Source organism: Ciconia boyciana, chromosome 2 (genome assembly GCF_034638445.1).
Source record: "Ciconia boyciana chromosome 2, ASM3463844v1, whole genome shotgun sequence".
In the NCBI taxonomy this organism is placed as follows: Eukaryota; Metazoa; Chordata; class Aves; order Ciconiiformes; family Ciconiidae; genus Ciconia; species Ciconia boyciana.
The window spans coordinates 150,874,109-150,981,995 of record NC_132935.1 but is presented as its reverse complement, the minus strand read 5'-3'; the positions used below and the strand labels follow the sequence as shown (position 1 = coordinate 150,981,995).

Sequence of the window (107,887 nt, the reverse complement as noted above, 5' to 3'; positions counted from 1 at the left end):
ATAGCTGGTATTATTTACCTTGAATGGCTTTTTTATTTTATGTAAGCCTCTACAACAGTTTTTTACAACTTGTATTACTGTTCTACTTTAACAGTAATAATCTACACCCTATTCTACAATAATGTGCGGAAAAATACACAAGAAAAATTGCTTACACATTCTGGCTGCAACTTTGAGATCGTAAAAAAAATTTCCAATTGCCCTTCTCTCCATGTTAACAAATTCTTCATATTCCCCATTTCTTTGTGCCAGTAACAAATGATCTCATCTTTGACTACGCTCAGGCAAACATTTCACCTACTGTTTTATAAAATGTCTTTTACATTAAAAATGTAAAAATAACTTACAGTAAAAAGTCACTAGTACATAAATGTACTACTACTAATTTACAGAATTAGCCAAACTTGGAGCAAATGCCATCTCTGGGTGGACCCAGTTCCTCAGTAAGCTGCTTTTGAGAATACATTACGACTTCATTGCCTGGAAGTGTTTGCATGCTGATTTTGAGTCACCAAGAGAATACTTTCATAATTCTTTAAGTGATTACTTAACACTTCAGCTTTCAGACAAAACTTTCTAAGATATCCATTTATAGTCTTGTGCGAGGAGGTATTAATAGCGTTGATCAATCAATCTGGTAAAAGCTAAAGGTGGTATTAAATATCCTTCAGTCTGGCTAAGTGAGGGAGTTCCTAAGTGCTTATTTTTTAGTGATAGCTGATGTAAGAAGGCATGACTTCTTGTCATCCAGCAAGACAAGCCTGAACACAACCAAGGGAATCACCCAGAGCTTAACTACCAATTCAATAACTGCAGGAATGACTTGCTACAGCCAATGTATGTCTGAAAACGTGCAAAAGACTATAGAGCACAGAGACTACGAGCAGACAGCAGGAACATAAATAGTTCATATCACATAAGGCAATGAGTGAGGAGTTTTGGTACTGAAGAATGCAGTTCCCAGAACCCAGCGAGATGTAGGGAGGCATGGCAGGGTACTTGCGTGTGAACAGGCACCACCTGGAAGTCCCTGCACCCACAAACTTTGCCCTAGGCTCCCTAACCTTCTCACCTGACTTGAAGGTCAGGGAAAGAGTACATGAGCAGCAAAAGTAATGAGATCTGATTTCTTACGGAATTGTGTGCTTTGTCCCTTAATCTTCTACTGTCCACCTTCTCCCTAAAACACCTGCTGGGCAAGGCTGAGGTTACCCATGTTCTAATTAGCCAGCATGGTATGAACAAAACACTTGGCTGGCTGGTTGCTGCAGAACGTGATCTGCAGTTCATATGCCTGCCTTTACCTCAGCAAGGGCATTAATTTTGCTTTCCCCTCCATTTAGCTACCTCAGGTTTTACAAAACTTTTAGGAGCTTAATTATTTCCAAGGCCACAACCCTCTGTGGAATATGGTCCAAATTTGCTATCAGGTTCAAAAATTACTTTGGAAAGAGGAAGAGGATGGGGACCAAAAGATAGAGACTGCGTGCTATAAATATTTTTTTTCTTAAGAAATGGAATTTGATTTTATAAGGGCAAACTGCAATACTATATGCTTAAATCCCGCAGAAAGCTACAGACTCATCAGCTGAGAATAATAGTAATGGATTAAAAATTGGTTGTATTACTCAATTGCAAGGTGACAACAATCCTTAATATGATCTGAAAAACAAATCAATCCTAGAATGTAGTAGTTGAGGAGCTTCCGAAAGAGGTGAAGGTTATTAATGCCATTGTAAAGGGCCCTGGTGAAATGTCCTTAGAAATAGTGCCATATCTATTTAAGAAAAACAAGCTCAGACTGGAACACAGGCGAGTAAGGGATACTAAGATGGTAAGAGAAATTAAGAACTTGCAGGCTGAGACTAGAGGAACTAAACTTGTTTAGCCTAACAAAGTGAAGTCTAAGAGAAAATATTCTAACTCAGAAACTCGGTGTAAAATCTAGCCAAAAAGTAGCCGTTGAAAATAAGGTAAAGGACTGGAGTTGGTGCAAGAACAAATAGACACAAACTAGTCATACTATTTGAGGTTAGACATTAAATCAGATGGTTTCTAGTCTTCAGAAGAGTTGGAGCAGTCTTCCTATGAGTACAGCTGAGCTACAAACTCAGTTTTTTCCCGCCACAAAGAAGAAAGGGGAAAAGCACCTCCAACATCTAGACCATCCATAGCCCTTTAGCTTCTACTACCAGATCCCAGCAGCATTCCTCGCTGTTGGCTTGCAGGACATGTTCTGCTTTTTCATTTTTTGACTTATCTGTGCCCACGGCAAGTTCCACTGGGAACTAAGCCTAAGCTAGTGAGCGAAGCTCCTTCTATGGCCAGTGGAGATGCATACTCTTTGAGGGCAAATCATGCAACTTATCTTAGCCACTGAAATATCTTCTTTCTTTCTTGCTGTTCAGTGGAACAGAGTGATCTCATTTAGGAATTCTATTTCTTACTCCACCGACTTCTTGCTTAAAATACTCAGCTCTGTGTGAAAACTCACTGTCTTCACTCCCCACCACCCATGGTAGATCATACTTTTACTCCCTTTCACATTTTGCTCTTTGCACCTTCTGCCCATCAAATTCAACTTTTTAATGGTCATTATTTCAGTAAAAATAAGAGATTTAATCCTTTCTGGAAATGCCTTCATACATAGTATTCCATAAAGAAAAGAAATTGCATTAAGTCTTTACCCAGGCTTTTTACTAAAAATGCTCTTTCATTTTCACCTAATCAAATGATTCATTTTCTGTCTTCTCAAAGTTATGCAGTGAAAGAAGAAAAGCCAATGCTATTCTTAAGTCGTTATTGTGCAGACTGCATGTACTTATCTGTAGTTACTGCTTGAAAGTTTCAGTAAGTAAAATGTATACGGACAATCACCTTGATGAAAAAAATGTATTAATCCCACACTGTTATTCTTTGAGATACATCCCATGTACATTCCATGACCTTCCTCATTATTAGAGGTTTCTTACCCAGCTGACCTCTGAGTTGGTAAAATAAATTTTGGCTACATTAACTCTATGTTGTTGGGACAGCTGGTTACTTCTGTTGGACTGTCCTTGAAAAGATTATTTTCCTAAGCCTTCGGAAGGACACATATTGCAAAGCTGAACATAGCTTCCTAACTTCAGCTAGTGTGCAACAGGTAACCATTCCTTCCTAGGTCAAACCTAAGCCCATTTTTATATTCTGATAGGTATTTTGGCGGACCCAGATAATGAAACTGGGGGGATTTACGGGTGGGAAGGGAATTCAGGGAAAACAGTTCTTATCTGCCCAGTGGTACAAAAGAGGAGACAGGCAGGTGGGAGTAAAGTATCAGCTTTACAACCTAAAAATTTAACCAGAGTGATAGCTCATTCACATTATGGAGCATGATTATGACTGGGAAAAGAATACTGATTTCCACTCTGTGTTTGGGGTGCTTTATTTGCATGCTTATAGTTTGTGTTGCCCTCAATATATGAAATGACTTTATTCATTGGCACTGTCCACACTTATTTCCTTTATTTTTTCAAGAAACGCTAATTTCACATTACATTTTCTTTTACAAAAACCATTTCAAGCATAATCTGTCACGCTGCCTCAAGAATTAAAAGTGGTCAATGTTAACCTTATTAATTAAAGCTGTTTTCTTGTAATGACGAGAAGCTAGTGAAAGGTTTAAGCTATACTGGCTAAAAGTCAAGCTAATTAAGGTATTTAGTGGTCTTCATTTAAACTCTGGTGTAAAGTAACTCTAATCACTACATTAATTCCACACCAAAAACATATCGCCTGTTTTATTATTTAAAATGTAGCTCCTCTTACCTTCTAATGAGAAATGCCGTACCCCTTCAGCCTCAGCTTCACTCACGCCACCAGCCCCATGCACTGCCCTGCTCACAAGCCTCCCGAGCAGCACCAACTGCCACACGCCTGACCCCTCTGTTGGCTCCCAGTCACCCTTCCCAAGTCAGAAATGTGTATTTTCCACAGTGCAAGCCCTATTAAGGTGCCCCTACCCCAGCACCAACGGATTTTGAGGGTCGCTGTGGATAATGGGGTGCCGCTGCCGCCGCAGCAGCAACCACCCAACGCACTCATCCATCCGCGGTCCGAGGTTCAACACCTTCGGCTTCCCCTCAGGCTGTCACCCCGGGGCACACCTCCATGGCCTGCACCCGCAGCCGCCGCACCAGGCTGCACGTCCAAGGCGGCGGCAGCCCGGGGTCAGCGGCCCTTCCCCGCCACCGGGCGCCGCTTGTGTTTACCCGCTTCTCCCGGTAACGGCTGCCGCCGGGCCCCGTCCCCATAGCAACGCCGCCGGCCTCGGCCGCGGCCCGAGCGGCGATGGCGGGGTGCGGCGCGGCTCACCCGGGGCAAGGTATGGGGGCGAGCGGTGAGGGGCGTCCATCCGCCGGGCTCCTTGCGTCCCTGGGGGGCTCCACGCTGCCGCCGGGCTCCAGGGTCCCTCCCGCCTCCTGCTGCAGCCCTGACCCCCGCTTCTGCCCCGGGCACGCCGCGGAGCGCGGGTGGGCCGGCGCCATGCCGGGCACCCCGGGCTTTCCTCAGGAGCGAGTCCTCCCCGCGCCCGTCTCACTTCGGTGGCTCTTGGCCCCTCCAGGCTTGACGGGCGTGTCTGTCGCCCCACTTCTTCCTCCTTTTAAAGAAAATGTCTGGGGGGTGTCATTGCTGGGTGGCGTATGTGTCTGTCCCTCTGCACATACAGTTTTTACCAGTGGCGTCAACTTTACAAGGAGAACCTGAGAGCCTTTTGTTACAGCCATAACAGAGGCCTTCTGCTATCAGCTCCCTGAGTTTCTAATAGCACCAGGAATTAATTAATCAAGATGAAAAAAACCTGTGTTTTCACCAGATTTTCCTATTTTTAAAAAAATATTTGCAAGTTTTCTTCTATTCCTCCTTCCCCACTTAGGGGATTTAAACAAGTTAAAAGAATGTAATAATTCATAGATATGTTTATTTCAAATTATAGCATCTGCAGCGTATTGCATTTATCATTTGAGAGCTCAGTTTGGTCATTCTCTGACTGTGTTTCTTTGCTAAGGTGTACATCTTTGATACTAGTTGAGACCATGGGAACGGCATTGGCAAGAGCAGCTCAGTGGACTGCTGCTGGTTCTGGAACTGGCACGCTCGAAATCACCCCTTTGAACGAGTCTCTTTTAAATCAAATTATTACGTTTGCGGAGGACTTCAGCACTAGACATCCTCAGGAAGCAGCATTTGTCTTCAGAGAGCCCCTAGAGTGGAAAACGCAATTGGGCTGTTCAGTATTTGGAGAGGGTTATGATATCAAGTAAGTCTGAACTGCAGTGTGTTTCAAAGCAAAACTGTGCTCATTTAGCATAAAGAAAGCCTTAGTGTATTTGTGAGGCTGAAATGGGTGGGTTTTTTACTGATATGTATTGAAAATTTTGAGTTAAAATTTGTAGGGTTTTTTTGAGAGTTTGAGACTATTCTATCTTGGTTGTGATACAGACCTGTTTAGCTAGTGATTTCTACAACTTGCACTGTCTATTCCTAAGACTGTTTACAATATGTGTCTAGCAGTGATTACCCTGTGATTTCTGTTAGTGTTAGGAGTGGCTCCTGTGTGGTGGGTTGACCTTTGCTGGATGCCAGGTGCCCACCAAGCTGCTCTGTCACTCCCCTCCTCAGCTGGACAGGGGGGAGAAAAATACAACAAAAGGCTCCTGGGTCGAGATAAGGACAGGGAGAGATCACTCACCAATTACCGTCATGGACAAAATGGACTCAACTCGGGGAAATTAATTTAATTTATTGCCAGTCAAAAGTCAGAGTAGGATAATGAGAAATAAAACAAAATCTTATAAACAACTTCCCCCCACCCCTCCCTTCTTCCTGAGCTCAACTTCACTCCCAATTTTCTCTACCTCCTCCCCCTCCAGCGGCACAAAGGGGATGGGGAATGGGGGTTGTGGTCAGTTCATTACACTTTGTCTCTGATGCTCCTTCCTCCTCACACTCTTCCCCTGCTGCAGCATGAGGTCCCACCCACAGGAGACAGTCTTCCATGAACTTCTGCAGCATGGGTCCTTCCTACGGGCTGCAGTTCTTCACGAACTGCTCCAGCGTGGGTCCTTTCCACAGGGTGCAGTGGACAGATTGCTCCAGTGTGGGTCCCCCATGGGGTCCCAAGTCCTGCCAGCAAACCTGCTCCAACGTGGGCTCCTCTCTTCACAGGGTCACAGGTCCTGCCAGGAGCCTGCTCCAGCGCAGGCTCTCCATGGGCTCACAGCCTCCTTCGGGCATATCCACCTGCACTGGTGTGGGGTCCTCCACTGGCTGCAGGTGGATATCTACTCCACCATGGTCTTCACCACGGGCTGAAGGGGAATTTCTGCTCCGGCGCCTGGAGCATCTCCTCCCCTCCTTCTTCACTGACTTTGGTGTCTGCAGGGTTGTTTCTCTCACATATTCCCACTCCTCTCTCCAGCTGCAATTGCTGTTGTGCAGCAACTTTTTTACCCCTTCTTAGATATGTTATCCCAGAGGCACTACCACCGTTGCTCGGTCTTGGCCAGCAGCAGGTCCGTCTTGGAGCTGGCTGGCATTGGCTCTATCAGACATTGGGGAAGTTTCTAGCAGCTTCTCACAGAAGCCACCCCTGTAGCCCCCCCACTACCAAAACCTTGCCATGCAAACCCAATACAATCCTGATTAAGCATAGATGTTTTACTGCTGTTATTGAGGCGGATTAACAAGCACAGTCTTAAGTTACAGCTTCTTTGTGAACAGCAGTCTCAAAGTTCTTTCTAAGTAGGCAGTTTTAATATGTTAACATGGTTTCAGTCTTAATCAAAATAGCAGTTATACTGCTGTAGCTTACTTATCAAATATTCTAACAGTTCTTTCAGTATTTGAAAATTAGTGCTGAAAAAAATGATGAGGTTTATGCTTCTTTTTAAATCTGATGCTGACTTATTTTGCAATGATACCTAAGACTTATATGACAGTAACTCTATTTAATTTTTGTGATTCTTTGAACAATGACATAGCAAGGTGCCATGGATGCACAAAATAATTTTTCTTGGCTAAATCACAAAGCCACTGGAGAATTTTCAGTTTTCCTTGATAAGTTGTCAAATTCATGTTCTGTTTAGGTAATGCTGTAGAAATAACCTAATTCTGAGAAAATATTTTATTCCCTTCCACCAGAGAATTCTTTCCAAATAGAAATATACATTTATATCATTTTAAGTCAGTTGTCATTTATGAACCTAATAGTCAGAAAATCACTCAGCAGTCTTGTAGAAGGAACATGCAGAATACGAGTGAATATTTTGTGAGGCCAAACAGCAGGTGTGACCAGTCCTGTAAGAATAGTTTTTCACAATTCAGCCTGTCAAAATTCTATTTAAGGATGTTGCCAAGGTAAAGCAAATGAGTTACAGATGTCTGATTTACAGTGGATAAACTGGTTTACCTTGGAAGTTTTCTGAAATATGGTTTAAAGAAATTGTATATGCTTTATCATGTGAAGCTTGAATAACATTCAAGACTCTTCTCTAAAATTTGCTGTTTATGAAAGTTATTTTAAAAAGATATAATTTAATTTTTCTAGTGGAGCAACTGTTCAGTCTGAAGCCAAAGGTAAAGATGACCAACCATTGCTTGTCCTCACGGGATCAACTCTCAGAGTTCGCAGTTTTGACCAGCTGTCCTGTTTGCTACAAATTGCTATGGAAAAAAAGTTAAAGGAAGCACAGGCATGCCTAGAAGGTTTCCTTTCTTCTTTTTTTTCATCTTTCCTCTCTCTTAAAAAGTATGTCTTCTCCTTCAATTCGTGTTTATGAAATGTGAAGAAAGAAACGCATGCCTTCATTTTAAGTATATAAGAAGGTGTTGATTCACAAAGGTGGCTAAAGGTGCTGATCCAGAACTTAATGAAGTTTTGATTTCTTCTTTTATTTTCACAGAAATCAATAACAGAGAAATCTGGAATAAAGTTAAAATAAAACTGTTGAATCTCATATACAAGTTCATGTATACTGTGTAATACCGCAGCTATTGCAACAGACAGTAGGTTTAAATTTCTGAAAAAGAATGTCTTATTGGAGGCTAATAGCAATTTTTCCTATGTTTGTAGTTTAATCCTCTTTTAAAATGTTACATCCTTAAAAAATAGCCAAAGAAGAACTTATATGCTTAAGGCATTCTTACCTGCACAAGGTTCACAGTGAGCATTTCCAGCTCCTTCTCACAATGGTTTTTAAAATACAGGTACGAGTACTTTTACTGTGTAATATTCAAGTCCTAGATTTTCAAACTGACAATTAGACCCCTGATATGCTAAAATGGATATCCTCCTCTCGTTGGAGGTGGAAGAGATCAGTAATATTCTTTGGTAATATTAGAAGAAATTGCATCTGCCATTCCAAAATACAAATGCTCGTACTGGATCAAACTTCAGATCCATCTAATCCAGGGTCCTGTCACTGACAGTGATCAACCATGAATAATAGGGAAGAATAATATGGACAAGGTATCATGCAGAGGCATTCACAGATGCATGGGACTTCATTTGCAGGAACAGAGCAAAATGTTTTTGTAAAACCCATTGACATGCAGTTATGTCACTGTTTACCAAAAAGAACAGCTGGCATAGCTGAGGAAGTAATGGGGCCATTGGGAATGATGCTAGAAAACTTTAAAGATGTTCTTTAACACTAAGTCATATTTCCAAAATGATCCGTTTTCAGTGAGTTAAACCCATTGATTTCCTGTTTTGGTGATCAGCCAGGCATATTTTCTGGAAAGGGGGCTGTCGATAAAGGGAAGTATTTAATATTCACCTCTTGGTTGAACGAATCTTAATCTTTATTGTGGAAAGCAATTTTGTTTGTTATGAAAAAATTCTTTTTGTTCTTAATGTTTTCATATTTTTAAAAGTGCATTTCAAATTACAAGAGGGGGACATGAAAGAATACATCATACAGTAATATTTGATGAATAACTATGCACATTATTAGAGTTCTTAATTGTAAATTAATAGCATCAAAATTATTCATCAATTGAGATAAAAAGTGTTTGTCTTGCCTAATAATTTTTAACATAGTGTCACATTATATGATTCTGTTTCATGTTTACAGCTAACAGAGATCCTATAGTGAAAATTCTTGGCCCTGAATATGGGACTGTTGAAGAAGATACGTCCATGTTGCATTTACTTGACAAAGTCAAAAAAGATGATGACCCTGAAACAGATATTAAAAGGAAAATCTTTCTTCTTCTTCATCAGCTGGATTTGCAACTGCTTAATAGTTCTTTGAAACACATTTCACAGTAAGTGCATTTCAAATGGAAGCTAAGCATGTCAACCAGGGCATTTTTTTGTTTTATTGTTAAATCAGATTGGTTTCAACCCACAGCATGTGCTTTTAGTGTGACATAAAGAAATTTATTGAAATAACTTTCACTGTTCACTAAGTTATTGAAAAAACATTGTTTTTTTCCTGAAGATTTTGCTGTAGGTATGGGTATGCAAGTGTGTGCCTGCGAGTGTGGTTTTTTTATTGCATATGTTTTGCGTTTTTGTAGCAAATTGAAGTCATTTGTACAAACAACAAAGTTACAGTTAAATATTTTCAAGGAAATGTTTATTTCTTCATGGAAGCATATTAAGTATTACATTGAGTCTGTTCCATAGTTACAAGGACTTCATATTAGCTATGGAACTAAAATTTCACTAAACTAACAGATAAAATTAAGAAAAACAATGGGAGATGACCCATTTCCAGATTTTTGTTGCTACTATTAAGACTCGGTGTAAAAGGAAAAAATCTTGTAATATTCTCTTTTCATTTCTCTGAGTATGTCCTTTGATGAATACATTTTAGACCATTTTCTATTAATTGCAGAGACGTAAGACTAAATCCAGCTGCTATAAATAATGAAGTGAATCTTCTCAAGAATTTCTCTGGGAAAGGAGAAGAGACAGTATTGGAATCACTGGAATATACTTCAGGTCCAAATCTGATCATATCTCACGTTCATATATACCTTATTAAAGTATTTGACTTCTGTGTGAAATCTGCTAAATTAATTTCAGTAATAAATTTGAAGTGTTTATTTCTACTGCAAAGTTATAAAGTAAAATAAAAAGTATTTTCAGATGTGGAATGCTGTTCTTCAGCCTTTAGTTATAGAAATCATCTCCAATCATATGAATTTCTTCAGTGGAAGTAGAGGAAGTGAGCTGAGTCCCTGATCCTGAAAAGTGCTAAGCATAGTTGCAGTTCTTAGTTGGATCGGGCCATGGGTCACAGAGCTTTGCATTATTAGTTCCTAACAGTATGAATTCTTAAGAGTAAGGTATTGGTTTGGGAATTTTATTTGTATACATGTTATATTTATCATCAACATAACTATTAAAAATATTTTTAAACTGGATAAAAACACTAATGCTAATTGGTTACAGATTACACATTCTCTAATGGATGCCGAGCTCCTCCCTGGAGACAAGTGCATGGAGAAATTTGTTACCTAGTCATCAAACCACATGACACTGATCCTTTGTATATCACTTGCAGCACAGCAGGAGTATTTTTAAATGGAGTAAGTAATAATAAAGGATACCATGGAGTAATGAATATTTTTATGTGCTAAAATAAAAAATCTATCAGGTTTAGGGTAGTGGTGTTGAGGCTGTAAGACCTGCAGAGTTAGTTTATTGGTACAGAAGGAGAAGACACAGTAATAAATGTATGCAAGTTTCCCCATATGTTTTGAATGCTTTTTCTATAAGTTTTATACTATGATTGCATTCTGCACCTTTTGCTAGCTGTGTTTGTTTAGCCCTTAAATGTAACCCTAACAGTCCTTCACACTATTCCTATTTAAAGGTACTGTGAGGCTAGATGCCTCTCTAGTGCCTCATTGCTCTTGATCTGAGGTGTAATACTATTGCATGGCTAATATAGTTTGCTTTTGTCTTTTTATAAATGACAAGCAGTTCTTTCTCCTTTCAGGGGAAGCTTTTTAAAAATTATTTATCTCTTTTCTTCTACTTTTCATTTTGGTTACCTCTTTCCTTACAGATTTTATTTAAACGTAATAGCCCTTTATGTATTTTAAGCAATGACCAGAGCTCTTCTGTTCATTTTGAAGAGAGACTGATGTCCGTCAGGTGTAACTTCACAAATTTATTTCCTAAGAGTTAAAAAATCCAGGAAAATTTTAACTTAGCACATTTTAAATGGATGAAGCTCATAAGTTTAGGCTCAGTCAGGTCACATTATTTTCTGATCCTTTTAGACATCTGCCATACTGCACTGGAAGCTCATATTTACTTGGTTGTTTGCCATGAGCCATAAATTCTTTTCAGTGGAACTACCCACAGTACAATTAACTAATAGTAATTACTTGCAGAATTCTATGTAAGATCTGGATTATCTTTTGGGATCCATGGAGACGATCCATGCATCTTTACCAAGTATTATTGAGGTTTGATGGACTCTGTGCTGAGCATGAGACTTCTGTATATAATTCTGTATGACCTCTGTGCTCTTTAGCAGTATTTTATGATGCACATTAAATTACCTGTGTAAGGCAATACTATTAATAATTTTAAATTTATTCTTTTTTTAAGGGTGAGCTAAAGGGTAAAGATGACATTGACTATGAAAGAAAAAGTTATGTATATAAAGATATTGTCACATTTTTAAGGGAGAGATCACCTAGATTTGTAGAAAATATGGCTAAACAGGTATGTATTTATTGATACTAGGTGTATATTCTAATTTGTACAAACGTACATTGTACATTGTTAAGAATTACATTATAAACCTGGCTGAATGTTTATGTTCTTTATCAAACATAAATCTGTGATTAAATGAAGAATTTTAAAGACTCTCAAATGCATTTATTATTTTTCTTTGGATTTGTTTCAGTTTCTACTAAATATGTTCCTTTCGTAAATAGCAAATAATACACTATTTCATGTATCATTCTATCATACGTTATTATGAGGTTTGATCATGAGGTTTGATCCAATATGTGAGGTTAACTTCTAATTTTGCATTAAAAGTTTTGCTTGTCTTCTGGTGTTATTCTTTATGGAGCACTGGAAATATTAAAGCAGGAAAATATGATATCCTTACAGAAAAGGTCAACTTTTTATGACAATATTTTTCTGTGATCAAAACCACTTAAATTTTTATCTTCATTCTTTGTAACCCAAATATAAATCATAGCCCAACTTTTTTATGAGAACTGCCTGATTTAAATATCAGGGCAAGAGTTAAGCATACAGCTTACACACACTGTGTTGCTTCAGCCACTGTAAAATGCAAGTGTTTTGGCTTTTATTTAGAGCTCTATATTAGCTAGAATCACATAGTGCCACTGCAATTTTACAATCAGGTTGTTTCACCATTCCTGATAAAAAATCTTTTTTCAGATTTCTAGTGTGATTATAACAGATTAGTAACTTGGTGGTAAAATTAATTACAGGCTAAAACCTGTCAAAAGTTTTATTGTGGTTATTTCTATGCAATTTTAATTATTTCAAGAAGGAAGTCATTAACAGGGAAATTTTCTTATCATTTAGTTTTGATTTTCTGGGATGTAGGGCTGATGTTTTTTTTCTCTGAGATACAGATATTTGACAGTTCTGAAAGAACAGAGCATTTCAAGTTGTACACAAATACAGTAACTTATATTAACAGTAATGGAGTTAAATTTGTAAGTTGTTCTGTTTGAAAGTGCAAAAAGTTCCAGAATGTGTTTTATTTATCCCATAGGCAAGTATTTTTTTATGTTATATCTACATATTGGTTTATATTTCATAAATGTGAAAATATATGAATGTTTTTAAACATAATTATTGGCTTAATGTATTTTCAAAGTGATTTGGCTTCATTTGATGGTCATGAAAGGTAAAAAATGGTAATATTAATATGTTAATATTATGCTAAATGTTAATATAGATTAATGTTAAGATTGATAATAGAGATAATATACCTTTCTTTACTGGTTTTCTGCTCTTATAAAGATACTGTAGCTATTCAAGAAATGTGTACACTTATTAAATAAGAGTAAATAAATAGAATTTATCCTATTTTCCTTCAATTGTCATATAAATCACTTAGTATTCTGTGACTGTGTAAATAAGTTTATGCTGAAGAGTATAAATTATAACATTTTAATGGTTTAGGAATATCATATCCTATTGCCTTGATGAAGAGCTGGTTTCGTACATTCTGCATTCTAAAACTAGAATTTAAACAAGTTAATACTGTAGAGCTGCAGAGCATTTGTATTTGAGGGAAAACCTTCTCTACTCTAGAACTCTGAAAAGCAGAGAAAAGCTATATTTCCAAGGTTGCCTACATGAAATAAATTATGACAGGAAATAGTTTTGATCTATTTTCTGAGGAGAGCTTCAAAAAGCTCATTACATACACATATGTTGCAAACCCAATTAACTTTTATAATATCTTCTTGGCCTTGTTTAAGCTAACATTTAGAATTGCTATGTTGGCATATAGTGCTGTAAGAAACATACTTTTTAACATGTACTTAGCTGGTCAAGCTACAGCATCAATTCCCCTGTGATTTGTCTAGTTTATCATGTGTTAAATTGTCTTGTCTAGAGTACATTTTCAGAATGAGAGAATTAGCATGAGTTAGTTTATGATTAGATATTTGGGTCAGCAAGCCTGGAACAGCCGATTCACATCAGGGACTAGTCGAAAACAGACCATACTATGACAGTCTCCTTAAAAATGCCTTGAATCAGATACATAAAGGAATGTCTTCACCTATCTGGTAGTGACAGCTGCAATAATAATAGTAAGTAATGATCGTATGCTGTCTTTCCTGTAAAAATTGAATATGTTCCAGTAGAGAATAAGAGTTGACAAGCATCCTTTCTGTTCTGGATATTTTTGATCAGCCATGGTACTAGACACAGACAGCTGAAGGATTGGTAGGTGCCACTCATCTCCATTCTTGTATGTGACTTGTTCAACAATGTTTTGTCCTGAGAGACAGAAGATAAAAAAACTGAAATGGAATGTGTTTATATTAATTCTAAACTATATCAAATTAAATTACTTGGAACTGAAATCTAGCAGCTTATCATAGCCTATTTTCAGTTTTATGTTCATTAATTTTTTGTGGGAATTTTTTGTAAATCCTTTATGCAGGGAAATGGTTTTTATATAAATGATCCATTGAAAGCAGAATGACTGACTTTGCAATTCTAGATCTTAAAACTCATTTGGAATTAGGTTCTATAAAAGTGCTTGTGTCACAAATTATTTAACATATTAGAAATTGAACAACACCCAACATTCAAGTATGTTCAGGAAGTTCCAAATTTAACTAGTTCATTTATTTCAAAAACTTTAATTTGCACACGGTAACAGCTGCTTTCCAGATTAATGTTTCATTCTTTTAAAGACAATCTGATTTTATCCTTATAATCTAATTCTACATTTAATACATACAGTTTTTAAGCACAGCATCCTGGACTTGTGCTTATAACTTATTGTTTTAATATGCATTATTCATATAGCAATATGACTGACAAACCATGTCTCCTTCTTTTATTAGGAATATAATTTTTTTAAAGAACCAACATATGAGAAGAATTATCAGCGTATGGAAGTAGTTGATGCTAAGGTCCCTGGCCAATCCCAGAACCTTTATGATTTTACAAAGAAGAATGTATGTGAGAAAGTGAAAAGTTCTGCAGCAAGAAGGAGATCCATTGACAAGAAGAAATTAGAACCATCAATGAAGTGGAAGAATACTGGGCTTTGTGCTTCCCACAGATAAGCAGTTATCTTTATAATTGAATTTTCCTATAGATCTTTCTAAACTGTGCTAATGATTGGACTGCATGTTATAGGCTTGCATTATTATCTTAAGTTAGGAGCAATAAAACAAAATTTACTACATGTTAATTTCTAAGAAGAGAGTACAGACTACCAAAGAGATTTCTCAGTTTTCTTCTGTCATGCAACAACTTTGATGATGTTATGTCATTTCCACAGCAAGGCAGAGAAATATCTTGCAACCATCTGCAGAGAAATATCTTGCAACCATCTGCAGTACTGGTCCTCCAGGACTGTGATATTATCACATTTTTGGTGTAAAATTTCCTTTAAAGCAAGACAGAGTAGACGATCTAAACCACACTTTCTGAGGGAGGCAAAAGAGATCCAGGATGGAAAATCACGATGACTCTTACTTATACTACCAATTTGTAATGATTTCATATTATATGAGCTGCTTTTCTAGCTCTGCTTAGCAACAGTCTTCACTAATGAGATTATCTCAAAGTTTGGACACCCAAAAATAGTGTATACATATATTGGATATTGTTGGAACAGATATTGAAAACAGAACTCCGTTCTGATTTCATGTTTCCTGATTTTGTGTTAATGGGGGAAGAAGAATATCTGAAGGAAAGGCTTTGATGGCTATCCTACAAAAAAAAAGTCAGTGTCTTCTCAAGTCTGCCAATTTGACATGTTACAAGAAACATTTTAAGAGATTTTGAATGTGACCTACAGTCATCAGTTAAAAAAATGTGGTTTTCCAGAGGCAAGAGCTTATCTTTTTCCACAGTCATTGTTAGAGTCTAGATGTAATGAAATTGGCTGTAATCATTGGTAGTATTCTCTTTTATTGTTGTGACTGTGATAGTATGACCAGCCCAGGCTCAAAAGGACATTTTGTTTTCACAACATTGTAAATTAGGGACAAAAAAGCACCAGAGATTGTGCCCAGCTAGGCCTAGGAGTCTTCTTGGAATATGAGGGGAGCAGGATATATTGTATTCAGCATGATCAAAGCTATGGAACAACTCAGTGTGTGGAAGAACTAGGCAGACCAGGGCTATTCTGCCTGGAAAAAAGATGACTGGGAGACAATAAGACAGATACAAAAAAACATGACGGGAGATGGTAAATAGGGAACAGATAGTCACTGTCCGTTCTAATACAAGAATACAGGGCATCAAATGAAAATGAGCCAGTGAGACCAGTTCAGAACAAAGGGAGAGACTTCTTCATGCAACACATGGCTAACCTCTAAAATTCTTTGCCACAGGATGGTAGAGGTCATTTGTTTATGTGAGTTCAAAAAGCAAGCAGACACATTCAGGGAAGAAAAGTCCATCCAAAACTGCTAACACAAGGATGATCAGGAGCTCCCTGAATCAGAGTTTGCTGAAGAATATTCTGGAAAAAATAATTTCCATGTTCTTCCATTGTTCTTCTGCTGTTACCTAGATAGCTGCTATTGGTCATGGTTGGAGATTGTATCCTAGGATAAATGGACCTGTGGTCTGTCTGCATATACTCATTCTTTGTTTTTGTATCACATACAGGTCAGCATAATATAATATAATTTTTCTAATATCACACTATTTTATTAAAGCAAAATTACTCACTTAAGACACAGCATACTTTCTGTTTAACTCTACTGTGTAGGTTCATAACCTCATATGTACTGACATAATACGTGTTCAACCATAGCTTTTTGGTTCTATGTATATATATATATATATTTTTTTTTAAATAAAAACAAATATTTTAGTGACAAGGCTGCAAAAAAAGATACTGAAGAAGAAGGGAGAAGTAGTGCTGTGTCTCTGAAAATCAAAAAGAAAGCCAGTGGCATTTCTTCTGAATCTGTTAAAATACAACCAGCTTCAAAATGGTATGGGTTACTTATTTTTCTTCCTTCAATTTTTTAATTTTTATTTTCTGTATCTACAGTAATTATCACCATATTTACTATTTGGCAATGTCAATTATATTTTTCGAATTCTGTTACTAGGCAGTGTCATCATACCTGTTTAAAATGTACTTGTTCCTGTTAGTTTATAGCTGCTTAAAATGGGTGATGCTGTGTGTTTATATTTAGTAAAGCATCAGGCAAGTTTGAAGACATTAGTGAAAGTTCCTCAGAGACTGAGGAAGATGAAGAACAGCCCATACGTCATCAGGAAGGAAACACCGATTTGCCATCAGAATACTGGGGAATTCAGAAACTTGCAAAATATTTAAAGGTAAATAAGAAGTGTTAATAAATTTTATTTTAAAAAAAGCTACTCTTTACCTTCTACATCTGAGGACACCAGACCAGCTCCTCGTATTTTCTATCTTCCATATATTTTAGAATAGCCTTACTATATAGTATATTCAAATCCTGGAACTGTGGACTTTCCTATCACACACCCCTTTCTCCTGCATTTTTTTTATCTGCTATTTTTGGCTTATATAGACCCTTAGATTAAACCATCTGTTCAGTGTTATTTAAAACTTAAGATGGTATAATTTCTTTATTAATTATTGGGTTTCTGCTTTGCTTTTTGGGTGAAACTTTCCAAGATATTTCTTTATGTGGATAGTAACTTTCAAGAGTTTTTATTAAAACTGAATACTTGCCTAAAGTCTTTCATCAAGTATGATTAATGCATGACTGAAGTAATTCTAACGTGGTCTTGTGTCTGGATAGATGCTGTTAGTGGACAAGAAAATGTATGATAAACAGGCATCCTTTAAAACAAAAAACCCCGTTTTTTTACACAGACTTGTTGAAAATCTTTTGGAACCTATAAATATAGATGTTTAGAATTCTGTGTATGTCTGAAACATGTAAAAAAACCAACAACCCTCTACTATTCTGGGAAACTAAAACTAATTATGTTTTTCCCTCAGGAGAAATTCCTTTACAAGTTTGTACTGGAATTTATGTACTGTAAGTTACTAATAAAAGCGCTGGTTTATTTGTTTTTTTGAGTACAGCTACAGAATATACACATCCGACTGATAAAATGATGGTGCTGGCATTTGGTACAGCAGAAATACTTGTGAGGAATAAGCAAAGCTTTGGCTCCTTCCAGTCCTTTAACCATTGTAGAAGAGTAACTTAGTCTTTTAAACAGTTTTCAGTGCACTCGCACTGCTTGTTCTCAGTTCGTGAATGTGGGACCTATTGTGATTGTAGCCAGGCACACAGAAAAGCATGGATAATACAAGTGTCTCTACAATTTTCTTTGCCTTATATTTTCTAGTTGGACTTCTATATTCTTGTCATTTTGGCTATGCTAAAATAACCCTTTGCAAGTGTAATCTGGTGTAACATTCAGCTTGTAACTTGCTCAGCTATCCATTAATGCTAAACACACTATATATACATTTTGCATGATATGATTGTTTCTGTTTGCATATAATTACAGTTCAAGATGTTGTTTTCAAATCTTTCAATCTACTAATAGCTTGCTTCTGTCTGTCTTATGGACGACCTCTTTGTACTTTTCTGAGAACTCAGAGAAATAATCATGCTACTTTTTAGCAAAGACCCAAGGTCCTCCTGGAGAGGATACTAGAAATTTATTACTGTTGACAAACTCCCAGAAATCTTTTCATTGATCCTTCTATGGACCACCCTCTTTACTGACAAGGCTCTTCCCTCCTTATTACATAATTCTCAAACTCCCTTTCCTCTCTAGATCCTTCATGTAGTCATGTTTAGATTTTAGTATTGGACTTGATTGAATACTGAAACATATCTACACTAGCATGGAACCATTCTGAATGAAGAGTGAGAATGGCAAATAGGAAAATATATTTTTAATGCTCCTCTGTTTTAGAAATGAGTATATTTTGTTCCAGCTGTCAACAAGCAAAATTATTTAATGGCTTAGAACTGGAAAAAGAAAGGGGAGCATTTTTTATCAAATTGTGAGTACCTGTTAAGAAGTGTTTATAATACAAAATTCCATCACATGAAGAAGTTTTGTTATGAAAATTCAAATGTATACTTGTTTATGTATTCATGCACACCCAAGTCTTCCAATAGTGCTTTAAACTAGATATAAATTGAACAAAGTACTTGAAGATATATTTAAAATAGTTCTCTGTTGATTCTTAGCTACGTAAAGCAAGAAATCCCTAGTGTCAGATAAAGCTGAAAAGAGATGCCTCAGTGCCATACCACAGACAGTGGTTGAAATTTTTATTGATGGAGTGCTACTTTAGCTTGCACATGGAATTCATTTTAATTCAAGTATAAATACTGCACTTCTGGCCAGACTTAGGAGATTTTTTGGCATTCTTGTTGTTCATGTAGGCAAGTGTTCATGACACATGCAACATAAGAGAAAATAAATGTATGACTGCAATATTTAAGTATCTACAAGCATATTTATATAGAAGCACACATTTCAGAGTGGTTGTGTGTCTTCAAAGGTTGTATACATTGTTTGAACATCTTAAAAATTTAATAAAATGCCTTAAATAATGTATGTTTGAGATACCAAGTTAGAAAATATAATAATTTGTAGGTGCAACCATTTTTTGATTGTCTGCTAAAGTAAATGTGAATCACAGTTCAGCAAGACTTATAAAAGATCAATTTGCAAACACAAAACTTCCATAAAACCTGAAAGATACCTAGTTTTTATACCAATGTTAGATTGTCATTAAAACTTGAAAAGATGGTTGCTTCCTGTGTAAAGCAAACTTGCCAGATCCTGTGAATTGTGCCTGTAGACTATGTATTTGTATAACTCTTCATGGAGAGAAAATTCCAGTGCAGGGGAAATTCCCTTCTGACTTTTTGCCCTTCTCCATTCCCCCTCCTTTCTGGGAAAGAGCAGCCATGTTGGAATTGCTCCACTGGGAAGCAGCTGCTTCTGTGGTCTGGCTCCTTGTCCTACCTTCAAGCTTCCCAGGGCTGTGAAACAGAAGATAGAGCATGTGTGTTCTTGCCATGTCTCCCCATCAACGTAAGAACGGGCAGCGAAGATAGATCAGTGAGCTTGGTGATGGCATTGTGTTAGGCATCTTTTGGGGCTAGAGTAGATAGATAAAATTGGAATGAAGCACTCTGTTGATGTTTGTAACAGTGAGAGTCACTCAGGAGAGTCTGCTTCACATTATTTATTAAAGTAGTGCTTCTGAAGTATTGGATTTCTAGGGGAAGGACTACATTTTACATGTGAAAAATTTTAGGAATAGTGTGAAGGGGTCACATTTTACAATTACCTTTTTACTAGAAATGGGGAACATTAGGTAGAAATGCATAATCTTCTTTGTGGCAGAGCTGGGGCTGTTCACTGAAAAAAAAAAAGAGAATGAAAAAAGGTGATAGCTGGGCACAGTGCTTTGTGCTGCCTGCTGCTGAGCATGATTGTTGCCAGTTTTAAGATAAAACTGAGATGCTGAGAGGTGAATTGGGGCTGGTGACTGTGCCAGGAATAACTCCAATCTCCAGAATAAGTCTTTAACCCCTTAAACCCTTGTGCTGCTCGGTTTTGGCTCCCTGTAAGGGTGTGATTTATATGTATACCTATGCCAGGGTGAGCTCTGGATAGAGTTCTGCAGGACCATGTCAGTTACAGAATTCTTCCTTCAGTTTCTTACCTGGAAAGTCATTCTACTTTTGTCTGTATTTCAGGGGTACACTAGTGAAACCAGTCAAGTCTCATACCTCATGTAAAATATCCACTAATTTCATTTCTGTTTTGAATTACTCCAGTTCAAATGACCTCATTCCCAGAACAGCATTGTGTTTCTTTTCTGCTTTGGAATCATAGGTGGACAAACCTGCTATCTCTCCCCAGCTGTTTGCATCTTGTGCCAGGTCCAGGAGCTGGAGGAAGGCTATGGTGCTGCACAGGAGCTAGGGAGGATGTGCCCCAAGTATGGCCTTGAACACCAGCTCCCAGGTGCCCCTGTGTGCTGGTGCTGCATTGCAGTAGATGGCTGGGAAGGGAGGACATCTGTCACATGACTCAATGAAATCTCATTGACTGGACAAGGAAAAGGTTGAAAGAACTGCGGGATACACTGGGTATATTCAGGTCTGCTCCACAGCTTCATTTTGGCAGGACCTTTGGAAGACTGTTGCATTCAAGCAACATTTCTGTAGCTGGCAGGAGGCCCCTCTGTATTGGGCTTACATTACGTAAAGATGGCAAACAGACCAGGGAGGCAGGAATGTACAGGAATATTCCTTCTGGTTTTTGCCTCTTCCCTTTTCTTTTTCTCCAGCTCCCTCTAAAAGTCCTCACTTATTTCTAGGCAATCGGGTCAAGCAAATTAAAGTCTTAAGAGATCAAAGCTATGGGTCTAGTTCTTACAGTGCATGTGTTGCAGTGAGTATTGGCTGGGTAAGACCTACTGCCCATCACTTCTGCTTCCCCTTTGCAGTGCGAGCAGAGCTGAGCAAGGAGGATGTAGTGTGGCTGCTGCACCGCAGGCAGAATTTATTTCCTCTTCTCAGAAAGCTCAAATTTATCAGTTAGGGAAATGCAGCTGTGTGTTGGCTTGTAGGAAGGATAGTGGATCACCAGCTGAGCTCTTTGAACATGGAGGGCACTAGCATTTTTGGGGAAGAAGGGTACAGGTTAGAAATGCAGAAAGTCAAACAGACAGTGAAAAGATGCAGGGAGGCTCTGGCAGGAGCTAAGATGCAGGATCTGAAATAAGAGGTTCATGTAGGTATTGTTAATAAACAGTATGGGATAGTTTTATTCCCCAGGAAAAGACAGGGAGACATCTGGAGGTTGGAATTTAGGGGCTCGGGGCAATCCAAGGTGCAGGAAATCCATGTATGCATGAAAGGTAGGAATGTGGACAAGGAAGGTCCAAAACTATTACAGAAACAGGGAGCCTGTTGCAGAAGATTTGAGGACCAAATCTTATATGGCAGTTGCGCGTGTGTGTGTAGTTCTTTTGCACTCTGTATGCAAGGTGTGCAGTGTGACATTTCTATATTTGGAGGGGAAGGAGGAGGCAGTCAACAATTGCTTGCACACTTCCCTACTATGCATTAGTATAAAGTCAGTCACAGTTTCTCTCTAAGATAAGACTTGTCATATCTGAGGTCTAAGGTTTTAGATATCTTAAAAACAGATATCTTCATAAAATTTTGCGATAGAAAACATCCAGCCTTTCAAAATAAATTATTACTTTCTTGTGCAAATGAAAATTGTGTAGCAGTCTCAACCCTCCTGTGGTTTAACAGGTGGTGTATACAGCAACTCTTTTATATGAACCAATTATAAATTTATGGCACTTGTGAAGACATTGATGTGGCTTGTAGATTTTTCTCAAAATTTGTATGAAATAGAGGATAGACACAGTATTTTTTAACTGCATGATGGAAAAGTATAGCTTTCTTAAGTTATAATGGTATCGGAAATGTTCCAAATTACTAAGATTACACTAGTACTCATTATAAAAATTTAAATCAACTTCATAAACTATGCATGGATTAAGAAATTAAGCCACAACACAATTGTGTTTTGGGATTAGCAGAGAAGTTAATTCTGTTTTATTCTAAAATGCAGAACCTCAAAAGACACATGAACATATTAGCCTAAGGAATAAAATGGGTCTTTTAATACTAATTCATTTAAAGTGAAACTACACAAAAAGTAATTTTAAGTTTTGTAAGACAAGAAAAAATAGTATTAGTGTTACAGTGTACCCACTTAAGTACCAATTGTTTGTTTACTTATTTCACACATTGTAATACTGCTCAAAAGTTCTGTGGTAGTCATAGAAAAAGTCTAAAATCTCTGGTGTTTACGGATATCCCTGAACAACAAACTGCACAGAGAACTGCAAATACAAATTCTGAGGAACTAACTCTCTGTTTCTTGACTCTGCTTCCATTTTCCCAGGAAGAGTTACTGGTGGGTAGAACTTTACAACTATAATTGGATACTTAGATGATTAACATAGAAGTTACGAATTTGGTCAGATATGTAACAAACTCAGAAATTATTTGGTGTGCAAAATTATCAAAGAAATTTATCTGTAATCTTGAAATCTGGTCCTAGATGTGGAATAGAGACAAATATTAGAATCTAATAGCAGGGGCAAAAATATCTAATCTGTGTAGGAAATATATTGCACATTATATTATTTTTTCCACAATCTGTGGATAAGAGTTAACTGTTTTTCTTTATAGTATCACATTAGCAAGACTTGCATGAGATTATATTTTAGCTATTAAATACAAAATAAGCATATGTAAGTGCATATAAAATATTTTCATACATAAAATAATTTTGCCACTGTGTTTTCAGGACTGACCAACTTTGCAGATAATTTAGCTAACCTTATTAGTAGAGTGTCTAACAATAAATCTTTTCTCTTCCCTTATGAACGTATATGGTGGGGTAATATGAAGGAGCTTATTCAACTGAACTGAAAGATCGAGATGAAAAATAAATTTTGCTGTAGTTTGGCTAAGTGGTAGACTGTTATTTTTCAGAAAGTACCAAATGTATGAGACATAATCATGTGCCACCTGCTAGTGTTTCTGGGCACATGTTTGGCTAACCTGTCAGCCTTGGCAAGTAATCTCTTCATATCACTCTCTTCTCCACTGTTCATGAACATCTCTTGTTCCCATCTTCCCGTATTAGCCAAGATTTTTTTTTAAATTTCAGTAAAGAATGTGATTAGTGAAAAAAATGGGGATAAAAATATGGGAAAACTGCATTTTGTAGTTAAGATATGCATTTTTTAACAACCTAGCCAGTGCTGATCATGAAAAAGAAATCTCTTTATGATAAATTTACTGGGTAGGAAATATTGGCAAATGGTGAACTCTCAAATTATTATTATAATTGGCAACTCTAAAGCACTTGCATAGCTCTCTCCTCAAAATAATGTACAAACAATCATTCCTCATCACAAGAGACATATAAAATCTGTAACAGCCAGTTGATTTTTGACCATTAACACCAACTCTGATGAATTTCTGTGTAGTGGAGGTTTAATTAATATTCTGAGGGTCACCCATTCCTAAGAGTTTCATAGCTGATTAGATGAAAGACAAGATAGAAATAAAGAAAAAAAAAGCAAAAAAAGCAGAATTCAACAAAAAATGAGAAAGAAGAGATGGCATGTCAAAAATTAAGGGCTGAGAAAAGAATGTAAAATAATTGATGTTTGATTCTACTCTTTCTGTAGGATTGTATGCTATTGTAAAAGCAGGTAATTAAATTAATGAGCTATGGTTTTGACACCGTAACTACTGTACCTCTAAAATAATTGTAAATTGCCACAGCTGTCTCAGTCTGACTTACAGCTTTATAATCATGAAGTAGATAATCAAATTGTTGGCTTTCCTAAAGAATTAGAACATGATTGTGTCTGAAAGCTACCAAGAGTTTTAAGACGTGAGAACAGCATTCTTCATTGGTTTTAAGTGTTCCACATTGGATCTAGGCGCAATTTAATCACAGCTTACCATACACACAGTTATTTCAGAAGCATGCCTGTGCTTCAGCCATATCTTCATCTATAGTTGTTTTTCCTATGCTCTCACTAAGCTCAGCTTTTGTTTTATTTCTCCAGAGAACATTTTCTTTTAGTTTTTCATAAACTATTGGTATAATTTTGTTTTTCTTGCAAAATCTTTTTTGGCTGGTTTCAAATCACACTGTCTTTTCTGTCTGCTCAGTGCTTATGAAACTTCAGCAGCATGGTAGCTCTCCAGTAGTCTATACAGGCACAGGTCCTTCCTAGTTCAACGTCATTAAATTTTCTCCACAGATTCACTTCCACTGGTTTCCCAAATGAGTTCGATCCATAAAAATAAAATAGCTGTAATAACATTAAGGCTTTTATTCTCTCTGTGAGCCAAGTGCTAGGCAAAATCAAAACTGCTTAGGCAGGTGTGACACTGTCACACAAGGTCAGTAGTACATCTGTATTATGGGCAGCATATGTCACATCTCCAAGCCTGCAGTCAGGATTTACAAGTTATGTTAAATTAACATAATCAATGTTAAATTCAAATAAAGTAGTGCTGTTTGTGTAGTTTGGGGTTTTTTTTAAATTTAATTCTAGACCCTTTTCTTTTTGTCATGCAATCCTCATTTCCTGCTAATTTCTGCATGTTCTTTTAAAAATATATATACTTTCTTTTCCTCAGATGAAGTGGCCAAAGGCAGGGAGGGTGCTGTAGCCATGTTCTAGTGCCAAGACATAAAAGGCAATACCTAGATTCAGACTCATCTCACCTAGCTCTAAAGGTGAAGAGAGTAGGTGTTTGTAGCTGAGCTGGGCATTCAAGGCTACCTTTACGATCAGTGGAAAAAATAGGCACTTTTAGGATGTGAGTCACCTGATATTTTAAGCATCTAATTCAGAGTGAGATGAATCACGTTTTCAACTTCATTGTTGACTTGATCTCAATTAACAGGAACGTAGGATGTCTATAGATGACTCGATCTTAATTATCAGGAACGTAGGATGGCTGTAGATGAGTGCATTTAGACAGCTGATTCCCATCCCCTCAGTCTTGTGCATTTGAAATCATCAGTGAGTATAAGGTGAAGTAGTCTTTTGAAGGACTACTCTTATTCCAGATTCTTTATGTATTTGGAAATAGGGGTTTGCATGCTTTCTGGCCTTCTTTCCTTGGAGTACTTTGTAAAAATCATCCTTTTGTAACAGCCTTAGAAACTAATTGGCAGTCCTCAGTTAATGGAAGAATTAATTGATGGGCATCTGCTAGATACCTGTGCTCTAACTTTGGCCTAGGCAGCTTGGTGACTGTGCTTGATCTTTGTTTACATAGACAATAGACGTGATCACCATCCTATAGGTTTGTCTTGCTTCTAGTTCTTCAGAAGGGTTTCAGCGGGCCAGACCTACTGGCTTTGCACAGCTCTTTAGCTTCTTATCAGCATGTGCTGCACTATGTTTGGGCAATGACACTTTGTCACTTCAGGGAGTGGGCTGCAAAGTATCCTCACATTTTTAGGACGGTTCTTCTGACACTATGTTGGTGAACAAAGAGAGAGGCTGTCTGGATTCTGGAGAAAAGCAGGAGTAAATAACCACCTGGAAGGAATTTGTAAGAATTAGCTGTCCAAAAAAACAGCAACATGTGGAGATTTTGTGACATCTGACTGAGATTGATGTTGTCTGAGCAATCAGAAAAGCAAAGTAAAAAATCCAATAATTTCTACACAGATGCAAAGGACCTTATCTGCCTTCTGGTCACTAAAACATACATATGTCCTTTCTTTAAGGAATCATATGAATCTAAGTTACTCACTTACTGTTCTATGAGAAACAGCATTTTTGTTCTCTTTACCCAAGAATCACTTTTAAGTTTATATCTTGGCCTTCTGAGTTACTTTGGTCTATATTAGCCCAACTAGCTGTTCTCACCTATCTGTACTGGCACATAATACGTCTGAGAGCTTGTTTGCTTGTTTTTCTTGCAAAACAAATTTATCCATATTTAGAAGTTTTCCTGAAAGAACATTTTTTGTCAGTTGGTATCTTTTAGCTAGTTTGTATCTTTTAGGAGGGAGATTGCATAGGCAGCATAAAGGGCATATTTATGGGATGGGAGGGAATTGGGAGAGAAGCATCGCTCAAGGACACCATGAGCCCTAAATGTTCACTGCTCATGTCAAAGGGACATTTTGAAGGCCATTGAAGGATTACTGTAGGATAAGTTTGTCTCAAGGGCTTGTGATTCATGTAGCATCACATATGACTTCAGCCAGAGACTGAAGGCATAAGGAGAGGAAAGAAAGTGGATAAAGACTAACATCAGGTGGAAGCCTATATAAAAAAATGTTTGCAGGTGACTGGGCTGAAATATTTAAATTTAAGGACATAGCCCACTTGCAACAGGACACTATTAGGACTGCAGCAGTTTTAGATTGAATAAAGTTAGTCCTGAATGCCATGGTCTGATTCCCTTAAACTTGATAAAAGGGCTCTTTGCTGGCCTTGCAGAGTTTTTCAAGTCTGCAGCCAGCCTTGTTCAGGACACAGAGTATCCAGATACCTGTATAAAATCAGTCATCTCAGGATGAAGAGTCTGAACATAACTCTCTAGTCAGCCTGCAAGAGCTGAAGGCATTGTATTGTTTGTATGTGCACTATAGACTCATGGCAGTATAGGGTATTGAGGCCTACCAACAATATAGGTATCCTACCAGCACTGATGTCCTCTATGCGTGAAAAAGACAGAAATGCTGAAGACTTGGGTGTGGTGCACACAGTCATTGTGTCCTATCTTAGTGTCCATGATGATCCTCCAGGCTCTGGGTTATTACAAAGAAGCTAGTCTTTGTATATACATAGTTACTATCCCTTTAGAGCAGGCAGCAAGATGGAATATGAGTATCTTCTTTAACCTCACAACTGAAGATATTTTGTTAAACTGTGAGTGGTATTGGCCATGTTTCTAATGCTCATCAGGCAGGCTCATCATATAGGTATGATGACGTTGCACATTACTATTACAGTTACTGTGGCAATGGAGTTCCCACGCCAAAACGGTTCATTACTTGATGGTAGAAGTTTGTGTGGCCATTTCTAGAGGGAGTTGTCTGACCTTTTGGCCACAGATGTAGGCATGCAGAAAGCTTTGCATTTCAATACCAGAGAGCATTGAATGGAACAACTCTCCTATTGTGTATGACTTACCAAGTGTGTAAGTCTCTGTTCTCCAGAGCGACCTCTTCTGAAAGTGAGGAAAGGGCAGGACAGTGACCGAGATTCAGTATGTCATGATCCAAACAAACAAGCAAGCAATCTTTCTTCAGTTGGGGCTGAAGAAATGTGTGGCCTGTCACTTTCAAAAACGTGGTCCTATCATCCAGGATGCTGAGGTACATCACCTGTTCAGGGACTCCATCTGTGTTGGTGATAATGGCAGCTGAAGGCAGCATACTGCTGGAGAGATAAGATGGTACCAAGGTGAGTGGCTTCTCTTACAAAGAATGGTGGAAGATCATGGTTTGTGCATTAAATGAAGCAATTTGCATATGCTAAAAGTGCATATGCAAATTGTCATGGTGGGCAGAGGATGTCTAGGATGGTTGCTGAAGCTGAGTTCATTCATGCTGGAGCGTCATTGGGAGACTATGGTGTGAGTTGGAGGCAATCTAAGACTTACTGTGTAAATACAATTACCTCAAGCCACTTTGCCAGACGAGCCGAAGTCTGAACTCTGGTACAGCTACCAAAGGTACTACAGGTGGCCTGTGGTAACTAAAACCTAAGCCAGAGCTAAAATTCAGAATGACCTCAGTGCTCACACATTCTCTTGAATGGTGACATTTTGCAGTAACATTAGTTTCTGATGGATCAATTACATTAAATCCCAAATTAACATCTGTTGCAGTGATCTGATCTAGAAATCACAATGGGATTGTGAGTTTGCTGTCCACATTACAATCTTTTTATTTTTCTCCCCAGATTTATCTAGGATTGAAAAGAGTGTGGTCCGTTGTCTTTACAAAATTGTCCAGATGCAACTGGGGAACAAATACACTCCTAAACTGTAAATTTCACAAATGAGAAGAAGATAAACTTGCACTGTTAAGCTATTATATATAACCTTGGCCAGGTTTTCTGTGGTTTTTGGGTCAGCATTTCACTTCTCTCCAAGTCTGAGGTTTGAGAAGTTACTGGGAAAAACATTCTACTATTCCTAGTCCAATGAAGTAAAAGTTCGTATGTTTACGCATGAACTACATTGACTCTTACCTCCTCTATAGTAGAGTCCAGTTACTATGAATCAGAAAAGGAAAGCTAACGGAATGGATGCATGTCTTGGGAGAGTTTTCAAGAGGGAATCAACAGTTGCCTAACAAAACTTTCTGGTTCACTGAGAAAATAATAGACTTATTCTTTTGTTTGGAAACTCATTTCTTTTCGATTTCATAAAACACGGTGACGATTTAAACTCACTATGTCTAGGTCCTAACATATATGTCACTTCTGCCACTCTGAAAGGTCAGGGTCAAGGTATTAATCTGCAATTAAAACTGTGCAACTTCTGTGCATGGTTTTAGTCCAGTGTGAACGTTTTGGATTTTGTGATTTTGTGATTTTGTGATGCCTGTGATTTTCCACTGGCTTTAGTTATATTAATCTGTATGGTTTACCTACTGCCAGGCTGTAGCCAAAGAACAGCAGAAGATTCAGGAAATGGAGTAGGGAATTATTCCATAACTCAGTTATACTTGTCCATAACTCATCTCTTAACAAGTTGCAGCTTGTATGTTTTATAGACTAAAATGAAAAATTGGAACTAGTATTTAAACCAAAACAAAACTGAGTGTTTGAGATTCACTAGCATAGAAAAATTGCCCTGCTAAAGCATATTATACATATTATACTGCAATACTCAGTCTTTCACTAAGCTTTATCAAAATTTATTTAAATTTTGAAGTATTTTCCAGCAGAAAATGACAAAATAATCTGTGATTTGAGAAAGTCAAGTTCAACAGAAAATCAAAAAGTCACAAAGGTGTAAATGAAGAATTCTGTTTTATACTTTACTACTTATTTCAGCTTTCTCGTTTTACAAAAATGGCAATATTTTAATAATATTTTGGGCTGGGATTCCACTTAAACAAGGTTTTTGTTCTAGGAGTTTTTTCATTCCATTAATGAATTTTAATTAAATAATTTCTGGTATAACAATAAAGGTTTCTATAATTTGACCTACTTTCTTTTGGATATCACATTAAACTATTTTGTTTGTTCAGTATTTTCTAAAAATATATTGACTTGGTATGTTTGGTCTTAATTTTTTCAAGTATATTGTAATTGCCATTCAGATTATATATACTCATAATCAAAAGTAGGGTATTATTATACATAAGAATGACAAAACTGCCCACAAACAGCAATTTTCTTTCCTGTTATTCAGTCATAGGCATACTATCACAGACATGCACATTAAAGTATCTATCCAGGACTTGCTTAATACAGTAAATAAAATGAACTTTTACTATGACAAAATAAATTTCAGCCATACGTCTAAACAGAAAAAAAAAATCCTTGACGTTGCCATGCAAAGTAAAACAATATTTCATTTTCTGGTTGCATTCAGTCATACTCACTCTAAATCCAAATCCAAATTAAATAAATTAATAAAATCTCCAAATAGGTACCATATTTATAGATATGTCTGTGAGCCAAAAGCTGTATAATTTTCATTTTATTTAATCTTGCTTTCTGTCAGGAAACTGAAATGCACTATAACTTTATTGTAATGTTTATATTTTTCCATGCATGTATGTGCATTTTACTACAACTTGGGCAACACATTTGGAATCATCTTCATTATAGTCTTGTTAGTACTTTTATTACTTGTACTCCAATAACGCCTTTAGGTTTCAGTTGAAAGTGGGGAAGAAAGGTACTGGGAAAAGGCATCTGGCCAGTAGCAGGCAGGAATTTTGTCAAAGGACTCAAGGACCACTGGTATCCTGAGCCCAGGTACGGTGCCTTTCTCATAAAACCGTCCTTTCTCTAGTGTCAGTTGTGACAATTCTATACTCTGATACAGGTCTCTGCTCTAGGAAGATCAGTCAAAGTGATATAATTATGACACTTATGATGTCAGAGGGTTCGAGCAAAAGGAACAGGATAATGCATGCCATAAAGTGGACTGTGCCAGGTTACATGTTCCATAGGTCTGTACAGCTCCTGTACAGTCTCAGCTATCTGAAAAGCTAATGTTTCCGCCTGCTGCAGATGATCTGCAAAAGCTTTAACGGTCTTTGCCCTTTCCAGAGATTACTCTAGAGGAAATTTTGTATCTTTCTTTCCTAGCCTACTGAACTGAGATCATAGTTTCAAAATGTAAAGCTTTGTATTCACTAGGAAGGGTTTTAATTAGGATGGGACATGGGATACTGAAATCTTAAGCCTGTATATTTTATTATCTATTATCTCTATCTATGATCTTATCTATTATGGATTAATCATCTTTTTTAAAGAAGAGAAGGAAATACCTAATCAAAAACATTTAATATTTACAAAATTTCATGGTCATAAAAGTTCACAAAAAATAAATAATAGAAAATAGGGCTAGAGCAGAATTCAGGAGGTTATTTACTCCATCTGCTTGCCTCCAAACCAGCATCAATTCTTTGTGTGTCTTTTGGACAAATATTTCTTTAACTTTTCTTTCCTGTGATGAGATTTCGTAACTGCTGTAAGCAGTATATTCCAAAATTCAAATATTCTTGCCATTAAAAATATTTTTCTAATACCTAGCATAAATCAGCTGTGATGTTACTTAACCTCATTATTTCTTGTCTTACCCACAATGGACCTGGAGAACAGATGATTGTCTTTGTAGCTGTTCTTTAAACCACCTTCTTATTCTCTTTATCTCTAGAGTAAACAGCTCCAGTTCCTTCAGTTTTCCCATGTAGCTCATACTTTTGAGATATTTTGCTATCCTTCTCTGGTCTTTGTCAAGTTGGTCAGTGTCTCTTCTGAAGTATGATACCTAGAATGGATGTAGTACTTAAACTGTGGTTTTATCAGTGCCAGACTGAAGAAGGATGATTTCTTGTATCTTACAGGTTACAAATCTGGTTATAAGCCTCTCTGTAAAGTTTGCATTTCTTCTGACAACATTGTGGTATTGATAGGTAATACCTATATTGTGTTCCATTGTTAACATCAGATTTTTTTCTGCAGTTCTGCAAACTAATGTCTTTGGCATCAGCCAGTTCTCTCAGTACCATAGTGCGGATTCCAGAAGCTCAGCTAGTGTGAAAGCATCTAAGTTATCTATGTCCTTAGCATAAGCAGAGTGTTTACTGCGTCATCATTGACATTAAGTATACGTTGGCTAGAGCATAGTAAAGACTAATGCATATAAAAGACCCACTAATGCTTTTAGCCTTCTTGGTTACATTTGTTGAAAGCTTGCTGTCGACTAACAGTTTTCTTCCTCTTGATTATTACAGAAGTATCAAACAAAATGATGGTTTCAACTTGTGTGTCCCTTGGTAGTTGTATTTTAGTTTGTGTCTTTATATGCTTATGTTACTCTTTTATTATCATTCTTAGTTACTTGATCTTGTTCTCACTCTCTTTATGCTTCCTGAGTTTCAGCCAACTGAAGAGCTCATGATTTTGTCTGATTAATCTCTTTTTACACTTCCTGTTCTTCACCCTCAATGAGATTTTTGCTTTTGTACTCTTTATGTAATTTTTTTAAGGCACTGATGACTCTTCTTCTTTCCCATTACATCATGCCTTCTGGTTTCCTGAATTTACATAACAACAATGGATGAATTTCTGACCTCCTAGTAGCTTTTATTTAGTTGCTATTTGATACACTGCCATTTAAAAACATTGTTGTACCTGTGCAACGTCCTGGGCAACCAGCCTTCAGACTGCCCTGACTTACGTTTGGAATCAAGATGATTTCATCTGCTTTAGGAGGTAATGGCTGCAAAATAAGCACGAAGCCATCTTTGCCAGATCTTTTCACTGTAAAATGCATTTAACAAACTTACAGAGAAAAAAGTGAAATGCTTAAGAGTATTAAAATATGTCCCTGTAGCTAATTTTGGTTTTTTCCCCCCACTGGAACTTTCTTGTGGCTTAAGAAGCCCTAGGATGACCTTAAATACTAATTTTAACAAACATTAGAACCAGCAACTAAGTAGGTAGCTATTTTCTACCACTTTCTATTGTTGAGGAGCCACCATAACTTGAGAACTTTGAGCAGTGGGGTGGGGGAGAGGCATGCTGTATTTGAATACGTTTCTGCCAGAAGGTGTCAGAAGGTACTTGAATACTTCAGAAGCAGTGTCCAGCATTCCATGAGATCCTAAGGAAGAATTTCTGAAGGCCTGAGGATTTTTAAATGGAGAAAGATAGGACATTAAACAAGCCAGTGAAAAGGGGGTCTGGGTACAGCCAAAAGTTTATGTCTTGCATCTTGCTGTGCATTCAGAATGGACTAACTGATGTGTACAGTCATATTTGGAGAAACATCACCAAATAAGGATGTTTCTAGTACAGTGGTGACTAAAACTAGCACTGTTCAACAGTTTTGTCAGAGTTCTGGATGTGAATATGAAGTCACTCTTGAAAGCCAGAAATGACGAAGTATGTGGAATAACAGGACAGGCTCTCAAAGGCGGATCTGAATTGCTTGGCAGGGTGTCTCCATTCAGATCAAATGTGCTTCACGATGCCCAGGTGCAAAATTAAGTGCATGAGAACACAAAATTCAGAACATGCCTGTACAGTGAGGGGCTGTCTTCTGGAAACAGTTACTCTAAAAACTTTAGAAGTTAGAATGCAAGCAACTGAACAGTTGCTCAGTACTTCTGTGCAAAGACAATGAATGTTTTTTTTTGTAATCAGGAGCAGTGAGTAGGCTTAGGGAAGTAAGGTTGCCTTGTTATACAGCGCTGGTAAGACTCATTTTGGAAGCAGTGAGTCTTGTTCTGGTGCCCAAATTTTCAAAATGTATTGAAAAACAGTGGTGAAGGCAGGCAAGCTCATTATTTTAACAGTGAAGATGATTAGCCTTTAGAATTCCCATTTCTTGACATCTTTAAATCAAGACCGAAGTCATGCCCCAGACAGATGCAGAGTATGCTTTAGTCAAATGCTAGTTATTATGTGGTACACAAAAATAAAAGGATGAAAACTTAATGACCTGTATTATAAAGGCAGTCAAACTAGCTGGGCTAATATTCCTTTTTACATTAAATCTTAACATTTTTAAGAATGAAAAGATAATTCAGCAACCTTTGCATGACACCTCTGTAGCTTTCACCATTCCTGAAATGCCCTTTTCAGTTGTAGAAAGAATATAAAGGCAGGCTCCACACCCTGCCCTGCTGTAATGGAGAAATTTTATGGGGAAGGACTCAGAGAGACCTTTTTCTTTTCTTTGTCCCATCACAGAAGGTGAGATTGGACTCACAGATACCAAATTTATATACAGTCTTATCATCGTCTAAAACATCTACCTTTGTATACATACATTAAAAGTTTTAACTAGATTAATCTGTGCATTATTGTATTATAAAAGTGATGTTTTAAACACCTCAAAAATAAAAGCAAAAGAAAGACAAGCTTTGGTATACATTCTTTATAGTTCTGTAATTCTCACTTGTGAGCTCCGAGTATCATAATAGAGACATTACACATACATTGCACAAAAGATGTTTTACTGATAGTGTAGCAGTGATACTGTTTTATTTTCATTTAATTTGTGGCTATATATGTAATACAACCATATAGGAAGAGAAGCACATTTTAAACTAAATCTGTGTTTAATTTCAAGCCTTAAAATTGATTGTTGATCTGCCAGTAGAGTTTGTTTTGCATCCAGCATATCAGATTTCAAATGGTATAACAACATGATGCAGATTTTATGTCAACTTAATGGAGAGGTAACTATTTCCATGCATGTTAAAATCTATCCTGTAAGTACTGCAAGACTTACTGTAATGATAACTTCAAGAAACAAAAAATAATTGTTGAAACCATCAGTAATATTTCTTATTTTGTACAACTGATGCTTCAGCACATATGAAAAATATTTTATTGTGGTTTTACTTTAAAAACAGTTCAAATGGTGTGTGCATTTTTGAAGCTGAAAAAATAAAATGCATATATATATTTTATATACAGTTCTATTTTTTATTTAATATAAGATAATTAAAAGTTGTTTATTTTTTAAAAACCTGGTCCATATTAAATGTCATATGCCAACCATTATACATGTAAGATAAATGAATTATGAATTACTACGTTATGTATAAATGTAGTTTCACTGTAGGAGAATTACTTCTCAAGAGAAGAGACATCAGTTGTCAGGGTAGCAATATACTTCTTACATTTGTGTAAAATAATAAAAAGACAAGTTTTCTCTTTAAAAACCTGTTGCAAAATTTTTGTAATACAAAGCAAAGTAAATCTCAAAGTCTAAGCTATATGAAAAGACCACAAACTTCATAAAAGGACAGCTGTTGGTCCTTTTGAGCTACAGAATATTCTGTGTTTTGGAATCATATCTTACGGGTTTTTTAAAAAATCATTTAGACTTTGATATGCGTGGGTAAACTGATTTCTCTAGGAAAACATTTGAGAAATTGCTATAATATTATTCCTTAGGACATATTTTACAAAATAGATCAAAATATGTTCTTAAAGCTAGACACATTTCATTTTCTTCTGAAGTCAAGATGATAATGATTATTAAAAAAAGGTAACATGAAAAAATTGTAGGAATCTTCCTTTAGGACACTAGAAGTTGCAGTTGTTAAAAAATTACCTTTATATTTAAACAATTTTCTGTGGGGAAATTCTGTGGATATCTACTGTTACAAGAAATTTAAGTAAAAATTAGCTATGAAGCTCCATCCACATACACTTCATTGATTAGCAGAAGTGTTTTGTCTGATATAAGTTACTGATCTGAAACTTTATCAATTATTTTTCTCACATTCCTTTTGGATGTATTTTCTGACTTGTGATTCTCTGCTACATTTATGGTATCTGTTGAAGAGCATGTTAAATTTAAAGACTTTTTTCTGTATTTGTCTTACTGTTTCTGTTTACATTTAAGACATATGCTGCAAAATGCTATGGTTTTGTTAGATCTACTTGTTTCATATTAGCAAACATTATTCAGTTTTTCAGTATTCTGTATTTCAATATGATGTGCACAGTTGAGTAAAATATTTTCCTCTGGAAAGGGTTGGCTCAAAGTCCTTTACAGTTTCAAAAGTGTCAATTGAAAGAGATAGGCTTGGGCAGCACAGTTCAGATCTGGGTGGCGGCTAAAGCTTCCCTGGAATTCAGAGGCATGTGGGAGATGGATACTGTAGCTTGATGTACTAGGTGCTCTAAGTTGTAACTTCCATGTTAGCACCAGTCGGCATTGCTCATGCACCCTAGCTTCTGTTGCAGCTACATCGTAGCTCAGCCCTCCTAATTTCTGTGTGGCTGGGTTCATACCTGATTTAATTAATAGTCAATCTATATTATAGGTTCAAAAGAATCCATTGTTATCATATGATTTAACTTTCTGCATACTACAGGGTGTGTTCTTTGTTCTTTTTCTTGCTTTTAGTCTAGTAGCTGTGACTGAAATGGAGCTTATCTTTAAGAAAAACATCCAATCTTGACTGAAAGATTTCCACTGCTGGAAAACTTATCATCACTCTAAGTAATTTCTTTCAAAGGATAATTAACCACACAATGGAAAACTTGCACTTTACTCCTCATCTAAACTTTAGTACTTTTAACTTCGAATCATCAAACCTCTGTGCTAGACTGTAGAGCTCTCTGTGATCACGTTCCTCTTCCTCATAGATTTATTTATTCACTATGAATAAATCATACCTTAATTTACTTTTTAATAAACTGAATAGTGCTTCTCATGTCTGTCTTAATGCAACTATTTTCCAGGCTTACAATCATTTTTATTCTCTCTCTGAATCATCTCCATATTTTCACTTTCCTTCTAGAACTGTAAAAAGGAAAATTAGACACAGAATTTCAGTAGTAGTTGCACAAGTACCTAAAAAGAGATAATACCTATGTTCCTATTCAGTACTTTCACTTATACATCCCAAAATTCATCTTTTTAATCAAATGTTACACTATAATCTCAAATTCATATTCAACATCTGAAATCTTTTTATATGCTCTGGTTTCCAGGATAGAACTCCTACATTGAGCTATATCCTGTTTTCATTATTTGTAAGTGTATGACCTTAAATTTAGACATAAAAGAAACGGTACTGGGCAGATCAAAAGACAATGTATCCCAATAACCTGACTGAAACAGGAGGGGAGACACGATAATTGAGATGGAAGTTTTCTGTCATTAAAGCTCATCTTTTGCACTTTAGATGTTTTGACCTCTGATTTCCAGAACTGTGGGAAACTTGACTGCATAACTTACGGTAGTGTTAAACTGTTTATATTCTACCAAGGCAGAAGAAACCCAGGACCATACATGAATGCCCAGGGTGAAATAAGAACAGGGCAAACACACAGCTTTTTAATGCTCTCCAAGCCCCCACCTGTTTTTAGCTCAGGGACTTGAAAATTGAATGAGATATTTATATTTTTACTGACCTGCAGTGAAATCTTTTAGCTTTCACAGAATCCTTTCACAACTAGTTCTACTAGTCTGTTGCCTCATTTGAAGAACCAGCTCCCTTTATTTCTTTTTAACCTGAATCCTATTATACCTCATTATTACAAAAGATTATATCTGTATTAAAAGAGACATTGGACAGTCAATGCCTATCTATCCCTCTCAATGCCATCCCTAACATTGTAGACTTCTATCATATCCCTTCAGGCACCCCTCTTCTAGACTGAAAAAACCTTGGATTATCTTTGCTGCGCTTCTCTGAAACTTTCCCAGTGCTATAGTAACCTTCCTGAAACTGAGGCTGCAGAACTGCATGAAGTTTATAAGGTGAATGTGAACCATGGATTTACACAGTGGTATAGTGACATTGTCTGTTCACTATTTTTTTCCAAATAAGTCCTAATATTCCATTTGTTTTTTGATTGCCATCTACCCTAAACCCAAGATATAATTTCTAATTTTTAATGGTCAGCTGAAAACCTATAATTTCATCTATGGAGTCAGGATTGTTTTTTCTGATGTGCATCACTTCTCATTTTCTCATTTGCTATTTTATTGCCCTCTTAGTCTTAGTAAGTTCTTTAGCAGTTTGTCACAAGTGACCCTGAATCATAATGTCATCAACAAACTTTGTCACATAACCATTCCTTCCATTTTTCAGGGTGTTTATGAGTATGTTGAATTGCACAACTTCAACACAGGTCCGTGGAACTCCACTAAGTCACATCCTTTTATTGAACTGACTATTTGCTCTTATCCCCAGTTTCCTATCCTTTAGTCATTCTTTTCAATCCATGCAATGACCTTTCCTCTTATAATATAGTGGCTTAGTTTCTTTAAAAGGTTTCAGGGAGGGACTTTGTCAAAATCCTTATGGAGTCCAGTTAGACATATCAACTAGATCACGATTGCTGCAAGCTTGGTAAGTTTTGTAAGGTAGGACTTCACTTAACAGATCCATGGTGACTCTAAGTATATCATATTGTTGCAATAATATCATATTTAGACAGATGTCTGCTAATTCTGTTCTTTATTACAGTCTACCGATTTGTCCAGCACCGATATTTGGCTAAAAGGCCTTGGATAACCCTTGAAGTATTTTCAAAGTTCACATCACATTTGTTGTTTCCCAGGACATTGGTAACAGGGCAGTTTGAAGCAAGAGGATACATGCCACTTCTACTGAATCAACTATTTTACCCTGTTTCCTTTAGTTGAATACTATCTAATAATGGCAATTTGTTATTGTTCACAATGTTAGGGGGGTTTTATAAAAACTTTCTGTAGTCACTTCAGTTTCCAAAACATCCTCTGAAATGTCTCCACAATGGAAGATTCCAGTTGGAATCTCTTTGGTTTCTTCCAGAGTGAACACCAATGCAAAGAATGCAGATAGCTTCTCTGAAACGTCTGTATCTTCACTGTGTGTTCTTTTGCTATCTGCAAACACTCATACAAAACTCAGAATACTCGACTGCTTAATTTACTAGTCCATTCACAGCAAGCCATATTAGTAACTTGTCACCTGTGCTATTCACTCTCACTTCAGTCTATATCAGACTTTATTAATCTATATCTATTGCAGACTTTATCAATAATTCCATTTCTTACTATGTCTGTGTTATTCAACACCATAGAATCAAAATAATCTAACATGTTTCTTCTTTAGCAGTAGTTTTACTAGTACTAGTAGAAGAGATTAAGTTTTATATTAAATGTACTTTACACATTTGTTAATTATTTCCTTTATTTTAGGGAGGTAATCCAACAGCTACTGTAATCGCATTGTGTTCAATGAGAGATTTCAATCTGGCTCAAGAAACTTGTCAGCTGGCCATCAGAGACATTGGATGTCTTGAAGTGTTAATTAATTTACTTGATACAGAAGAAATTAAATGTCAGGTAAGTAGCTTTGTCGAATAAAGCAATGAATATGCCTTTTCTATTAGAATATTTTTTCAATTTTCAAAGTTATATGGTATAAAGAAAATTGATTTATTTTCTCATTTCTGTATTTTCTTGATTTCAAGGATTTTTTAGAAAAAAATCAATTTCTTTGACTTTCAGTTTCCTTCTTTTCTTCTGATTCAATTTAAAAAATAAAATGTTTTAGATAACCCAGCATTTTAAAGAATTTTTCTGTTTATGTATCCTTAAATAATGTTTAGCTTCTGTTATCTTCCATTATTTAGATTGGTTCATTAAAAATCCTGAAGGAAATTAGTCAAAATACACTGATCAGACATGCAATTGCAGATCTTGGGGGCTTACAGATCATGGTGAAAATACTGGACTCTCCAGATAAAGATCTAAAATGTTTGGCAGCTGAAACAATTGCTAATGTTGCTCGATTTAAACGAGCACGAAGGACAGTAAGGCAGCATGGAGGAATCAAGAGATTGGTAAGCAGACATTAAAATTTATACCCTTGTCATATGCATATTTTTGTCCAAAAAATATGTCATATATTGTATACATGATTCTTGTGGTAGTGTTTGCCATCATTAAAAAGCAGATAAATACCAAACTTCATTAAATACCAAACTTTGGTATTTAATTCATTAAATACCAAACATCATTAAATACCAAACTTCCCTGTAGATAATTTAAATTTATTTTTTTTTTAGGTTGGGCTGTTGGAATGTATTTCAGTGGGATCAACCAGTCTAACACTATATCAAGGAAAAGATACTGAAATAGCACGCTGTGGGGCTTTGGCACTCTGGAGCTGCAGCAAAAGCATCAAAAATAAAGAAGCAATCCGTAAAGCTGGTGGCATTCCATTATTAGCTAGATGGCTCAAATGTTCACATGCAAACATCTTAACCCCAGTAGTGGGAACACTACAAGAATGTGCCTCAGAGGTAAGTAAACACATATAGCTAAGTTATTGCTAATCATTAGAACAATTAGCTACTAAAAGGAAGCATTATGTTTGACTTACTTAAACCAGGGCAGTTAACCCATCAGGAAGTAGATGCTTTGTGTTGTCAAACTGTTTTTGAGAAGGTCACAGCTTGTAATGAAGTAAAGACCACATATTTTTTATTTAAAAGGCTAGGAGTTGTTTGTGAAAGAGAATATATAGAAATTAAATCCTTAATCAGTTTCATTTTTTTTCTCATTTTTTTCATCATACTTGACAAATTTGGCAACTTCAGATGCTATATTCTGGTTAATCAGTACATTTAAATTCTACAAAGCTAATCTGCAGATGTGGCCAAGAAGATCCAATGCAGTGCAGGCAGTGTGGTTTACAATGTCCTTGTGAATTGGGTAAGACGGTGTCTGACTGATTGCAAAAAGAAGAAAGGAATATATGTGATTTTTCTACAGGTTTCCTTGGCAGGTTTCACAACTTTGAGTATGTTCAGTTTTGAAATCTGAATACAAGTATTTTTTACCATTGCCATATAAGATGAGCGGTTATTTCTCCATTTCTGGAATCATATTTGAAATTAAGATGCATTGCAAGTAAGGTAAAAAATACACCTAAGTTCTCCTGGTGCATTTGAGACGTGGAAGACATGATTTTTCAAAATATTTTATATTATAAAACACTTAGTATTTTCAAAATTAGCTTCTTGAACTACACAGGTTTATGCATGATCCATGAGACAGCAACCTGGCACATTTTAGCTTCAGTAAGTCTATATTGAGAAGGTGAAGTTTTTGAGGGTTTCTTATCTGGCCAGATTTGGAAATAACACTAAATGTATGTCTTACACAGATGTTTCCCCTCTCTTAAATAATGGTCCCCTGTTACAATGCCTGTGGGTTAAAATTTGGAAGAAAAGATCACTAAAAAGTTTTAATTCTAAGAACATGTTTTTCTAACCTTGTTCTAGGAATAGATCTGTTGTTTTGGCTGCTGGCTCTCGATGAAATGAGTGGGTGTTTTTTGATCCTATTCTGAAGCACTTTTTTCTTCCTTAGCTCTGAGCAGGGAGTCTGGACACCTTTCAGAATATTCTGAATTCTGTTTAAGCCAGGTGGCTACGAAATAGGCATTGCAGCACCTAGTTTTACAGGTGATTTGAAGAGCACTGCAGAGAATTTATATATTTGATTAACTTTGAGAACATCAATAGTATTTTCAAGGCAACGCAGATAAGTTGTGCTTAAAATAAAGTAAAAGGCTTCTAAATATTAAAGCCTAGAATTGTAGCACTGTACTATTATTGTGACTAGTGTTATTAACTGTTAATATACAGGATTTAAAAGATGCAATTTATCTTTTTAGCCAAGTTACAGACTTGCAATAAGGACAGAAGGAATGATTGAGAACCTTGTGAAAAATCTGAGTAGTGAACATGAGGAGCTTCAGATGCATTGTGCAAGTGCCATATTTAAGGTAACTGTATTATTATAATCAGTAGATCAGAGCCAGGATTAGCCCTTGTTTTCATGTGGTTGTCAGTTTTAATATTTCTTAGTTTTACTATTTCTTTAATGTGTAAGAAATTACTGTATAAAAATGTTGATGGTCTTTGGTTTAATTCTTATGAGACTATTTTAGCTGCTTATTTAATATTATAATTAAGTTCATTCCTGCTTGCTCTTCTTGTGTGCAAGCCCTAAATTGCACAGGTATCCAACACAGAGAGGCACGGCATACTGTGCAAAGAGCTGCTTTGGTTTTTTATGTTTGTTTTCCCACAAGGTGGACAATGTGACAGTATAAGCACTGCTGCATATACAGTAGCAGTTTACTGTCAAACTCTCTTAGTGAGTTGTTAGCATATTCAGATACTTTAATAAAATATTTATGTTTTCTTCTGTATTAGTTTTTACTAGTTACAGCATAATACACCTACCTTTTGAAGACATCATTTTACACATTTTACATAATGTATATATTTAATTTTTTTTTTATAGTGTGCAGAAGATAAAGAAACGCGTGACCTGGTTAGACAGCATGGAGGTCTACAACCACTATCTGTTCTGCTTGGTAACTCTGAAAACAAACGACTTTTAGCAGCTGTGACAGGAGCAATCTGGAAATGTGCAATCAGTGGAGAAAATGTGTCAAAGTAACAATTTAATTTTACAAACATTTATTACACTATCATGTTTTGATTTTATGGGCCTCTGTTGTTTTCAAAATTGTTATGTCATGATTCTCCAAAATCATACCTTATAATCAGTTGGGCTTTCAACTTAGGTTTTATAGTACTTAAAAAATTGCCACCTGACCTCATTCAGGGTACAGTGGAAACAGTGTTAAGTTCCTGGAATCTTAAGAGTCAATGGGGACAATTGGTGCCTCTAAAGAATAGTTAAGATATAGGACACTGAGTCAGGAGGTGTATTAGCACATACTAAATGTCTGACACGTTGGCTTATCTGATATCCCCACTCCTCTCTGTAGCTTACAAACTGGAATCACTGCTGCATGGTAGAGAGAGTAGTTAGCACACTTAGCTTTAACGTTTTACATCAAGAGAGACAGAGAGCAAATGATCTCATTCTAGAATAAATATCTAATACACATTAGGTTGACCTACTTTTTTAATACTGGAATTTAGGATAATTAGCTTAGATGCCTCTCTCCTTGACTACAGAAGAGGCTCAGAAAAGTAGCTTAGTCTGGACACCCAGCTTCTAAATGAGTGGAATTAACTGATGAGAGTCCTACCATAGGTACCTACTACCGCTCAGTATCAGGGTTCTGAGTGATTATCTGTGAATGTGACAGCAGGAGTTATCACTCTCTACCTTTCATGGAACAGCTTAATGATTGAGAATACTCAACCCCCTCAATCTAAAATCCATTTATCAGATTCATGCACCTTACCTCAAAGAAAAGCCGGCTCCACTGGAGTATGTGCTAAGCTTCCTGCTGAAGTTATGCTGCTCTGTACAGAGGAATGTAAGATTCATAGGCTGGAAGGAGTATAAGTAAGAGGTAACTTCTTCCTGCAGCCCTAATTTTAGTGTACTTTGCTGGACAAGCAGATATGATAGATAACTGCTGGATAAAAATCAGAAAGAATTCTAGTAATAAGGGTTTACAGTCTGGCTTTTTATTGTCCTAAATGAGTTCCCAAACTGTTGGTATACAGAGCCATGGTCTTTACATACTGTACTGCTGTCCTACTGCGTTTTGCATTCTTGATTGCACAGTAACCTGGCTTTTCAGAAGGGTATATTCTTCTTTTCTGTGGGCTTTGGGTATCTGCACAGAGGCATCCTGGTTCTAGATCAGTCAGTGATGAGATGGACTGAATGGCTCTCTCTATAATAGTAAACTAAACAGGGCCAAACCTTTCAGGGTTCAGGCACTATGTTATGATTATCTGTACTGTTTAACTGCTAGCACAGTCCCTTATACAGTTTGGCCTGTGCCAGCAAGCACTCTCCCAGAGAATGCCCAGACACTCCTTGGGAACAGTGCAGGCAACAGATTGTTTCCATTAGGCAGAATGGGTGAGGCCACCCTGAATTGTGAGGATAAGAGATTTTAGCCATATGGATGCTGTGTTGTGCTTCTTGTCCTCAGGCCTAGAGAATGAGCCATGGCCTGTTTTATTTATTAGTATAGCTGTAGCCAATAATTCTGTCCAAATGCAAACAGATTTTTGAGGGGCTACTCACATATCTTTGGCAAGTGCTTGATGCTCCATGAAGGTTACTAGCCAGGCACAGCTCCAGACTTGAGCTGAATTCATGTATTATGTAGTGCTGAGTCTGAAGCAGTAAACCCTATCCAAACTCAAGATGGGAGGGCACTACAGAACAAGGAGGGAGGATAATATGAAAACACAGAAGTAGATCTGGAGGCATGAGCTTGAGTCTGGCACGAAGCTAGAACTAACAAACCCTTCTGGTTCCTGCAGGGCCACTTAATTATCTTTGAACTACTCCACAGTACTTTCTATTACCGAAGTACGTTGCTGAGATGTTGTGCTGACTCAGCAATGAGCTGATACAGGTGCCTGGGCCTGGCTAGCTCAGATTCCAGTTTGCGTGCAAGCAGCCGTACTGCTTCTGGACACAAGATGGCCCGAGCCAACAGCTCTGTTAGAGTGTAGCCTGCCCATTGCAGAGCCAGCTCATATCGTTCCATCTGTGAAGCAGTTGGTATGCAACACAGATAAAGTAGCCAGAGAAAATCAGAGGGTTTTTAAAAGTGTTTGCTTGCTGTGTTGCTCTTTTTTTCATGCTGTTGATGTTTTCTCTTGAAAAAAATTTATAGGGATACTTCCCAATTATAGTGAACAAAGAGAGGAAGATTCCTCCTTAAGCAAAGGCTTGAATCATGAAAAATGAAATTTTCTCATTTCTCAGTTACTTGAATTGTTATACTGATAAACCAGCTTGGAAAGATTAACTTTTATTGAAACAGTTCTAGTTCTGCCATCAAAATCTCAAAAATACTAATTTTTTTTTGTATGAAAGAAAAGCCACGTGTACAACTGATTCTGGGAAAATACAGGGTATTTGTAGCTCAAGTAGACATTTCCAGAAGCTAGGGGCCGTGGGGGAAGCACAAATGAGAACTGTACCCTCAGAGAAATTATCTCTTTAGAGGAGGAATTATGTGTATTTACACAAAGATATAAATCAAAGCATAATTATTAGATAATATACAGGTTAGTTCTAGCTTGATATATCAAGTGGAATTGTCAAGGTGTATTATAGAAAATGTATGAAAGGAAGATGCAGTATTTGTTAAGTGTTAAGAATCTTCTAAGTTCTGAACAAAATGAACTTCGAAGACAACCCCAATACTGAGGAGTCCTGCTCTGAAAGTCCTGCTCTGAATGATGACCTTGGGAAGTCTAGCATGCATCTGTTTGTAGGATGGGACTTCCAGGATTTTTAAAAACGTATTTTTGATTTTCAGTACCAAAAGTGCTATGAAGAATGAGTGAAGTATTAATATAGCAGTCAACTCAAATTTCTGTCAATTTATTACTTGATTTCAGAATGGAACTAACATAGTACAATAGAAATGTACTAGAACTCTAGGTCTGACCTTAGGAAAATGCACTTATTAGGCCTCAACTAGGTATAGAACTGGTCAGGGCAAACCGTCTAAAGGCTAACATTTAGTGAAAAATAAGGGTGATCCTTTGGTCCAGAGAGGTGGAAGAGGGTCTGATATACTACTACTCTAGCTATTGTTAACATGGCAGGAAAAAGTACGGGAAGTTAGGATGCCACAGTACTTGCCAGTCTTCCAGTATGCTTTCAGCTATTTATAGATGTTGCATCCACATGTCAAGTTTTAAAAAACTCTCAAACTACTCTGCAGATTCCTAGATAGCTGAATTAGAGAAATGTATTTAAAAAGGTAGAGTAAGAAATTATGCTGTATGTCACACTTTCGAGAACTGATTGAAGTGATTTACCTGTATTGTGATTTGTTCAACAAGATACTTTACATACAGAAGTTAAACATTATACTTCAATTATAATTATACTGTAATTATAAAATTAAACTTATAACAGTAACATACTGAAAATAACAACTTTGATTTTATTTCTGTATTTTAGATTTCGGGAATATAAAGCCATAGAAGCTTTGGTAGGACTGCTTATTGACCAGCCTGAAGAAGTTCTTATAAATGTCGTCGGAGCACTGGGAGAATGTTGCCAAGAGCCAATAAATAGAACTATTATCCGTAAATGTGGTGGAATACCACCTCTAGTGAAGTTACTTACTGGAACTGATCAGGCACTACTTGTGAATGTCACCAAAGCAGTGGGAGCTTGTGCAACAGAACCTGAAAATATGATGTAAGCTACTCATATTCATAGCACTTTAAATATTGAAAAAAAATTTTTTTAGTAATTCTGGCACAAATATAGTCAAGTGTAATGTGACTTAAAAGGATATTTTTGTTTTCCACAGGGCTGTGTGGGTTAGTTGCATCCTACTGTAAAATGTGCTATATATATATATATATATATATAAAATTAAGGAAGCATATAGAATGTAAAGCTTTTACATTTTGGGGAAAATCACATAAACCTTTAGTAAATTGATTTTATTAAAGTTAAAATTCAAAGTTACAGAGCACCATTATAAAGTGCTGTATGATAGGTACCTGTTTTGCCTTCTCCTTTTTCATCTGTTCTCAAATCATAAATAATAGCCTAAATTAGAGAAAGTAATTCCAAAAGGAAAAGAGCATATTTACTGTCATGAAAAATAACACTTTTTTTTGACCCTTTTCTCCCCTGTTATTCCTTTGCAAAACCAAATAAAAAGACTGTCTTTTTACTGAGAGAGCTGCTGCTCTCTTTGGTTTTGTGATGTAGATTTGTACAGCTTACAAAGATCCTTGAGTTTTATGATTAAGTGTTCCAGTTAAATGTTGAGGTCGGCATTTACTGTGCTTACTGTTCCCTTACAGGGATATTTACCTCAAGATTCTCTGCATATTTCCCTCCTTATACATAAGAAAGGTCAGAAAGAGAGTTTTATTAAGCTCCTCCTGTTCTGATTTGCATAATTCACTTGATATTCATATAACAGTGCAGGGAATTCTTTTCCTGAATAGGGCTTTTGTTTTCATGCTTTGGCTGTCACCCAGTGGCAAAAGGCTAGATGGTACACAACTGTAAACATGGGTTGTATGAACAGTTAGCCATGTAGCATAAAAGTATACATAAATGAAATCACTTTCATGACATATCTCACTAAAAATCAGCCTTTAGAGTAATGTATTAACTTAACAGAATTAACATTGTAACTCAACTGATAAATTTAAATGCTAACAAATATAAATTGATATTTATAAAACCTCAGACATACACCAGTACTCAGGACTATCACTTGTAGTATCCAGTATGGATAGCTTCATACTGGAATGTGGTCAGTGTAAGCACCAAAAATAACACAAGTTGCTGCTAAAATTGTGATGAACAAAGTCCATCTTGTTTTTAAGAAGGAGAGAGTACAGATTGTTTGGGACAAAATTTTATGGAGTTTGCGAAGAGTGGACAAAGGGATCAAATGTTGAATTTGGTTCACACAAAAAAATTCTCTATTGAAGGTTCTCAACTCTTAAAATGTTTTTTAAAATATTTTAAAACATTAACAAGTAAACAAGATCTTAGATCAAGAGCAGAATATACTTTTTACTACTACAAAAAACCCATTACACAGAAATTATTAGCAAGACTGTGACATGTACCTGATGTATTGTGCTATTTAGACTTGTAGTACTAGAAGAGATAATGCTATCTTTTCCCAAGGCGTGAGTCATCCAGGTGTGGATAAGTTTGCTACCAATCCAGCAAAATATTTAAAAACACTGCTTAGTTAAAACATTGACACCAGTGCAACTACTCACATGTTTAAATTATTTGCTTGGTTGAGTGCTCTGCCTCTCACAGGGTTAAGATATTAGATTTCTGCCCCGCCTCAAAAAAAAAGGGACATCCATTCCTCTCCCTTCTCCTCCTTGCAGACCAGTAGAGCAGCAACTGAAATTTTAGCTCCTCATCCAAACCACTCTCCTCCTTTTTGGGAAGAGTAAGTCACCAATGACATGAAGACTACATAGACTACATAGTCTGTAGTCTGTAGTCTTCACTCCCAATTTTCTCTACCTCCTCCCCCTCCAGTGGTGCAGGGGAACAGGGAACAGGGGTTGCAGTCAGTTCATCACACGTTGTCTCTGCTGCTCCTTCCTCCTCAGAGGGAGGACTCCTCACACTCTTCCCTTGCTCCAGCATGGGGTCCCTCCCACAGGAGACAGTTCTCCATGAACTTCTCCACCATGAGTCCTTCCCACGGGCTGCAGGTCTTCACGAACTGCTTCAGCGTGGGTCCCTTCCACAGGGTGCAGTCCTTCAGGAAGACTGCTCCAGCGTAGGCTACTCTCTCCATGGGTCTACAGGTCCTGCCAGGAGCCTGCTCCAGCGCAGGCTTCCCACGGGGCCACAGCCTCCTTCGGGCACATCCACCTGCTCCGGCGTGGGGTCCTCCACAGGCTGCAGGTGGATATCTGCTCCACCGTGGACCTCCATGGGCTGCAGGGGGACAGCCTGCCTCACCATGATCTTCACCACGGGCTGCAGGGGAATCTCTGCTTCGGTGCCTGGAACGCGTCCTCTCCCTTCTTCTTCACTGACCTTGGTGTCTGCAGGGTTGTTTCTCTCTCATATTCTCACTCCTCTCTCCAACTGCAGTTGCACGTTTTTTTCCCCCCCTTCTTATTATGTTATCCCAGAGGCACTACTACCATCACTGGTGAGCTCAGCCTTGTCTAGCGGTGGGTCCATCTTGGAGCCAGCTGGCATTGGCTCTATTGGACACGGGGGAAGCTTCTAGCAGCTTGTCATGGAAGCCACCCCTGTAGCCCCCCCTCTATGAAAACCTTGCCATGCAAACCCAATACATGTGCCAAGATTGTCTTCTAGAAAGAAGCAAAGCAAAGCCACTTGTAGCCTGTAAGTATATACAGGTGATGAGAACTTCCTATTGCAGTTTGATACTTAGCTGTTTATGGTCTTCCTGGTTCATCTGGCTAGATCCCTATTACATTCCTTATTTCATAATCACTTATTCCTCAGAATGGCTTGACAGGTTCTAGGAGATCAGTTGTTCTCTACTATAAGCTTTTCTTCTGGCAAGTTTGGCTGGCAGGTCTTAAGGCTTGTTTTCTTTGTCATCTGGTACAGACAAGCACTGTTTAAAGAGTTACTGTTTAAATTTGGCACTACAGAAATTCTGAAAACTATGATGATTTTTCTGAATTCTGCTATCATTGACTTTCATATGTACTAGAAACTGAGAACAAAGCAGGAAAATTTAAAGGGAGTATCAAGCCCTCATAAGGATTGAGAATTTTCAGATATGTTCTTACATTTTATTAGCTGCGTGTGTGTTTAACAAAGTGTGGAATAGAGACTAAATATTCAGTTGAGCAGTATTCTATTTTGAATGTGGTTATACTTGCAGCAGTAGGTATGTGGAAACCATACAGACCGAGAGTGGAGCTCATGTAGTTTCTATGAATGATTCAAGGATATGTAATGAAGAGGATGGGATTAATATAAGGAATAAAAAACTGAGAGTGTTCTGTGAAACAGTGCAGTTAACTTCTGAGGGAAATATTGTACATTATCATATGTTCCATGGAGGAAGCCTGCACCGACAACGAGAGAAGACTGGTAGATCAGCATAGGTGAATCTACAGCTTCTATATGTCTTTTATTTATTTTATCTCTGTCATGTTTCCTAGTTGACACTTTTAATTTCTACAGCGACTGAGTGGAAGGTACAATAGTGTTACTTTTCTGCACCAAGCCTTTACTTTAAGGCAACTTCAAGCAATTAAGTGATTCTTACTGACTGTATTGAGCTACGTAAAATAAAGAACAGCAGCCAACTTCTCTCACAGCAAAAAAATAAGTTGGCTTTTCTTAAAAAAACAGAACTGTGTGACTGAACTTCCTTACTATTATGTGGACAGCGTGAAGCTGTTCTCCATACTCAGTCTGCTGCACGGCCACTGACAGAGGTGCCGCTGTACATCTTTTATGTACATTGGTCTTTCTGAGGAACTTTTTACAAGTTATTCTTTTTCTCTTACTAAAAGCAGAGGACTAGTGCTTATTCTTTAACTGCCACTAGATTTTCATTTGCCCTTTTCATTTGAAAACCTATAGACTTCATCTCTAGCATTCAAAGCTGAGGGTTTAGAATCTTATAAACTAAAATGTACAATTATTTTAGCCAAACAGATGGAGTTTGAGTCAGTGGTATATAATACTATTTATCAAAGCAGTCCACAGCAACTAGTGAAAATTTTAAGAAACATGCTAAATTGTGGTTTCAAAAAAGACAAGATTACATTCTGCCAGAATTAAACCCTGTAATCTTACCAGTGAGCACAATACAGAGTCAGTATAACTTCGTTTATTTACATTTGTATTTGTGGTCTAAATTGGCAGGCAATTAAACTAGACTTCTCAAAAGTTCTGGAAAATAACACTGTAACAGAAAAAGATGATAGATATGACAAACAGATGTCTAGGCTGTGTGTATGCATGTGTGTTTAAGTAATACATGTTGAAGTTTCTACTGGAAATGTTCAATATTAAATTTGAATTTGAAAGAGAAGTACTATTTCAGATTAACAGCTTTGCTAGTTTCAGATATATATAAAAAAACAAAGTAAATTTCTAGAATTGTAACCCACGTCTTGCACAGACATCTCACGATGTTAAATGATGTCATGATATCAAGGTTCTTAAATGTGAAAAGCCTTTATTAAACAACTGTTGACTGTAAACAGCCAACAAAAGTAATTAAAAACATTTATCTTGTTAAATTATCTGCACTGGTCAAATAGCAAATACCAATTCATTGTAACCTGAGATTTCCCAGAGGCTGTCCTGGACACTCCGGTAATCTCTGAATGGGTTTAATTGCATTAAAATTATTTGCCCATAAGACATATTCTATATACACCATATGTCACCTGTTCTGTGTGGAAACCAGGAAGATGTTTTGCTCATACATCTTGCAGTTGCCTTTTTGTAGGAGTGATATCAGCTGCATACCCCTTCATCTCTGCTCTAATCATGTCTGGCCAGCACATGAGTACATGATAGGAGTGCCTCTTCACTCCAGCTATTTCTATCTGCCAATACAACTACTTTTGATTATTTTGACGAGCAGAATAATTTACACCTTGCTTTAAATTGTATCAGTGATCAAATAAGAACAGTCTATGACAAGGCACAGAGCTTTGAATCAGTCTTCTGGATTACAGGTCTATTTTCCCATGTCTGTCTTTGGCTTTTTGTAAAGAAACATAAATGTGTATTTTTGTCCACTTTAAAAAGGAACTTTCACATAGAAAGGAAACTAATGTCTAAGGACTTTTATAGAGCAAACATTTTTCAGGGCCATTTATTTTAGTGTTCCCTTTGCTTTTATAGCAGATATGCTCATTTAACACCAAGTTTCTTCATCTGCTACATTGTGCAGTGAAACCATAGAAAGATAAAAAATTGAACTGAGAAAGCATTAGTCACTTGTTTAGCAATGCTTTCTTTAATTGGCAAATATATGTTCTCAGCAAGATGAAGATAAAAGGGTTTGTGCTTGTATGGTGATTACACAACAATAATTCTTCCAGTATGAGAATTTAAGAGCATCGTTCTCCTATGTAGAGTTCTTTTCATTTGAGTTAATCTAGTGTAACTGAGAGAAAGCAGTAATCAGTGATGAGTTTTGTCCATACTGTTTTTTAGTTTGATTTTATACATGTTGAATGGACGGAGGACTACACTTTGAGATATTCTGAGCTGTTCTGTTGGGTGTAAGACAACTGGTCTCTCTGGTCTTCAAGCAAAAGGCAAAATTCCTCTTTAGAAAATGCACCATAGAGTGAGGCTAGTTTGCCTTGAAAAGCTGAAGAGAAGACAAGAAAACTGAAAAGAAAATGAAAGTAAACTTTAAATTGAAAAGGAAGCTTTCAAAAAAATAGAAAGGAAAGATAAATCAGCCTAGAGGTTGTTTTTTTAAGTGTGGTGGAAAAAGCTGAGCTCAATGTTTGGCTTCTATCTCTTGATTTTTATATGCTGGTTGGAGCTGGGTCATTTATATTTAGCCCCTCTTGGGAGGAAGTACCTCATGTTGGTAAATGGTCAGTACTCTGCTTGACTAGAAGAAAGATTCATGGGTTCTTTTTTAATTAATTCCAATATAGGAAAAAATTCCTTGTGCTTTCTGAAATGACAGGAATGTAATGTTAAAATTGCTTAAAAGTGTTGGGAGTTTGGAGGGATTTAAAATCTTGTTTTGAAGCTTTTACTTAAGTCATCCTTGCTATGTTGAACATATGTATGTAAGTGATCATGCTGTGTAGTTTGTGATCATGCTGTTTTATTTTGATGTGTTAAGATTTCTGAATTTGAGTGATGATTTTCTTGCCATTGATTTGGAGCTGAGTATGTAAAATAAGCTGTATTAAAATTAGCAGATCTTAAATAACTGATAGTATCTCAACCATAACTTTGTGCAAAAAAGTATTATTTTGAAAAACATAGTTGTTTAACCAGTGTGCATAAAAGCGTTATGAATAAAATCCTTGGTTATTTTAGACAGAGTTCATGTCCTTAACTTTTTTTTCTGCTTCGAATGATGGTAGGATTATATACAAAGCTGATTTTATAATTAGTTTAAAAATTTCCTGGCAAACCTATATACCGTAAACACAAATGAGATGTTTTATGTGATGTTTTTAAGCCCAATCTGTATTTAAATTTCTCTTATATTTACCATTAAAGATGTAGACTGATTTTATACAATTGAATTTTTACTTTTGAGGTTGGAAAATGAAGGTATATTTGCTTTTCTTTATCTCCAGCTCATCTGCTTTGGGTTTAACATATCTTTTTGAAAAAAGGCATGTTTGTAAAGGCTATTAAGTTTTGTTTGACCTTCCTTTCCCTTTAAGGTATTAACTGGACCTTAATGTGAAGTTATGATCCCCAAGCCTGACTGATATGTAAACATAACACAGATGGTGTAGAGATGATTCTGATGATAATTCATTTTTCAGCTAGTCATGAAGATACTTTGATTACAGTGTGTTTAAGTAATTATAACATAGTGTTCAGTGTTAGTCTTGTTGGTAAGGAACACATGGGAAACAAGTTACACGTTATTCGTGCCCAACAAAGGATGCACTGTGGTGTGACCATTTTAATTTCTAATGCTAGATTAGAAACATAGCATTTAAAAATATGTCATAGAGTAAGGTAAATACATTAAGCATAGACTGAATAAAAAGTTAAGTACATAGTTTTGGGCATAAATATTTGTTTTGGAAAGTATTTGTTACTATATGAAAGAAGCCAGTATGCTTGAATTCAGATTTCACTTTGCATGCAGATCATTAAAAAGTCACATGCTTCTTTTCACGTTTCACATTCTGGTTATAAGGTAGTTTACATTATCTTCTATAAGCATTTTGAATGACAGTGCTGAGAAAAAAGTAAACAGCATTAATGAGATTTAGTTAGAAAACATATTCTGTCTTTACATCATTTGTTCACACCCATCTGCTATAGTAAGCAATGTTTACTGACTATGTTGCTGGCAATTAGCTGACAAGCTAATTAGCTGAGACAAGCACTTACATAAAGCAAAACAGTATGTTAAAGAAAATCATACCAATATTTATTAAAGCAGTGTTCCAAACAAACTGATATAATTTAAAATTTAACATTGTCTACTCCATAATTAATTATCTCTTTTTTTGTCTGTTTCTGCAATAGGATAATTGACCATCTAGATGGAGTTCGTTTGTTATGGTCATTGTTGAAAAATCCTAATCCAGATGTTCAAGCAAGTGCAGCTTGGGCTATTTGTCCTTGCATTGAAAATGCTAAGGTAAGAAAGTATTTGAAGTAGTAGTTTTGTTATATATATACTCACATATAATTTTTATATTTGGATGATTTCCAGCAATACTTTGCTGTTTGCTACTTGCACTCTCTTTATTTCATTCTGTTAACGGCTTAAAAAAAATTGATGTATTCACTTTTCAAAAGTGAATAGTCCTCCATCTAGCACTCATTATAGCATTCTGTTTTGCCTTTACAGTGCTTACTGTATTTGGAAAATATATTTTAATAACTTACCATGACCTAAACTTACTGTTCCCAAGTAAAGCATGCTGAAAATCTGACAATGCTGAAAACAGAAAGCTTCTACTCACAGGCTATGAATAGCACAGGTAGTTGTAGTTGGTCTCCACTATGAGGTACTTCAGCTATGTTCTCAAGAGACCATCATTTGGTTTCAGAGCATATTTCAGACTCGGTGCCAATGTAATCCTTAGATTTTCTGCTCAGACTGCCAACAAAAAGTGCCAGTTGTGAATAGTGGTTGTTGTGCAGGTCAGTTGTGCACAGAAGACTGAGCTATTCATTTATTTCATGTCAGTTTCCAAATAGAGATAAAATGGTGTGTATAAGCTGTAAGTCATCTTCAGTGAATTCTTACTGCTGACCTGCAGTAAAATAAATGCGGAAGATTTTGTTTCCCATTAGAAGTTTCCTGGAATACTAAGTAGACTTTTATCCTTAATCCTTGTACAGTAATATCTTCCATTTCTATTTACCTCTGTATTTAATGCAGCTTTTGCATCTTCTCTCTACTCTACCACGAATACATATCCTTCTACATTCTACATATAATTTGAGATCCTGACTATGTAAAGAATGGAAATTCCTTCAAAGTGCTAGATATCCTTAGCATCCTTTGCAGGCAGTGTTTCCTGTTTGAAACTGAGCACTGTATGGTTGCTATTAATTTATATAGATGGATGGATGTAGATACAGATATATGGAAGAAAGTATTATGAGAACATTTGGTCTTGGTTTTTATAACTTAAGCATTTTCTATTTCTTCACAATGATTTCTACAATGGCAGCTTGCTTGCCATTTGCAAGCATGCGGGTTATTCTGAATTATCTTTCCATCTTTTTTTAAACATATACACTCTAGTATAATAAATGTTTTTGTTACCTAGTGGTGGGGTGTATACATATCTCTAGATGTATACCTGCCTCTATTGTTCTCTGAACAATATTGCAATAACTGAATGTTAAAATAGTACTTTATCTCAGAACTGAGGTAATACTTATTATGTGTAAGACTCTGCAACCTGTAGTGCCAGAGTAGAACTCCACATCGCTAGAGCTTCCACTAAAAGCACTTTTTCAGAAACTAAGAGGATAGAGGACAGCTACTGAAATTATAGACTACATGGATTTTTTTATTGTTTTTTTCCCGTGGTTATTTGATGAGTGTAAGCTATGTACATCCTTAGTGTAGCCATCCTCCTTTCATCTCTCTTGGCTGCCTGCCCAAATGCTAATCTGTGACCCCACAAAGAGTTCTTTGTGTGAAACTGAGGCAGAGTGGCACACTGAAACAAACCTACCAATAATACCCTTTCCTCCGACGCTGAATGGAAAGAAATATGTATAAAGCAGCGATTATAGCCACACTGTGGAAGTGCAGTAACTATTTCTATCTAAACAAAATTTTGATTTTTTTATTCAAAGTTAATGATACTCAACAATTTACATGATCTTCCAAGAAGCACAGTTTGGTTTATGCAGTGCTTGATTCAAAAGCAGTCAGAAGTATATGACTTTAAAAGGATTATGTGCATTCTGGCTTTTCCAAGCCTGTGCTTGGGACTGCAAACCATGTTGCAAATAGCTGTGAGCTTGGAATCTGGATTTGTTTTCTTTTTGTGTTCTTTTGTGGAAGCTGTAGTGGTTCTCTTCTGTAGTGTGGAGGTTCATAGATGAAATAGAACTTGTTAATAGTATCAGAAACAAATTTTTGTAACAATGTAGTGCAGCATCCATTTTTCTGCGCAGGCATTTTCTGTAAATACAACTTAAAAGTTATTTATATGATATTTATAAAATCTTAGAAGCTAATCTATCATACTGATAGGGCTGTTATTGTCATAGTATGTGAGTACATTATTATCTCTCATGCACTTACTTTCACCATAATCTGTTTAAGATTGGCAAGTCTACCATTTCTGTTTTACCATTAGGGGGATAAGAGTCACAAAAGGCCAAGACTTGAATTCTCAAGATGTTTAGGTGCTAGCCAGTTTTGAGCTTTTGGGTCTAACTAGTTTCCCTGCTGTTAGACAGGAAGTTAATTGTAAAGGGAGCAGAATCCAAGTTCCCATAACCCTAGATTATGTATGTCAACAGTTACGTTATGGTAGCTGGTTCAGAGTACTTCCCATAGAATAGAACTGTATCAGTATGATATAGCTAAGTGATATGGTTTGTTACAGCAATATGATATAGGTCAGTGATATTTGGTCCCTGACAGATCTAAGACTTTTTAAATAGAGGATATAAATTGTATACTGTAGTACATAAACGGTTACAGCTCTGACAGCCATAATATCAGTTTGGTATCAGTCATCACTTCTGTATGCTGGCATTAGTTCTAAATATTGTTAGCCTTAAGAATTTCTTGTAGAGTAAAGATCTTACAGGTAGGCTGGCAGTGATATAATTTGTGTGGTAGAACTCTCCTGAGAAAATTTGCACAGCACCTGTGAGTGCTACTTGTGAGTCTTAGACAAATATCTCATGATTTTGGATAAATTAGTTCATACATTTCTTTAAAATATAAGGCTTAAAGAGACATGAATGTAATTTATTCAAAGGAATTGTCTTAATAGAAGCAGGTTCTTATTAATTAGTTCCTTACTTCCAAAAGGAAAAGTTACTACTGCAGGCACATTGGTAATGACAAAGTGTAAGTGCACTGTCCAAGAAACACAAATTATTATGAAAAATGGCTAAGAAAAGTCTACTCAACTCTGTTGATGTTGGAACAGCAGTATTTGGTTATGATGCTTCTTTGAAAAACAGTATTTATAGTGTTCTCCCACCGTACATCAGCCCAAACAGAAAAATTTAGAGAAACTCTACAAAGATGTTATTTGGGCTATTATAAAATTCATCCAAAGGCATTGTGCCAATAAGAGGAACACTGCCAGCTTGAGTTTGTATGAAAATACCTATTTCCTCACAGAGTAACCTTTAAATAGTATGTCTTGAAATAAAAAAAAAGTTATAGAGGTTATTTTCCATACTCATATTTAGTAGAGTTTTGGGTGCAAACATTAGAATAGGCATGGTAATGTCAGGCCTCATCCTTTCCTCTGTCCTTTGTCTGTGCTTGTGTATCAGCTTTCAACTTTCAAAGTTTCAGTTTTAGCCTTTGTTATAGCTACAACTATAAAGGCTTTCTTAAGGAACTTCAGGAAGCCAGCTATGTACAAAGTCTGTCAAAATAATTTAAGTAAATGGTCTGAGACTGGGGATTTGAGGGAAGAGAGAGGGGTAGTTATTCTATTTTCTTGAAATGAACTTGTAAAATGACATCTCACACTTTTCTGATAAAGTGTGATTTTTTTTTCCCCCCACGTTATTGCATCCCTTTTCAGCTCTGCAGTGGAATTTCATGGGTGTGATGAAGGATGATCAGCCACCTAAAGTTGTCTGTATATTTCCTACATACAGGGAAAGAAAATGTCCATGCTCACACAGGAAAAAAAAATAAATAAAAACTAAACCAGGTTTAAGAGGGAAAGGTCATGAGATGGGTATGTGTGAAGGTCAAGTAGCCTTCACTCTTGCAAAAGTATTATATACTGAGGAAGTGACTTCTACTGGAGCCAGCAGTCTGGAGTTAACCTGTGGGTGGAAAATATGCTGCTGATGACCCATGCTATTTAGGATTCTTACATAGAGTTTGCTTGTTATGGAAATGTTAACGTAACCATATGTATAAAACCACAGAGAACATTTCTTTACTAAAAGTAACAAAGAAAGGTAGTTGAACTTGGAAATTCTTCTGATATTTAACAAAATTATTTGCTGTTTTAAATGAATTAAGATGCTTTGTTTACACATTTTACTAATTTAAAACTGTAGTGTATAAAGATCAGTCATGCCCCATAATGCACACTGTTGTTCATTGGTTTATATTTTAAAAATTTTACTTAAGTAGTACCAATGCATTTTTTTTTTACTTACCATTCTTTGGTTAAGCCTATAATGTCAAAATTCCCTGCTTGAGTATGTACAGCATTTTCCAGTTTCTTTGTTTTCCTTGCTATGCTTCTTGCAATTCTATACAGAAACCTTGGCAGTTCAAACTTGGTGCTCTTACTGCTCTCTTTCCATTTTCCTATTTGTTTTCTCTAGACATTATCATTTTTAACATACATCATACCTATTTCTCTATATTTGATCTCATTTTTATGCAGTTTTTAATCCCTGATATCTGGATATAGACTTTCCAACTTGTAAGCATTTGTTATGGACTAAACTTCAAAAGAGTACTATAAGAGAAGCGAAAAGGAATTTTTGGCTTGCCCCTCAGGCCTTCTAGAGCACCAGGGTCCTTGGAGATTTAGGAAGCCTGGCAAGTCAGACCTGACTTGGTGAATCCATAGCTGGCTGCCATGCTTGCCAGGGTGCATGCGGAACCAGCCTATCCAATGGTTCTTGACACAGGCTGCCTAGTTTAGTGAACCAACTATCGTGAGGAGTTTGGGCCTCCTATAGGTATCTTACCCTAGAGATCCTGAATGGACTGCCATAAATTGCCCTGAGGTCCTTAATGTCTACAAATATAGGAGTCCAGTTCCTGTAAAACACATAACCTGAAAGCTGGGAAGCAAAGGGAAACTAAGAGCATAACCCATATCTCCCTCATTGGGGAGCCTCAGGTCCTAAGTTCCATGCAAAGCAGCTGCCTGAGAGCTTGGAGACCATAAGAAGCCAAAAAGCTTAGGAGCTCCTGGAGACCTGGCGTTCCAGCTGTTTGGCAGCCCATCAGGCAAGAAGTCAGGGATTCTGTGAAAACCAGAAGTCAAGCAGCCTGGCAGGCTACTCACCAGCCATCTGGCTGACAAGAGAAAATATGAAGAGGTACGTTGGTAATTTAGCCTGCCTTTCTGCCTGGTTTCTGTCAAAACTTTTCAAGAAGTCATTGTGTTCTTATGGAAGGTTTTGGTTCCATTCCATTAGCATTTTCTGATGGAATACTGTTCCACTGGAAAATATTTGACCAGCTTTCATTGTAACTTAGTTTATAATAGCTACACATGCTGGTCAACAGCTTGTCATGTAGACTTGCTAATTGGATTTTAAAAATCTACAAAAAGTTTAAACCCCATCCTCCTCACATTTCTTCTTTTTCATCTCTTCTTTGTTTTTCCTTCTTATTCATCTCACTTTTTTCCTATCTTTACCCTCTCACTTGCTACATGGGACTTCCATAGATTTTAAGGCAAGAAAAGAGCACAGAGATCATTGTGTCTGATTTGCTGCATAATATAAACCAGAAAATTTCAAGCAATCATTTTATCTAGCGCAGAAGCTTTTGATTGAACTATAACATATTTTATACTTCATGCTTGTTCAGATTCTCAGTGGTCTGTAATGGTAAGTGGTACAATACGATAGGATTGCCTTCTCATATACCACTCTAATTTATGGAACCATGCCAGAGTTGCAAAGACACAAACAATAATTGTTGTAACAATTTATTAGTTTGCATTGTCACTGCATTGATTGTTTACCTAGGCTGTCCTCAGAACATTCCAATATTGCTGTCTTACATCTCTACAATATTAAACTACATATTAGTGATGACTATCTCATAAACATATTAATAATTAGAAGAAGTTTGCTTAGACACTTATTTGGATTCAATTCAATCCAAAACCAATGGAAACAATGTTTAGTTTTTCCAGTTATTCAATGTTATCTGTTTCTCATACTTCCATTATTAAAATTCTTTTCAAAGTAATATCTAAAGCAAATCATGATGTTTTCTCTACTGTGGCCTCAAAGAACTTTGATATTAGTAGTTTCACTGCTTCTGTGAAAAAAATTAGGATTTGGGCATTTACCCAGGACTGAACTTCAGTGAGAGTTGTGAGGAGGGGGAGGAAGAGTAGGTGTAGTCTGCCAGACTGAAAAGGAAAACAATAGACAAAAGAACTACTAGAAGTTGCATGAGTGACTATGTAGACTTTTTTTTTCCCCCTGCCATCTTTTAGAGAACGTGCATTGCATTCTTTCTTGGGCTGTACGCTTGGCTAATGGGCTTTGCTTTTGTTTCTTGAAACTATCAATAACAATATACTTGCCAAGTATTTAACTGTGCAATGATCAAATCCCTGAAGAGCCAAGAGTAAGGAATTCTGCTCTTCCAGGCTACAGAGTAGCATTGGAGCCATGTTAAAGCTACTCTGCTTTGCTGCTCTGCCTTTAGCTGCTTCGGTGAGGTGGAAGGGACAGGAAAATCCATGTTGATTGTCTGACTTTTTCCCAGCACCTTGCATTTTACAGGACAGAAGAAGATTTGTGAGATGTAGTTAAATAGTTTCATCTCACAAGGTGTTTCTTCATCAGTTCTGCTACAGTGGAAGCCTCCACAGCTGTATAGACAGGAATAAAATTAGCCTTTAAATATGAAGTAATTTGATTAATAATACCATTGAGTTGTTTCATAAGAAAAATGAATAGAAACTGCATTACCTAAATTGTATGCTTCCCTTTTTCACTGAACACCTATAATATAGAAATTTATCTGTTGAATTTCTTTAGTTTGAATTTTAAATTGGGTTTTGCATTAGGATGATAGGTTACTCAGTCAGCGATAGGGGATGAAAATGGACAGCTTCCTTCATTAAAGAAAAGGTAGTTTAAAGATTACTCTTGATAACTTGATAACTTGTATTTGCACAGCCATACCATCACTTTTTGGGGCAAAAGTAATTCAATTTGACAAATTAGCTTCGACACCTTAAGGTTTTTAAGATGTTCTAAGAGTGAAATTCTACTTTTTTTTAGTGGAGAAACTTTTATCTTTCAAGTAGGGTATTTTTAAAGATAAACATAATGTGTTTTTGTAATACAGTGTTTAGCTTTAAATCTTTCAAATAAAGAAACCAGTATTCACTTTGGAAGAAATAAGAAAGAAACTCAGAACTACAAAAGAATTCAGTAGTTCTTTTACAAGAACTGTATGTCTTAAGGCTGATGAACTTTATTTACTTAATGAAAATAACCACAAAAAAACATATAATATGATGACAAGAGAACTCAAAAATCCCAAATGTTCTCCTTGTATAAATACTGCAAAGATCAAGTGATTTTTCCAAATCTGTCTTTCTCCAAATATTGTAATGCTTTCTGCTCCTAATTAAAAAAAAATATGCGTGAAGCTGGTCTATCTCACATTGGCAGAAGCCAATGTAGAAATAAGTGAAAAGGGAAAGTTAACTAATTTTTTTAAATAGTTGTGCAGTTCAACAAGATGAAAATATGTGATTAAAGAGTAGCAGGATGGGGCTTTTATTAGCACAGCAGGTAACTTTGCTGGCCTCAACATCTATGCCAGATAGGGTTTTTTTTACTCCTTGAGATTGCAAACTCTTCCCTTTGAATCCAGTTTTGAAATAATATTTATCGTACTTTCTGAGGATAAAAACTTTGCTGCCCACTAGTTAGAAGATATGGTCGTGTGAAGTCATGAAAAATACTGTTACCTCTTCCCATCTTCTTCAGCCACTTAAAATGTACTTTAATGATCTATATTTCTTCATATCTGTCACCTCAGGTTAAATATTACTTTAAAAGTTATAATAATGATGAAGATTTAAAATGAAGATATTTCCTGTTAATACGGTAAAACGTTCTTGCTCCCCTCCTGCCAGTTTTTTTAACATTTTTATTGCTTCTTTAAATGTCTTTTGTGTTTGGCCTCTGACTTTGTTCAGCTCAGGAAATATTATTGTTAAAACAGAAGCATTCAACCTATCATTAATACATACACTCAGATGTATACAATAAAATTACCTATTTTATTGCTTATCAGTGGGAGTGATTTTATCAATATTTTTATCTATAAAGGCTGTTTCTTAGGCTTTATTCTTACCATACCACTTTTTTTTCCTGCTTAACTTGAACTGAGTAGCCTTGTTAGGACAATTAAGAAGTAAGGTTTTGTCACAATAGGTAAGGAAGAAGTAAATTACCTAAATTTGCTTAAATGCATTCTTCTTTTCTTTCAAGTTGTTTTTTGTGCAGCTATATCCTAACATGTTCTCTAAGCTTTTCAAAATACTTGAAGTTTGTTGAATTACTTCATATGTAACACTGAAGAAAGTAAATGTAGTTTAATGGCTATATTAATAGATTAGAGTTTGCAGTATGTAAATACTGAAGTATAAATGTAGTCTTGGGCTGGAAATAGAACACTTTCCACTTCCAGTTCAATATCAAAATAATGTTATTACCCAATAGTAAACTACTCAGATTTTGAAACAATGACATTTACATTTCTACAGTGAAGTTTAAGAACTACAGGTAAATATGAAAGCTTATCACACACTAATAGCTGGAAATGACAAGCCCTTTGGGTGAAGTCTCATAAAAAAAGTTGTGCGTCGATTAATTTAGAAGGTGGAATTTAAAGATTGCATTTTTTTCTATATGAAACAAAAAGTGCAAAAAAGATTTCCAAAGACATGTTATGTATGACTTTTCTTCTCTTCTGTTACAAAAATAAGTATAGATGAAAATGCCCGAGAGTATTTGGAAGCTAAAATCACAGAAATTACTTTAGATTTTATAGTATGAACAGCTATCTGATCATTAATACAAGTATACTCAAAGAACATAGATTCAAAATAATTAAATCCAGACCTCTGCAATCACAGGCACAACTTCATACAATTTCTTCTTTAAATATCTTTCAAGTATGGCAATTGTATATAATAAATACACATCTTTCAGTTAAAAAAAAAGTAGAAATTTACTGTACAAAGCAAGAATGTGGTTTTGCTAAATGATACCAAAAAGATTGCATTTGTTGTTTAAATTTCTTTGGAAAAAAAATAGATCTTGTAAGTAACATAACAGATTTTAAAGCTCTTGTTTCCATCCTTCTTTCCGCTCATTGTTCTTCAAATTTCTTGCTTCTTTACTTTTCTCTTTGTCTTGCACAGACCACCAGACTACACCCACAATCACATTTGGGAAACTTTCCTGACATGTGGTTTCTACAGTTTCCCTCTGCTTTTCATCACTGGTACAAGGTTCTGTCCTTGTGTTTAGCTGGTTTCACAGGCGATTATTGAAACTCTTTTCTTTTACTTACTGCTGGATTGTTTATATGTTACTCCATCAATTTAATTGGACCGTGCTCCTTTACAAAATGTGGAAAGTATAAGCTTGTCAGAAGAGAAGTTTAACAAGTAGGGTTATAATCACCTGGAAAGAAAATACGTACAGGTAGGAAAATATAAAATGTACGTATTAGTTCATTAAGATGGGATACAGATTATTTTATGTCTTCATGAAACATCTTTCAAGAACATGGATAATAATACACAGATATCTGAACCATGCAGAAGAGTAGAATAATTTTCATGTATAGCAGGGCCCCTTTCAAATCTTAGACACTTTACTGTAGAGTTTACCTGTTGAACAGAAGCCCTTCTCATTTGTTGAGCCAATAGTTAGACACAAGGTAATGCACACTTCTGTAGTAAGTTTCAAGGAATTGAAATGTAAAATTCTCATTTTCTTTCCTTCTTCTGTATCTGCTCATTTAGCTGTCTAGCCGTCTAATACATATAGGTAAGAAATTTCTGTGTAGAAATCTTTCTCTGTAACCCATTATCTACCACCTTTGGTAAAATTTTAAAATTTCAAGACAGACATGAAAACTGATATTGAGAGATACTGGTTTTATTCAGGTGATTGTCTGTAGATACATTTACACTGTGGTATGTATACACTAGCAACGACAGAGAAACTTTTATGCTAGCGTATCCGTGGGAAACATGCTGTAACCCACCTCCCTTTACATGCAGCTCACATGGTAATAGAAGTGGCAGAGCACTGCCCTTCCGTCTCTGTTTCTCTCAGCTGCTTTTCTGAGTCACAAACCTTTATTGTCCTTCTGCATAAACATTTAGATCCTCTTTTAATTTCTGTAAGGGCCTCTGTTATTTGTTCATTCTGGTTTTTTTAGGACTTCAGCATGAAGTTTGCTCTTGGATACTACCCTTTTTCCACATGCTGTGGCTTCTGGTTTTGACCCTCACACTATATGGCTTTAACCTCTCCCTTCCAGTCTCAAGAATTGCACTGCCTGTGGTGGAAAATGTTTCATTCCTGATGGGCCTACCCACTGCTTTTGCTTTCTGCGAGAAGGAAACATCACAGCTAAGAGTTCTGTTTAGCGTTTGGACCCAGAACTAAAAAAGATGAACTGCAGCATCTTCTGGAATTTTTATTTACCAAGTCCATGAGCAATTTGATGGATTTGCTCAGCAAAGCTAACACAATACAAATGGACCCTACTCTGTTCATAAATCAGCCCCCAAAAAGAAATAAATATAATCCAAACCATTCTTGGTCTCAAGGTCACTCCCTAGCCCTAGGAAAGATCATACTATCCATGTCTGCACTTTCATGAAGTCCTAAGAACTTTCAGTCCAAAAGGATTTCAGGAAAGTGTCTGGTTGTTTTTATTAAAAATTCTCCTATTGACCTGTTGAAGGAAGCAAATGAAAGAAATTCCCCTTGCAGACCTTTCTTTCCATCTTTGCACATTTAACATCACTGAGGTGCATAGGCTAAAATTTCTTCTACAAAGTTACTGCTGACCATTTGGCTGGTCACTTTTATTCTCTTTCGAGTGTAATAACAGTTTGACACCAGGCCATCCAATGCTGCCTGCAGATGTGCCACCACGATGTCGCCAAGAATCTCCTCTGACCTATTTTCAGTACCCTTTTGTGAGGGGTGTGATTTGGGCACTAATGACATACTTTTAGTAAATAGTTCCATAAAAGTTAGATGACCATCAGAAAACACCTGAAGTTCTTGCCTACAGTGGTTTCTGACCTGCATCTATTTCATAATCATTTGCTTTTCTTAAGTCTTATGTTTCTACAGAAATCCTTAAGTTAGCCATAATTAAGTCATTTGCTAGTTTCTATATTTATTGGACAAAGAACTTTAAGAGAACTACTTATCTTTCCAGATCCACATCTGACAGGTTGAAAATCTAACAAAAAATGTTGGGCTGGATTATAGATTGTATAAAGAAGTCCTGATAAGCACGAATATCTAAGTTTAGTATAGAGGTCCACTCAACTAAAGTAACTGATGGGCCCATTCAAGTAGAAATGGTGATTTCTCCAGATTACATTGCAATACTTGATATCCTCAGGTTAGGCACTTAAAGTTCTATCCATCCCTTTGCTAATTATTATGTTTACAATGAAGTTTCTGAAAATGCTGATGCATTTTGCAGTGTTGTCTTTCAGGGTCCGTATAACTAGGCATCCTGAGAACCCCTTCTAGATGGTTGTTGGCAAAATATTGCTTAGAGTTACCCACAGATTGAATAAACATGTAAAAAATCATTCAAAGAAGTAGATGTTTTTCTATTCTGGCATGGTTTCTGTCCATGAGGAAACTGAAAATAGATTGTCTAAAATAATGTAATCTTACATGGTGGAACATCTTACCAAAGAAAGAGATACATTTCTTTTCAAACATCTCAGTTTAGTGGAGTGCAATGAATCTTGGTGTGTAGCGTTGGTCAGTGACTATGTAACTTAATCGGTTAAGAATTTGTGTTTAAACAAAACTTAGATTTATACCCTCTGTGCTTTTAAGGGTACATGAAGTACTGTATGCTGCATGTCACTTTATCAGATACTGTCAGTTCCTCTTTGCTTGAGGCAACCAGATGAATTCCATGCCCGTTAGTTCAGTCTCACAGTGCCAAAACTGCTGGTTTTCTCTGTTTTACACATTGACATGTAAACATGTGCTTGATAATTTGAGTTGACTAATAAACACAAGAGTGTGAGAACAGCCAATGCTGTGTCAGACCAGAGATTCACTGACACAGTATTCTGTTTCTTATACTAGCCCACAAGGAATGCCTAAGGAAAGGTAGAAGAGCAGGGCAAACTTGTAGACATGGCTCCCCTCCCCAGAGTGCTCTCCCACCTTCAAGAAATCTGTGGCTCAGGAACTATCTCAATCAGAGGGAATACTTTTATATTGAATAATCCTTAATGGATTTTTTTTTCTGTGAATTTGTCTAGTTAATTTCTAACATGTAAACTTCTAACAGCCACTGCAGTTGTGCTCCAAGGACTTCAACATCTTAACTATGCTTTGTTTGAAAATAACTTCTTTTTATTCTGAACATGCTAGCTGCCGATTTCATCTGATGCTGCCAGGTCTTCTCCTACAAGAGATCCCTGTGAGCCCTTTCCATTCTACTCAAGATTCTATACACCTCTATCATACCGCTCCTCATTTTTCTCTTTTATAGCCTTGAGTGTCCTAGTTGGTTAGTCATTCCTCCTACAGAACAGTTCCCTACCTTTGATTATTCTTGTCATCTTTAAACCTTTTCTAATTTTACTGTAGCTTTTTCAAGATGGAAAAGATGGACCGGATCTGCATAGTGTATTCAAGATCAAGGCACACTGTTTAGTTTTCTATTTCTTTTCCAAGAGCATACTTAGACATTTTCCCAGAGTCATGTTTGTGTCCTTTAGTTGCATTTTACATTAATTGTTCATACTCTGAGGTGCACCATGGTTCTCCCACAGTTGCTGTCATGACTTGTGTAGCCTCCCCTCTTAAGTATTCCTGAATACTCATTTGCATTGATACAAGAAAATAATATTACCACTCCTTCGTCTTAGCTGTCAGACTTAATGTAGGAAATAGAAGACACTATGAGAGCCTAAACAGAGGTGTCTATTGCTGTTTTAGATGCCTTACGGTATGTGAGGCACCCACCTGGCAAATATGATACAGCAGATAAGGGAGACTTACACCCTTCTGGAGTGACAGCTTGAGGCTGTAAAGAATACGCTGTGGTCTCTAAAATGACACTAGATACCTTTATTTGGGCATTGAATTTCTGCCTAGATGGTGGTATGTAAAACAGTCTAACTCTCATATGTCAATCAAGAGAGCTCTGAGTTCTGAATTAGCCATATTTCTTGGTGAAGGCAACACAGCAATAGCTGCAGTTTTGAATAATTATGTCATGCCAATCTCTTTTTTTAACATTTGCATATACATACAAATTGAATATTTAAAAATAATGTTTCTTTTGATTCTCATTTAGGATGCTGGGGAAATGGTTCGATCCTTTGTTGGTGGCTTGGAACTGATAGTCAATTTGCTAAAATCAAAGAATAAAGAAGTTTTAGCAAGTGTATGTGCAGCCATTACAAATATAGCTAAAGATGAAGAAAATTTAGCTGTTATAACAGATCATGGAGTCGTCCCTCTGTTGTCCAAACTAGCAAACACAGTAAGTAACTTCTAAACATATTATACTAAGTATCTGAGTTTCTTATGTCACACTGCATTATACCCAACTAAAAGGTTATGACAAGAGCGGTAGATTTTGCAGCAGCTACAAGGAAGAGCTGTAGAATCCTTCCTCTGTGAGATGTATATTGGACATGAAAACATTCTGTAGCTGGTACTAAAATTGCTTTGGAGATGAGCTTCATTTTAATAGTCACTGTTGCTGAATATTGCTTTTGAGAGATGCAGCTGCCGTATGAAAAAAGCACAAAGGGTCGAGAGAGCAATAAATCTGAACCATGCAGAGAATCTCAATGATGGGCCTATATGTTACATTTTAATGCTAATCTTATCTAATTTCCAGTCACTCTAAAAGCACCTTTGAAATAATATAAAAATTCACAGCACTTCCTACAAAGAGAATAATGAGACTACTAGCTCCATGCCTTGCAGCTCTCTCCAATTTTTAATTGTACTGCAGTTAAACTGGAATGCCTTAAAGATGTTTGAGAATACAGTTCTGCTTTCCTATGAAATTTTTATTGTATTATGTTGTCTTTAATTTATTATGTTTTTACCTTCCTCAGAACAATGACAAATTAAGACGTCACTTAGCGGAGGCCATTTCCCACTGTTGCATGTGGGGGAGCAATAGAGTTACCTTTGGAGAGACCAAGGCTGTAGCTCCTTTAGTATGTTACCTGAAGTCAAATGACCCATCAGTTCACAGAGCTACAGCTCAGGCTTTATATCAGCTTTCAGAGGATCCCAACAACTGTATCACCATGCATGAAAATGGAGTGGTGAAGGTGAGGTGGAAGGTTTTTCTTATTTGGAGTTCAAATTATTGAAGGGTTTGGCATGGTCAAAAGAAGAGATCTTTCATTTGAAATAGTTCTTGAATACTGCTGTGTACGTCAAATTTTCTGAACTTTATCCTAAAGATGTTTGGTTAAGCAGTGAATTAGGGAACAGTGTTGCAGTGCTAAAGATATTACAGCTAGGTGGTTGTTAGGAAAGGAAATATGATGTGGACATTCACCTCTAGAGTACTTGACTTGATTCGACTCTGACCTAGGCTGGTAGTGACGTCACATCAGCATTTTGTCATTCTCAAGTGACTTTTGCAAAAGAGGCTGGCTTATCTTAATGAATAGTTGCCTAGTATAGCAGAAAGTCACCTGGGAACTGAGTGTAACTGGATTTGGGGACAAATTAAGATAGAATAATACAAAGGCTTCGTTTACGTGGAGCTGTTTCAGTGAAACAGTGAAACAGTGTTTCTGTTTCTGCATTTACTTATAAAAATTCTTATTTTAGGAGTTAAGTATGAGCACATTCTGCAAAGATCTTACTCTAGAAAGAATTTTTCTCTCAAAAAGATTTTTCTAGCAAAGTTTTATCCTTTGGCACAGGAGAGATAAGGATTATGGCCTTAGAGATGGAGATTGTAGGAGCTCTCAATTTTCATAAATTTCCTGAAAGATTCACTGTTTGCAGACTATTCATTTTACTTCATGTTCAGGTAAATGTATTGAAAGTAAGAGTTGATTTATGATGTAGTGCTACTATTAATGTTGAATTTATGCCTGCACTGATTGTGCACTTTATTGTGAGCAGTTTCAATTCTGGCACAGTGTAATGGTCCTGCATTATCATACATATATCTGTAGTTGGCTATATCTGTAGTCGGATTAAAAAGATCCACTGGTCAAAAATGTTTAAAGACTGTGTAAAATGTGTAAATGTGTAAAAAAGTTTAAATGCCAAATGATTCTGTGATTCAGATAATCTGATTTCTATCAATCACATGGAAAATAATGACAATAATACAAAATATGGAAAAAAATGATTGATCTTTGCAAACCACTTCTTCACTATCTTTTGATAATTAAGCAGTATTCTCCAGCTTCTCAATGGACTTTATTGAGCCATAGCCATGGCATATTCAATTAGGGAGAACAGCCATAGTTGTGATAATGACCTTTCCCATTCAGTATCCAGAAACAGTCACCCTGTCTAATGTGGCAGAAACCTTCTCCACTATACTTAGTCAGATGGGTATCTCAAAGAAATACTGTCAGAGGAACAGATTTAATCACTCTGTTGTTTAGCTACTTAGGGAGATGTGTACGATAAAGTGTCTGAATTTCACTCTGTATCATTCAAAAATGAAATATTCATTCCATGAACAGAAAATTCCCTTGAATTTTAGGTCAGAGCTACAAATGTATGTGACTAAGAGATGCAGTGCTATCCCACATACCTTGAAGTATTTCAAAATTCCATGAGGTTTGACTAATCCTCCTCTGTAGTTCACAAGATCTCAGTTTTTTGGGGGAGAGCAGTCTGACTGCAAACAAAACTGGTTCTGTAATGAATCTTTAAAATGCAGCCAAACCTGATCGAGAATTAAGAGGTTAAAGAGCGTTAAGATAAAAACACCTGTGACCACACATTGCCATGAAGGGCCTGGAATAATTCTTCATACCTGCTAAGTATCACAAGGTGCAAAAGTCTTGGGAAGGATTTTTGAAAATTATTCAGAATATCAGTGAAATCACCTCTAACCTTAAAAGGTTGCACCGTTGATTCATGCCATAAGCTGTTCAGTTTGGTAGACTGGAATCTCTTCATAGCCAGGAGGTGACTGTGAACCAAATACATAGCCAGGAAAAGAAACGTTATGATTCCTTACTGCTCATTTTTCTCACTGGCAGTAAAAAATGAAAACATTCTTCACAAATAATAATTCTGTATTTTTAATTATCCAGATATTTTAAAATAGCATTTTTTCTAACATAATAAGTATACATGGAGCTGTTATTAAAGCTTTATTCCTTTAAGTCTTTAAGAAATCCTTAACACAAGGCAAATTGATAAAATGGGTAAGTCTAAACAGTAGGACCCTGGAGCAGTTCCCAGCTCTTATGTCCAAGTGTATAGCCTGGCCACATACTGATTGCATGTTAGGACTAAACCTGGATGCATACATTCTGTTCTGTCAAAAAAAAAATACAGGTGCAGACCTGGAATCACAATATGTATCAACAATTGGGAATCAGGACTGCAGGGCATATTGCAAAATGCATTTGCCTTTCAACTAGGATATAGCCAGAGAGAATCCAATACCAGTGTATGTGTTGAAGATAACATGGCTCAGAGATCCATGTTAATAAACTGTGAAAAACCTCTATCTTGAGCTTTCTTACCTGTCTAGCTTTGGTAGCATGGAGCTCAGTGTCAGATGATTTGCCTTATTCTATTAGTATGACTGCAGTACAGGCATATCCATTTTAAAAAAAGTGTGTAGTTTGGTTTTGCCCCTATTTTTCAGGGAATGGAATTCTCCCACTCACAAGAGGACAATACCTATGGTCATCTAGAGTTTCTAACCCTAAATAAAGCCTGGTTTAATTAGCAATTATCCTGCTGTGATGTTTCCAACCACTTTCTAATGTTTATATGTTGTGTTATACCTAGAATGGCAAAGCAGCAAAGCGAAGTGAAGCAACAAATAGGCCTTTCTGGAGGATATATCAGACCAGTGAGACATAGTGGTTCCTATCCAGTGAGGATGCCCATCTAATAAGTGAAGCGTGGTGGGCAGTCTGAGAAAATATGTTCTGTTGGACCTATGATAGTTTCTCCAGATGTGCTAGTCCAAGTGCTTTTGTTCTGTGTTGCCAGAGCTGAGCAGATCGTGAAGCAAATCAACACGCGCATCATGACAGCTTAGGGCCCAGCTGGCCAATCCACCAGTTATTATAAGCTTGACTTCTATGCTGGCACTGTTGGAATTACCATCAAGAATCAGTTACTGGAGTTTCAGAAAGGCTAAAGAGGCATTCCCAGTTGGCAAGGAGAGTGGGTGGAGGAGATTTAGTTGCTCAAATGTAAGAGTCAGTACAGTGCTGAATCTTGCCTGGTCTATTCAGTTGGTCTGCCCGGCACAGGTGAGGCAGTAGTTGCAGCACTGTGTCTGTGCTATTGAGTATCTTTGCACCATGCTTCTCAGTGATGACAGAATGTCTGGGTGTTTTCATTCTTCTAGCCTCTCCGGTGAATAGTTGACTGAAAGCATACTTTGTATTTATGTAGGGATTGTTATGTACAGATTTTTCCAGCACCAATCATATTTTTGCTTCTAGAAAATTTGTCTGGGTTCCTTTGATATTTTTTCATCCTTTTACCAGATATCTAGCGTTTTAGTAATCATGCCCAGCTGGATTAATGTCACAGCTGCTGTAGTTCTAACTAGGTTGCAATACATGCATAATCCCAGGTGTTCTTCAGCACATGTTCATGTGCTATGTTCACATGCACAGAAAGTCTGATGCTTGAGGGAAACATTTACTCTATGTGAAAGACACAGATGCTGAGTGCTTGAACAGTTGGTCAGAGACTTTCTCAAAGCATCAGACTTTCTGACCATTCACTATGCAATGTGTATGTACATGTTTCTGTCGAGGAAACCAGGAATAAAAATATATAAGGAAAGTAATTCCAGCCAGATTCTCATATTTCACATTTTGCCACTGCTGCAAACAGTATTTGCTAATCACAAAACAACAGGTATGTGACCACAGTTGTGACAGAAAACCAGTGTTCCAAGGTTTCACCTGTTTGTAACCGCACCCAAATATGTTCAGTTTTCTCAAGCAAGGATGTGGGACAAAAAGGTTGGGAAATACTGGTGTATGTCAACTGCCATGTGAAATTCTGAGTAGACAAACAGGGTGATTTTGGAGGAAGTTTAGAAAGGCAGTTTATGAAGTTTTTCTTCTATGTTCAGTTCCACACTCAATATTCTTATGACCGGGAATGGAACAATGGTTATGACTTGTGACAGATGAATCAATGCTTTCTTTCTACCAAACACCAGAAAGTATTTCCTCTTTCTGAAGTAAAAATTCATGGCTGTGCTGGAAAAGAGATTTGTATTTTCAAAGACCCAGTAATGACACATGGGACACTAGAAAGCAAGAGAAATTTTTAGACATCAGACTAAGGAACAGGCATCAACCTGAATTCAAGATTGGAGATAGCTGTCCACAAACCAAGGGAGAAGAGAAATCCAGTAGGGGACTGGCAGTTTGTAGCCAAGATAAGCAGGAGTACCAGGCAACGTTCTTCACACTTGGAGTCTGTCACAATTAGAGGGAAGAGAAATAGGAAAAGTCACAGATGACTGGAAGTATCCAGACGTCACCACATTCTTCATGGAAACAGCAGAAAATCTCCCTTAAAATGTAGCTGTTGCAGAGGAACAAAGATGTCTATCTATAGTTGACTGCTGCTGAAACCTTAGAACAATCAAGCTTGTTCATGAAAAGATCTTCAACTGTCCACTAAAGAGTACATTTATAGGGATGCTCTTTTAAGATGAATTGTGGAAAGACTGTTCTGCAAGGCACAGGCAGATGAGGAAGTGCAACTACTTCAGTAGTGAAAAGATGAGTCTAAACATGGTTTAAAGGAACAATTCAAGTAATCTGAAGATCCTGAAAGAATATTTAAATCATTGTCCTAGAGACCATGTCACCATGTCAAATTTATACAATGCTTCTCTGTGTTACAGTCACACTTTTTCTTGGTTATGTTGGCAAGCTGTAGACTGGGACATGTTTCTGAAGTGAGTGAGTGAGGATGGCGGTGTGTATAGGCACTTACAAAACTGATCATAATATACCTTTTAAAAGACTTCAGATATTTCAAAAGATTCAATGTATGTACAAGTGAAAAACATGTAACTGATTCTTCCTGGTCATTCTTAGTTTGCAAATGAAGAACAATAAAAGGTAATCTATTGTGGAAGTTAATTTCTGATTTTATAAGTGATATAAAGGATTTGTTTTTGTGGAATATCATTATTATTTCAATGTAAAGAAGGCCTGGGAAATTTGAATGGCCTCATCACCTACAGAGTTGGGGACAATTTTTTATGATGAGGCTAATGAGACCTCTGAGGAAATTATTAAAGTAATGAAAAAAGTAAGAACAAGGGAAAATAAACACCCAAAATCAGGCTGTGGAAGAACAAAATTCATCAAAGTCATAATTCGTCTTAACTTTAAATGTTTACATTGTCAACATGCCCTTCTGAAACAGTCACCCAAATTCTTGTAATAGTCAAGGAAAAGGAATAGATTCTTTGTTGTGTTTCATCTCTCCTAATTTAGACATTTATGTAAAGATAAGGCACCTCAGTCTCTACTGGCAGTATTTTCTGGTCTTCTTTGGCTATAATGGGAGTGCAGGTTCAAAGTTCAGATCTACACATCTGGACTGTAGGTTTCTATGTTTAATGGGGTGAATCCCATCCCAAGGCAGTGGAGAACTTGTTTAAATGACTCTACAGTCCAGTTCATTATTAGATAGGAATGACAGAATTCTGAATAATAGTGCAATATGAAAGAGCTATTAAAAAAATTAATTTATTCTCTTCCTAGAAAAATACAGATGAGATGCATTTATATGCTATGATAGTAATGAAACACTATCTGCCCAGCAGTAACTGAAGCACACTTTGGACATGATCTAATAAAGCCAGATGTTTTAAATTAGTGGACCTAACTAACTTGAATCCAGGGATTTTGAAAAAGATCTCTGGAGTATTAAGGATGGATTCCTTTCATCTAACTTCGGACACTTTTAGGTATGGAGTTTAAAGTAGTCTAAACTAAGACACCTTCTGTAGTCCATGGAAAGAGAGAGAGGCACCTGCAGGCTTGTGCTAGCTGAAAATAGATGCCCAAGATATCTGGAAGGAATAGACTCATGAAAGTGCCTAGTTTTCTCCACTGAGTATAGAAAGGACCTAGGTTACTAGCTCAGACTAAACAGCTAGCTTTCAGACAGCTGAATTTAAATTAATATCCTCCTGAATGTTGATTTTCAACAAGCCTTGTGGTACAGGGGAAGTTGCAGGGCTGGAAGAAAAGTAATGTGCCAATATTTAAAAAGCCTAAATGAAATTATAGTCCTGTAAACTGGACACTATTCTCTTGTTAAATAATCATAGGTACGTGTATTATAATACTAGAAGGGATCGTTTTAATGATCTAGTCTGACTAGCCTTGCTCATACAAACCAGAGACATTGCTTCAATTTATTTCTGTTTGGAATAGAGTATATCTTTTAGAAAAACACTGACTCTTTACTTAAAATATTCCAGCGATGGAAAATCCACTAGAGCCATCATAACTTGTTCCAGTAGTTAAATACCTTCCCCATAAAAACATTTGCACCTTATTTGTAGCCTAAGGTTTGTCTAGCTTTATCTTATGCAATTACATGTCTGATACTGTTGCTTGGCAAACTGAAAAGCCCTACATAACTTCTGTTCCCATATACGTTCTTTTTGAGTAAAATCAAATTACTTGTCACATTGTCATCTTTTTAACTGGCTGAGCAAGTGTAATCTCTGATGGAATGTCTATCATTCTAATTCTTTAATTATATTTGTGTATCAGTTCTGAATTTTTTATTTTTGAACTTCTCTTTTGGACTGAATTTCAACATACTTCAGAACAGAATTCAGTATTCCAGTAATATCTGTATGAATACTTAAAACAGGTAAAATAACTTCCCTGTTTCTATGTAAGCTCTGTTTGAACATCAGAGATTTTCATTATTCTGTTTGGCCACAGCATTGCCCTCAAAGTTCATATTCGGCCAATTTTCTACTTTGATGTCCATGTCTTTTTGGAAACTGTTCCCCAGGTTAGACCTTCACATGCTATAATGTTGGCCTTCACGCACAGGAGTAAAAATTATGTAATATTGTTAATGTAAATCACCAGTGAATTTAGAACTTGTGATATAAGTTGATTTTTTTTCAGGAGATTAAATCAGATTTGAGTTGTTGTCAATATACTTTAAAAATGTCAGCTGAATTAGCTCTCATTTTTGTAAGAATAATTAATAATTTAAAAGCAGTCACAAAATGTATTCAAGCATTTTATTGTTTTAGAGAGGAAAATTTTAAGAGACCAACACACTGACTCTTCTTGTAATGCCTTTAAAACAAAATATTGCCTTTCCACAATGGAAGATTCCAGGTTTAGCAGAGATACGAGTGATTAGAAAACTGAAGGAGTTCACTGGCTGAGAAAGTGGTAAATACTTTTGAATTATGTAGACATAAATGGATTAAGGTCTATGAAAAGAATACCAGTGGCTTTGATTGTAAAGTATGAAGCTAAAAAATGCCTGTTCTGCTTGCCAGTGAAATTCTACATTTGCAAGTACCTGATCAGATGGTACACAAATATTCTAAAACATTTAGGGAAATCTTCCCAGTGAGCTTCCAGTATCTCATATGAGGATCTCTTGATGTTTTGACTTCAAATTTGTGCTTGAATTCTGAACTAATTAAATCATAAATAGTAAAGGTATTAATTTTTCTGTTTATTCATTTATTTCTGTGTACTGTGATGATGCCTAAAGCCATTGATCACAGATAAGTAGTCCACTTTGCTAGGCAGTGATGTATACTTACATAAGAAGAAGACAACCCCAGAAAACTTTAAATTTAAATGTAGCACACAGCAAGGGAGGTGTGGAGGTGAACAAACAGATAGGAATGGAATGGTAGAAAAAAATCTATAAAAATATTTGTATTGATAATATTTGATAGTTCAAGCAGACCAAGATACAATTACTGCTAATTCATAGCTGCAACTCAATCATCATAAGAAAAACATAAATACCAAATACTAACTGTAAGCTTTTTGTGAAAAATGAGGAAACAGGACCACTGGATAGTAGCCAGTCACCCAGACTTTAAAGCACTTACACCATATGGGAACCATAACTGGTGCTGTTGGCAGTTTTTTGCATGTGTGTGTCTGTGCTGAAGGCTACACGAAGTTAGAATAAATTAGCCTCTGTTGAGCTCTGCATTGTTCTGAGCTGCTTTTATTATCCAAACAAGTTTATTTAAAGATAGTATTGCTGTCCTGCACTATGAACAAGTCAATTTTCTCCTGTTCTTATTCCATTGTACATACAGAACTAATTATTTTTGGGCTAGAGGAACCATTAACTTAATGCTTATAGTACATATCTGAAATGCAGAAGATCAGACTTTCCATTCATGTTCTGACATTTTTTAATATTGAAAGTGTCTATCCAATCTACCAGTGCATAGAACTGATCGTTAGCCTTACTCTGTGGTCTGGTTTATTGAATTATTTGCACAACATGAAGTACTCTGTTTTCTTAACATTACAAAATATTAACAGGTGCCTTCTAGAATATCAATTATTGTAGCTTATAGGAACTTCACCAGGGAAGCTGAAAACCTAATTTCAAGTGCTTGGTACAATAAGGCAGGCAAAGCAGAGACTCATGCTCCTAAGAGTGGGACTTGATTTGTATATTCATACATTTGAATATCTATTTTTTAATACATCAGATTTGTTCCTGTCTTCTCGTCAGACTATAGCCTCAAGAGATGCATGGGGTTTTTTTCAGTTTGTTAACTTTTTTTTTTTTTTTTTGGGCAAAGAATGTGTAACAGCTATAAAGTATTTTCTGAATTCTGTGATGAATTAATACATAAGAGGTATTTGTGCTTTTTGAGTTCTATTCTTAATGGCAGATTAATATTCTTAATGGCAGGTTAATTATACGTAGGCTCTTCCATTCCCTTGTAATAATCTAAGATACAAAACCAGTTGGTTTAACCATGATTTATGAAAGTTATTGTGAAATGTAGATGTAATATTTGGAGAGTTCTTTTATACTTTGTTATAATGACTGTATTAAAAAATACATTTTGTGTATTTTATTGTGCAGAGCTTCCAGAATATTGGTCATTGTTTGCTAAAGTCATAAATCCCTACAAGAAGTTTTGGCTAACCATTTTATGTGAAAAGACTTTCATAAGACCATCTTTGTGAAATAAATAGATGTGAATTACAAAATATGGAAGACGATTAATAGTAATTTCTACTGAAAACATTCCAAAAACAACTTTTTGCCACAAACCATATATATCTGAAGTTTAGAAAATGAAATGCAAAACCACTGGCACCTACTTCTTTAGGAGTATTTGGCTATGGGGTTGGTTGTTTTTTGTGGGGGGCCCTTGGTGAGAACACTGAATACAGAATATAGAGTTTTACATTATTAAGCAAGGGTTAAGATACGATCTTTATAAATCAATCAAAAATATTTCATATAATATCTATGCAATAATATTATTGGGGTACAATAGTATGTATTTGCATATTTACATATTGATATTTTAATTTTAAGTTTAGAAGAACCCACTTTTTAACTATCATGGTTGGCTCTATTCAGGCTCCACAGCTGAGGCTGGAGATACAGCATGTTTGGCACATACTCCAAGCTGATGCCTGTTGCTTTTTATAAATTAGTTGTTACAGTTCTTGGACATCAAGAAAGAGGGCACTAGATGGCAAAATTTCTGCATGTCTGTTGGCTACAGAAAGTATGTCCAGTCCCTTCACCCACAAATATATTGATCGCATCCCACTTTAAAATTTCAGATATAAGAGGTTTCATAAACTAAGTCCAATACTGGTATATTTTGTTTCATTTCAGAAGGATTAATGAAAATTGACAATGTTATGCCACAGCAATTTCTATTGTGTTAGCAACTGCCAGGTGTGAACATTTTCCTTACAGTTTCAGCTCCAGGAAACAGAAACCAGTAAGCCTTTACCTTCATAATAAGCAAAATTTCACCATTCATAAAGTAGGGGTACTTACATGCAAAACATTTTGCTTTTGCGCCATTGCCAAAGGTAATGAAGTTTGGCTTCGGTGTAGATTAAGCCTCAGACTTTAGATGATTTTTCAAAATTTCACATTACTAAAGTTTATGGTACGTAGCAAGCGTTCCGTTAAAATCTGGCTGATCTCAGATGGGAAAAACCAGCAGCCTAAGGGTAATCAGCTTATCTTTGCCCAAACTCTGTGCTTCAGGAGACCTCTAATGTAGTAACATTTGGATAGCAAACCTAGAGGCTGGCATAAAGCTCCTCTTGGCACATTTTAAACATCTTTCAGTCCTAGAAAAAGAAGCTTGTCCCACTAAGCTGTAGGTTGGTTGGAGCTGTTTAACAGTAGCTGTGCCCTGCAGCTCTTTTAGTGATAAATGAGCCGCTTCAATAAGTGCAATTGCAGCCAACTGTGCAGAAGGAATCCTTAAAAAAAAATTTAAATAGCCATTTTTGAAGCTTAAAAATGCACAAACAAAGTATGTTAAACCAAAATATATGTTGCTCCTTTTAATGGAAAAGATTGCTACTGGGTAAGTCTGCCAGCTTCAATAGGTGTGCCAAAAAGCCAAGGAATCTGGCAGAGTCCATAGATAGCAGTTCCATCTTTCATCTATATTTCTTTTCTGTATTTATCTTGCTTTAGAAAATGCAGAGAATGTCTTTTCCTTCCGACTTGGCACTATTTCCAAACCACAGAAATACACAGAGCAGCTTCTTGCAATTGTTTAGCTCCCTGCACCGGTCTTATCCTTGTGACTATATGAAATGTTTCTTTCTAATTTGGCAATAATAAAAAAGAAAAATATTAAAATATTTTTATGTTTATGGAATAATATCTTATCTAAATTGCCAGATATTCAAATTAGTTTTCTTAATTGAGGGATGCTGGGCTTAATGTACAAGGGCAGAATGCCAGGTAATTATTTTTGGCATTCAGCTGATCAAAAATAGTTTCCTTGTATGTAAGGAGCTATTCAAAGAAGCTGAACATAAGAAATAGGAAGAACAATATACATATATATATACACACATACATATACATATGTATACATGTGTGTAAACAGAGGCTGAATTGTCACTCAGGAGTCCTTAATGTACTGAATTATGCATTCATTGTTGTCATCCATGAAAACTACTTTTTTTTTTTTTTGTCTTCCTGTAGAGTCAATCACTCAGTTCAAATTGGCTTCGCGCCCCAGTCATTGTAGCCTCTTTTATGTTGCCATTTCAAAGAGCACTCTGCGGTATCTTTTAAATAGTATGGCACATCTTATTGCTGTCACTTTCAAGGTATAGATGTTAAGGAAAAGTCCTTTTAGAATGTGTAGATTATGGGATGGGCTCTAGTGTTAATGTTCCTCATCAGTGTTCTGTACTTTGGCATAAAGTCTAAAGGCCTGACGAGGCTGACAGGGGACAGGAGGCTGATGAGAATTCTGTCACTGACTTCAGTGATGGTTGGATCAGGTTATGATGCAATGGGGGTTATATAACAATCCATTTCATGTAAAAGCTAAAATGTATCTTCTAGACTATAAGTGAAGGTCCATACAATTTCATTTTATTGGAAATTTTCTTTTATTTAATTTTGCATTTATGCCCAAGGATGATAATTGGCTGTATTTACCAGCTGCTAATCAGTACAGGATTTCTTGCAACAGTTAATGATAATTTTTAATCTCTGGAAGTTTTGAAGAAACAATTAATGTTAAAGTAAAAGAATATTGGTCAGTATTGCTAGTTAATTACCAAAGGGGTCTGATACACTGCAAATTATACATTATCTTCAGATCTGGGGAAACTGGAAAGCTTTCACTACAAGAAAGACATTGAGGTGCTTGAGTGTGTCCAAAGAAGAGCAATGAAGCTGGTGAAGGGTCTAGAGCACGAGTCTTATGAGGAGCAGCTGAGGGAACAGGGGTTGTTTAGTCTGGAGAAGAGGATGCTGAGGGGAGACCTTATCGCTCTCCACAACTACCTGAAAGGAGGTTGTATAGAGGTGGGGGTCGGTCTCTTCTCTCAAGTAACAAGTGATAGGACAAGAGGAAATGGCCTCAAGTTGCATCAGGGGAGGTTTAGATTGGATATTAGGAAAAATTTCTTCACCGAAAGGGTTATCAAGCATTGGAACAGGCTGCCCAGGGAAGTGGTTGAGTGACCATCCCTGGAGGTGTTTAAAAGATGTGTAGATGTGGTGGTCAGGAACATGGTTTAGTGGTGGACTTGCCAGTGTTACGTTTACAGTTGGACTCAATGATCTTAAAGGTCTTTTCCAACCTAAATGATTCTGTTCTAGATAGAAAGTGAATTTAAGTTGTATCTAGTCTACTCATTGCATTTGTGTTGGAGGTAAAAATAAAAAACCCTCTCCATGACATAGGACTGAGAAAGGAGGCATTCATAAAGGTGATTCCATACTGTCATACAGATATGACAGTTCCAAATACCGGATTCAGGCTAAGATACATAAATTAGGGCTCTGTGGCAATATAGAAAGATTAAAAATCTCCAGAAGGTATTTAGAACACCTAAAATCAGAATTGTCCTCTGGAGGTCCTGTCCTTCACCAATTCTTGCCTGTTGCTTACCTTGTCCACAGGTATGTGGGATGTATCCAGGTTTATTTGCTCTTTTTATCTCTGTACATTGTATCTGTGCAATCTGCACAAATCCAACAGTCATTAGACTGGATTAGCTCCTTTGCAGAATTCCAAAGAGAGGTAATTGCTGGACTCCAGAGGCATTATAGGCTAATGGAGCATGTACGTATCTAAAGAAGGTCTGTCATACTTTTGTACTGGATTTGCTGGACATTCACTGTATAGAGAATATTTTATTAGACTTTTGCTTCTCAAAGCATTTTGTCTTCTTGTCAGTTGTATAGTCTATTCATGTGCAATAATCTTGTTGCTATTTGGAAGTGTTGGATTGGCCACACTTGGATTTTAAGAGAGCGTTCAACAGCACTCTTCACCACAAACTCTTAATGAAGTTAAACTGCTATGCTATGAGAAGGCAAAGTCCTACAAAGGGTAAATAATTGGTTAAAAATTAGGAACCAAAATGTAGGAATTAGGATCAAGTTTTGCAGCCAAGGGATCTTGCCATTCAGTATTTCATAAATGATAATGGGAGGGGTGGTGAATGGTGAGGTTGCAAACTTTGCTGACAATACTAAATTCTTCACATTAGTAGAGATTAGGGCCAATTGCAAACTGCAGTTCGCAATGCTGAGCCATGGAGGTCACATCTCCTGTGCAAGTACATCACAGCTCAGTGCAAAGTTTTTACCTTTCATGAAAGCACTGGATTTACTACACTGGACAGTATGGCACACTACACGTGCAGCAGATGCAAAGGGACTGCCAGTAACTATCTGTTAGAACTGAAAAGATGTCCATGTATTTGGGCAAGGCAATAAAGTCCTTACAACCAATTTGGACAGAAAAATTTTCGATGTAACATACAGCTAGGGACACCCTGAAACCCTGACTTGGACCTTGGGTTTGCTTCTGATTGATCAGGCTGTTTTTGTTAATCTCTCTGCTCTTCTTCTCATAATCCAAGAATTCTCATAACATTTGCAGTTAAATGTAAGAGTTATTTATCTTTAAATTTGTGTTGCCTTCCAGTGGAGTGCGGGGGGGAATTGATATTCTGTTTAATCCTTCAGCATCACAAATGTATACAAGGGAACTGTATTTTGAGAAACCACTCTTTGACAAATGCCAATATTCTGCGCAAATATGCTCCTGTTCAGGAAAGGATGTTAAGTTCCTTAATTTTATCATGATTCAAGCATGGGATGCAGTGTTTTCATGAAAAAGTAGCCTCTTTGAATTGGGAACTGATGAAGAAGAGAGTACATTCCCCATGTAGTAGTGCTTTGTCTTACACCAGCTTCCCCATATTGTTATAATTAGGTGGCAGTGTGCCCCAAGTATACTTGCCCAAAAATGTCCAACATGCTGTTAATAATGTTCTTGTGCTAGCATTAGTGCTGTGAAATAATATTTTGGGTAGCTAGTTAACTAACCTTTCCAAGCATTTCATCCTACCTGAGATACAAAGTAACCACCATAGCAAGTTTAGAGTATCAATCATGATTCGTTTTACCTTTTGCAGTGGTAGCATTCGGCTAGAAGACCCACATTAATTTGTTCTTTCTATATTAAAGCATAGAGTTGCATGGTTTTAGGAAATTAATTTTCACATCTTCCCCCGCATGCTTTAACGAGCTTTAGAAGAGCTTTTATACATGTGCTACAACCTCCACTTGCCCAAGCATAACTATAACTTTCTTTTTATAAAACTAAAAAAGCCCAAGCAAATGAATAAGCCAAAAACATCCCCAAAACTTGAAGCTTGGAATTAAAGTTGAGCAATTACTCAATTAAAAAGTTGAGGAACAGACTTTTGCTCTAATCAGAGAAAAGTTTTAGATTTAACTTCTATTAGTGAATTTTTCATTCCCTACTTCCTGGTTACATCTTTAGAGAAGGAAGGAAGGAGATCAAGGCCTCTAGTATTTCCTGGCTGACATACACAAGTCAGGCAGGCAGGTATTATTGCTTGCTTGCAGACTACACAGTGTCTTTAAAAATCTCTGATCTCACAAAGCTTCCAGAATCCAGCAGCCACTCAAGCAGTTTGTGGCCAGAGTGAGTCCTTGAGTGGTTTTGGGGAGATGTTTTGCTTCTTTTTTAAAAAATACCTGTCTAACTCCACTCTAGAGAACTATATGCAAATCACAAATACTTTAGTTGAATATGACCTGAATGGAGTACTAATTCAAGCCACCCCTTACATTTTAATCACCAAAAAACCAAAGCATTTATCTGTCAAAATAAGTGTGCGTGGTAATGTTTTTCCACAGCACAGACTTTAGGAAATCATGTTCATTTCCAGCACTAGTAAATATATTCGGTGATCACTATATCACACTCTGTTCATAGAGCAATGCTCTTCATAGAGAAATTTGGGTTGATTATAGAAACTAGACTCCTTAGTATAAAATAATTTATTCCTTATGTTTTTCTCTAATAACAAAAAAGAAGCAGTTTGACAATCTTGAAAAGTAACTTCCACGCTATGTTCATCGTTGCTTTCATTTTTTTCTGATACCATACATTTAAATCTACAGATATGAATGAATATGTGGACTATACATGGACCTTTGCCCATGAACAGTCCCAGCTCATTTCTTGCTTCATCACATTCAGTTTCATATTTGTATGAATAAAGCTGAGCTGTGTTCATACCATCTATACATTTATGCTGTGTTCTAACTGAACATTTTCTAGTACATTTACTAGTCTAAAACCAGACTACAAGTTGAACAATACCGCTCATCTTCCAGTTTATGTAAATGTATGCACTGTTTCCACCCACACACCTAAAAACATGAGATTATAGATCAGTCTTCTTGCATGCCACAAAAAAAACCAGCTTTAAAATACCCTGGCTCGTTATTTGAAATAAATGCTATTGTATGGATCTACAGTGAGAACATCCTGCTTTTATCCCCAGACTTTGATATGTAAGGTTTACTAGCAAAAGCACCCCACTGGTTTTGATTATAATGATCATATATGGGCAGAGAGACAGACACTTAGACCATTGGACCTAAAGCTATATTAACTTTAGAGATGAAAATCAGTACTTGGAATTGAATACAGAAGAGAGTTTGAAGTCCGTTCACTAATAGATCTAGCATACTTTTAAAATACTAGTACAGTCAGATTTTGTACCCTGTTCTCAGGATAAGATGCAGCTTGAGATAAACATTGTAAAATTTGTCACCAGTCTGGAAACTGTGGTGTCTCTTTGCTGCAGTTCAATGTTGTCTTCAGAGGCAGACTAGTTATAGTGCACTTCAGGAATACCAGACAAACTAGAGGGAAAAACCGCACCATGTTTTCAGGGTATTGCTGAGAAGTCAGGCAGAACCCTTCAATATGTGAGGGTTATTGGACAGCTTAAACCTCCTTTTCTTCCTCTGACTTGCTACTGATAGTTTATTTGCAACTGTCCCCTCTTAACTTTCGTATAATCTTCATATGACTGCTAGAGATAGACAGACAGACAAAATGACAGTATTCATATTGATAGTAATGTTAAGAAATTTGGAAAACCAAAACTGAATTAGCAATTTTTTCTCTATTTTGTATACTACCTCCTTAGTAATACTTGGGAAGGAAAGGCAAGGTAAAAGTCATGCTCCTGTAAAATGAAAAAGAAAGCAAAGTGTGAAAAAGCAGGTAAGTACGGAAAAGGAGCAGGAAATATAAAGAAGAAAGATTGATCAGGCTGGCAGCAATATATTGGAAGGATATATTCCAAGATATTGGGATATATTGGGGTATATTCCAATATATTGGGATATATTGGGCAGGAAAGGATAGTCCCCAACATGTTGCTGAGCCAAGCTAAATTATGAAAGGAAAGGAACATCCATGACATAAGTTTACTGTTTTGAATGTCCATTACATGTAGTAAGTAAGCAGGCTCCTGTTTTAATCTTAATAAAATGAATTTCCAGTGAATTGAAAAAAGCTTTTTTAAAAATGTCACTCTACTGAGATTACAAAAAAGTTCCTTAGTCTCTCTATCCCACCGAAAGCCTTTTATATGTTAATCTTCTCTTGAAAACTACAATGAAATAAAAATAAAATAGAGAAAGGGTTTCAAATAAAAATATGCTGTAAGACCCCAGGCTTCATCACTTCTGGATTATCAGATCTGCGTATTGCTTTTTGTGGGATGAATTTCATATCCCGTAAGACTCTTTGTACATTGGAATGTTCATGATGATTGAATTCTTTCTTAATATTGCACCAAACTTCTTACAGCTGAATGTAGATTCAAACTATCTGCCTTTAAGGACTCCAATTGGTTACATATAATCGTACCTTTTAAACAAAGATTAGAAAGCATTTTTATTACTAGTTTTATTTAGCTACATTACCTTTGCATGGTATGTTTATATTTAGTTAGACTTACATCTGAAATTGTTGGAAATATCCCTCTGAAGTCCTGTAAGTAACAACTTGAGATGGGAAGACCTTTAAACTTAGTGTATTTTAAAGTGGCCTGCAAGTTTACAGTTTTTAAACTATTTTACATTTTACCATTTAGCATTTTGTTCACTTTCTCCTTGTCACTGATATTCAGAGTTCTCTGCCATTTATTATGTCTTTGCACAGAAGGGGGGCATCCTTCTCTAAATGATTATGTAAGAAATAGACAACATGGATGAGGTGGAGAGAGAGCTGGAGGGTTTATTCATATTTTGTAGATGTATAAAAACTTGCAAGTATGTATGTGTACTTAAAGTGTGTACCATATTATAATTCCCTTTAGGCATTCAGGTTGTATGTATTTCTCCAAAGTGATGCAATGCAACATTTAAGCTCACTGGAGTATGAGAACTATATTCTTATTTTGTATTTTATTACTATGTGCTCAAGAGGATTTAGTTTCAAGAGTGCTATCCCCATTGTAGTAGGCACAATTCAGATGTGTTGGAGAAATGCAGTCCTTGTCCCAAATACCTTTCAGTTTAGTTGTAAGACAGGAGGTGACTAAACAAAATAAATAGACAAAAGGGGACAGATAGCAGGTAGGAACAACAAAAAATGAAGCTGTACCCAGAAGGATTTTAAACTTCAAATCTATCGTGGCATTAAATCAGTTGAAGTTCAATGAAGCTGTGTATTCTAAAGAAATAGTAAACATCTCATGGTAGGGTACCAGTAATGAGATGTTCAGAATACTTCACTGAATCTGTCAAGCCCCACTCTTCTTTCTCCCTCATTTCCCGGCATTTTGTGGGATTCAGCTTACCAACAGCCATTTTGTCACAGGCAGTCACATAGGAAAAAGTAACAACCTGCAGAGGACAAGTCACCTGTCACAAGTCCTGAGATAGGTGAAATGCTTTAATATCTGGAAGTGCATCACAAACTGCAGATGAGTTTTTTCTCATCCTAACATGTCCTGCATGTTTGCAGAAAGTGCACAGGTTTGCCTGCCCCTGTACTCTTTCACTGGTTTTCTGAGGGAGGAAGGGAAAGATGAGAAAGAAGAGACAGCTCCTGGCCAGCCTGCTGACTGCCACCACGTTCAGGTGTACCTTAGCCCCAGCCGCATCCTTTGGACCTCCTCATCCACCAGCCATGCTTGAGCGACTCCCAAAGTTTGTTATCCTTTTTCCATGGCTGCCAGAATGGAGATGTGTTTCATGGGAGAGAGAAGAGGAAAGACAGGAATAAGAGGAAGGGAAAAGAAGCCAGGTGCAATCTTCCTAGGATTTCTCCCAGCCAGTGAGAGAGCTTAAGTCCCCACCTCTTTACATTCAAAGTGAGTGAACTAGGCTACACCAGGGGCTGCTCTGACTTTAGCCCCAGGGAGGAGAGACCTTATACGAGAGGGAATCAGCACAGTAGGTGTCTGCCCTGCCCATCTTTTGCCTTTACTAGAATTTCTTGGTACTGGATTTTGTATGTTTGCTAGCTCAGAGTGTTCCCTGGCACACAGGGCTTTACGTCTGAAATCTGTTCTCTTTGTGCCACCTGAGAAAAACAAAATTAACAGAAAACACTGCAGAACTTACACAAGCATCTTCTTCTTAGGAGGCTGTGCTTACAGGAGGCTGTACATGTTGTCTTACCCTTTCACACAGCTGAAAGAGGAAATCAGGAAATCGGCCTGAATTTTAGTTTAGAAACAGTGACTTAGCTTTACCTTCATTATGCTTTGATTGTGGAGTATGTTTTATTATTTGTAATTTAATTTTATGAGAAGTATTTTCATAAGAATATGTGTAACATAACGCTCAAACTAGGTGCTTTAATATTTTCCAGTGTGCAATATGGTGTTGAAAGTTAGCAAAATGCTGGCTGGATCTAGACTGATACTTTCTTGGATAAGCTTCTACCATATGCTTTTATTTAAAGTATTTTTTTCTTTTAGGTTAGATTTATAAAAAGCATGTGAGAAATGTCTTTCTTGGAAAAGAAGTGTTATGCAATTAGAAAATCACAGTGCTAGGAATTTAGCATCCTTTAGGAAATGTTGCATGTAAAAGAAGTCATATACTAAATCTAAATTTTAAAAAAAATGGCAAGTCCTACCACCAACTGGAAATGCTATGTCAATCTACAAGATGTCATCACCAGCACAGCAGATAGAAGCAGCAGTTGTATTGAAGTAAATGTCTTCAGTTCCAGGAATGTTAAGCTCTATGTGAACTCTGACTAGCTTCCCAGTATAGATATGAATCTTGTTGAAGGAGTTTGCCCATATTTCCTTCTCATTAGAAAAAATCAAATAAAATTTGTTTTACGGGGCAGAAAACCTAAAGAAGCCAGAAAAAAAAGGGCATTAAATATTCTTTTTATAGTTATTCTTTATTCATTGTTTGCATTCATGTTCACAGGACTCCAGAGTATTGAATAGGCTGATCTTTTATCTGTTTATATGAGCAAGGGAATGTCTTTCCAGCAGTATTGTTCTACACTTTCCACTGTTTTGGAAAACTTGTTGTAGAAACATCACATTACTAACCCCTTATTTAAAGACTAATACATGCAAAACTGTATTCTTTCTGAAATCACCACTTCCTATGTTTCCTGCTTCCCACCTCTGAGCCTGGAAGCTGCAACGACTGTGACCAAAGGAAACTGAGTACTTATAAATTATTGTACCCATACATGGAGCATCACTGACATCTGAGATTTCTGTCAGATTCAGGATTTATTGTTGCAAAACTTGTCTATGCTTTTTCTGCTTTAAAATCCCCTTGAGCTACTTCTTTTGTAGAAGTGAAAAATTCTAGAAAGACATCTTCATAGAAAAGAGAATTACTAGCCCATTTTTATTACTGCCTTACTCATCCAGGGATCCATACCCATTTTGGAATGACACTTTTACAACTTCTTATGTTGATGCTTATGTTATCTTCTTGGAAATAATAATTTTTCATTTGGTTATTCTGTGATTGTAGAGATAGTATTTTAAGGAAGCTGTGCTATCAGACAGTGGAAGGTGGCATCATTCATGATGCATGAATATCCAAGCAAATATTATGGCTTACCCTGTTACCTCTTACTATTGACCTGAGGAACAAAAGACTTCCCATTTTTGTTACACCTTTCATACACCAGAAAGCATTATACCCAACAATGAGAGTCTGCAAAGCATGTCTTCAGAGCAGCAATTCCTCCTCCCAGCCTGGGGCACTACAGACTGGTCAGCCTCACATTGGTCTCTGGGGAAATTATGGAGGGAGTCCTCTTGGAACACATTTCTGGGCACAAGAAGAAGATGATTTGGAACAGCCAACATAGATTTACCAAAGGTAAACCTGATTGCCCTCTATGTGTCTAAGTTTGTAGATGAGAGGAGAGCAGTGGATGTCATTTACTTTGGCTTTAGCAAGGTTTTCAACTGTTTCCCACAGCATACTTCTGTCCAAGTTAGGATGTATTATATTTTCGATGTGTGAACAACCAAATGGATTAAAAATGGTTGGATGATCCAGCTCAGAGGGTAGTAGTTAATGGGTTGTACTCTACCTGGAGGCTGGTGACAAGGGGAGTGCCAAAGGGCTCTCTCTGTTGGGACCTGTCCCATTTAACATGTTTGTCAGTGCCCTGGGAAGGCAATGGACTGCTTACTTATAAAGTTTGCACCGACACCAAATCACCAGTTGGGGCAGGGGGCTGGTTGATACAGTCAAGGGAAGGGCTGCCATTCAGAGACACCTAGGCAGGGCTGGAGCTGGCCAATGGGAACATTATGAAATTCAGCAAGGACAAATGCAAAGTCCTGCACCTAAGAAGGACTTGCACTTGCACTTGCAGTCATACAGGCTAGGGACTGACTGGCTGAGGAGCAGTTTTACTGAAAAGGACATAGAGATTTTGGTAGAGAGCAAGCAGAACATTAGCCAGCAGTGTAATCGGACAACAAAGAACACACAGTACTGGGCTGTATGAGCAGGAGCACAGCCAGGAGATTGAGGGAAGTGATTGTTCCCCTTAGTACTCATTAGACCACACCTAGAATACTGCACCCAGCTTTGGCCCTCCAGTATGGGAAAGACATGGATAAACTATAATAGGTTCAGCAGAGGACCACCAGGATAGTCAAGAGCTGGAGCACTTGCCCTGTGAGGAGAAACTAAGGAAACTGGACTTTTTCAGCCTGGAGAAGAGAGAGCTTCAAGCAGACTTAATAGCAGCCTTCCAGTATGTCGTGGTTTAGCCCCAGCCGGCAACTAAGCCCCACGCAGCTGCTCGCTCACTCCCCCCTGGTGGGATGGGGGAGAGAATCGGAAGAGCAAAAGTAAGAAAACTCGAGGGTTGAGATAAAAACAGTTTAATAGGTAAAGCAAAAGCCGCGCACGTAAGCGAAGCAAAGCAGGAATTCATTCACTCCTTCCCATGGGCAGGCAGGTGTTCAGCCATCTCCGGGAAAGCAAGGCTCCATCACGTGTAATGGTTACTTGGGAAGACAAACGCCATCACTCCAAATGTCCCCCCTTCCTTCTTCTTCCCCAGCTTTATATACTGAGCGTGACGCCATATGGTATGGAATAGCGCTTTGGTCAGTTTGGGTCAACTATCCTGGCTGTGTCCCCTCCCAGCTTCTTCTGCACCTGGCAGAGCATGGGAAGCTGAAAAGTCCTTGTTTTAGTATAAGCAGTACGTAGCAACAACTAAAACATCTCTGTATTATCAACACTGTTTTCAGCACAAATCCAAAACATAGCCCCATACCAGCCACTATAAAGAAAATTAACTCTATCCCAGCTGAAACCAGGACACAGTACCTACAAGGAGGTCAGACATCAAAAAGATGGAGCTAGGCTTTTCACAGTGGTGCATGGCAAGAGGATGAGAGACAACAGGCATAAACTGAAATAAGAGTGACTGAATGTAGGGAAAACCTTTTTCTCTATGAGGACAGTCAAACAATGCAATAGGTTGCCCAAAGACATTGTGCCATCTCCATCACTGGAGGTTTTCAAGATCAGGCTGCGTAAAACCCTGAGCAACCTGGTCTAACCTTGTAGCTGACTCTGCTTTGAGAATGACATTGGACTAGAGACCTCCTGAGATCCCTTCCATTCTGAATTATTCTATGATTGTGCAATCCTAATATAGTATCACAATTCTGTGCTATTTTAAAGCTGGGATAGTAATAGCAAAATCGTCTTAATTGTTCTGAATATTTAAATGATTTGGCTGTGCATTGCTCTTGCTTTTGGAGCCCAGAAGTGCTACATATGCTCTGTACGTTCTCCAAACAGCTTGTATTTGTGCTTATTTGCTGGTATGACGTGCTAACTGTGCAAAAAATTTTGGACTCTCGCCTTAGAATATAGATACCTGCCAACAGAAAATGAAGGCTACATAGTGCTGCAAATGCTTTCCCTGTCTATGGAAAGTGCCTCTTAGGTGCCAGAAAGAAGCATTTATACTGCGTGCTTTTTTACTGCTTCTCACATCTGTTAACATTTACATATGTCAGAAAACAATACCTGAACAGTAAAGGGAAGGGATACATGAAGTTCAAGGGCATTGCATCAAGAAAAAGGACATGCTATATTGCACTGATGCATTGGAATAAAAAAAAGATTTCTTGGACTTGTCAAATATATCTAATATGTAGGTATGGTCTGTGTATACTATCTATGAGTACATTTCCATACCTGAATTGGATGACCCAAATTGACAGTAAATTGAACTGAACCCATGAAAGGGTCAAGGAGTGGCAGACAGGAAGTGAAAGAATTATAACTTTATTGGTACATACAAAAGGAATAAAATTTTATTTCATCTAAGGCAGGATTTATATCAAAATCTTCAAAGTTAGATTCTTAAATATGGTATTACCTACTTATATTGAAATATTTTTCATTTTCGATAATCTTCTCTTCAGCTGCCTTTTTGTTAGCACAAAAGGAGTAGGTTGACTGACAAATGTTGCTATATATCCTCAGTCCTCAGAGGCAGCTACTGTATTAGACTGTGTTTCCCAGAATATTTCTTTGAAGTCATATTGTGAAAATCCTGAGACACGGTGTTATACAGGATTTTGTATGACGTGGCAGTTCTTATGGATGTTACCACTGGCAAGTGATTTAGAAGAACAATGAATTACAGAGGAACTGATCCTTGATCTCCCGAACTCAGAAGGAAAAAAATCAGTATTCGATACTGTTATAAAAATTGCTGTTTGCATTAGTTGCATTCATACCACTAATTCTTTAGACATCTATTTGGGTACCGGTGTCATGTAGTAGGCTGTTCTTTGATACCTAACCCTGATTTTCCAAAACGCACCTGCAATAAAGAGCACAGTTCCCCCCCCACTACTATTGTTATTGCTTAATATTGAGCTCTGCATGGAAAGTGACAGAAAAATACCTATTTTCCTAAGTTTTATGAGCCTAGAAAGAAGTGTTGGCTAAAAGAAATAAATAACCTTGAATTGAGTCCTACCTAACATGTAGTCATAATAAAGGCAAAGGTCTATTTTTGCTTTTTGCTATATTCTACTTTGCTTTTTCTACTAGATAATGTATCTCCAAAACATTATTTTTGTGATGAACTTCTGCTGTCTTATGCTGAATAACAAGTCTTATGCTGCAATTATTATGAAAGTTTGAGTTCCACACTCACTACACTGAAAAAGCCTTCCACTAGGTCTGTGAAGATGCAGTGAATAATCACATAAGGCATATAGTTTCCTTGCCCCAAATTTGAAACTTACGGCTTTACCAAAACCACCATATGAACGGTATGTGCATACATATTTTTGGTTTTGAGTCAGGGATATGAAGTATCTATACCAGTTTTCCTCTGTAAGTTATACAAGAAAGTTGTGAGGCACCCAAAGAAACACTTACAGTTAAAGCTGATGAGAAATCAGCTGGTGGAAAGTAGCAAGGAAGAAAGATCTTCATCCAGCAATATTTCTTAAGAAAAAAAAGAAGTGAAGCGTCTGATAAGACTTGCATTCTGGCCTTTGTGCTTTGTAGAGCAGCTTTATCACTACAGAGAGATGTGCTGCTTGGTCTTCCTGCCAGCTGAAGTCAGTGGTGAAACTTCCACTGACTTCTCTGGTTGCTGCCCCTGCCCCAACATTTGCATGCAAATAAAGTATAAGAATATAAAGCTTTCTCATATCATTTCTTCTCATGTCATTTTAACTCTGGCATATCCCTTCAGGAGTGTTCACACTTTAAGACTTCTTATCTAGCTATTTGTATGTAGACATCTGATTACATTAATGGAAATTATAGGAAGAATTGCTAGAAAAAATTATCGTTGATGCTTAATTTACATACTACTCTTTTTGACATAATTCAGGCCCATCACAGGCACCCTTACAAGTTACATGTAGGGGTCAAAGGGTGAAAGGTGACTGGCAAGATGCTTGTTTTGTACATTTGGCTAACACAAATACTTCCTCAAATATAAAATGCTTTGATCTCGATAAGCAAATGCCATATGTGTGCAGCTGTGGCCCATGCCTCACGATTGCTGGAAGGTTAGAAAAAGGTAGCGTACGAATTTGATGTCTGCATTCAATTTATGCTTTTATATTTAGCAGTTCGTAATTTTGTGTAATATTTTAGCTATATGAAAAATATGCACCAGAGTTGAGTGATAACAGATTTCTCTGTGGTTTGACTCAACATTGTTTGGGTGAACACAGAATCCTAAGTATTGCAGACTGAAAATATAGGTTTTAATTAGAGCTGTCTGAGCTTCAAAATACCTGAAGGCACATTAAGCTTGGCAGATTTTCAGAAATCTGAGGATTGCGTGGAGCTGATTTAAGCTAAGCAAGAGTCTTCTGTTTTCCAGCATATACTGCATTTGCAGTTGCATCACTGACTTGCAACACACTGAGGAAGTGAGATCCAAAACCGTTATTAATGGTTTTCTGATATGTAAAAATGTTTTATCATGAAGGCCTGTCTTATGTCGTACTTGTGTTGAACAATACCTTACTCCAAGGGAATTTCCATTGAAAAAATTGAATGACTTCCAGAGTAAAAGATCTGCTCCACATGACTGAAAAGCTGAATCAGCTCCAAAAGTTTGGCGCCTTTTTTGAGCTTTTGTTTTTTACTTTTACATGCAAGTGTTTAAGAAGGATATGCCCAGATCTGTATCCCTCAAGCAGTTTAATGTGAATGGTTTGCTGTGACAATAAAGAAACCCGCTGCAGTCAATGGGACACAAGGGTCCATTCACACGGATCCAGTTTCACGATCAAAGCCAAAAAAAAAAAGTATGGCTTTGTTTATTAAAAATCTTGAGCATGTACAAATATACCAGTGTACCCAGGGGGGAAACCATGATTTCAATTAAAGCATATGCAATTTCTACTTACAAGAAAAAATCCAAGTCACAACCAATAGACAGGTGTGATACAATAAACAGAACATCAGACATGAAAATACCAAATTGCAGGTACAAATATGATAAAATATAAACAGTTGTGCTCTATGTATATGTTAATACATATAGGTATACAAAAGTATACATATATAGGTATACAAACATATATAATACAGTGTTGTTAGTATGATTTTTAGTATTTTATTTATTGCGTGTGTGAGTAAATTCATGCAATTGTGCTAGCTATGATTTGAATATTATTTAAATGATAGCATACTTATTTGTTTTTCTTATGCTGTTTCTCTTTTGTATTTTTGCTAGCTCCTACTGGCTATGGTAGGCTCTACAGATGAAGCTCTGCAGGAGGCGGCAGCTGGTTGCATAGCAAACATTCGCAGATTGGCTCTAGCAACAGAAAAAGCAAAGTATGGCTGATCCTTTAGCAGCTTTTACCAACACGCTTGTTTTGCAATAGAGCGACATTTAAATACATGAGTACTCCTTCTAGCATTGGTATTTCATAGCAGAGCTCATTTATGTGAGGATAATTTAATAACAAAAATAAATCTGTGGAAAATAATGTTTGTTTTTACATTATTGGTTTGTCACATCTAGGTTTTATAAAACACTCACACCTAGTTTTGCATGTCTTTCAGTATTACATCTTTCAAAAGACTACCAGTTAAGATATGTCAAAGACTTTTTCTACAATTAATATGCTTGTATTTGAAATTCATTGTAGATATAAATGCTTTTGCATATCTGTGACATTACAATAAATTTTCCTTCACTGCGTGTGTGATTGTGCAGTGATTTATGAATGTCTTCAGCAATTCCCTTCATGCTAAACTTGTCCAATCATCCTGTCATTATGTTTTTGCCTGTTTGATCACTTGCAATTCACAGGAGAGGACAAAATACAGATACATCAATCTCACATCTGGTGTTATATAAGGACTGCAAACAGCTGTCGCAGTAGACATCACTCCAAATTTCCTGTTTCTACCAACATCAAACAAAATAGAGCTTAATTTTATAAGTAGCTGGTGAAATGTGTTTTAATTAACATGTGTTTAACTCAAATTTAAATTTACCAGCTGTAAATAAAAAGTGGAGAATTACATTTACATTTACACATTATCTTATTGTGTTTTTTTGTTTTTAAACTGAGGACAACATTATATTGATGTAGTTACTTTATTTTTCTGCATAAAATTATATTCAGAATTAGAGTTGCTTTCAGTAACCACATTAAAAATAATTGATATTATAGATTACAGACCCACTGTACATACCGTGCTCAACAAATAATACTAAAGCATTTCCTTGAGAGCAGTAATGTCTTAATTACAAGCACAGACTGCTGACAAAACTGAAAACCCCCAAATATTTAAATAACTTGTGTTTGTCAAGTACTCACTTCTGAATGATTTTTTACTGCCCTTAATAATTAACTATTTTCTTGTTTTGGAAGCAGTTTGTAATTTCATTATTTTTCTTCTAACTAGCATGGCTACTCAAGGCAACTAATTTTACTGCTAACAGAAGCTTCTAAGGAAGACATAATGCAAATCCAACTTTTTATTTGTATTTTCTCTGAAGCAGACATGAAGGGTCATTTAAAATTTCATTTTAGAATGATGCAATTCTGAAAAATTAGGATTGCACTGGGCCCTTAGGGAAGGTGTGGAGAGTATTTTAAAGGAAACAAACTCTGGACAGGTGCTGACAGTATGGGGATGAAAATATTAATCCAAGTAGTATTTTTTGATCAATGCTAACACCAGCATAGTCATGGGGTTGTCACAAGTTCCATCAGCAACCAGTGACCAAGCAAATACTATTTTAGGTATTTTCCAGCTCTGCCCCATAGGCCTGGTATGTTATTTTGAATAAATATATCCATATTATTATACTGATGTCACAGCTCTAGTAGTATCATATGCTTCATCACTATACCCAAAAATACTAAATGCTAATTGCCAAATTCATTTGGAAGAGGAGAGGCTTGATTTTATTTTTGTCTTTTCTGTGAGAGAAGCTGTAGATGCAAATAGTTTATCACAGTCTGGCTTATGAAAAATATGTAAAAAGGCGGCTTATATTTCTAACTGTTGAGGGGAAAAAAACACCCTGACAATAACTGTTGTCCTTAACATGACCTCTCAAGGCACTCTTGACCGTTTAGCCTGGATTTCAAAAGGAAAAAGTTCTAAAGAAGTAAACTTAATTTTATGATAAAGGTGTCAGGGCAACAAATGTCATGTTCCTGACAATGAAATGGCCTCCGCTTGCCACTCTCACTCACGCTGGTAGCCCTTATGCCTTCGAGTAGTTGATCTGAAGTCTTTGTTTTAAGGCCTCAGACAGTTAATCCCAGACTTAAGCGGACTTATTTGTGCTGTTTTCTTTTCCTTTACCATGCCTGCAGTTTTTAAGTTCTGTACAAGGAGAAGAAATGCTGAAATCGATACAGATCGCCACACAGGCAAAGGAACAGTATTAAAAAAATACATCTTTTTTGGCCAAAACTGGTGGTTCCATGTAATTAATACAAGGAGATTTAGCTGTTGGAAAATGAGTAAGTGAATGTGATCCCTGGCCTCTCTGAGCGGCACAGTATAGCGCGTACAGTTGAAAAGCTTCCACTTTCTCCGCAGGGCTGTGTTGAGTTTCGCAGCACTGCAGCCCTCTGAAAAGGGATCCTCACAAAGCTGGGTCCCACTTGCTGCTCGCGCAGCCCTCCTGGCAGTGCCGCCAGCCTATTCAAGCCCTGGCACCGACTCGAGCAGCTGCGGCCGCCGGGGCCCGGCATTCCCACTGCGTATAACCGGGCACCAGCCAGCTCCCGCTCCCCGGCTCCTGCGACGGGAAGGGAAATGCCTTCACTCCTTTCTCTTTCCACCAGCTGCTACTTGTCCACATAAACCTGTAGCCTCTTAGGAAATACAGTTATAATGAGCACTGGAGCTCAATATTATATTCAGGGCAGAGCAATTTGATGTACAAATTCAATACAGCGTCTTATTTTAGTTGCAAAAATGAAGTGACTTAAAAAGGGGGGATCAGCCTCTGTCCTGTTCATTTGCCATCGCCTGCTCAGTCCCTTCCCTCCTTTGTTGATTCCTGGATTTTCACAGTCTTGTAATGGGGGGGGGGGGGGGGGGGGGGAGGTGTCAGTTTATTTACATTGCTGTTACCATCAGGAGAGTATCTGTCACTTTTCACAATTTTGGGAGCCGGCTCCGCGCGGAGCGCCATGCTCCAACTTACAGCCATAAAGCCAGGCCTGCTCTTCACCGGCTGCTCATTTTCAGCTTCATTCCTCATTTTCATTAAAATGTCAGAAAACGTAGAGGCCAAGTAAGAAAAGTTGTCATGAGAAAGTGTTGTTCTGAGTATGGAAATACTATGGTTGATGAGAAAAAAAGCAAGAGAAGAAATCTTTCACTTTTATGCAATTATTTCTGGAACCTTAAAGGCCCACCACATCTCTCAGTCTACACGTCTGTCAGCAGCAAGATAGCTTTTCTTCTACCACTCCGTGACTTTATGATTTATTGCTTGGTGACAGATAACCATTATCAATAATTTAATTGTCCCAGGATGTTCAAACTACACATTTGAATCTGGGATTTATGTTCATTTCCTCTTAATGTTCATGCTAATGACAAGTGCATGTGCTCTGACACACAATATTGTCTTCAAGTTGTTAGAGAAATATAAACTTCACGGCCTGTGTGCAATGGATCTGTGATATATTAGGGGCTTTGTTATTCTGCTCCATCACTGAAACTTTTCTTTGGCGAGTAAATGAGCTTGAGATTCACAGGGCTGTCTTGAGAACTGACTCACTAATTCGCTTTAGGCTAACTGATCGCTTTGTGTGAAACCATGGTACCTCTTTCATTCCATGTCTCCTAAAATGAGTTGAATGAGCTGCTGACGCCGGGGGTCAGATGTGAATCGTCCCAGGAGGCTGAACTAGATAATATGTTAGTTTAAGAATTTCGTCTCATAATAAATTAAATGGTTGTTCCTTGCACATTTCCATGAAAATAATCCTTGTTTTACACATGACAGCAGGATGACTGCGATGGAAACATGTAACGTGTTTCTTCAGCAGTAGTATTCAAGTTTCCATGTGGGCTGTTTGCAGAGCTTATTTCCAGAGTCAGAAGCTAACTGGTCCCCCACTGTAAATTGTGGTTTGTCTCTTCTTTAGCCGCTTAAGCTTTGCCACACACTGCTCAGGATCCAGAACAACAGAAGGAAACAGTGCTGCATCTTGGCCACTTCTCAGTTCAGACAACCTAATCTTCTGCTGTTCGGTGACGTGGCGCGTGCCAGGACCAGCATGCCTGCAGCCGTAGCCGTTGCAGTGGGAAGTTGCATTGCACCGTTTCTGAAGGAATTAATTTTACCAGTTACTGTTCCCTCCCCTGCTTAAACAGAGATGTTCCTCAATGCTCAATATTTTGCTGCTTTGGCTATTGAAGCCAGCCAGAAATCATCCATTTTCACGAATCTTTTCTTCAAGTGCAATTTTACATTTTAACATGTGCTTTTCATCCTGTTGCCTAGTTATCAGTTCAGTAATACTCATGACTTGCTGGGAAGGATTTCCATGGACAGCATAACCATGGCTTGTGTTTATCCTCTTAACTTGTTTCTGTGCTATCTGCCAGACACCTTTCAGTTGGCAAGTTCCTCTCTCTTTTCCAGTTGTTGTCATTGGCAAGTTATATGTTTTATCCTAGCCTACATAGAGCACAGTACCCTTCAGCTGCTTGATCTTTCTTCTATAGCGACTGTAATCAATTCTGCTTTGAACACAAATATTTTCTTTCTGAAAGGTTCATAAACCCACATAAGGAAACTTTGACTTTGGCTACCAAATTATATGATATGGCCTAATCCTATCACCTTTGCAGTTCTCCAGTGGCACAAAACCATCTTCACTAATTTCATGTGTTTTCTTCCATCATTTGGGAATCCTGACGTGGTGACATGATAGTAGTTGGCCAGTCAAAACCTTTGCTTGTTGTGGTTTGAGTGTGTGTTGGAGAAAGGCCAGAAGAATGACATTATACTAATGCTGAACCATGAAACAACAGGTCATAAACCAGCAGATTTCAGTCAACTCCCCACTGCGCCAGGATCCTGGAGTGCCTTCAGAGCTTCTCCACTCTTCAATAGGTGAGAATCTGCCTAGAAGCTTGGGGAGCGCAAAGTTGTTCACTACAGTCTTGGTGGTAAGGTTTTGTCCAGCCATGCTGTGACACACCCCACTTCTCCAAGGGCTTGGTGAATGCAGGAGAGCAACACAGAGCACCTGTGACTCCGTGGGTGCCTCTGGCAGCGGAATTCTGCTCCAATGGCCGAGCCTTGAACTGCACCTTCTAATACTCAGATTAAATAACTAGGGATTTGTGTACTGCTTCTGAAAAAAAAAGGCTTTAATAAAAACAGTAATTAAAAAGTTACAGATGCTGATAAAATTAAAAACATATGATATGGAACTGAAATGATTTAGTGTTGAAAAATGTTGGTTGATTCAGTAGTAGTTAAATTTCCAAATAACTTGTCTTGAACAAGCAAATAGTTTTAAACATTTGGCTACATGTCTTCTTCTAAAAAAATGTGAACACAGATCATGTTGCTGGTTCCCTCTACCACAGACTGGTAAAGGCTGCGCTATAAAATTAGTGCAGTAAACCACTCAACTTTCCAGTTGCCACATTCTCTTCTCCAATCGACAGCCTTTTGGGGCCTCCTTGGCTCTTCAGCAAAAAGCACCAAGTGCAGTTCTGTTGCTCTAATGAAAAAATAACAACAACGTCTGGGAAGCCATAGAATGATGCAATAACCGTGCTGCTCTGCTTCCTTTAATGTGATGAAGCTTGCATATTTGCCTGGCCCCAGTGTTTTACTCCTGCCAGTATTGTACTGTAAAGAGACTTGGCAGAACACGTTCAAAGGCTGTTCGTGGTTTTTCACTCAGCATTAAATCTTCCAATGACGGAAGGGTGGGGGAACCCATATTGGGACAAACAGACACTCAAGAAGTTGAAAAAAAGGAGGAGAAGGAGGCTGGTGGTAGATGGTCAGCGTTTAGTAAACCTTGGTTATGGGACTGGGGTTGATGAGGGCCAAGCTGAGACCCACTGGAGGATGATACCATGTATTAAACTAGTGGGTCTTCTCTGCTCACTTTCCAGGGGCAACAGCCCAAAGGAAAAACAGCTCCTAATGTCCTGAGAGAAGAGATCAGAGTTGCGTCAGTCTGATAACCAAAGTCACACCGTCCTTGATAACTGTGCTCGGTCACAAGGGGTGCGATAGTGCGGAGGCTCTAGGTTTGCCACTTTTTGTATGGTGTTTGCCCAGTATATGGAAAATTCCTGTCCCCGTAGCTGCCAGTCTTGCTCTGCAGACCTTCATTGAACTCACTTATGGCTGACTTTCTTTTTTAATTAGACCATTTGGAAAGCAGACTATCTAGTCCTTACTCTTGCATGAGGTTAGGCAGGAAAATATTCAAAGTGGAGCTCGAGCAACTCTTGGAGAGAAATATTCCATGTGCACTTGCAGATGAGGGGCAAAATATGTTCAGAAGCAGAAGTTATGGTCAGATTGATGCCTCCTTCCAATGCGTTCCACAACTGTCTGTGGTGGGGTGTCATGTAAAAGGAAAAATATTTGGAAAAAGTGGACATCTGTGGGCCAGCATTGGTATGCTTCCCAGAATGTAATGACTAGGTGAATGTTTTTCAGCGCAGCAACTAAGGAATATAGGTGACTGCCAAGCACTGGATCTGATGTGGCGTGAAGAGGTACGAAACAAAGAGGAGTGATTTCTCTCAAGAAACTGAGGCCTAATTCTTTCCAAACTCAGCATTAGGAAAAAAAAAAACCACAAACAAAAAGACAAAACAGAACTCTTTTCAGTCCCCCCTGCGTTGCTTTTCAGAATTTTGCATATCTTTAAGACACTCCCATTGCATGGACATGCTTGTTTTCACCAGTTTTAGGGCTCTACAAGTACCAGTGTAGACTCATTATTGTCAACATTTCTAAATCAACACAGTTACTGAGATCTATGTTATGATTTTAGTTCCACTGGCAATTACTGATATCTAATTACCACTTAATCTGTTCTGAACTTTGTAGGAATGTGTAATAGAAACCACTTTAACTTTTGCTAGAACTGAATTTGAATCATGTGTCTCCTCTCCTACATGACTGCCACATCCACACCCACCATCCCAAAGAACTGGAATATATTTCAGCTTTAAGAGGAAAATACTCTGTACTCTACCATGTACATCCTTGCTCTGGGAGATGCGAAATGCAAGCTCAAGTGCCCCACAGCACCCTCAGACACTCTGCAAGTCTCAAAGAGTCTCCATCAGAGAAAGCCAACGTGAGAGAGGACCCTCGTGGCCTGGGAACAGCTATTCCATATCATGGACAACCATTACAACTAGGACAAAACACAGCTGTGATGCTGAGGGCTCAGAAAGTGCTGGCTAAAATGCTCAACTCCAGAAGCAGCTTTAGGGCTGCAAAGCATCTCTTTGCAACCTAAAATAAGTGTCTATGTCCCTGAGAGGGCTGCGATTGAGCACAGAGCTTCTCCATGGGGTTTTCCAGTGCCACAGGCCTCGCTGGAGATCCGTAAGCATTCTGCAGTGCCGGGCAGGGGCTTGATAAGCAGCCTGGGCTCAGGGCTTCCACTGTGCGTCTGGCGGGGTGTGCACTGGACGCACAGAGGCATATATTTTCATAGCAAATCTAAGTGGCAGTTTAGAGAGGCTGACCCAGCCAAAGAAAACCCTGGAAAACCCCACAGAATGAAACAATAAAACTGTCTAAGAATTTAATCCAATGAGAAAGTTAGTAATTGTTAGAGGTCCACCAGATTTACATTTCTAGAATGAAACAGGCCAACGAAGTAAGAAGCTTGTGCTTCTATAATCAACTAGTAGCAGTTTTACAAAGTAATAAGAATGTGGTGGGAATTCAGTTACAAAAAGTGGCTGCCACCTGCAGGTACCCCTTCAAGGTTTTAATCAATAAGGTTTGCAGAAAAATAGGCGAAATGTCACTTTGCTGGGGCAGGTAATGTTTTGCATTGGCCAGTAGCAAGTGTGATTTGAGCAAACATGTCTTGAATCACTGCAAACGAAATGATGGCGAAACAGCTGAGTGAGAGCCAAATGGGGCTGCAGGCTGCCTCTGGAGAGCTCCTGATGGCTGAGGATGTGCTGCAAACCCAGCCTGCTGTGACCAGGAACAGTTCCCTTGGGCAGCTCTGGGAGATAGGTATCAGCGCAAAAATCCAAAGACGAATTGTAGGATATCTGCCCAAGGAAAATCTAAAGGGAGGGATGCGGGAGTCACTCGCAGTGCTTCCTGCGTCTGCCACTGATGTGCAGGTACCCGATGTGCTCCTGCCCTGGGAGCACGGGGGCAGCACGACTGCACTCACGCACTCTGTTTCTCTCACGCACTCAGTTTCTCACCTTGCTCTTTGCTGCAGGGCCCAAGCAAGTGCAGCTGCATCCTCAGCTGCAGGGAGAGGTGCTGGTCAGTCACATCACTGTGTGGAAGGAAGCGAGGTGGAAAGAAAGATTTATTAAGGAAGGACTTTGTTAAGAAGCAAAGAAAGATTATTTAGTTTCTTATCTTGATACATGCAGATTTTGGGATGCTGCATGGTAGGATAGCAACCCAGACTGTCAGGATCCAAAGGCAGGTCCTCTTTTGGGGAATCATTCCAGCTAATGAGGCGTATGAAACAGTGCTGCTTCTACTCAGGAAAAGGGTATGTGCCCTATACACTCTATACTACCCTCATGCTGCTCCCCTTTCCATAAAGACTTGAAAGTATATGGCGATATAGATTACCCTCCTCACTCTGCTACGAGAAGGGAGCTCCAAAAATCCTTACAGAAATTTTTCATGCAGTGGGGGATCCCAGCACGATCTGTGAGTCAAATACCCTCCTCGTGTCACGGCACCCACCGAAGTTCACAGGCAGGCAACCTCAGGAGGGTGTCCCTCCAGCCTGTCCAGACCCCGCTGCAGCGAGGCCTTGGGTTTGCCAGCCCTGACAAGCAACTGAGCCACAGGGAAAGCAAGAGGACTTGCAGAATGAAAACATGCATTTAGCTCCATGGGCTGCCTTGCCTCCAGCTCAGACGATTTCCTTCTGTCTCAGTCTGATAACTGCGCAGTCTCCCAAAACCTTCTCAGATGGCTGCTGTCCTGCAGATCCCAACAGAAGCAGGGTGAAAGAAAGCTTACAAAAGGCTTGATATCTCTCCGAGCAGTCTCAAGTCTCTGGTAGATTAGCAATGCAAACAAACGAAGGCTTCTTGAAACTAGCCAGAGACTTTTGGCAAACCCGTGTGTTTGTGACTGCTGCCTTCATTGGAGATGATTGACAGGACTGTGTCCTTTCCAGGCATTTTCAGCATTTCTGTATTATCAGCCACCTGGTCCAGGGCTGCGGAGTCCATCCAAGGGAGGACCGGGGCATGAGGACTTCTTGAAGCAGCTCCATGGGTAAGAACCTTAAAAAGCTGGATCTTTTGTGTAAGAAATCATATTCTTTTGCCAGTTTGTAAATGTTCGTTGCAAACTATCTAGTGCTGCTGCCAGACAGAATTACCATAACCGGGACCTTATGGCTCAATCCGTGGAGAGTCTCCTACATAAACAGAGGCACAAATCGAAGTGCCTTTTTTTTGGAGAGAGTGCTCCAAGCGGGCGCAGGCACCTCAGTCAGAGGCTTTTACAGGACAGTGGCTGTGACAACTTTGAAAAAGGTCTCACAGTTGAGTTCACTGAACTACAGGAGGCCCAGCTATTGAGTGTGTTTTCCTCAAGGGCTTCTTAAATAAAACCAGCAGTGTGTCACTTGTGCACTGCAAAAGGCAGTGTTCCTCCTCAGATATCTACATCCCAGCCCATGCAGGCAGATATTATAGGCCCCTGAAGGAGGGTGAACAAATGTTGAGAAGGAGGTCGATTTTCAACTCCAATAGTTTGTAGCCAGGTGATTTTAGCCCTGTTATTGTCTGGAGAAAGGCGAACAGCAAAATCCTCTACTAGGTTTTGGCTGTTCCTGAAGTCCCCTCTTGATCTGAGGTCCTGGGATACATAATCCCAGGACTGGATCCACAAACCCTGAACTGCCTGGCAGTTTGTGGCCTGCCAGGCAGCTATTTTCATGCTCTGATTCACCCATCTGGAGTAAGACACTGATACCTCAGCTGTCCTCGGGGAGAGTCTCAGCACAAAAGTAGAGGTCTCCTCTCTATGAGAGGTAACCGTGGCTTGACCACTCCACCCAGGACCTGACGGGGTGACAGCTTTCCTAAGACCAAGTGCTTCAGCCAACCACCTGGTTATACATGGTGATCTGGGGTTAGCAGCTAGTGAACAGATCAGTTGAGGAGATCTGGGCTTTCACTGCTGTCCTGGGCAGTCCAAAGTGCTGTTCACTTTCCTTCTGGTTGGAGAACCTAGTTTATGGGCGAGGTGCCTGGCTCCTCATCAGGAAAAGCCTGCCAGTAGCAGCAAGGTACCCCTGAAGGTGCTGCATGGACAAGCTCCTCACCATGTCCCCATGTTTCTTTCCTTACTGAACTGGGGAAGAGGAAACATAGGCAAGCAAGGATTGCCCCGGTCTATTAAAACGGGCTGCCTTGCTTCAACCTGATGGAGAAGGTGAAGTCCAATAAAGCTTCACTGACCTCCGCCGCACCCTGGGAAGCACCCATGTTCGGAGATCTGGAAAGCCTCGCTCTGCAGAGAGGACCATAACCCTGGCTGATGCCACCATGACTCCGGTGCAGGTGGAGAGCCTCTCTCCAGGAGGGGCCAAGCCACTGTCTGGGCAGAGCACGTGTTTAGACTATGGCTCTGAAAAGAGGCAGGAGCACTTCACGACAGTGCCGTAAGTACCGTTACGGGCACTGCCAGGATGGGGCAGGCACAGCACCAAGACGTGCCCTGGCCCTGCCAGGGCTGCCTGCCCCAGGCACATCCCACGCTGGAGGAGCACGCGGGAGCAGGCTGCGACCCTGCTTTGTGCTTGCACTTATTCCCAGTATTTACCCTGGCAGCTGAAGCAGGTAACTTTATACTGTTTTGCTACTTTGTGGAAACGCTGTGAGGTGACGGGCACCTGAATTTGTTGACAGCTTTGAAGGAAACAATTTAATTATGCAAACCCAAAACTGATTCTGTCCTTATGCCCTGGGGCACGTCCCTGCTGATGGCAGCTGCAGTCCTCCCCCGGGCATCTGAGGGCAGCTTCTGTCCCAATCCAGCAAACACTTACTGGAGGCTTAGTATTACACAAATGAGGAATGCTTGCAAAGCCAATGGGATAGCCAGCAGGGTAGCCAACATTTATGCATACAATCAAATGTGCAATTTGGCTCTGAGCACTTTGTCATATTCTTGGCCTATGTTAAAAAAAAAAAGAAAAAAAGATGAAAACCCACAAATCACATTTAAGCTAGTAGAATGATTTATTAAAAAACACTGACGGATTTTTGAAGTACTGAAAGGGTTGAAATAGTCTGAATAGAATAAAAATTGACACAAATTTTTACCACAATGCAAAAGGAACTTGAACTCTTCTAATAAGAGTTTGCTTTAATGTTCATGCATGTCTTCACATCCTGCTTTTGGCAATGGCCAGAAAAGAACTACCGAAATACTGTGAGAAAAGCTGTTCTCATGTTATTTCTGGCCCTGCTGTAGTGCATGAAATCTCATGAGAGAGACTGATATTCAAGATTTTCAGTCTATTTTTCAGACAAAAGAAGTCTCAATATATATCTAAAATTCTGGTTTTAGTCATGGCTAGATCTCAAAGCAACAAGAAAAGTATACCTGAGGTCACAAGTCAAATAGTCACAATACAGAAGAAAAGATAATAGTTATATTCAAATAACTTGGAGAAAAAAAAACCCTGCAAAGCCAATATTCACTTGACATACTAAGGTGGATGACTCCTCATTCTCAAAATAACCCTTAATGCCATTGGGGAATTTCTGAAGCTTATTCATAGCGTGGATGGGGGTTATGATTAAACCTAAAGTACTCGAAGACACCAGCAAGTATCATAGGACTGGTACCGTGTATGTCTGTGGCTCTAATCTGTCTAAAAACCATTTTTGATAAACACCTTCAGGATCCAAAGAAACGAGGGCTCTATGAACTATATGGTTTCTGGTGCCCCTGCCAACTCCGAATAAATACACTGTGTGTGTAGCCAAGGTCTTGGAGAATTATTTCCTGAAAACTACTTTGGAACCAGAAGGAATTAATGAAGATGTGCCAGCTATTTCCTTTGCTGGCTTGCATGCCTCGGCCTCACCAATAATAAATAGTAACAGTTTGTGCACGAGTTCTGCTGCTACACCTCATGTTTTGCACCCTGCAGAACCCATCTATTCTGTACACAAGGAGGAAAACACAGACAGAGTATGAGTTTGTTGCCTCTCCTTGGGTATTGACATTCGAGGCTGGCAATAGCTATGAAAGCCAAACTGCATTTTGAGTCTTTGGCTTTAGCCTCTGCTAGAGTAGCATTTGTGTATTTTAAAACTATTTACAGAGCTTTAATTTCAGTTCTACTAAAAAGGACATAATACAGCTATCAGCAGCCGTTAAACAGATTAATATGATCTGCCTGGCTTTTTAATCTGCTTGAATAAACATTTATATTTATTATTATTGGAAAACTTCAAGAAATCTTCTAAGTCATTAGAGATTTAGAAATAATCAATTATGTAAAAGCTAGAGCAACTAGGGAGATGTTTTGATATGACTGCAAGCAATAAGGAAGGAGATTTTCAAACACAGGCCAAAAACATTAATCGTAAGTCATCTTTAGAAAATCTTTCTGCAACCTTATTTTATCCTCAGACTTTCTCAGGCTTCCTCTGCGGGAAACCAAGCCACTACTGGGTGACTCCTGAGCAGAGCCGGAGAGAGCGGGATCCCGTGTCCCGGAGGGAGCTCTCCCCGGGCAGCTCTGGGTGCCTGACCCCGTACAGCTTTTGTAGAACCTGGCATTGACTTTGGGGTTTTCCTTCAAGACACAAAATCCCCTCCATTACATCCGTGTTGCTGAGCAACATGCTCCGACTCTGCCTGTCCTCTCCAGGACCCGGCATCTACCAGGGGAGCTTCTAGACAGAAAATCATCGAAACCCTGACTCAACCACACAAGGTTTTATGCCGTGCAAGCAGCCAAGAGGCTGAGGATATTTCAGAGGTTTTTTAATGCAATAACTGGAGGGCCATCAAACTGAAGCATGTTATGACTACTTCTCCCTGTTTAAAATCCTAAAAGTCAGTCTGAATCTTGTATCCTCTCTGTCTTGTCTCCAGAAAACGCCTCAGATTTGGGGTTGAAAGTGAATACGCTCTGGGCTGACGTGTTGGGAGCTGCTACCCCCAGCAGAGCTTTGTCAGTGCAAAGGAAAGAGGAAACATTTCTGCTGGTATTATTAACATGTCAGTAGCACTGATAGATTCCAACTGAGATCAAGCCCTCTTGTATTAGCCGTATGCCAAAAGCAGAGCAGGAAGCAGAGAAAGGGGAGGAAGCATTATTATTCCCGTGTTACAGCTGCAGAAGAGAGGCACGGGGATTGTGAAATCCTCGAGGTCACACAAAACCGCGTGCGGCCCAAGTGGGGAATGGAGTCAGCCCCTCGCAGCTGCCCCTTCCATCCCCTCAGCCCACGCGCCTCTCTCTACCTTGCTGGTTTAGTTTACATTTTTGGGTGTTTGGGGATGCTCAAGAGTTGGGGCTGGTAGAGTAAGTACCAGGGGACAGGTCCCAGGCAGACGCCACGTGAATCACAGTGTCCCTGTGCATTACTGCGTCGCCTTCACTCACACACATCCTCCTCTCTCCCTGCCCAGAAAAGGCAGACTTGAGGAAATACTCCTCATGGTTTGAACCATTCTGCAGATAATGATTTAAAATGATGGATTGACCTCTGTATCTATAATACTGAAGAATATTGGTGGTAAAAATACCTGACTTCATGCTTTCCAGTGGTGCTAGATGGAAAAACAGGAATAAATAGTAGGGAATTCAATAACACAGTGTGTAGTGTTTATTTTTGCACAGGTGGCTGAAGAAAAATTAGAATTATCATTATTATTGTTATCAGCTGTTCAACATTTATGCTTAACTTTTCAAAGCAGTGATTTCTGCAATGTGACCTGTAACCATTAAGGTTAAATCCAAACAAACCCACATTCATTTTTCAAATGTAGAGCAGTCATCAGCCATCTGAGATACTACATTAAATGGAACTGAATTGTTCCCTGGCCAGTAAAGGCACCAAAGATGTGAATTTCCTGAGATAATATTAAATACAGATTTAAAAACTCAGTTAAAAGAAACATGGTTATGAAAAGAATAAAATATATATAACAGCAAAATTATCGATGTTGATTACATTGATACATTACCATATAATTAGGAAAATCAGCCTCTTTTGGGACGTTTCAACTTCTGTTTGTACAGAAAAAGGGATTCATGTACATACGTAAGGCTTGAGTCTCTGGCTTTGTATTCCTTGGGGTTAAGCGAAAACGAGCAGCAGAGGAGGGATGGTGCAGACTGGAGCAACCCACCCAGCTTGACTCTAAGGAGGGCAGAGAACTGGAGAAACCAGGTGGGCCATAAGAGCCACGAGTGGGGTCTTTGGTGAGGCACACCCAGGAGATCCCACCTGGGTCCTAAGACCATGAAATGGAGAACAGCTCACACATGCAAATGAAGCTGAATAACCAAAAGGC

The 107,887-nt window shown here is 37.6% G+C and overlaps 1 protein-coding gene across 2 annotated transcripts; it reads left to right on the top strand.

Annotated features, from left to right (window-relative positions):
• Positions 1-5,078: 5,078 nt before the first annotated feature.
• ODAD2 (outer dynein arm docking complex subunit 2) lies at positions 5,079-93,472 on the top strand. 2 transcript variants are annotated; one of them, XM_072851529.1, is made up of 19 exons: positions 5,079-5,302; positions 7,592-7,749; positions 9,120-9,312; positions 9,888-9,994; positions 10,448-10,584; positions 11,618-11,734; positions 14,587-14,804; positions 16,576-16,701; positions 16,909-17,053; positions 38,695-38,841; positions 39,132-39,341; positions 39,567-39,803; positions 41,183-41,293; positions 41,818-41,972; positions 45,442-45,684; positions 53,194-53,308; positions 66,671-66,859; positions 67,446-67,667; positions 93,359-93,472. In XM_072851529.1, the coding sequence occupies exons 1-19, from the start codon at positions 5,079-5,081 to the stop codon at positions 93,470-93,472; spliced, it is 3,168 nt and encodes a 1,055-aa protein (XP_072707630.1). The 2 variants fall into 2 exon arrangements, with proteins under 2 accessions (XP_072707630.1, XP_072707629.1); XM_072851528.1 differs by having other exon boundaries at positions 14,587-14,807; positions 16,564-16,701.
• Positions 93,473-107,887: the final 14,415 nt, after the last annotated feature.

Bases quoted from the DNA above. Each gene is read 5' to 3' on its own strand.
- ODAD2 (XM_072851528.1), top strand. From the start codon at position 5,079: ATGGGAACGGCATTGGCAAGAGCAGCTCAGTGGACTGCTGCTGGTTCT. The intron at 14,808-16,563 runs ATAAGCAGTTAT...TTTTTTAAATAA, and splicing joins GGGCTTTGTGCTTCCCACAG to AAACAAATATTTTAGTGACA. The intron at 53,309-66,670 runs GTAAGAAAGTAT...ATTCTCATTTAG, and splicing joins CTTGCATTGAAAATGCTAAG to GATGCTGGGGAAATGGTTCG.